Here is a 124065-nt window from a genome sequence, read left to right on the forward strand (position 1 = left end):
GCTGAAAGCCAAGGCCTCGTTTAGGATTCTGGTGCAACTTGCTCATCACACACATTCACTGACCCTTTCTCATGCCAATGAATCACTCACCTTTGTTTCATGTTTTCACTTGGCTTTTGCTGTGGTTCTCAAAGCCTGGACCTTTGCTGGAGACTTCTTAACAGGAAGACACAAACTGACAGTTCCTAGGGAGGAAGGTAGGGGATAAATTGGGAGACTGGGATTGACATAAACACACTACTGTGTGTGTGTGTGTGTGTGTGTGTATATAATAGATAACTAATAATGGCCTACTGTATAGCACAGGAACCTCTTCTCAATACTCTGTAATGACATGACCTATGTGGAAAAAGATCTAAAAAAGAGTGGTATATGTATATGTATACCTGATACACCTTGCTGAACAGCAGAAACAAATGCAACATTGTAAATCAACTATAATCTAATAAAAAATAAAAAAGTTTTAGGATATCCTATAAAATGATGATTCTCTTCAAAAGTGTCAACATCATGAAAGACAAAGACAGAGGAACTGTCACAGATTAGAAGAGACTAAGGAGACCTATAAATAAATGCCATGTGGAATTCTGGATTGGATCCTGGAACAGAAAAATGACATCAATGGAAAAACACGTGAAATATGAATAAATTCTGTAATTTAGTGAGTAGTGTTATACAAAAATTAATTTCTTAGTTTCTATCATTGTATTTGTTGTTCAGTCACTAAGTCATGTCCGACTCTTTGACCCCAGGGACTGCAACACCCCAGGCTTTCTCTGTCCTTCACCAGCTCCTGGAGTTTGCTCAAACTTATGTCCATTGAGTTGGTGATGCCATTCAACCATCTAATCCTCTGTCTCCCACTTCTCTTCCTGCCCTCAATCTTTCCCAGCATCAGGGTCTTTTCCAGTGAGTCAGCTCTTCGCATCAGTGGCCAAAGTACTGGAGCTTCTTCAGCTTCAGCATCAGTCCTTCCAATGATGAATATTCAGGATTGATTTCCTTTAGGATTGACAGTTTGATTTCCTTGCAAGAAATCTCAAGAGTCTTCTCCAGCACCACAGTTAAAAAGCATCAATTCTTTGGCGCTCAGCCTTCTTTATGGTCCAACTCTCACATCTGTACATGACTACTGAGAAAACCATGTCTTTGACTATTAGGACATTTAATTGGCAAATGATGTCTCTGTTTTTTAATACACTGTCTAGATTTGCCACAGCCTTTCTTCCAAGGAGTCTTTTAATTTCAAATTTCTCATTACTATTTTTGCAACTCTCCTGTAAGTCTAGAATTATCTCAAAATTTAAAAAATTTAAATAAAGCACAAAGCCTCACAGATCTATACATGAAAAAAGGTGGGTCTTACTAAATGCAAATAGTACCTCTTGACTTAAAAAATAAGTCAAGAGGTACAAACTCTGGGAGTTGGTGATGGACAGGGAAGCCTGGCGTGTTGCAGTCCATGGGGTTGCAAAGAGTTGGACACAACTGAGCAACTAAACTGAATTGACTCCTTATGATAGTCCTTTAAAATATATTCATTAGTTATAGTTAACATATAGGAATACTTTCTTAATTCATCTAAATAGTATTCTCTTTGAAAATATTTAATTCATTCAAATAAAATCAGTAGTTGAAGTAATCAATTAAATTTGGTAAACCGACCATTCATTAAATTGACTTTCAGGGAATCAGCTGCCCTCTGAAATGAAACATTTGAGCCCTTTTTGAGGAATCTGAGGAATCTACAGCCCTCCTGTAATTCCCCAGTTCCTCTTCCACGTAAGAGGACACTGGGAAAGAGATAGGCCCCACAAATGTCAGGAAACTTCCTGCCTCTGAATGAGGACGGGCAGCTATAGTTTTTTGGACAACACTGAACAAGGCAGGGTGGGAGTCAGAAAAGGAAGCAGTATGGCCATTCTCATTAAAAGACAACTGGAACTTTCGGAGGTGAGCTAATTTCATCTAGTTACTGAGGAAAGCTTGGTGGACTGAGGGCATTCAAGTTATAGGAGCAAGGAGATGCATCTGCCGGTGGGAGATGAGCTATTGGAAAGGACTTGTGAATGAATGATTGAGAAATGAGGGCAGTTCTTAGGTAGAGAGATTGGGTATTTCTCCCCCTTCATCAGTGATCCTCCTTTTTGGTAAGGACCAAGTGCTCTATGAACATCCTTGGATGTCCTGCTCCCTTCTCACTATCCCCTATCCCTCAGGCAGGCCTGCCATTAACCTTCCATGGTCACCCCAACTTTACCACTCCACCTGTGGAAGAGGGAGTCCAAGCCCCTCCCTGAGCACCAACTCATGGTGTCTGTCTAGGGCCCTGCGTCAGAAAGCGATGCCACTCACACTGACAAGCTTGATCCCCTGTTACTGCCCAACTCGGCTCTGGGCAGCACCAAGGTCTCCTCGCACTTAGGACAGATCTCTTCCACCCTGCCACTCCTCTGCATCAATCAAATTCCTTTGATTGACAGTAAAAGAGCAGGCTGTTCCTCCCTGAAAGAAGGAAGGAAGACCCGGGCATCTTGGATTCCCTTGGTAGCAGCAAATATAAACCCCACACCTGCTGTGCGCTTACAGAGAAGGAAGACAGAAAACGTAGAGAGAAGGGAGGAGGAAAAGGCATCCTGGGTTCCAGCCTATGTGGATTCTCTTGAGATGAAGAAAAGAAAAGGGCCCCCCTCTCTCCCTTCTCCTGCTGCTGCTTCTCTTCGGGTGTTTGGAATTGGGTGAGTGAACTGTTTAGGAGAGAAGAGTGCAAAGGTTCTCCAGGATCTGGAGAGCTGGGGGTCGGGACCCCTGGAGAAGGAACCTCTTAGGACTCAGGTAGGGCCCTCCTGGAGGGAGGGTGTGGAAGAGGTGGGAGGACCTTGGGAGCTCCTGACCCTGCTACCTGCCCCCAGTTCCTGGTCAGAGGAGCAGGTTCCAATGGGTCTGCTCATTATCTTTCTCACATCCTCTTTTAAGGAAATGCTCTATTTTTTTATTATTTAGACTTTATGTTTCTGTATGTCAACTCGCCTTGAGAAATGAAACATTTGAGCCCTTTTTGAGGAATTTGAGGAATTGGCAGGAGGTAGGAGAGAATTGTTTTGAGCAGAGGAACCCAGAACTCCAAAATGTATGCCATGTAGGCTGCATAATCTCCCAGTTCTGATATCCTGCAGGTGGGGGTGGTGGGAGGTGGAAAGATTCATCTCTTCCATCTACTTGTACCCTAAATTAATGCTGCTGTCAACCCCAACCAGACCATATCCACAGCCCCTTATAACTCCTCCTACCCTCAAAATGGGGTTTCCCAGGTGGCTCAATGGTAAAGAATCTGCCTGTCAATGCAGGAAACACAGGAGACTCGGGTTTTATCTGTGGGTCAGGAAGATCCCCTGGGGGAGGAAATGGCAATCCACTCCAGTATTCTTGTTTGGGAAATTCTCTGGACAGAGAAGCCTGGCAGGCTACAGTCTATAGGGTCACAGAGTCAGACATGACTTAGCGACTGAGCGCACACACACGACCTCAAACCACCTTGAATATTGCTGCTACTGCTAAGTCACTTCAGTCGTGTCCGACTCTGTGCAACCCCAGAGACAGCAGCCCACCAGGCTCCGCCGTCCCTGGGATTCTCCAGGCAAGAACACTGGAGTGGGTTGCCATTTCCTTCTCCAACCTTGAATATTACCTGCCCTCAATCTTGCCACTTCAGACCCAGATGTGACCCAGGGTCTGCTTCATTCTAAATCATATACCAAACCATGACCAGAATTCTGTCTCTAGTAGGAATCATGGTTCCTGTCTCACTTGTTTACTAGAGACCCAGGCATAACTGGATGAGTGGAGACACATACAAACCTGGAGTCAGAATACCCAGATTGCTGAAACACCAATAGGAGAAGTGAAATTTAGGAAGAGACCAGAACCACAAAGGGCAGAATCAAAGGTTGCACGAGAAGATCCTCCAAGGACATGACTCAGCTCTGGATATGCCATATTGTCGAGCATGCTGTTGGAACATGTTTTATCAGAATTAAATCTAAAATATCAGATGATCTTTAACTCAAATAAATCTAATCTCATTATATAGGGAGATGTGTTATTTGTAAGGGTGAGATAGCCGTGGAGACTATTAAACAGAGCAGATGATGATGGACCATCAATGATCCACATTAGAAGAATTTTTTTTTTTTTTTTGAGTAGGAACAAGCCAAAATGTTTCCACTAAAGACCCAGAGACCAGCCCTGGAGACTCAAAGACAAGACAAAACTCTATCATTTTTAAATTTAATTTTTGGCTGCCCTGGGTCTTCTTTGCGGAGTGTGGGCTTTCTCTAGTTGTGGAGACTGGGGGATACGCTCTAGTTGTGGTACGATGGCTTCTCTTGGTGCACAGCATGGGCCCTAGAGTGCCAGGGTTTCAGTGGTTGTGGCACATGGGCTTAGCTGCCCCACAGCACATGGGATCTTCAGGGATCAAACCTATGTCCCCTGTATTGGCAGGCAGATTCTCAACCACTGGACCACCAAAGTTCTGTCATTTTTGGCCCAGGGACCACTGAGAATCATGTCACTGAGGGCCCAGACATGACAGAGGACTACATCACTCCAGACCCAGTGACCACGGAGGACTATACCACTCCAGACCCAGGAATCACGGAGGACTACACCACTCCAGACCCGGGGATCACGGAGGACTACATCACTCCAGACCCGGGGACCACAGAGGACTACACCACACCAGACCCAGGGATCACGGAGGACTCCAGACCCATGGAGGATCACACCACTCCAGACCTGGGAACCACAGACCCAGGGATCACGGAAGACTACATCACTCCAGACCCAGGGACCATGGAGGATTACACCACTCCAGACCTGGGGATCACAGAGGACTACACTACACCAGATCCAGAAACCATGGAGGACTACACCACTCCAGACCCAGGGATCCAGACACCACTCCAGACCCGGGAGGACTACATCACACCAGACCCAGTGACCATGGAGGACTACACCACACCACACCCGGGATCCAGAAACCACCAGACCTTGGGACCACGGAGGACTATACCACACCAGACCTGGGGATCACGGAGGACTACACCAGTCCAGACCCAGGGATCACAGAAGACTATACCACACCAGATCCAGACACGACAGAGGACTACATCACTCCAGACCCAGTGACCATGGAGGACTACACTACACCAGATCCAGAAACCATGAAGGACTACACCGCTCCAGACCCAGGGATCACGGAAGACTACACCACACCAGATCCAGGGACCATGGAGGACTACACCACACCAGACCTGGGGATCACGGAGGACTACATCACTCCAGACCTGGGGACCATGGAGGACTACACCACTCCAGACCCAGGGACCATGGAGGACTACACCACTCCAGACCTGGGGATCACAGAGGACTACACCACACCAGACCCGGGGATCATGGAGGACTACATCACTCCAGACCCAGGGACCATGGAGGATTACACCACTCCAGACCCGGGGATCACGGAGGACTACATCACTCCAGTCCTGGGGATCACAGAGGACTACACCACTCCAGTCCTGGGGATCACGGAGGACTACATCACTCCAGACCCAGGGACCATGGAGGACTACACCACTCCAGACCCGGGGATCACGGAGGACTACATCACTCCAGACCCGGGGACCATGGAGGACTACACCACACCAGACCTGGGGATCACGGAGGACTACACCACTCCAGTCCTGGGGATCACGGAGGACTACATCACTCCAGACCCAGGGACCATGGAGGACTACACCACTCCAGACCCGGGGATCACGGAGGACTACATCACTCCAGACCCGGGGACCACGGAGGACTACACCACTCCAGACCCGGGGATCACGGAGGACTACATCACTCCAGACCCGGGGATCATGGAGGACTACACCACTCCAGTCCTGGGGATCACAGAGGACTACACCACTCCAGTCCTGGGGATCACGGAGGACTACATCACTCCAGACCTGGGGACCATGGAGGACTACACCACTCCAGTCCTGGGGATCACAGAGGACTACACCACTCCAGTCCTGGGGATCACAGAGGACTACACCACTCCAGTCCTGGGGATCACGGAGGACTACATCACTCCAGACCTGGGGACCATGGAGGACTACACCACTCCAGACCCGGGGATCACGGAGGACTACACCACACCAGACCCGGGATCACGGAGGACTACATCACTCCAGACCCGGGGATCACGGAGGACTACATCACTCCAGACCCGGGGACCATGGAGGACTACACCACTCCAGACCCGGGGATCACGGAGGACTACACCACTAAACATCCAGACACTCAACTGGAGGGAACAGATTCAGTAACAGCAGCGAAACCCCTGGGGCCCCTGACGCCCAGCAAAATCATCCTCATTTCCCTGGCTGCTACCACTGTCACTGTTGCACTCTTTGTTGGATTTGGCTTCCTAGTGGTAAGTATTTGGCCCTGAAATGTGAAGGACATTATGGGAATGAAAGCATCTGAGGAGGATGACGTGGGCAAGGCGGGCTGAAACAAAAAACTGTCAGAGGTGAGGAAACCTACAGAGAGCGAAGAGATGTATCTTTGCAAAGATAGAGAGAGACACAGAGATAGAAAAAGGAGCAAGAAGCATAAAAACTGAGGGCAGAACGGAGAGAGAAAGGAAGGTGTGAGGGACAGGGAAAAGGAGAGTGGAGGGAAGGGGAAGAAAGTGTGGTGGGAGAAAAAGAGCACAGAAAGAGGACCATTGGAGCACAAATATATTGAAACATAATGTGAGCTGGAGTAAGGCTTGAACTATTAAGTAAGTACAGATGCAAAATTTTGTACATTTTTATAAGATGAGAAAGTGGGGCAGGGATAAGAGAAGAGGAGAAAATGGAAGCATTTTAGACATCCTTCATGTCAGAAATTATGTTACTTTGTATTAACTGCTACCCACTGGGGAATTCTGCAGATTTTTAAAAACCAAGATTGGGTAGGTTTTTATGAGCAGGGCTAATCTGTCCTGGAGAGACAATGGGTGTCAGTGCTCCAAGGGGAGCTCTGGGTGTTTTTCTGTCTCTGAGGGGCCTTGTTTCTAAAACAGGAGATAAAGGGACTCTGTGCCAGCCCTGAGACTTCCTGTTGACCTTTGGTCTAAAATCCAAGCCTTCAACTTGTGGTCTCTGCTGGACATAGAAGGCCCAGCCCTTTGGGGCCATCCTGACTGAGGGATGAAATGCACATTGGAATCTCAGCAGGGGTGGCTTATATGATTAGCCAGCTCACGCAGGTCATTAAAACCTCATTCATTCCTGTTTGTCATTGATGCCAGTGTGCATTGGACCTCTGCCTCAAGAGGCAAACTCATAGCACAGGATCTGTTTGTGTGATTAAGCCAAACGTAACGCTTTATTCAGTTGAGGTGTTCATGTTTAAGTCTACCAAAAGCACACCGTGAAACTAGCGTGTTCTGAAAGATGGCTGAGGAATGAAAGGAAAACAGGAATGAAAGCCTTCGTATGTAGTTGACACATGCATGAATCACGTTCGATATTCATCAGTAGATAGAGGCCCTTCTTGACTTCATTGGAATCACAAACAAGTGGCCTTTTGATCACGTGGTTCACGATGAAAAGTCAGATACTCTCGCTCCAGGCTGGGGGAGCCTTTCCTCCCTCCAGACCAGCCTCTGAGTGCTGGCACTGAGTCACCACTAGCAAGGCACCTCTTAACCTCTTGTAGAGACTAAAAACAAGAGACGATTCCAAAGACCCAGGGTACAGGAAATAGAAGGAAAGTTTGTATTCCTAAACTTACTGATTTCTTAACTTTTAAATATTTAACCCAAAAAGTTTAGAAAACAAGAATCACCTGTGTTTCTATACCTCCCCCAAATTCGCTGATCGAAATAGTTTATTTTGGCCACATGACTTCAGTGTTTTTGGAAACTTCATCTTTTGCAGTAAGTCCCAGTATCTGAAGAAAGTGACAAATAGGAAGGAGTCATAGAGATGAGTGGGAAGGTCTTTATAAACCACAACCACCAGGATTAAGAGAGGAACAAAGTCTAAAAACAAACCACTTTCTTTCTCCCTAGAAAAATTATTTCCTGCAGCTGTTAAATCCACTCCCCAGAGTTGTTTATCATCCCCATGTCATGGATTGGAGTACACCATAAGGAGAATCCCAGCAGTGCCTACGGTTGGTTCTTCAGCAAATGAGACTCCTCTCAGCCTCTACAGGAGCCCTCGAAGTGTGAATGTGTGTTCTCAGGCCTCCACTCTCCTCCCAGTCTAGAGTCCCAGAACCACCAGATGAGGAAGGTGGCCAGCCCTGAGAATAAGCATGTTAGGGACACTCAGAAGAATGCCTGTCCACTTTGAGTGTCACCTAATTCTGGCCATGGTTATATCCTCAGGGAAATTACCTTTACCTATCTACCAGGTTTGGATGTGAAAACTATTTGAGGAAGATACACATAACTCAAATATAAGAGATATTCATTAAGTCTGATCAAAGAAATGAAGCAAATACTTGTTTCTGTCTAGATCATGTATCTAAATCCAGTCATTTTAACAAAACAGTTATTAAGGGCCCAGCATGGGTCAAACACTCCATGCCTTTCTGTCTGTTCATCTCGGTCCATCTAGGTGAGGGATACAGCTTTCTGTTCTCTCAAGAGCACCACATTCAAGGATGTAGAGTCGTCTACAGGATGAAGCCAACTAGTCACTCATCAAGTATGTACTGACTACCAGGTGGACTAGAGGGAAATTCAATTTTCGTTCTTTTTGCTGCTTCCACAGATCCTGGGGTTGTATCACTACATAGGATAATGGCATAAGGATACGCAGGGTAAAGGAAACTCTTAGAGTCAACTGGCCCATATCAATTACCCCCAAGACACCCATGTCCCTCTGGGTCAGCAGTTCTGCCAAAAGCACAGGGTCTTTGCCAAGTCCACCTCTCTCGTCTTACCATCTAGCCTCCATCTCTAGAACGTGACCACCTCTGCAAGGTGCTGCTGGGAAGGAGGCCCACAGAGAGATGCATGGCCACCTGGTCTCTGGATAATACTGAAGGTAGAAAAAGACAAGGTGAAGATGCTGCAGAAACATCCCGAAGGACAAACAGGAAGACTCAAAGAGTCAGGGAAATCCCTCCCTGACCACTCCTGGGACCCTGGCCTACAAGGCTTGGTAGTGGCTTCCACGTCGTATTACACTCATACTTGTTGTGACACTATAATTTATTACACGTATCTATGCGTGTCATCTCTGTAGTGACTGCATACAGTTCATCCAGTGTGAGTCCAGCCCCACTCAGCTAATCCTCCTTCCTTCTTTATAAAGCCCAATATTTCAAGAGAGTCTTTCTTTAGGTATTGTTACGCAGAAGAACAAAATCCAGGTGACCCCAACTGCCAGATGCTGTTACTGTGCTGCCCAGACTAGGGAGATCGAGCAAGCACACCCCTTAAAGAATTGTGCCTGAACAGGATTTATGCCCGTTTGGGTGTGTCACCACTCACAGAAATGTCTGTGAGTGCACATTCCAGCCCAGTCTCCTGTCTTTACAAACGAGAATGTTTGGTGAAGTTGTCCAGCAGTAGTGATTCAACATTCTCCCTACAGAAGGTGTTGTTTGATACCTTAATAACACATAGTTATTTTTCTAATCTAGTCATGACCTTTTCTGTGATTTATCTAAAACCCCTAACTCTAGAGTCTATACATCACCATACATTTTTCCTTTATGGAGCATCCCAACAGAAGTTCGCAAGTTGAATCTCTGTTTTACTTTCACTGTATATCTCCTTCCATTGCTCACTGTATATCTCCTTCCACTAGAATGTTAGTTCCTTGAGAATAGGGATCTTGAGAGAAATATAAGAAATAAGAGTTGGCATTCAATAATCATTTTCTTCATTTTCCCCCATTACATTAGAATTTTAAACATAATCTAAATGGTTGTCATCAAAAAGAACCAAATAACCAATGTTGGCAAGGATGTGAAGAAAACAGAACCCTTGTACAGTGTAGGTGGGAATGTATATTAGTGCAGCCTCTTGTGGAAAACAGTATGGAAATTTCTCAAAAAACTGAAAATAGAACTGTCATATGACCCAGCAATTTCACTCCTGGGTATATATCTGGAAAAAAAACCCAAAACACTAATTCAAAAAGATATATGCACCCCAATGTCCATAGCAGCACCATTTACAATAGCCAAGATATGGAAGCACCATAAGTATCCATCAACAGACGGATGCAAAAAGAAAATGTGGTATATGTATGCAATGGAATATTACTCAACCATAAAAAAGAATAAAGTTTTGCCTTTTCCAACAACATGGATGGACTTGCAATATAAGAAGTGAAATTTCAGACAGAGAAAGACAAATACCATATGCTATGACTTATATGTGGAGTCTAAAAAATAAAACAAATTAGTGACTATAACAATAACAACAACAACAACAAAAAAAAAAACAAGCTCACAGATATAGAGAATAAACCAGTGGTTACCAGCAGGGAGAAGGGAGAGGGGAGGAAAGATAGGGGCAAGTGATTAAAAGGTACAAACTACCATATATAAAATAAAATAACAAGGATATATTATACAACACCAGGAATACAGCCAATATGTTATAATAACTGTAAACAGGATTTAACCTTTAAAAATTGTGAATCACTATGTTGTACACTTGAAACTTATATAATATCGTATCTCAACTATACCTCAGTTCCAAAAACAGAGTAGTCTCATCTTAAAAGTTTCAATTCAAAAAAATGTTTCAATTCAAGCTCTTTCCTTTAACTGCTGTATTTGCCTTTGTCTAGTATTAATGAAAGTTCCTACAACAAATAGTAAGATATTGGAGACAGCAGAAGCTTTAAGATTTTAAATTGTAACCACACATAACTGCTGAAGCTAAAAGTACCAAAAATCTCCACCAAAATTTGATGAAATAAAAAATACCCTATTCTACTTCTAAACAAACTATTAAGGTAACAGTTTTCCTTTAAAAACTATTAAATGAAATTATCATTAGATCAAGGTTGTCTTGAGCAAACAAAAATTTTCAATTGTTATAAACAAATGCCTGAATCTAAAAATACAAAATCTATATACCACCCTCCTCCCCACTTGTGGAACAACTTCAGTAAACACTTAGCTAATTGTCTTTTCCATATTAATTCTTTACTACATTTTGGGGGGTTTATTATCTGTGTGTGCGCTCAAAATTATAAAACAAATCATTTTAAATTGAAATTTCAGTTTGACATTAAAATAGAACACTGGAAAGGAGGTGCAAATAAATAAAGAAGTAGGAGACATGTCTTACCACTGGCGGTATGTCCTACTTCAGTTGGCAGCGTTTTTTCTTTCTTAGTGGAACATGAGTAATAGTGTATCTTAACTCAGTGTTTTTTAGAGTTGATGAAATAAACATATTTTGGGATAAACAAATGAACACATGCTTGCTTTTGGTGCTATTTCTTCAGTTTTGGTCTTGTTCAGAAATACAAAGAAATTAAAATTCCTTTAATGAGTGTCCAGTAGATTCTTTTGAGAACAAGGATGTCAGACTAACAGAAGTGAATGACATAGTTCTTGCCTTTGAGGACAAGAAAACCAACAATTCCCTTATAAGGTGCTTTAATAGACGTATGTATGGGGATGGGGCCCAAAGCCTAGGGTGGGTCCCTCAGCTGCTGCAGACCCAGGAAATCATCCCAAGGGATGTAAGTAATTGACCTGAGCTTTATGACATGTCTATGGGCACTCTGGGCCACTTTCACATACTTGGTCTCTTTTGATCCTTACATCGGCTCTGTGAGGTAGGAAAAGCATCCCCCTTTTTGAAATTCAAAGACTGAGGCTCAGAGGAGTTAAATAAATTTGTCCCCAAATGGTGGCTCAGTGGTAAAGAATCCACCTGCCAGTACAGGAGATACAAGAGACTTGGGTTCCATCCCCAGGTCAGGAAGATTTCTTGGAGAAGGAAATGGCAACCTGCTCCAGTATTCTTGCCTGGGACAACTCCATGGACAAAGGAGAGGAGCCTGGCGGACGATAGTCCAGGGGGTCGCAAACAGGTGGACATAACTCAGTGGCTAAACAACAACACGTGAATTGTGAGTGGTAGAGTTGGATGGAAAGAGGTGGAGTAAAACTCAGGTCTTCATTCACTGTTTTCCTCATTAGAGCTGAATCTCAAGTGAACTTCAGCACCCTCCTCAGTAAACCTTTCTCCTTCAGCCTCTTCTTCTTTAGGCTTGCAGTGACAGGTCCTCAGACCTAGCGTTTAACCCATTTTGAATTCTGAGCCAAGCAAGACAAACTGGACACCTTCCCCATTCTTGGGGAGACCCCAGCCTGAAAATGAATTTGGGACACACAGATACAAATAAACCCATCTCCATGTGAGCAATGAACAATAGGAAATGTATCATCAGTTTTGACATTGAGGGCATTTATTTACCTTGACAGGTGCATTCTGCTTTGTAAAATAGTTGTAGCATCTCAGGTTCCACCCTCGAAAGAATTTGAAGCCTGGACACAAGTAGAGTTGCTCCATTTTTGGTTCAGGACCCCACCCCAAGAGTTTTCAAGGCAGCAGCCCTGAATCAGGGCAGATTCAAGGAACTATGACTTTCTCCACCCAGGAGAGTTTTTCAGTGCCTATGCTCTACCCATGAGAGAGATGGCGTGTGGTGATTCATTTAACCATCCATCGGATCTTGACTAAGGACACATATGCCAGTTACTCTGTGTGGCTCCGAGGACACAGTGGAGAGCCATATAAACAGCTTTTGCCTTCAAGGTGCCTGGGGGGAGCTGGTGGACATTGCTATCAGGTAGATGCAAAAGTTGTTAAATTTCTTAATGTTCTACACCTTCTTTGGGAACCTTAAAAAAGTCATGGAGCCTTCAGCAGTGACATTTACTATCAGTCATGTAACCGTAAGGGCAGCAAGCAAGGGGAGCTTGGACGCACGCTTGAGCAGAGGCATTTTCTCTCACGCTGAGACCATAACAGATCCATTCTTCCTTGTTCTGATTAGTATTCACTGCTTGTGTTTAGCTGCCTGCAGTTGATACCCGATTTGTGAATGGCACTGAGGTACAATGCAGGGTTGGAAACTGGATCACAGACCTGCAAGTATTTAAAAAGTAGAACTCACTAGTAAAGTCAAATACATAAATGTCAGGATGATAAAAACTGGCATAAGGGAAATTTCGATGTGGTAAAATTGTTAAATTGAAGATTTAACTTGAAAATACAGTCAGCATAGGAAAAGAGATAATGAGAGGCGGAGGTAGGGGGTGCGGGGGGCCGGGGGAGAAGGACTGCAAGGATGGTAAAAAACTTCAATGAAACTCCCAATGATAACAAAAGGCCTGAACAAAAAGAGGCTCCTGGGCTGCCTGTATCTTCCTGATGAAATGTCTCGATGCGCCCTCTAGTGGCAGTGGCTGGTAGTGATCCTCTGAGAGGGGAGCCTCTCCTGGAAATGCATCACCTTTGTGGTCTCTCAGGGGAGGCGGGCTGGCATCTCACAGGGTCGCACCCCAGCTCCCTCCTTGTCTTGCACTTGCTGGGCACTGAGCACAGCATATGTTCACACACGTCTTGTAATTTATAAAATATAACTGGCTTTCAGCGAGTTCCTTATCATTTCAGGAGTTGTGCTTTCCCACTTGTAAACAGCCACACCACTTATTTGTTTACCTATTCAATCATCTATACACATTTATTAAGCACCTGCTCTGGGACAGGGATTGACTTCAGCACTGAGGCTACAGTAATGACGGGGTGTCCCACTTCTGCAGGGGTTTTTGTTCTAGTGTAGGATTTCTAATGATTTTTGCCACAAATGAGTTGGTCATTTTTTGAGTGTAGGTAAGTTATGGAGTGAAAATAGACACCAGAGAAGAAACAGCCAGAAAACCTGGGTTCTAATCTAGTTCCACTGCTTAATAGAGTGTAATTTCGCTCAGCCTTAGTTTAGATCACTGTTATATCAAGGAAAACTACATTTTTCTCCATAGCACAATCCTTCAAACTGCACATAATGTCAGTCAAAATGCAGTGGAAACAGTGTCCTTAGCAACCAACAGTCCTTTCTTTTCTGTCCTGGGTCAAGAAAGTTCCAGAGTTTTCCTGTCACCTTCAGATGTTAAGCAGTATTGTTTTATATACTTAAATGTCTAATCTGAAATAATTTGTCACTTTCAGATGTTAAGCAGGGGTCAACAGGTCCACATTGAAACAGGAGTTTGGGGCCAAAACCTCAGGAATAAAAAGAATTCTTTTACTAGCTACAGAAAGCTATGCCCAAGAAAAAGATGAAACTGATTGATTAGCATGCATTTAAATGGAGAGGAAAATTACACTGTTGAAGGAGAATTTGGTAACAAATTACTGATAAATTTATAGACAAGCTTCAGAGGAACATCTAATATATCTACATTGTTCTGGTAATAGTTTCATCAGGCTTAGCTGGAAATCTGCTCACTCAGTCCTTCTAGAGATTTCAAATGGAGAAGGCAACGGCACCCCACTTCAGTACTCTTGCCTGGAAAATCCCATGGATGGAGGAGCCTCGAAGGTTGCAGTCCATGGGGTTGCGAAGAGTCGGAAACGACTGAGCTACTTCACTTTCACTTTTCACTTTCATGCATTGGAGAAGGAAATGGCAACCCACTCCAGTGTTCTTGCCTGGAGAATCCCAGGGATGGGGGAGCCTGGTGGGCTGCCGTCTATGGGGTCGCACAGAGTCGAACACGACTGAAGTGACTTAGCAGCAGCAGAGATTTCAAAAGCTCCTAACAGCCTTTGTAAAACCCCTTCCTATTTAACACACCTAGAGTAACCTCTAGTTCCTTCACTCAACCTTGACTGATACAACTTTTCTTTTTTTTTTGGAAGATTAAAACAAGTTTTCATTTATTTTTTCACAAGGCTTAGAATCACATTATAATTTTTTTTTTTTTTTTTTTTTTTTTTTCAATTCTTAAGTTTTAAATTTACCCTCCTCCCTCCTCCCTCCCCATACCATCCCTCTGGGTCGTCCCAGTGCACCAGCCCCAAGCATCCAGTATCGTGCATTGAACCTGGACTGGCATCTCGTTTCATACATGATATTTTACATGTTTCAATGCCATTCTCCCAAATCTTCCCACACTCTCCCTCTCCCACAGAGTCCATAAGACTGTTCTATACATCAGTGTCTCTTTTGCTGTCTCGTACACAGGGTTATCGTTACCATCTTTCTAAATTCCATATATATGCATTAGTATACTGTATTGGTGTTTTTCCTTCTGGCTTACTTCACTCTGTATAATAGGCTCCAGTTTCATCCACCTCATTAGAACTGATTCAAATGTATTCTTTTTAATGGCTGAGTAATATTCCATTGTGTATATGTACCACTGCTTTCTTATCCATTCATTGCTGATGGACATCTAGGTTGCTTCCATGTCCTGGCTATTATAAACAGTGCTGCGATGAACATTGGGGTACACGTGTCTCTTTCCCTTCTGGTTTCCTCAGTGTGTATGCCCAGCAGTGGGATTGCTGGATCATAAGGCAGTTCTATTTCCAGTTTTTTAAGGAATCTCCACACTGTTCTCCATAGTGGCTGTACTAGTTTGCATTCCCACCAACAGTGTAAGAGGGTTCCCTTTTCTCCACACCCTCTCCAGCATTTATTATTTGTAGACTTTTGGATCGCAGCCATTCTGACTGGTGTGAAATGGTACCTTATAGTGGTTTTGATTTGCATTTCTCTGATAATGAGTGATGTTGAGCATCTTTTCATGTGTTTGTTAGCCATCTGTATGTCTTCTTTGGAGAAATGTCTATTTAGATCTTTGGCCCATTTTTTGATTGGGTCATTTATTTTTCTGGAGTTGAGCTGTAGGAGTTGCTTGTATATTTTTGAGATTAGTTGTTTTTCAGTTGCTTCATTTGCTATTATTTTCTCCCATTCTAAAGGCTGTCTTTTCACCTTGCTAATAGTTTCCTTTGATGTGCAGAAGCTTTTAAGTTTAATTAGGTCCCATTTGTTTATTTTTGCTTTTATTTCCAATATTCTGGGAGGTGGGTCATAGAGGATCCTGCTGTGATGTATGTCAGAGAGTGTTTTTGCCTAAGTTCTCCTCTAGGGGTTTTATAGTTTCTGGTCTTACGTTGAGATCTTTAATCCATTTTGAGTTTATTTTTGTGTATGGTGTTAGAAAGTGTTCTAGTTTCATTCTTTTACAAGTGGTTGACCAGTTTTCCCAGCACCACTTGTTAAAGAGATTGTCTTTAATCCATTGTATATTCTTGCCTCCTTTGTCAAAGATAAGGTGTCCATATGTGTGTGGATTTATCTCTGGGCTTTCTATTTTGTTCCATTGATCTATATTTCTGTCTTTGTGCCAGTACCATACTGTCTTGATAACTGTGGCTTTGTAGTAGAGCCTGAAGTCAAGTAGGTTGATTCCTCCAGTTCCATTTTTCTTTCTCAAGATCACTTTGGCTATTCGAGGTTTTTTGTATTTCCATACAAATTGTGAAATTATTTGTTCTAGCTCTGTGAAGAATACTGTTGGTAGCTTGATAGGGATTGCATTGAATCTATAAATTGCTTTGGGTAGTATATTCATTTTCACTATATTGATTTTTCCAATCCATGAACATGGTATATTTCTCCATCTATTAGTGTCCTCTTTGATTTCTTTCACCAGTGTTTTATAGTTTTCTATATATAGGTCTTTAGTTTCTTTAGGTAGATATATTCCTAAGTATTTTATTCTTTCCGTTGCAATGGTGAATGGAATTGTTTCCTTAATTTCTCTTTCTGTTTTCTCATTATTAGTGTATAGGAATGCAAGGGATTTCTGTGTGTTGATTTTATATCCTGCAACTTTACTATAATCATTGATTAGTTCTAGTAATTTTCTGGTGGAGTCTTTAGGGTTTTCTATGTAGAGGATCATGTCATCTGCAAATAGAGTTTTACTTCTTCTTTTCCAATTTGGATTCCTTTTATTTCTTTTTCTGCTCTGATTGCTGTGGCCAAAACTTCCAAAACTATGTTGAATACTAATGGTGAAAGTGGGCACCCTTGTCTTGTTCCTGACTTTAGAGGAAATGCTTTCAATTTTTCACCATTGAGGATAATGTTTGCTGTGGGTTTGTCATATATAGCTTTTATTATGTTGAGGTATGTTCCTTCTATTCCTGCTTTCTGGAGAGTTTTTATCATAAATGGGTGTTGAATTTTGTCAAAGGCTTTCTCTGCATCTATTGAGATAATCATATGGTTTTTATTTTTCAATTTGTTAATGTGGTGTATTACATTGATTGATTTGCGGATATTGAAGAATCCTTGCATCCCTGGGATAAAGCCCACTTGGTCATGGTGTATGATCTTTTAATGTGTTGTTGGATTCTGATTGCTAGAATTTTGTTTAGGATTTTTGCATCTATGTTCATCAGTGATATTGGCCTGTAGTTTTCTTTTTTGTGGGATCTTTGTCAGGTTTTGGTATTAGGGTGATGGTGGCCTCATAGAATGAGTTTGGAAGTTTACCTTCCTCTGCAATTTTCTGGAAGAGTTTGAGCAGGATAGGTGTTAGCTCTTCTCTAAATTTTTGATAGAATTCAGCTGTGAAGCCGTCTGGACCTGGGCTTTTGTTTGCTGGAAGATTTTTGATTACAGTTTCAATTTCCGTGCTTGTGATGGGTCTGTTAAGGTTTTCTATTTCTTCCTGGTCGAGTTTTGGAAAGTTGTACTTTTCTAAGAATTTGTCCATTTCTTCCTCGTTGTCCATTTTATTGGCATATAATTGTTGATAATAGTCTCTTATGATCCTTTGTATTTCTGTGTTGTCTGTTGTGATCTCTCCATTTTCATTTCTAATTTTATTGATTTGATTTTTCTCCCTTTGTTTCTTGATGAGTCTGGCTAATGGTTTGTCAATTTTATTTATCCTTTCAAAGAACCAGCTTTTGGCTTTGTTGATTTTTGCTATGGTCTCTTTTGTTTCTTTTGCATTTATTTCTGCTCTAATTTTTAAGATTTCTTTCCTTCTACTAACCCTGGGGTTCTTCATTTCTTCCTTTTCTAGTTGCTTTAGGTGTAGAGTTAGGTTATTTATTTGACTTTTTCTTGTTTCTTGAGGTGTGCCTGTATTGCTATGAACTTTCCCCTTAGGACTGCTTTTACTGTGTCCCACAGGTTTTGGGTTGTTGTGTTTTCATTTTCATTCGTTTCTATGCAAATTTTGATTTCTTTTTGATTTCTTCTGTGATTTGTTGGTTATTCAGCAGCGTGTTGTTCAGCCTCCATATGTTGGAATTTTTACTAGTTTTTCTTCTGTAATTGAGATCTAATCTTACTGCATTGTGGTCAGAAAAGATGCTTGGAATGATTTCTATTTTTTTGAATTTACCAAGGCTAGCTTTTATGGCCCAGGATGGGATCTATCCTGGAGAAGGTTCCATGTGCGCTTGAGAAAAAGGTGAAATTCATTGTTTTGGGATGAAATGTCCTATAGATATCAATTAGGTCTAACTGGTCTATTGTATCATTTAAAGTTTGTATTTCCTTGTTAATTTTCTGTTTAGTTGATCTATCCATAGGTGTGAGTGGGGTATTAAAGTCTCCCACTATTATTGTGTTATTGTTAATTTCTCCTTTCATACTTGTTAGCATTTGTCTTACATACTGCGGTGCTCCTGTGTTGGGTGCATATATATTTATAATTGTTATATCTTCTTCTTGGATTGATCCTTTGATCATTATGTAGTGACCTTCTTTGTCTCTTTTCACAGCCTTTGTTTTAAAGTCTATTTTATCTGATATGAGTATTGCTACTCCTGCTTTCTTTTGGTCCCTATTTGCATGGAAAATCTTTTTCCAGCCCTTCACTTTCAGTCTGTATGTGTCCCTGTTTTGAGGTGGGTCTCCTGTAGACAACATATGTAGGGGTCTTGTTTTTGTATCCATTCAGCCAGTCTTTGTCTTTTTGGTTGGGGCATTCAACCCATTTACATTTAAGGTAATTACTGATAAGTATGATCCCGTTGCCATTTACTTTATTGTTTTGGGTTCAATTTATACACCATTTTTGTGTTTCCTGTCTAGAGAATATCCTTTAGTATTTGTTGAGAGCTGGTTTGGTGGTGCAGAATTCTCTCAGCTTTTGCTTGTCTGAGAAGCTTTTGATTTCTCCTTCATACTTGAATGAAATCCTTACTGGGTACAATAATCTGGGCTGTAGGTTATTTTCTTTCATCATTTTAAGTATGTCTTGCCATTCCTCCTGGCTTGAAGAGTTTCTATTGAAAGATCAGCTGTTATCCTTATGGAAATTCCCTTGTGTGTTATTTGTTGTTTTCCCTTGCTGCTTTTAATATTTGTTCTTTGTGTTTGATCTTTGTTAATTTGATTAATATGTGTCTTGGGGTGTTTTTACTTGGGTTTATCCTGTTTGGGATTCTCTGGGTTTCTTGGACTTGGGTGATTATTTCCTTCCCCAGTTTAGGAAGTTTTCAACTATTATCTCCTCAAGTATTTTCTCATGGTCTTTCTTTTTGTCTTCTTCTTCTGGAACCCCTATGATTTGAATGTTGTAGCGTTTAATATTGTCCTGGAGGTCTCTGAGATTGTCTTCATTTCTTTTAATTCGTTTTTCTTTTATTCTCTCTGATTCATTTATTTCTACCATTCTATCTTCTAATTCACTAATCCTATCTTCTGCCTCTGTTATTCTACTATTTGTTGCCTCCAGAGTGTTTTTAATTTCATTTATTGCATTATTCATTATATATTGACTCTTTTTATTTCTTCTAGGTCCTTGTTAAACCTTTCTTGCATCTTCTCAATCCTTGTCTCCAAGCTATTTATCTGTGATTCCATTTTAATTTCAAGATTTTGGATCAATTTCACTATCATTATTCGGAATTCTTTATCAGGTAGATTCCCTATCTCTTCCTCTTTTGTTTGGTTTGGTGGGCATTTATCCTGTTCCTTTATCTGCTGGCTATTCCTCTGTCTCTTCATCTTGTTTAAATTGCTGAGTTTGGGGTGTCCTTTCTGTATTCTGGCAGTTTGTGGAGTTCTCTTTATTGTGGCTTTTCCTCGCTGTGTGTGGGTTTTTGTACAGGTGGCTTGTCAAGGTTTCCTGGTTAGGGAAGCTTGTGTCGGTGTTCTGATGGGTGGAGCTGTATTTCTTCTCTTTGTTCAGTCGTGCTGTGGGGGGGGGGAGGAGGGATGCTGCAAACAAATGACACTGGCGTGTGCTCGCAGTGCCTCAGCCACACTGGGTCTGCCCCCGCTCACGGCGCGTGTATCCTCCCTGCCCACACTGCTCAGGCTCTAGGTTGTTCCGCCGGGAACAATCCGAGGCTGGCCCTGGGCTGCATGTACCTCCCAGGTCCAAGCCGCTCAGGTTCAGGCACTCGGGTAGTCCTCAGAGGCGCAGACTCAGTTGGGCCTGCGTTTTGTGCTCTTCCCAGGTCCGAGCAGCTCAAGTGATGAGGTGTTTGGCGAGCGCCAATGCTGCGACTTATCGCCTCCCCGCCACTCTGTTATCTGGGTGTAAAACCGGCGCACCTTCTCAGGCAGATGTTGACCGTCCAGACCCCCAAGAAGTTTTAGTTAGCAAAGAAGCCTGCTTACAGTTTTATAGATAATGTCTCTCTGGGGCTGCGATTGCCCCCTTCCGGCTCTGGCTGCCTGTCACCGGAGGGGGAAGGTCTGCAGCCGGCTATCTCTGTTCAGTTCTTTGTTCCGTGCGCGGGCCTGGCGGTGTCTTAGGTTGGGGCTGGCTTTTCGCGTGGTAGATATCCCACAGTCTGGTTTGCTAGCCCAAATTATTTCGCTCAGATAGTGCTCAGGGTATTCAGGCCAGATTCTTACTCTAAGCGATGCAGCCCACGCTGCGCCTCCCTGCCCAGCCCCCGCTTGCTAATGGCGCGTGCAGGCGTCTGCGCTGCTTCTCCGCTGGGGGAGTTACCGTAGGACTCGCAATCTTCGAGTTTTAATTGTTTAGTTATTTCTTCTCCCTGTTATGTTGCCCTCTGTGCTTCCAAAGCTCGGCACAGATTCGGCAGTGAGAAGGTTTCCTGGTGTTTGGAAACCTCTCTTTTTAAGACTCCCTTCCCGGGACGGAACTCCGTCCCTCCGTCTTTTGTCTCTTTTTTTGTCTTTTATATTTTTTCCTACCTCCTTTTGAAGAGTTGGATTGCTTTTCTGGGTGCCTGATGTCCTCAGCCGGCATTCAGAAGTTGTTTTGTGGAATTTACTCGATGTTTAAATGCTCTTTTGATGAATTTGTGGGGGAGAAAGTATTCTCCCCGTCCTACTCCTCCGCCATCTTGGCTCCTCCCTTCCACAACTTTTCTTTTTTAAACTGGAGTATAGTTGATTCACAACGCTGTGTTAGTTGCTTAGGAAGCATTACTATGAACAAAGCTAGTGGAGGTGATGGAATTCCAGCTCAAAGTGAAAAGTGAAAGTGAAGTCACTCAGTCCTGTATGATTTTTTGCAACCCCAAGGACTGAGAATTCCAGCTGAGCCATTTAAAAATCCTAAAAGATGATGCTGTTAAACTGTTGCACTCAATATGCCAGCAATTTTGGAAAACTCAGCAGTGGCCACAGGACTGGAAAAGGTCAGTTTTCATTCCAATCCCAAAGAAGGGCAATGCGAAAGAGTGTCCAAACTACCATACAGTTGAGCTCATCTCGAATGATGGTAAGATTATGCTCAAAATCCTTCAAGCTAGGCTTCAGCATTATGTGAATCAAGAACTTCCAAATGTACAATCTGGATTTAGAAAAGGCAGAGGAACCAGAGATCAAATTGCCAACATCCGTTAGATCAAGAGAATTCCAGAAAACCTCCACTTCTACGTCATTGACTATGCAAAAGCCTTTGACTGTGTAGCTCACAACATAGTGTGGAAATTTCTTAAAAAGATGGGAATTCCAGACCACCTTACCTATAACCTGAGAAACCTGTATGTAGGTGAAGAAGCAACAGTTAGAACTGGACATGGAACAATGGATTGGCTCCAAATTGGGAAAGGAGTATGTAAAGGCTGTATACTGTCATGCTGCTTATTTAACTTCTATGCAGAGTGCTGTGCTGTGTTGAGTTGCTCAGTTGTGTCCGACTCTTTGCAACCCCATGGACTGCAGCCCATCAGGCTCCTCTGTCCATGGGGATTCTCCAGACAAGAATACTGGAGTTCGTTGCCATGCTCTCCTCCAGGGGATCTTCCCAACGTAGGAATCAAACCCAGGTCTCCTGCATTGCAGGCAGATTCTTTACCATCTGAGCCACCAGGGAAGCCCAAGAATACTGGAGCGGATAGCCTATCCCTTCTCCAGGGGATCTTCCCCACTCAAGAATGAAACCAGGGTCTCCTGCATTGCAAGAGGATCTCAATCAGCTGAGCTACCAGCGAAGCCCTCTATGCAGAGTATATCACGCTAAATGCCGGGCTCAATGAATCAAAAGGTAGAATCAAAGTTGCCAAGACAAATATCAACAATCTCAGATATGAAGATAATACCACCCTAATGGCAAAAAGTGAGGGGGAACTAAAGAGCCTCTTGATGAAGGAGAAAGAGGAGAGTGAAAAACCTGGCTTAAAACTCAACATGGACAAAACTAAGATCATGGCATCTCGTCCCACCAGTTTATGGCAAACTGAAGAGGGAAAAGTGGAAACAGTGACAGATTTTATTTTCTTGGGCCCCAAAATCACTGTGGATGGTGACTGCAGCCAAGAAATTAAAAGACATTGCTCCCTGCAAGAAAAGCTATGACTAACGTAGACAGTGTATTAAAAAGAAGAGGCATCACTTTGCCAACAAAGGTCCCCATAGTAAAAGCTATGGTTTTTCTGGTAGTTATGTATGGATGTGGGAGTTGAACCATAAAGAAGGCTGAATGCAAAGTATTACTGCTTTTGAATTGTGGTGCTGGAGAAGACTCTTGAGAGTCCCTTGGACTGCAAGGAGATCAAACCAGTCCATCCTAAAGGAAATCAACCCTGAATATCCATTGGAAGGACTGGTGCTGAAGCTGAAGCTCCAATACTTTGGCCACCTGGTGCAAAGAGCCAATTCACGGGAAAAGACCCTGATGCTGGGAAAGATTGAGGGCAGAAAGAGAAAGGGAGACAGAGGATGAGATGGTTGGATGGCATCACTGACTCAATAGACATGAGTTTGAGCAAGCTCTGGGAGATAGTGAAGGACAGGAAAGCCTGGTGTGCTGCAGTCCATGGGGTCACAAAGAGTCAGTCATGACTTAACAACTGAACAACAATTAGTTTCAAGTGTACAGGAAAGTGAATCAGTTATATGTAAACTTATATCCACTCTTTTTAGAGCCTTTTCCCATTTAGGCCATACAGAGTATTGAGTAGAATTCCCTGTGCTATATAGTAGGTCCTTATTAGTTATCTATTTTATATACAGTGGTGTGTATATGTTAATCCCAACCTCCCAATTTCTCCTCCCGTGATATAATTTGTTATTAAAACAAGAAGATAAAAGCCAATTGATTATTGAAATGCCTGCATCTAGGAAAAGAGAATCAGGGATTTGGAAAGTGGTATAAGGACCACAGCTTTTCATTATGTCTTGTAGCTGCACCAGGTCTTTATGTGGTATCTTTAGTTGTGGTATCTTTAGTTGTGGCATGAGAACTCTCAGCTGTGGCATGTGGGATCTAGTTCCCTGAGCAGGGATTGAACCTGGGCCCCCTGCTTTGGGAGAGCAGAGTCTTAGCCACTGGACCACCAAGGAAGTCCCTTTAAAAATATATACATGTACAAGTATGGTAAAAGTTTTAAAAAACAGTCAAATAAACAAAAACACATGTGGGAAATAATATACGTTAAGCGCTAAGACATGGGATTTAAAAATAAGCTCCACAGTCTTCCTGATGACTCAGTGCCCCTCTTGTGGAGGCCTAAGAGGGAAGGACTTATGGGACATGACAGAGCATGGTGAGGTAGGCTTCCACACAGCCCAGCCTCTTGTCTAGGAAAAAGTCACTGTGATTAGGCATGGTCACTAATCCAGTTCACTCACTCAGGTGGGAAGTCACAATAGAGTTGGGGCCAAAACCTCAGGAATAAAGACAGCCCCTTTCCCTGAAATGTCCTCAGTTTTTCATGGAGGACATTTTTAATGTCCCTCCTCTTCCTCCTCTTTTTTCTCTTCCCCGCCACCTCCTTTCTCTTCCCTCTGCTTCCTCTCCCTGATTCTCTCCTTTTCGTTTTGAAATAATCCTAAACTCACCAAAAATTATTGCAAAAACAGAGATGTCCCACTCAACCTTCAACCAACTTATCCCAGTGAAAGCATCTCAGGTACTATAGCAGGTTATCGAAACTGGGAATCAACCTTTTTTTCCCTCTCTGGTAAACTTGGTACTTGAAACTCCAGAAATCTCTTTCCATCATGACTAACGTGATAGATTCCTAGTTTTCAAAGTGCTGCCCTTTGAAGAGGAAGTGCTTCCCTTTGAAGAGGAAGTGCTTTGAGTCTAATCCAAGCCAATGCTTGTGGCTGAAGACTCAGCAGTCTTCTGGTCTAGTTTGCTTGTGAAGAGCTGAGAAACATAAAGGGTCACCAGAGAGTGTGGAACTGATGGATTTAGAAGATAATCCAGAGACGGCCTTCAGCAAGGAGGGGAGCTAGTGGGCTAATGTAGGTGGTTACTGGAAAAGTTACCTGGATTGTTTTTAATGAGAGACATTTCTCACCTCAGTGGGTTTCCTAATGAGTTCAGGTGGTGTAAAATATCATTAAAACAAAAGAAACATCTGTCTAGTCCAGGCCCTGAGAGTAATTCCTGGAACATTAGTACTTCCAGGACACTTTTTTTCCTGGATGAAATTCCGTCTGAAGAGATACACTATTGTCTTTTAAGAAGCCCGGCGCGGAAACACAGGAACTCAACCGTGTGTGTTAAATTCAAGCACGTGTCTGTCTTAGCTGGGGTGTTCGCCTAACCGCCCCAGTCCCACGAAGCCAGAGGGAGAAGGCGGGGTTATGGCCTCCATCACCGCATCAGGGCCTCCCATCACAGCCCCAGACAGGCCCATGAGAAGCTGCCACAGAAAAGATAAAAATGCCCAGGTCCTGGGCCAGCACAGCTAAAACCCTCCAACGGTTGAAGGTGAGCGTAAAAAGCGAAAAAGAATAGAACAAGCTAGAAAGAGGAAGGTGCAGGAAGGAGAAGCGAGTTTCAGAGGAACTGAGCAGAGCGCTCAGAGATACTCTTGACCACACGCCAGGAGGCGGCATCTCCCGGCGAGAAGCAGCGCCACCTAGCGGTCAGACTCCGCGCGGCCGCCGGGGCGGCTCATCGTCCCGCCGTTTCTAGCCCGCGCTGCGTTTTTAAACCCCCGGCTACCGCGCTGGTGAGTGGGATTCACTGAGGTTCTCAGCTGGGAGCCTGGGGCGGTTTCAGGGGTGTGGGTGGGATTCGGTGCGTGTCGTGGGGACCATCTCACATGCGGTGCATCTCACATGTGGGGCCTGGGGAGGGGGTGGGGGGAGCGCGAGGATGGGGAGCGTGGGGGGCAAGGTAAGGTCGAGAAGCGGCCGAGGTCTACACGCGGCCTGCTGCGACCACCTGTTGCCACCACAGCACATCCCGCTTTTCTGTCTCTTTCCAGTTCCCAGCCGCTGCTCTCCCTGCTGCACCTGCCCTGCCCGCCTTCCTCCTCTTCACACACCTCCATCCTCTGATCCCCCTGGGTGGAAGGCTGCCCCCCACCTCCCGCGTTGCTCCTGTCAGAGGCCTGCAAGGGCTCCTGGAGGGCCGAGGCTCAGGTGACCACTTCCCAGCAGTCGTGCAGCGCCCTCCGAGGCCCCTGAGTGCTGTCCTCTCCTCCTGTTCCCAGTTCTGCCCTCTTCTCATTTCTGGTCTCGGAGTCAAGGAGTTTCCAGGCCGACTGTGCTCAGGGGGCCTCAGTCCTTGGAGTTAAAGGTCTTTTTCTAGCGACCAGGAGCTCTGGGAAGGACACAAGGGCCCTGAACCACACTTCCTAAAAACTGAATGCCCCTCTTCTGGGCCGCAGACCCTGGTCCTCCTTTCATGATAAGACTCACCTCCTAGTGCCAAGGCCATGCTGCACGTGCCGCACGTGCGGTCTATTTGGGTTTGTTTTTTAAACCTTGGAGAAATCTATCCCTGACTTGTTGAATGTTCTTTGCGCTGACAAGATATACAACTGTGGTGAAAGGGAATTCCCTGCTGGTGGAGGGGTTAGGACTCAGCACTTTCACTGCTGTTGGCCCCGGGTTCAGTCTCTGGTCTGGGAACTAAGATTTTGGTGTGCCTAAAAAACACCAAAAAATAAACAAAAACCCAAAACAAAAACAACAAAATAAACCAACAGCAACAAAAAATACCCAGCTGTGCTGAAAACTCTGAATCCCTGGACCAGCTTCTCAGAGTTATCTGAGTAGCTGGTTTACAGGCTAGTCAGTTTGGCTGAAATAAAACTCCATTCTATTTTTATTATTACAGACTGTTTATTGATTATTTACATAGACAGAAATTAAAGTCTGGTGGCTTTGTGGCCAAAGGATTCTTCCTGCGATTTCTGTGGTCTCCACTCCCCACTTCCCTCTTAACATCCCACCTCCCCATAACATGAACTCAAATTTTCTGCTGTGTTGGTGTTCCACAACTGTTTTCGCACCTCTTCCCCTGCCATCTCCTGTGCCCCCTCAGGATTTGCCCTCCCCTCCCTGCTGCCCCCTCCTCTCTACAGTTCTCTGATCCCTTCCTAGGGCGTCCCCACCCCGTATCCCCTTTCCCACCACAGGTCCCTCCGCGCCCCTCATGGGTCTTCTCCTGCGAGAATCAGTCACCTGCAAGGCTCCTACCTCCCCTCAGCTTTCACTAGCCTTTCTTTTTCTTGGGGTGACTTTTGCTCAGGGGCATTTCCCTCCACCCTCTGCCCTATTTCACCAGGGGAGCTCTCCTGCCAATGATCCCTGGGCCTTGAGCACAGTGCCCAGCCCCTGGGGGAGGACCTGTCCCCCACTTGACACCCATCCTCCTACCTCTGCCCCCGTGCAGGCACCTGCTCTTGGCCCTCATCCAAGGTGGTCCTTTCCCCCAACACGGCCCCTCCCCACTCCTGCATCCTAAACCTCACCCTCTGGATCCCTCCACTCTCCAGGCCACAGGTGCTGGAGTCCACTTGCCCTGGTCCCTCTCCAGCTCCCCCCATGGCACCTTGCCCTGCTCCCACCCTTGTCCGAGTGCCTTGGGCCCTCACCAAGTAATTAGTAACAGGCCCACTCTTGTGGTTCCCCAAATCACCACCTCACTCTCACCCTCCCTCACCCAGGGCACCTCTCTTCTCCTGTCTTCACCCTAACCCAAGGGGGGTTACCCTGGGTAACAGATGTTTAACAGATGCCCTGTGCCCCAGTCCCAGGCCCTCACCACTATCTCCTCTGCAGCCTCTTGCCCCTCCTCCACAGTGGGAATACTGCCCTTGATCCACTGCCCACCTCCTTGGCTTTCATCACCCTTTCTTTGGTTCCTGGATACCAGCAGCCTCTCACTACCTCAACAAGATCTTTGTTTTATGCCACTTGGTCAACTGGTCTTTCCCTAGAGGGCCTCACCATGCCTCTTTGCACTCTGCGCCCAGACCCACTCCTTCACCTCCCCCAGGTTACTGGCCCACCTTCATCTCTCTTGGGGCCACAGCCCAGTCCCTCAGGCCCCTCTGCCTCCTGCCTCACCCTCCCTGGAGCCCACCTTGTCCATGATGAGCCTACACCAGGGGCAGCAGCCCTCACTGTCCATCTCACCTGGCCCCCCTCTGAGCAGGGATCCCTCTGGTCCTGGGTCTGACACTGCCCTTCCCTCCCTCTGACTCCACCTCCCCTCACCCTGCTCTTCCTGCCTCTCCCCTTGCCCTCCTGCCTGGACCCTTAGGGAGCCGGTGCCTCCCTGTCCTGGCACTTGTCCTACACGTGTGTCCATCTCCACCCTCTCCCTCCACTCCTCGATTCCCCTCTCCCTCCTTCTCTTTCCCATTTTTCCCGTATGGAAATCCTCATTCTGGTCCCTTGTACACATGCATGTTCTGCATCCTCAGCACCTGGAGCAGGTCAGGACACAGAACTTGTCTGTGAAACATCTGATGTGCACTTGTCTCCAGAAAGCAGCTTCATCTGTGGTTCCTCCTTCCCCAGGATCCCACAGTCTTTGTTACAACATCACGGTGCTGTCCCAGGATGGATCTGTGCAGGCCAGCTTTTTTGCTGGTGGACACTTGGGTGGTCAGGCCTTCCTGCACTATGATCACATGAAGGGGAGGGCAGAGCCCTGGGGAGTCTGAGCTGAAGATCTGGAAGCTAAGATGTGGGACAAAGAATCCAAGTGAAACTGGGCAACTCAGATTGGGACTCAAATCCACGTTCTTTTAACTAACATCACATCTGGTCTCAGGACTTACTGATTCTCAGGTTCTTGAAGAATGAATTCAGTGAGAGACAAAGTGATAGGTAAAAAGTGGGTTTTTTTAGAGAGAAACACACTCTGTAGACATTGGGTAAGCCATCTCAGAAGGCAAGAGTCGCAAGAGGCCATGGAGTTGTCAGTTTTTATGAGAGTGGGTGATTTCATAGGCTAATGAGTGGGAGGAGTATTCCAGCTATTTTGGGAAAGTGGTGGGATTTCAAGGATTCAGACCGTGGTCAGACTTTTGACCTTAATGATCTGCCTTGAAACCATCACAGCACCTGTGGGCGTGTCATTTAGCTTGTTGATGTGGAGTGCATCCTGAGGCTCAGGGTCTAGCAGAAGTTGACTCCTCTGCCATCTTGGACCTATTTGGATAAATAATGTCACTTGCAGTGACAAGGACAGACCTAGAGATTATCACACAAAGTGAAGTAAGTCAGTCAGAGAAAGACAATGATTCCACCTGAGATATCACTCATATGTGGAATCTAGTTTTTTTAAAAGATACAACTGAACTTATACAAAACAGACACAGACTAACAGATATCAAAAACAGATTTATGGTTCCCAAGGGAACATGTTGTGGGGAGGATTAAATCAGAAGCCTGGGATGAACATACATACATTACTACAGAAAAGACAGATAACCAACAAGGACCTACTGTATAGCCCTGGAAACCCTACTCAATATTCTGTGATACCTTATATGAGAAAAGAATCTAAAAAAGAATGAGTGTATGTATATGAATAACTGAGTCACTTTGCTGTACACCCAAAACTTCTATAACATTATAAGTCAACTATACTCCAATAAAGTTAAAATATCAAAAAATAAATGTTGTACCACATTCTTCTTCTGCTGAAAACAATCTTATAACTCCCATCTCACTCAGAGCAAAAGTCAAAACACTTCCAACACCCTCCAGGCCTACAAGGTCTGGCTGTACCTCTGACCTCATCTCAGTTAATCTGCTCCAGCCATACTGGCCTCCTCACTTTAACAGAAACACACGGACATCCTCCTGTGCTGGGGTCCAGCCCCAGCAGGATCCTAGGGTACCCTCAGGAAAGACGAGGTCGGGCAAGAGAGAGATGACACAGGTCTTATAATGGGTTGAAACCTGATAGTCCGGGGTTGAACGATAAGAGAATAAAGAATAAAGAGAAAAAAGGAGGCTGATATTCCTTGGTTTACACAGAAAGCCAAATAAAGTCCCTGACACAGGACTTACTCTGTTCACGGAGGCCGCAGGCGCCCTCTCGGTGGGGTGAAGACTCAGGGCACCCTCTCCCCTGGGTGAAGATGCAGGGTGCCTTCCTGATTGGGTCTTAGAAGCCCAGGCAAAAAAAGTGAACTCAGAGAGCCTCTCTGTTTCAAGGGGTCAGCCTAAAGAAAAAAAAGAGAGAGAAAAAGAAAGACACAGAGACCAGAGCTCTGGAGAAATGGGATTTGCAGTTTTATTTTCAAAAGGAGCTTTTATACCCTGAATTACACATTTTCAGAAGTGAAGGACACAAAGTCATACAGAGGCAGCTCAACATGACATCAGTTTGACCTTCACTGGGACCAGGATGTTTTCTGCATACCTTTTCATTGACAAGGGTCTTTGTGTTATGTACATTATCTTCTGGCCCTGTGGCCTGCCAACATTTTATGACTCTTTTCTGATAAAGGTTGGTCAACCAGAAAACTTGTTTTCTCCTTTAAAGTGTTTTTTCTTTATTTTTCCAATCTGCATCACCCTCAAAAAGTACTGAACAAAGTTACATTTCATAGAGCAAAGGTATGGCAGGTTACAAGAGAGAAAGAACCAATTAGCTCAAAGGTCTGATGAGGTTAATTCCAAGGCTACTACTTGTTTTTCTTACATTCCAACTACATTAACTAATGCACTCCCAGGTGTACAATGGATAAGGGATATGGGAACTTGGCAGCAAGCATTGGCTCAACAATGAAATCTTACACCAGCACTACTCTAATAGTTTTTAACTCTTCAAAAGGCTCTATATTTTTAGAATGTTTTAGAATGTTTAGAATGTCTCTCACGGTTGGGAGGCTGTGAACAATCATGTGTGTTAATTGCAAGAGTATAGATAAACCTGCCAGGCAAGCTAGAAAGCCGTCAGAGGGGTTTGAATTGAAACACTCCTATCATGCCCAGGAGACATATTAACTAAAGCCCTAAGTTGACTTTTTCCAGAGAAAGGTGGTCAGGGATAGCCCCCTGTTAATGTCAGAGGAGTTGGTGAAAGGCACAAAATAGTAAGACAGATTCTGGTTTTGGGGTAGATGCTCGAGCAGATTCAGGGGTCCTTCGAGGCCTGATCTGCCTTTGCCTGTCAGGTCTCTTCCGCATGACCTTTGTCATGGGTGGGATCTCCCGAGGTGGCTCCCGGCACTCCTGCCCTGGTGCATTTGCCTGGAGGTTCCCCCTGCCTGGAAAGAACCTCCTCCAGTCATCGGGGGTAACTAGCCTGTCCTTTAAATCTTTCCCAAAGGCCACTTTCCCGGTGAGACCCACAGTGACCACCCTAGTACAACAGCCACCTTCCTTGTCCTCACACTCACACTGTGCATCACGTTCCCCACTGCATCTTTCTGTTCTTCCCATCCTTTCACAACAGAACACTTTTCCTTATTTAGCCTACTGATAAGACATAGTCTGTCTCCTAGCACTTGAATACATGCTCCATGAGGCCAGCAACTTTTCTCTTTAACGTCAGTGATGTTTCCCAGATGTAAAACACTGTGTCATGTATGTGGCATGCAGCTGGTATGAATGGATGGTCAGTGTAATGTGCTGTGTCTGTGCTCAGTCACTCATTCACATCCAACTCTTTGCGACCCATGGACTGTAGCCCCCCAAGCTCCTCTGTCCATGGAATTTTCTAGGCAAGAATACTGGAGTGGATTGCCATTCCCTTCTCCAGGGGATCTTCCCAGCCCAAGAATCAAACCTGCATCTCCTAAGTCTTCTGCATTGGCAAATGGATTGTTTATCACGGAGCCACCTGGAAAGCAGGATCAATGTGAAGCACCTCCCTATATCTTTATTAATGTGACCTCAGGCCAAATGTTGTATTGTGGTAGCTACAGCATAACATCTACTCACACTGACATCAGTGCCACTTGTGTGTTTCTCACAAGTGCTGTTCTTCCCTTCTTGGCAACCAACCCTCCTTCACACTACATCACAGGGTATTTTTCTTTTCAGAAAACAATTATTGTTGACTTATGGGTCCTATTTTCTAACCAAATATAAGCCCAAATTAGACTCTGCTTTAAGGGCTTACCAGGTGGCAATAAAACATGGTATTTCATTTACACTGCATGACAAATAGCTACTATCCTTAGCCATAAATGAGTTCTTAGAAACCAGTAACATTGATATTTTGAGGGAAATGAAAAAAAACTGAAAAATGAAATAAAAGACTTGATTAGTAAGGATAAAGCGTACATGAAGATGACTAAAATGATCGTAAAAGAAAAGCAATTTGTTTGCTTTTACTAAATTTAATTTAATATTACTAAAGACATTTAGACATACTAAAACTGTACAAACATTTGTTAAGTTTTACAAAACAGACCCACACAGGCAAACACTAGGGGACTAGATTGATGAGGACCTATGGGGGAAATCTGTAGTTTGGATCCTGATTTTCAATAAGATATGAAAAAGGAAAAGAAGTTAAGACAAAGAGGGAGACAGCCCAGCCTGGCCTCTGTTGGATCAGGAAGGACCATCAGAGAAAACAGTCCAGGGTGTGGAGGGGTCGTGGTGGACAGAGGAGGGCCAGGCTCACCACTTCTTTACATTATGCTAATAGCAGCACAGACACATTCAGATGACTTCTGCAGAAAGTGAAGTCAGATCTTCAAGTCATAATGCAGGGGTGGGATATGGAGTCTTGCATCACTCAGTCCCCACGAGGTAGCTGTTTCACACTGTGAAAGAAAAGAATCATGAACCAGTGTAGGTCAGTCATGTAAGGGCTCACATTCTCCACAGCCCCCCACATGCTCACATGTCCCACTCAAAGACCCCCACCACCCAGTGTGTCCCCCTGCACCAACTCCTCTCCCAGTCAAGAACCTCCAGGGTCTCACCTCTAGGATCCATGAGAGCTCTGGTCCCACACATCAGAGCTCTAGTCTGATAAACGTTCACTGCCTGGGGGAGAAAAGACCAGGATGTGGTCAGAATCCACAGGAAAGAAACTAGAGAAGGCACTTTGAGGAGGATGAGCCCCCATGACCTCTTGTCTGCACCCTCAGAAGGGTCCCAGGTATCGTATCCCCTCTGTACTTACTTTCAGCCTGAGTGTAGTGCCCTCTTTCACCTGAAAGAAGAAAACATCACGTGAGAATCCATGGAGAAGGCTGAATCATGATATCCTAGAGAAACTCCCTACTTCTGGACCCCAGAGAACTTTCTGGAACTGTAACCAAAAATCCAGGACAGAATCAGGAATATAAAGAAAGGAGATGGGGGGTGTGTCTAGACCATCTCCAACCCTTCTAGAGGTCTGAACTCTGTGGGGACCTTCCCCGCTGACTTTCAGGTGCTGAGAAACAGGCCCCAACTGGAATTATGAAGGCGAAAAATCTATCTTTCATTTTCACATGTACTTTACAAAAGGGTCAACGTGAGCATCAGCTCCAGACCAGCAAGCCCATATGTATGGATGGTATTTCCCAGGAACAAGGCAGGCAAACTTCTACCTGGGCTTGAAACCCCTCAGTGAGACAAGAAAACTCAGATCCCTCCCTCCCTTCCCTACCTGAGCGCTTCTTCCTCCAGATCACAGCTCCAGTCACCACAGCCACCACAGCCACCACGAGGAGAACCAGGCCAACAATGATGCCCATGGTGAGGAAGGAGGTCTCAGGAGGTTCTGTGGAGGAAAAGGAAGAGGCCCTGACCTCAGGCTTGAGTCCTGACCTTTGAGTCCTGAAGGGCTCCTGCTTTATCTGAGAAAAGCTACATCCCATCTCCATCCTTACCCCATCTCAGGGTGCGGGGCTCCTGAAGCCCCTCATGCTGCACACGGCATGTGTATCTCTGCTCCTCTCCAGAAGGCACCACCAGGGCTGCCCACTTCTGGAAGGTTCCATCCCCTGAAGGCCTGGTCTCCACAAGCTCCATGTCCTGGGTCTGGTCCTCCCCGTCACGCTGCCAGGTCAGTAAGATCTCCTCAGGGTAGAAGCCCAGGGCCCAGCACCTCAGGGTGACCTCATGACCAGAGATGGGGTGACAGGTCACATGTGTCTTTGGAGGGTCTGAGGAAGAAGAATCAGAAAATTCACACTTTATGTTACTCCCATGGGGCACAGAGGAAGCATCACGTGATCATTCTGAGAAATGATGAGAGAATGAGTTTGAAAAGAAAAAGCACAAACACCAGCCTGGGCTCTGGTGTGTGGGAAAATCTCCTAGTCCTTGTAAAGTTCTGGAGTCAGGGTGAGAGCCATGGTAGGATGCTCCACCTTAAGGGGGAGAACACAGAGCAATGGTCCTGACTTTGTTGGAAACTGAATGACTCAGAAAAGCTGGAGTCTGGCCTCTTATGATGCTCTTGGTCTGAGAACAGGCCTTGAGAAAGTCATGGGTCACAAGATGGCGGGCAGGGTGAAAGGGCACCGCTGACCAGTTATTTCAGGGATGGTTTCCTGCTTCTTCCCAAAGACACTGGATTCCTTAATTGTCCTTCAGAGAAATGAAGCTACTGGTGAGTCACCGTCTTGTTCAGTTCAGTTCAGTTCAGTCGCTCAGTCATGTCCGACTCTTTGCGACCCCATGAATCGCAGCACGCCAGGCCTCCCTGTCCATCACCAACTCCCGGAGTTCACTCAAACTCACGTCCATCGAGTCAGTGATGCCATCCAGCCATCTCATCCTCTGTCGTCCCCTTCTCCTCCTGCCCCCAATCCCTCCCAGCATCAGAGTCTTTTCCAGTGAGTCAACTCTTCACATGAGGTGGCCAAAGTACTGGAGTTTCAGCTTCAGCATCATTCCTTCCAAAGAAATCCCAGGGCTGATCTCCTTCAGAATGGACTGGTTGGATCTCCTTGCAGTCCAAGGGACTCTCAAAGAGTCTTCTCCAACATCACAGTTCAAAAGCATCAATTCTTCAGTGCTCAGCTTTCTTCACAGTCCAACTCTCACATCCATACATGTCCACTGGAAAACCATAGCCTTGACTAGACCGACCTTTGTTGGCAAAGTAATGTCTCTGCTTTTCAATATGCTATCTAGTTTGGTCATAACTTTTCTTCCAAGGAGTAAGTGTCTTTTAATTTCATGGCTGCAGTCACCATCTGCAGTGATTTTGGAGCCCCCAAAAATAAAGTCTGACACTGTTTCCCCATCTATTTCACATAAAGTGATGGGACCAGATGCCATGATCTTCGTTTTCTGAATGTTGAGCTTTAAGCCAACTTTTTCACTGAAAACCTGGGCGCATTCCTCCCTCTCCTGACAAGAACCTGGGGCGCTGTTCCCACAGGGCACCACTTTCTTCTACTCGTGGGAAGCCAGCTCCAGCCTGAGGGAAGATCAGGGTGGCGCCGCCCTCGTACCTGTGCGCAGCAGCGTGTCCTTTCCGGTCTTTAGGTATCTGCGAGCCCTCCACGCACTCGCATTTCAGGTAGTTCCTCACACGCTCCGCAGCACCACGCAGCTCAATCTTGCGCTTGGTGATCTGAGCCGCCGGGTCCGCCGCGGTCCAGGAGCTCAGGTTCTCGTTCAGGGCGATGTAATCTCTGCCATCGTAGGCGAACTGATCATACCGCGCAGGAAACCCCCGTCCGACCCCACGTCGCAGCCGTACATCTCCTGGAGGGTGTGAGACCCTGACCCGCCCAGACCATCCGCAGGGATTAAACCCAAACTGAAATGAAACCGGGTCAAGTCCCCGCGAGCTCCTCTCGGGTCGGGGGGAGGGGCGGGTCCCACAGTGTTGGGGTGACCCTCGGACACGGAGACTCGGGGCGACCCCGCCGGTCCCTGGGGATGGGGGTCGTGACCCGGACCCGGGCCCGCGTCGCTCACCGGCCTCGCTCTGGTTGTAGTAGCCGCGCAGGGTGTTCAGGTTCGCTTGGAAAATCTGTGCGGTGTCCTTAGTTCTGTCGTTGTCTGGTCATCCCAGTACTCCGGCCCCTCCTGCTCCACCCACCGCGCCCGGGGCTCCATCCTCGGATCCCGGGCGTCGCTGTCGAACCGCACGAACTGCGTGTCGTCCACGTAGCCGACGATGATGAAGCGGGGCTCCTCGAGGCCGGGTCGGGACACGGCGGTGACGAAATACCTCAGGGAGTGGGAGCCTGGGGGCGGGAAGAGGTGAGACCCGGCCCGACCTCCTCGTGGTTCGGGTCCCGGGCCTGAGGTGACGGAACTGGGAGGAGGGAAGGGCCAGGGGCTCGTGAGACGGAAAAGGTCGGAGAAGGACCAGGACTTGGGGGGCAGAGAAGAGGGGGCGGGAAGCAAGGGAGGGACAGGACGGGACTGGGGAGGGGGCAGGTCTGAGCGAGGGCGGCGGGCTTGCTCCTTCCCTGGAGGTCCTGCCCACCCACCTCCCCGCAGAGCCCGTTCCCTCCAGACCCCGCACTCACCCGCCCAGGTCTCGGTCAGGACCAGCGCACCCGGCAGCAGCAGGACGAGGGTTCTCGGCCTCATGACCCGCATCTCCCGGGTCTGGGGAGAAGCGAGTTCAGCGGGTGGATGAACACTTTGTAACCTGGTACCGCAGAGATGAATACTGGCAGCTAGAAATTGGACACCCAATGGGAGTGAGACCTGGGGCCGCGTCACAAGTGTCCAGATAGGAGGGCCGGACACAGGTTGTGAGAGAGAAAGTGAAACTCGTGGAGATGGGAAGCCCCAAGATGGAGTGTCCCGGCCCCAGCCAGACACGGCCCTTGACTCTGAGACCCTGAGACCCTTGCCCGCCGGGGAACCTGGGACGTTGTCCTGATCCCTCCTCTCCTGCACCAAGAGCTTTTTGTCACACTCCCTGAGTCCTGGCCCAAGGGCTTCTGGCAGCGATTTTCAAAACATTTTTGGTCAGAATATTTATACAATCCAACAAATTAGTGTGGACCCCAAGGGTAATTTTGTTTATAGTTACTTCCATCGATATTTTGCATAGTAGAAATAATAGAGTTAGAATTTGCTTATTCATTTATTTAGAATAATATTAATAACTCACACAGTTAACATGGAATATAACTATTTCCCCAAATAAACACTACAGTGGGAACAGTGGAGCTTTTTACATTTTTATATTTTTGCAAGTCTCTTCTTGTCATTCTCATTAGAAGATCGCTGGATGTTTACGTTTGCTTCTATGTTAAATCCATTATTTTGGTTGAAATCTATGAAAATAAAAAGCCCCCACACACGTAATAGTATTTTAAATAACTTTTCAGATAATTATCTAAGTTCATCTTTGATCCAAAACTAAAACTACAAAAGTGGTAGTTTCTCAAAGGTTATTTTCAAAGTGGACTTGAAATGATATTATTGAATATTTCCTATTCTATTACACTAAAATCCATAAGCTTATTTTGCACATTGACTGTCTTTTATACTAATATAAGATTTTTTAAAACTAATACAATGCTTCACTAAGTTTTGTAGATCTTCCAGCGTCATTCATTTTTTGCAGTAAACACTGTATTCCATGAAAGAGAGGCTTTCAGGTCACACAAATTATTTTCCTTCGGACATAATACTTTGGAATGTAGCAGAAGTGCTTGATGTGTACTTCCTATGTCATCTTAGAAGATTTTTTTTTAGAAAAATAATTTGCATTTTGAAATATGACCATAAGCCTTTTGATTTTTCCTAAAAAAGCAGCTCATTTTTGCAATAAGAAATACAACATAGCAGTATTTGTGCAATGCCTATGTTAAGATTAGAACCCCATCTTTTGAATTTCATCTAAGCATGAGAATTTTGAGAGACTGATATTCACATCAGGTTTTCTTAAGTTACTCTAACACAAGTGCATAATAGCAGATTGTAGAATTAACATACCATTCTATGCCCTATTATAACATGATATACTTACTTCTGTTCCTCTTGCAGTGTATCAGATCTTTTACAGCATCATCAGAGTAAAGCTAATGTTCACCAAGCACACTCACTTCAAAGAAAAAAACATAATCTCTTTTATGCCACCATTCACTGCTCCAGGAAAACAACACCATCAAGTTAAGTCATGTAGACCTTTACTTGTCCATGTAATTCTTGGCCTTGTCAATTAAGTCTCATCCTTAAACTTTAGCTCCATCAGTTCAGTTCACTTCAGTCGTTCAGTCGTGTCCGACTCTTTGCGATCCCATGAACCCCAGCACGCCAGTCCTCCCTGTCCGTCACCAACTCCTGGAGTTTACCCAAACTCATGTCCATTGAGTCGGTGATGCCATCCAACCCTCTCATCCTCTGTCAGCCCCTTCTCCTCCTGCCCTCAATCTTTTCCAGAATCAAGGTCTTTTCCAATGAGTCAGCTCTTCACATCAGGTGGCCAAAGTATTGGAGTTTCAGCTTCAACATCAGTCTTTCCAATGAATACCCAGGACTGATCTCCTTTAGGATGGACTGGTTGGATCTCCTTGCAGTCCAAGGGACTCTCAAGAGTCTTCTCCAACACCACAGTTCAAAAGCATCAATTCTTCAATGCTTACCTTTCTTTATAGTCCAACTCTCACTTCCATACATGACCACTGAAAAACCATAGCCTTGACTAGACAGACCTTTGTTGACAAAGTAATGTCTCTCCTTTTTAATATGCTGTCTAGGTTGGTCATAACTTTCCTTCCAAGGAGTAAGCGTCTTTTAATTTCATGGCTGCAATAAACATCTGCAGTGATTTTGGAAGCCCCCAAAATAAAGTCTGCCACTGTTTCCACTGTTTCCCATCTATTTCCCATGAAGTGATGGGACCGGATGCCATGATCTTAGTTTTCCGAATGTTGAGCTTTAAGACAACTTTTTTACTCTCCTCTCTTGGAGAAGGCAATGGCAACCCATTCCAGTACTCTTGCCCAAAATCCCATGTCCATTGAGCCTGGTAGGCTGCAGTCCATGGGGTCACTCTCATCCATGACTGAGCAACTTCACTTCCCCTTTTCACTTCAATGCATTGAGAAGGAAATGGCAACCCACTCCAGTGTTCTTGCCTGAGAATCCCAGGGACAGCGGAGCCTGGTGGCGGCTGTCTTGGGGTTTCAGAGTCAGACATGATCAGTCCTTAGCAGCAGCTCACTTTCATCAAGAGGCTTTTTAGTTCCTCTTCACTTTCTGCCATAAGGATGGTGTCATCTGCATATCTGAGATTATTGATATTTCTCCTGGCAATCTTGATTCCAAGTTGTGCTTCTTCCAGCCCAGCATTTCTCATGATGTACTCTGCATATAAGTTAAATAAGCAGGGTGACAATATACAGCCTTGACGTACTCTTTTTCCTATTTGGAACAATAGGATCTGATATTAGCTCCCCAAGGGAATCAGAGGTGTCCCTGGATCCCTAGAGTGGTGAACACACAGTAGGACAATCAAGAAGGCCAAAGTGAGCCCAAGAAGTTAGAGCTGATGGTGAGATTTCATGTGGGGAATACCTGTGATCAGGGGTCCTGGCTGAGGGATGATATGAAGGTTGTCAGTGTCCAGGGCCTGGCAGGCGAGGTAGCAGCCAACTTATGATTACTTCCTGTCAAGACAGCTCCAGAAGAGTTCCAATTTCAAATACATTCTCAAATCTGTCAGGTCCTGATCCCAAATGTATTCATTCAGCAGTATTGGCTCATGCTTTGTCCAGTTTGGCTCGTGCTTTGGGCTGAGAGTCTGTAATACACTCGAAACCGAGGTATAGACTCTGCTCCCACATGGCTGAGTAGCGGTTGTAATGGAATACAGTGAAGGTTGTTGTTGACATAGTAGCAGGTAATTAAAACCATCACTTTATCTCTCTCCCACAGTTATTATAAATATTCCTCATTATTTGCACCCTGATGTTTCTTAGAATATGAAGGATTTTAGCAATTCCCCCAGGAGAAAACTGGTCAACCACTTGTAAAAGAATGAAACTAGAACACTTTCTAACACCCTACACAAAAATAAACTCAAAATGGATTAAAGATCTAAATTAAAGACCAGATACTATAAAACTCCTAGAGGAGAATATAGGCAAAAACACTCTTGACATTCCAGCAGGATCCTCTTCCAGCCCACCCACCTCCCAGAATATTGGAAAGAAAAGCAAAAATAAACAAATGGGACCTAATTAAACTTGATGTAGCTTTCCTGCACAACATTTGAAACTATAAGCAAGGTGAAAAGACAGACTTCAGAATGGGAGAAAATAGTAGCAAATGAAGCAACTGACAAACAACTAATCTCAAAAATATACAAGCAACTCCTACAGCTCAACTCCAGAAAAATAAATGACCCAATCAAAAAATGGGCCAAAGAACTAAATAGACATTTCTCCAAAGAAGACATACAGATGGCTAACAAACACATGAAAAGATGCTCAACATCACTCATTATCAGAGAAATGCAAATCAAAAACCACTATGAGGTACCATTTCTGAGTCAGAATGGCTGCGATCCAAAAGTCTACAAGCAATAAATCAGTGTCCAGGGAACCCTCTTACACTGTTGGTGGGAATGCAAACTAGTACAGCCACTATGGAGAACAGTGTGGAGATTCCTTAAAAACTGGAAATAGAACTGTCCTTATGACCCAGCAATCCCACTGCAGAAGCATACACACTGAGGAAACCAGAATTTCAAATCAGCACTGTTTATAATAGCCAGGACATGGAAGCAACCTAGATGTCCATCAGCAGATGAATGGATAAGAAAGCAGTGGTACATATACACAATGGAGTAACTCAGCCATTAAAAAGAATACATTTGAATCAGTTCTAATGAGGTGGATGAAACTGGATTATACAGTGAAGGCCAGAAAGAAAAACACCAATACAGTATACTAAAATATTGGAATTTAGAAAGATGGTAACAATTATTATAAAAAGAGACACTGATGTATAGAACAGTATTTAGACTCTGTGGGAGAGGGAGAGGGTTGATTTGGGATAATGGCATTGAAATATGATTATTATGAAACAAGTCGCCAGTCCAGGTTCAATGCAGATGCTGGATGCTTGGGGCTGGTGCAATGGGAGACTCAGAGGGATGGTATGGGGAGGGAGGAGGGAGGAGGGTTCAGGATGGGGAACACATGTATAGAAGGCGGATTCATTTGAAAATATGGCAAAACCAATACAATATTGTAAAGTTAAAGAATAAAATAAAATTAAAAAACAAAAACAAAAATATAATGATTCACAGAGAAAAAAAATAGAGGAATAATTAAAAAAAAAAAAAGGTCCCCCAGGAAGGCAGACTCAATGCTCTGGGGACAGGAGACAGTATGGACTTGACCTTGACTACACTGAGCGGATCTTCCACTTTGGACAACTCCCACTGAGACACACTGCCCACCTTCCCATGGCGTCAGGGACATTCCCACTGTCTTCTGAGCAGAACACTTAGTACACAAAGACTCATGTCACAAATCTGTGGTACCATGATTAAAAAGCATCTCTAGTACATTACATAGACTATTGCACAGACAGATGTTTATGGATGGATAGAGAGAGGATGGACAGAGGCTAGATACAGATTGAGAACTGGACACATAATTTTACCAACCATGTGTCACAGGGACAACTTATGTCAGGGACAACTTACGACAACTTATACTTGTTACTTGTAGTGGACTTTTATTAGCTTCTAAGTGAGATGAAAGAAGAAAAGCAAATCAATGCACCTTAAAGAAATCCTCCAAGTTCAAACATGTTCCGATTAACGCTAACTTGGGAAAAAACAACTTTTGAATGGGGGTGGGGGTGGGGGGGCAGGGCTGAGTGTTTGTCATAAGCAGCCGTACTCTGTCCTCTGGTGGCCTTCTGTGAAATAGCACAAGTGCTGCCGGCTCCATGGTTTTGTCAGCAAAGAAGCCAACATTTCCACTTGCCACCTTCACAGTCCTGCTCTTAGAGCAAATCAAAAGTTCTGTAAGATTCAGTGCCTACTAGAGGAAGTCACTGTTTGAGTAGGACACAAGAGGCCACTTCCCAAGTGTAGTGTTTCAGGGAGTGTTGATTGAGCCCCTGGGTCAGGCCTGGGTCCCTAGAGGGGAGACTAGAGAGGAGGTTGCTGCCTCAGGGGAACTGCAGGGGGAGGGTGGGAACACATGGGGTTCACTTGTCTACACCCCAGCTCTGTGGTCTGCTGGGGAGAAGTTAGTCTATCCAAGCAAAGCAATTTATGGCACTTTTCTGTTTATACATTAATGATAAAACATTTTAGAAAATTATCACTCAACATATCTGTATGATTTTATCTAAATTTATATTGGCTCAGATGGCAATCTTCCTACAGGCAGTGGCAGACTGGGGAGGCAGTGGTCTGGCTTGGCCTGTCAGGGCACGGGCGGCTGCACCTCCAGCACCATGTCCCTGCAGTACTGGGCGGAGGAGACGCCCCTCATGGGCAAGTACCTGCCAGGGGATTCCTTCCCAAAGGACTTGACTATGATGTGAAGCAGGAGGAAGGGGAGGCTGCAGCCTTGGGCGGTGGAGTTGGGGCGGGGCCAGCGGAGGTTGTGGCCCCAGTGGGGCGCTGACAGCTCCAAGTCAAGGATTCTGCTCATGAGCCTCCAGAGCAATGGGCAGGTCCTGCATTCAGAAGGTGGTGTTTCATAAAATGTCACCCAACGAGACCCTCTTTTTGGAAAGGACCATCAAGACTTACAAAGATGACATTTCTAATAGCTTCTTTGTGAATTTCCAAATATGGGATTTTCCTGGGCAAATGGACTTTTTTGACCCAGCTTTTGGTTTGAGATGATCTTCAGGGGGACAGGAACATTGATATATGTCACTGATGCACAGGATGACTACATGGAGGCTTTAACAAAACTTTACCATTTCTAAAGCCTACAAAGTTAACCTAGACATTAATTTTGGTTTTTATTCACAAAGTTGATGGTCTGTCTGATGATTACAAAATATAAACACAGAGGGACATTCATCAAAGGGCCAATGGTGACCTTGCAGATGCTGGGCTAGAAAAACTCCATCTTAGCTTTTATTTTACTAGTATTTATGACCATTCAATATTTGCAGCCTTTAGTAAGGTGCTGCAGAAACTATCCCACAGCTACTGGCCTTGGAATACCTATTAAATACCTTTATATCAAATTTAGGTATTGAAAAAGCTTTTCTCTTTGATGTTGTCAGCAAAATCTACATTACAACAGATAGTTCTCCAGTAGATATGCAGTCATAGGAACTTTGCTGTGACATGATTGATATTGTAATTGATGTGTGTTGTATGTTTGGGTTAAAGGAAAATAGAAGTGGAAGTGCTTACCACAAAGAGTCCAAGGCCATCATCAAGCTGAATAACACAACTGTCCTGTATTTAAAGGAGGTAACTAAATTTTTGGCACTGGTTTGCATCCATAGGGAAGAAAGTTTTGAATGAAAAAGTTTAATAGACTATAACTTCCATTGTTTCTGAGAAGCTATTCATGAGGTTTTTGAGGTGGGTGTGACTTCTCACAGGAGCTGTGGTCACCAGACCAGTGCCCCCAACCTGAAAGCTTTGACACACAATTGCACACCATGAAACGTCATCTAGCCTGGACACCAGTGGTCAGGGCTCTGTGCCAGCGTATTCTTCACATCAGGGTCAGAGACCACGTGCTGCAGGACATGGGAGTTGCCGCTTGTGGGAATCTGGTGCCTGTCCCACTAGAGATAAGAGGTAGAGTTTCTCATTTGGATGAAACCCCTTCAGCCAGTGGTGTGCAACTGACACTACTATTTCTTTAAAAAAAAAAAAAGCAAAAAAGAATTCCAGAGATCACAGAACTGTGTGTCTTTCTCCTTTTGGGGGCCTTACTTTAAGTAGCTGGAATATTTTGGACCTGGAGATAATACCACTTACCCATCCTTACCAGGGAATGTTGCCATCAATTACCAGTTGAAAATAATAGAAAGAACCAAAGTTTTATATGCTTCACTTAGATTTTCATTTGAGTAGTCTCTAAAAATCCTGCCTTGCTTAAGTTCTAACACTGTCTCTCAGATTTCAATTTTGGACCTTGCACACCTCAGACCTTCTAAATGCATTTGCTTGCTAACTCAGAAGACACATGGTCTGACTAGCAAAGGACATTCCTATATTTGTTTCTGAAAAACTGAGAAATTTTTATGCTGCATCAAGTCAAGAGCAAGTCTCAACAGTGGCTGCTGTGTTTGTTCCCTAGGAAGTGTTGAGGAATAAACTTTAAGACAAAAGAAAATCTTTGCACCTGTGTTTTGGGTACCAGATATCTGGGTTCCTTCCCCTACATTAGATAAATGATTCTGATCACTGTTTAAAAAGGGAATTTAACAGAGTGAAGTAAGTCAGAAAGAGAAAGATAAATATCATATCCTAACGAATATATATGGAATCTAGAAAAATGGTACTGAAGAATTTATTTACAGGGCAGCAATGGAGAAACAGACATAAAGAATAGACTTATGAATGTGGGGAGAAGGGAGAAGAGGGTGAGATGTATGGAAAGAGTAACAAAGAAACTTATATTACCATATGTAAAATAGATAGCCAATGGGAATTTTCTGTATGGCTCAGGAAACTCAAACAAGGGCTCTATATCAACCTATTCAAAGAACCATGCTTTCATCATAATCTTTGTGCTGCTCCCCTGCTGGGACTGTCAGGTAGTTGGGGACCAACTCAGTCTCCAGCTTCCCTTTCCTCAGGACAGGGGACTTCCAGGAGCTCTTGCATCTCAGAGGCTACAGAAGATACTTTCACAATGTGGATTTAAGATGATGATTTAGGAAAAATAAGAATTTTTATACATTTTAATTTTGTTTTACTGAAGTACAGTTGATTTACAATGTTGTGTTGATTTCTGCTGTACAGCAAAGTGATTCATTTATATATATATTATTTTTCATATTTTTACCATTGTGGTTTATTAAGGAAAGATAAGAATTGGTAATGTGTCAATCAGGAGTTATTAAAGCAAACCTGCTTTTTTTCCTGCATGTAGGTGGTGGTGAAAATAATTACTATGTCAGTTTGCTATCCTAGTCTCCACTTTTTAAAGTGTTTTTTTTATTATGGCGGAAGTCACATAATGTAAAACATACCATTGTAACCATATTTAACTGCACAGTTCAGGGACATTAGGTACAGTCACATTGTTGTGCTACTCTCACCATTATCCATCTCCTGAAATTTTCACCTTCCCAAACTGAAGCTCTGTCCCCATTAAATAGTAACTCCCCATTCCTCTTCTCCACCTTTCCACCCGCTAGCCCTTGGCATCTACCAATGTACTTTCTAACTCTATGAATTTGACTATTCTAGGTACCTCATATAAGTGGAATCAAACAGTAATTTTCTGCACCCGATGTATATTGAAATACATTTTTGAGGTTAACTTAATATATGTCCTGGGTTTCCCAGGTGGCATTAGTGGTTAAAAAACAACAACAAAAAACCCACCTGCCAATGCAGGATGTTTAAGAGACACAGGTTCGATCCCTGGGTCAGAAAGATCCCCTGGAGGAGGGCATGGCAACCCACTCCAGTATTCTTGTCTGGGGAATCTCCATGGACAAGAGGACCTGGTGGGCTACAGTCCATAGGGTTGCAAAGAGTCAGACACAACTGAAACGACTTAGTACGCACATGGCAACTCTATTTTTAGTTTTTTAAGGAAACTCCACACTGTTCTCCATTGTGGCTGTATCAATTTACATCCCCACCAACAGTGCAGGAGAGTTTCCTTTCTCCACACCCTCTCCAGCATTTATTGTTCATAAACTTTTTGATGATGGCTATTTTGATCATTGTGAGGTGATACTTCATTGTAGCTTTGATTTGCATTTCTGCAAGGAGATCCAACCAGTCCATCCTAAAGGAGACTAGTCCTGGGTGTTCATTGGAAGGACTGATGCTGAGGCTGAAACTCCAATACTTTGGCCACCTCATGGGAAGAGTTGACTCATTGGAAAAGACCCTGATGCTGGGAGGGATTGAGGGCAGGAGAAGGGGACGACAGAGGATGAGATGGCTGGATGGCAACACCGACTCAATGCACATGAGTTTGGGTGAACTCCGGGAGTTGGTGATGGACAGGGAGGCCTGGGGTGCTGCAATTCATAGCATTGCAAAGAGTCGGACACAACTGAGCAACTGAACTGAACTGAATAATTAGTGATGTTGAACATCTTTTCATGTGTTTGTTGGCCATGTTTGTCTTTGGAGAAATGTCTATTTAGGTCTTCTGTCCACTTTAAACAAAAAGTTTGGGTTGTTTGTTTTTTTGATATTGAGGTACATGAGCTGTTTGTATATTTTGGAGATTAATCCTTAATCAGTTGCTTCATTTGCAAACATTTTCTCCCATTCTTAGGGTTATCTTTTCATCTTGTTTCCTTTGCTGGGCAAAAGCTTTTAAGTTTCATTAGGTCCCATTCATCTATCTTTGTTTTTATTTTCATTACTACTGGGGTGGATCAAAAAGACCTTGCTGAGATTTATGTCAAAGAGTGTCCTATAGTCAATATCTTGTAATAACCTATAATAAAAAATAGTCTGAAAAATAATATATGTGTATTTATATAACTGAATCATCTTGCTGTGCCCCTGAAACATTATAAGTCAACTATACTTCAAGAAAATATATATATTAAGAAAAAAAGAGGATTTTCTGCCTATGTTTTCCCTAAGAGTTTTATAGTGTCTGGCCTTACATTTAGGTCTTTAATCCATTTTCAGTTTATTTTTGTGTGTGGTGTTGAGGAGAGTTCTAATTTCATTCTTTTACATGTAGCTGTCCAGGTTTCCCAGCACCACTTATTGAAGAGACTGTCTTTTCTCCATTGTATATTCTTGCCCCCTTTGTTATAAATTAGGTGACTATAGGTGTGTGGGTGTATCTCTGGGTTTTCTGTCTATTTCCATTGGTCTATATTTCTGGTTTTGTGCCAGTACCATACTGTTTAGATTACTGTAGCTTTGCAGTATAGTCTGAGGTCATGGAACCTGATTCCTCCAACTCCATTTTTCTTTCCCAACGTTGCTTTGGCTATTTGGAGTCTTTTGTGTTTCCATACAAATTGTACAGTTTTTTTGTTTTAATTCCGTGAAAAGTGTCATTGGTAATTTGATAGGGATTGCATTGAGTCTGCAAATTGCTTTGTGTAATATATTTATTTTCACAATATAGATTCTTCTTCCAATCAAAGAGCATGGTATATCTCTCCATCTGTGTTATTTTTTATTTCTCTCATCAGTGTCTTATAGTTTTCTGAGTACAGATCTTTTACCTCTTTAGGTAGGTTTATTCCTGATATTTTATTCTTTTTATTACAGTGGTAAATGGGATTGTTTCCTTAATCTGTCTTCCTGATCTTTTGTTGTTAGTATATAGAAATGCAAGAGATTCCTGTGCATTAATTTTTTATCCTGCCATAGTCTCTATGACTGTTACTTATACCTCAAAGGAAATTTCAACATAGTGAAAAGTCAAATAATATCTTAGTGATGCTATAAAAGTAGTTTCGCTTCATGGATCTCATGAAAAGTTCTCACTGACATCAAGGGTTCCACAGCCAGGGGGTCTCCCAACTGATCCCTGCCTTTCCGCCTCTTCATTTCAGAGACTCCTTCCCTCTGAGCTGGACTCATTGCTTCCCAAACTTAGTTGAGAGCCCTGTCCTGCCCTCCTCTCCTCAGGAGAGGAGAACTCTCTCCTGAGTAAGCGATGCAAGCGAGTGTCCTCAGTCTGGGAAGGGAGGTGGAGGGACAGTTGTTTCCTTTGGACCTGGGAAGAGTTTGTACTTGAAGGCTCCAGACCCACTCATAACCTGGTTTGGTTTTGTTACACACCAGCTTAATATGTGTTCATATCCCATACAGAACTCTGACATAGTGTCTAAGAGAAATAATATTAGCCCTTCCATCTCCCATGTATCTAATGTATCTGGCTTGAGGCCCACAAATCATGAAGAGCAGTTCGGCCTAACAAAACATTCTGTGATGAAGGAGTTGTTCTATATCTGTGCTGTCCAGGCAGGTAGCCACTAGCTACACATGGCCATTGGGCTGAGCACTTTAATTTTATTTAATTAGTTTTTAAATGTTTTATTTTATTGAATTATGGTTGGTTAACAATGTTGTATCAATTTCTGCTGTACAGCAAAGTGACTCAGTTTACATATATATATTATTTATACTCTTTTCCATTATGATTTAATCACAGGCTGTTGAATATAGTTCCCTCTGCCATACAGTCGGACCTTGTTGTTTATTTATTCTATAGATAATAATTAGCATCTACTAACTCCAAACACCCAATCCATCCCTCCCCCAGCCCTCCTCCCCCTTGGCAACTACAGATCTGTTCTCTGTATCTGTAAGTCTGTGCTTATTTTAATTTTATTTAGTTTAAATAGCCATATGTGGCTAGTAGCTAGCATAGTGGATAGTACATATTTAGAATGTTCTTAATTTTCAGTCTCTTCCCCCAAAGGATACTGTGTGACTCATAGGCTGATACATATTAAATAATAATCTTCACATAAAAACTCTTAGAGTCTTAAAATGCAGCATGCACAGAATATTTCATTAATATGTATTTTAACAACTAGCATGTTCAGACATTAAGTGGGCATGGTTTAGTCCCTAAGTCGTGTCCAACTCTTGCAATCCCATGGACTGTAGCCTGCCAGGCTCCTCTGTCCATGAGATTCTCCAGGCAAGAATACTGGCTGCTGCTGCTGCTGCTAAGTCTCTTCAGTCGTATCTGACTCTGTGCGACCCCATAGACGGCAGCCCACCAGGCTCCTCCGTCCCTGGGATTCTCCAGGCAAGAATACTGGAGTGGGTTGCCATTTCCTTCTCCAGGGAATCTTCCCAACTTAGGGATTGAATCCGGGTTTCCTGCATTGCAGGCAGATTCTTTACCCACTGAGCTATGAGCTTTTTATCACCTTAAGGTTGTAATTGTTCAAAACTGCCCATCACTGGAGATAATCCTTGTCTATATTATATTGAGCTTTTGGTGTTGTTTTCCTTAACTGGATAAACATAAAGAGATCACAGGGGAGCAGAACCCAGAGGCAGAGGGCTGCCCAGGATGAGATGAGGAGATCCGGCACGTCAGCCCTGCCCAAGATGTGCAGGGAACCTGTCCCCATGGAGGCAGAACTGAGGGTTGCAGAAGAGTCTGTGCAAAGAGATGAAGTTGGTGGAACAGCAAATGTGCTCACAGATATTCACGAAGACAGGACTCTGGGGAGAGGTGGGAATGAGTTAAAATAAGTACAACAAAGCTAAAATAGTATTTATTTCAGGGAAAAGAAAGTTCTAGTTATATCTGAAGGAGAGGGGTCTGTGAAAGAAGAACCAGAATGAAAAATGATACATAAAACTGAAAAACAGAGAAGGAGTATGGTAAGGGGCATGCTAGAGGCATTGAGATGCCAATCAGAGAATCAGCCAAAAGAACTAAAACAGCTGTCTCTGAGATTCAAGAGATGGGGTGACACGGAAGCTTAGGGACATCAGTCTAGATATCAAGTCTTACAGAAGAGTTTTACTTTTGAAAACTATGTGCATATATTCATTAGATAAAAATAAAAAGGCAACCCAGTGGGTGAGAGAACTGTTTCTGCAAGGAGAGTCCCAGATACGGAGCAGTAGTTGGAAGAAAACTGGACATGGAGTGGTGGATGTTTGTGGGAGGACTTTGTTACATTTAGTTAGTTTTGTTGGACTTTTTTTTTTTTTTAGTGGAAGGAATTGCAGCACGTTTGTCAGCAGGACTGAAGGAGCCAGTAGAGTGGGAAACTGATGACACGGGAGGATGGAGCTGGATCCTGTGCCCACGCTGAGGGGCGGCCTTAGACGGGAGGGCACCGACCATCATCGCTGTGGAAGGTGAGGATGCAGGTGCAGGGGTGGGAGTGCAGGAGGAGGAGGATGAACTTCTCACCTATGTCCTTTTCTGAGTTTAAAAAGAAGCTCACCATTAACAACAGGGAGTGGGGAGGCAGCGGAGATTGAGGAAGAAGATGGAGGTGAGAACAGCCTCTCAGGAGGTGTGAGACTGAGCTGACCCAGGAAGTGGCATCTGGAGAGGGCAGGGTGAGGCCACTGAGGTCTGAGCGCCTCCACTTAGAGAGAAAAAGTTCCAGCACTTGAGCAGCAGCAGGAAGATGTACAATAAAAAGAAAAGGCAGCCAGATATCTCCAGTGTAAGGATTACCTCCCAACCTGACATTAAAAGCCCTGCAGTCCTGGACCCAAATCTAACTTCTGGCCTTGATGTTGACCTAGGACTTTGGGGGTCACAGGTCAGGGAGGCTCCCCAGAGCCCCATAGGCTCCAGCTGAGCCAGGCCTCTGGCTAAACAGGATCAGCAGATTCTGGACATAAAACTGGAACCTGAGGAGAAGGAGGAGCGAAAAGCTGCCTCTGTCTCTCGCCTTCCATCCACAACCGGTAAACACGCACAACAAAACAGAGGTGCCTCTGCGCAACACCCCAGGATGCGGAGAATCCCGCACAGTGTGCGTAAAGGTGGGTGGACAGGGACACAGAGGAGGAGGCGGAACCGAGGGAAGGGCAGGAGCGCAGCCCACGATCCAGTTCTCCAGCTGCGGCGACGGAGCCTGAAGCCCCGGAACCTCCAGCAGTAACAGCAAGGTGACCCGGGAATACAGCCTTCCAGCCTCAGCGGTGCCCAGAGCCCCAGGCAAAGAGGCAGCCACAGAAGTGGGTCCTGGGGCCCCAACCCACCAGCCACTGAGATGCCCATGACTTCGGCCTCTCCACCCCCAACTCACAGCAGCGGAGGAGAACCTAACAACACAGGACATGGCAGAGGTACCTGCACCATCACAGCCGCCTGCATTCCCCCATTCCCTCTATGGGTCAGAGGATCCCCGACACAAGCGAAGGACCTACTATCCTGGTTTACCAGGCAGCGACGCCAGCGCCACTGGCTTCAACAAGGAACCAAAGACTCTGGAGTCACAAGAAGCAATGAGGGGCCACACCCTTGACCGGGGACTGAGGTGCAGGGGTGGGAAAAGTGCCAACTCTCACAGGCAGGGAACGCAAGTGAGTGAAGGCGAAACCTGTCCTCTGGCGCCACCTCCTGGAAGAGAGGGGGAAAGCCTCTACTCTCTAATTCGTGGATTTGGAATCCTACAGAAAAGTGTTCCTTGGCTCTCAGGATTGTCGTGGCTTCTCAGACTCGCTGATGCCATCAAGAGCCTGCATCCAGGCACAGCAGGTGATCTGCAGGCTGAGAGGATGGTTTGCAGAGTGAGCCAGCGGGCGTAGTAGACGAAGGAGAGAGTCAGGTGCTGAGAGTGAAAGAAGAAACTAAAAGAAATGGAACCTGTACAACTCAAGGTTAATACCTCCTTGGTTTCCCAGGCAATTGAAGCAACAAGAGATTAGGAATAGAGTCTTACTGTTGGTAGGAAAACTTAGGGCCTATTTGCCAAAGGTTCCAATATATGGATCCCAAGAAATAAGTAGAGAATGATGAAGATTATGTTTAGGAAAATAGCTTTTCCCACTTTGTATCAATGTGGTAGACATTAGTAGCCTTAACTTAAGCAGGATAGAGCCTTCATTCTCCCAGGGAGGAGTCATACAGCTCCCCTGTGGGAGACAAGAGAAAACAAGAGGTGGGGAGTCTTAGTTGCATTCAAGCCCTTGGTTCTAGTTGTACCTGAGATTCACTTGCTCCTTGGCTTTTCTTTAGTTTGTTCAGTAAGACAATGACTCACCCTTTGACAAGCCTGAGTCAGATTTCTGCCTTTCAGTAGACACAAAGCTGACGAATATATCTGGTTTCATTTTTCTAGAAATAACATAGTTTTTATTTGCCCAAATAATAGAGCCAACCTCAAGGAAAGCCTTATTTATCATGAACATTTTTATTTGTACAACTTCATGTCCAATCACGTTTGCTTCACATTCAGAAATCTGAAGGGGATTTTGAAGGGTGTGTGAAATCTCAGAGCAACACTCAGGGTTCTAGATTCTGCAGATAGAGAGGCTTCTGTTGCCTGAAACATTTAGAAGTGAAATAGTGTGTGTTCACAGAAAGTTTTACCAATAGAATTCGGGACTGAAAGAGCAACGGTTACTGCATCTAGAATTGTGTCTAGAGAATAGAGCCTTTTATTTTTCTGCACTAGCACATAAGCCAGTAATACAGCCAGTCACCCCGGAGTTTGTACCTGGTTTAACGGTAAAAGGGTTTAGCTTCCTCGTGAGGCCCAGCGTCTTCCTTCTCAGCTCCCACTGGCCTTTGTGCTGTGTGTGATCTTCACAAGCCACACGAAAGAATAGCTGTTCCTCCTGGAAACAGAAAAAGGCCCTTTCCCTGTGCTGCTCACAGAACCAAACTTCCTGTACTGGATGCTTACTGGGCTCCAGTGTTAGGAGTCTGGGGACCAAACTGGCCAGAATCCACTTGAGCCCGAGTCCCCTCGTGAAATGTCCTCTTGCTAAATGGACAGCCTGGGGCTTCCTCAGTGGGTCCGAAGAATCTGTGATGCCTTCTGTTGCCTGAGACATTTAGCAGTGAAACTGCGTGCATTCACAGAATTTTTTACCAGTAGAATCCAGGACTGAAAGAGCAACTATTGGTGCATTTAGAATTGTGCTTAGAATACACTAGCAGTAACTCCTTAAATCTCGATGTTGCCTATCTTGCACCCGGAAGGGCATGAGGCCTTCCCCACACTCGCCCTATTATCAGAAGCTTCTGCGTATGGACTGCCCATGGGGCTTGGAGCGTGTGGGTGGAAGGCAGGATGGGACAAGGCTCTACGGGGGTCGTCACCAGAATTATGGTGGTGGAATCAAGTGAGTTTGTGGATGTAAGGCTCTGCAGGACGCTATGCCGCATGTTATTTGCTGTCGCTCTGCCTACAGGAGAAACCAGAGTTGCCCCAGAGTGGGGATTCGGTATCCTGTCTCTCATTTATTTATTGGAGCGAAAGAAATCTGAGGGTAAAAGAGACCAAGTCCTTAGGTCCCAGAGAGTATGCAGAGAAGAATGAATGAGAGGGGGTGGATTTAAGTGTCACTATGAGCTGAGTCATCCGAAAAGAAGCCAAGACCACCTGAGACCTTGAGACGGACAGACAGACTTCAGGAGCAGAGGGACGGGGAGAAAGAGACAGAGCCCTGGCTAGTACTTTTAAAACCCTGGGGCTCACACTTATTCAATAAGAGCTGATTATTTGCTTCTATTCCCCATTGTTGCCGCTTGTTCCTGCTTACAGAGCTAACCATAAGCCTTGCTCCTTCCCGCACGCCCTACCTCACCCTGCCCTCTAGTGGCAGCCTGCGGAGTGACAGGAACGCGCATTACTCCCGTCCGGCCTTCAAAATATGAGTCATCTTAACCTACCTGGTAAGAATCCGGCTGCAATGAGGCAGACCTGGGTTCGATCCTGGGTTGGGAAGATATCCTGGCGAAGGGAAAAGCTACCCACTCCGGTATTTTGGCTAGAGAATTCCATGGACTGTATAGTCCATGGGGTCGCAAAGAGTCCAACACGGCTGAGCGACTTGCGCTTCACTCAACCTACCTGGTAGAATTGTAGTGAGCATCACTGATGGTTGTAGTTTTGGCAGCGATAGAAATGGCAATAGTTGTAGCAGCTATGCTGAGTGATTTACACGAGTCGTCTTATTTCATCTATACAAGTTGGGTGCTCACGTGCTCAGTCGTGTCCGACTCTTTGCAACCCCATGGACAGTAGCCCACCAGGCTCCTCTATCCATGGGATTTTCCCGGGCAAGGATACTGGAGTCAGTAGTGATTTCCTCCTCCAGGGGATCTTCCCAATTCAGGGATCTAACCTGCGTCTCCTGCAATTGGCAGACGGATTCTTTTCCACTAGCGCCACCTGGGAAGCTGCAAATTGGGAGGCGACTTTATTATCTCCATTTTATAAATGAAGCCTTAGCTGCTCTAACCTGCCCCAGGTCAGCAGCTACTAGTACCAAAATGAATGTGTTCACACAGTAAGCTGCCTAGTACTTTCCGTCAATCCTTAATGCTGGTTCCTTCCTCTGTCTTCCCCTGGAAAGCATCACAGAGGGGTTTACCTCATATAAAATGAAGTAAGAGAACTGGTTGTACTGTGATTTTGCCCAGGAATCTCCCTTCTGAGCTCTAGAACAATCCCCACACCCAAAGAGAAACTGGGACACACCCAAGATATTGCTGAATCTCTAGTTTAGAAACCAGGTAACTCCTGAGATGGAATACTTTTGCCCACTATCCAGCATGCCGACCTCCTAGTAGGAAGATTCCTAGAAGGGGAAAGATGATGCAATCCATGTGCCTCTGCTGTTGGTCCAGCTTAACCCATCAAGACATTCTAGTGTATTATGAATTCTTCATCAAACTGACATAAGAAGTTCTCTCCACCCAATCAGAATATTATTTGGTGACCAAGAAATCAGAGTCAAGAGAGGTGGGTTCTTTGGAAACATTTCATGCAGGTTACAGTAGATCCCAGTCCTGGAATAACCATGGTATTCACTTATACCAGCCTGGTTTTAAACAGGGCTTCCCCAGTAGCTCAACAGTAAAGAATCTGCCTGCAATGTAGGAGCTGCAGGAGACGAAGGTTCAATCCCTGGGTCAGGAAGATTTCCCCTGGAGGAGGGCCTTGTTAAAACAAACATAATCTAAAATAGCTTAAACAATAAAAATTACAACCAGGGAAATGAAGAGTTAGAAAAATGAGATAAAACCAAGAGTAAGGTTAATATAAACATCATGCTGGAAGGAAAACTACAGATTTGTAACTGAGCTCTCTAGCAGCCAGTTCAAAGAGGGAAACACAGCCATTACCTGGCACTCAACGTCTGTAAACTAAAAAGAGACCAGAGTTTCTCAGGAGATGCAGAGCTATTCCTTTTCCTGGGATAAGGAGGTCCCCATAGAAATGGTGGGATAAAGTGAACAAAATCCCGGCCACATCTTTATCATGAATACAAGTTTCACAGGATTTATTTATTTCTTCCAGTGTCCCTGTGATGGCTGGTGGTACCATGTTTAGGTAGAGTCTCTCAGAATAATGCAATCCATGTGCCTCTGCTGTAGGTCCAGCTTAACCCATCAAGGGATTCTAGTGTAATCATGAACTCTTTATCAAACTGACATAAGAAGTTCTCTCCACCCATCTTTTGATACGTAGAGCATGAATTAGTTCAGTGCTATTATACACTTGACATCACAGCCATTTGGTGTGGTTAACAGTAGGTTACAACAGAAAGAATGCTCATGGCCAGAACAAGCCTGTCTCCCTACAGGGAGCAATTAAACAACTCACAATTCATATCCCCTGGGTCTCCCTTTCCTGGATCCCGTGAAGTTCACCCTTTTCTGCAGCCACATTTTTTTCTTCAAATAGAGTCCAGTACCCTGAAATCAATTTTTTCTTCCTGAGTTATAGTCTCCAGCCAGGCATGTTTTCTTTGTTTGGATTTAGTTATTCCTAAACTTCCTTAGCACCTCTACAATTCCTTCCCCAGATGGTGTCCCTCATGTATTGTGCAAATTCGCTACAACTTTCACTCATGGGTGATGAACTTCCATCTAACTAGTAAAGGAAGCCCTTTATTAGCTGTGTGAGTTTAGGCCTCTCTGAGTTACCAGACCTCTCTGAGCCTTATTTTCATCATTTATAATGTTGATAATGCCTACATTGGAAGGTTGTTTGGAATTAGAATAAATTATAATAATAGTAAGAGCAGGACTTCCCCGGTGGTCCAGTGGTTAAGAATCCATCTGCCAATGCAGGGGACACAGGTTTAATCTCTGTTCTGGTTGGATCCCACATGCTGTGGAGCAGCTAAGCCCATGAGCCACAGCTGCTGAGCCTGCGCTCCGTAACAAGAGTCACCGCAATGAGAAGCCTGAGCGCTGCAATGAAAAGTAGTCCATGCTCGCTGCAAATTTAGAAAGCCTACGCGCAGCAACAAAGACCCAGCACAGCCAAAAAATAAAAGTAAATAAATCAATTTTTTTAAAAAAATAGTAAAAGCAACCAAAGATTTATTAAGTTCTTATTCTGGCAGATAGGGTCAGCATTTAACAAGCAGTTATTTGTTTGAGTCATCTCAACAATTCTATCACATGGGAACTGACTATCCCCCTTATACAGATTAGGAAGCTGAGGTTTGGAGAGTTTAATACCTGGCCCATTAGTTACAGCAGTCATAACCATAGATGATTCAATGTCACAAAAAAGGCAAAAGGCAGGAGAGTTCAGTGAGGGGTCAGGAAAGACTTCTTGAACCAGGAGTCATTTACAGATGGGTTGGCCTGTTTGTTGGTTTGGTTTGTTTGTTTTCATTGTAAAACTAGTGTTGTATGTATTTGCTCCTTGAAAAAGTTCAAACAGTGCCTGTGGTTACTAGCTTCCACTAGCAGGGAGTAACCGCTGAATAACATCCTGACAGAACTTTCTCCATGAATATACTACTTGAAAGAGATCTAGCTGTATGTCTCTCTTTTTTTTTTTTTTTCTTTCCACATTTTCACTGAGAAGAGGGGTGGATGACAGGAGTAAGGGTACAGAATGGCCAGGGGCTTGAAGGCTGGGCTCTGGGTGGGTGTGCAGGGCAGGGAGCTAGGTGTTGGCTTGCTTACATGCATTCATCAGTTCTAAAGCCTCTCTGGGTTTCTCTAGTAGTGTCTGCCCTGGCAGAGAGCAGGGCCAGGAATGAGGGTGAGGAACAGAGGAAGTCAGAGGGGCAGTTGGCTACATGGTGATGACCTTCGGTGCAGGTTCTGGGCTCTGCAGCTGGCTGATACTTGAACAGGGGAGTGGCCTGACTAGAGCTGACTTTTTCAAAGTTTTACTATTATAAAATACACATAACATAAAATACACCATCTTAACCATTTTAAGTGTACAGTTCAGTAATATTAAAAACATTTGCATTGTTATGGAGCCATCATCACCATCCATCACGTAACTCTTTTCATCTTGTAAGTCTGAAAGCCTATACCTTTTAAACCATACCTCCTGGTTCTCTGCCCTCCCCAGCTCCAGCTGACTTAGGATGAGCTGGAGGAGACAAGGCCTGTGTGTAAGAGGCTGATCAGGAGATGGCCGGAACCACCCAGGCCAGAGGCCATGAGGATCCCCCTGTGAGAAAGAAGGGCACAAACAGAAAACAAATTTAATAATTAAACAAAAGCACCTCCCTGTGCATGAAACGTGTACTGTGCCAGGCCCTGAGGAGGCATCTGAGGAGTCATTTCCTCTCCAGGTGACTTGTCCAGCTGGAGTCAGCAGCCCACAAATCTGAAGCCCTTTTCTGCATCCATTTTTCATATGACTGAAGCTTCTCCATTTTCAAAATCTCCCCCTTGGCTCATTCATATTTACTCTCCATCAGTCCCATCTCCACTCAGAGAAATCCTTTTTTTTTTCCTAGAGGTTAGAGTGAGTTGTGGGTTTTTTAATATTTATTTATTTGGCTGAAACTTGTCTTAGTTGCAGCACACTGGATCTGCAATCTTGGCTGTGGCCTGCAGGATCTTTAGCAGCATACAAACTCTTAGTTGTGGCACGTGGTATCTAGATCCCGACAAGGGATCAAACCCCGGCCCTCTGGATTGGGAGCCCGGAGTCTTAGCCACTGGACCACCGGGGAAGTCCCTGTACAGACCTCCTTGACCAGGATATTCTGTGAGTGGACAGAACTAGAAACCCTGGCATGTGGCCAGTCTTCCCGAGGGCTGGTGTGCTCACTGTCAGGTGTGACAATCTGGGTTCATAAGAGTGTCTTCTGGATGTGTTCACCAGTTTCCTGACAGCAAAAGGGGAAAGCCAACCTAGAAAGGGGTAGAGGGAGTTCCCAGGGGGTCCAGTGCTTAGGACTCAGCACTTTCACTGCCAAGGGCGCAGATTCAATCCCTGGTCGGGGAACTAAGATCCTGGAAGTACCCAAAAAATGGAAAGGAAGGAAGGGAGGTAGGAAGAAAGAAATAAAGAGGTATAAGTAAGCAATATGGGACATCTTTCCAGTGGAATGAGAGGAACACAGGAGACATTTGGTCTTGAGGGAGAGAGAAAACTACTAGCCTGGCTGCTGGTCTTCAGATGACATGAAAGTGGGTGAAGATGAACTTGTCGAAGGAAGGATTCCAGGTGGTGATTAAGCCATGGGAGCTGGAGAATCCCGCTTTCACCTGCTCTGTGCAGTTTGCCCGCCTTTGCTTGCTATTTCCAAATGGTACCATACCTAAGTTTCCCCGTCACTGGCTGTGACCTTTGGTAAATTACCTAACCTTCCTGAGCCTCAGTTTCTTCTCCTGTAAAATATAAATAATCAGAGTAAGTGCATCCTAGAATTGTTGTGAGAAGTAAGATGACCCTGTAACAGGTTTTGTTCATGGTATATATGTGATAAATCAATGCCATTATTACGACCACCAGAAAGTGCATAAGTGAAAAACATCTAAGAGAACAGTTCAAGGAATGAACTAGTTCAAGTAGAAGCCAACTCTCCTTTCTTGATCTTGGGATAATTCTCTTGGGTGTAATTCCCAGGGGGAAGCATCACACCACACCCAACAATCAATTGTGATGTCAACTATAGACACTGCCTTCTCTGTGATGCCAGCAGGACCTCCTGCATTCTAATCTTCACAAATGCTCCATTTTCCAGTCTCTAATATACTTTATTATTATCTTAAACTTCATAACAACCTTGTGAAGTAGATTGGACATCTGCTTTCATCCCATTTTACAGATGAGCAAACCAAGGTCTGCAGAGGCAAGTGATCAGCTAAACTGACACAGCTGAGAGAGCTGTCCAGGCACATGGAAGGGGAACCTCATCTTCCAGCTTCCAGACAAGCACACTCTACTATGGGACCTTCCCTCCTGGGGCAGAAGAAATGACTTTACTCCAGGCACCACTTCCACCAGTTAACCACTAATAGAAGCATAATGGAACTTGCCTGGTGGTCCAGTGGTTAAGACTCTGCCTTGTAATTCAGGGAAGTAAAGCTCTGACAAACCTAGACAGCATATTAAAAAGCAGAGACATCACTTTCCTGACAAAAATCCATATAGTCAAAGCTATGGTTTTTCTAGTAGGCATGTATGTGTATAAGAGTTGGACCATAAAGAAGACTGAGTGCCAAGAATTGATGCTTTTGAACTGTGATGCTGGAGAAGACTCTTGAGAGTCCCTTGGACTATAAGGAGATCAAACCAGTCAATCCTAAAGGAAATCAACCCTGAATATTCACTGGAAGGACTGATGCTGAAGCTGAAACTTCAATACTTTGGCTACCTGACGCAAAGAACTGATTCATTGGAAAAGACCCTGATGCTGGGAAAGATTGAAGGCAGGAGGAGAAGGGGATGACAGAGGATGAGATGGTTGAATGGCCTCACCGACTCAATGGACTTGAGTTTGAGCAAACTCTGGGAAATGGGGAAGGACAGGGAAACCTGGGGTGCTGCAGTCCACAGGGTCGCAAAGAGCCAGACACGATTCAACAACTGAGCAACAACAAGAAGCATACAAATCAGTACATGAGCAGCAGCTCTCACTGCAAACCTCAGGACATTTATTATATCACAGATTGCTGGCCAATCCCACTATTTTAAATAGCAACAAACTTAAAGCAAAGACCAGTCCAACAAAGCTGACCACAGCTACCCAGGACCCTCCATCAGCACCGAGTAGTGGACAAAGTCCACTTCCTCGGCTCTATGTTACCCTGTCAGCCTTGGCTCACTTCCCTATCTGGGCGTCAGTATCTCCACCTGTATAATGGGCCAGCAGTGCCAAACCAGTGGAATTGTTTTGGGGATTAGCTGGAGGGTATTGTGAAAGCATCTCATCCGGAGTCTGGCACATAGCAGGTACTCAATAAAAATTAGATGGGTTTTTGTTAATTGCATATTATACCTGAACACTCCCTGGACAGATAGTAAGAAATATTTGGTTTGAGTCACTGACTCTGTCACATGCTAGCTGTGTCACCTTGTGTAAATTGCTTAATCTCTCTGAGCCTCAGTTGCTTTATCTTGCTTACAACACCTTCCTCAGAGTTGTTAATGAAGGTTAAAGAATGGAATGTACAGGGCATTCCAGACTGAGAAGGGCTTTGTTGGGGAGATGTCAGTGAGGCTCTGGGAAGGGCACGGTAGCAGTCTCCAGATGCTACTGGACGGGTAGCATCTAGGAGTCTGCCTGCAGGCTTGTGGCTCAGGAATAAAGTGGAAGAAGAGAAAAAACAGGAGTCGGAGAGACTGTTGACTCAGTGTTTGCTGAGCGCTGACCTTGGTCCAGACGCTGTCCATGGTGCTGGCAGTTCCTCGGTGAACCAAACAAAGCCCCTTTCTGGCCGAGCTTGTGGGAACAGAGGAGGGGAGTGCTGACACAGAGTTTAAAAATCCCTAACAGTCCAGTGGTTAAGACTCTGTGCTTCCAATGCAAGGGGTGTGGAATCAATCTCTTATTGGGGAACTAAGGTCAGTCAAGCCATGGTGTAACCAAAAAAATAAAGAAAAGTGCAAATAGAAGTGGCTTAGAAGGAGGCAGCCAGAGGGAGGGACAGAGAGAAATGAGACCAAGCCCGAGAGAATGAACTTGGGCTTGTGGAAATGACAGGTGCTTAAATCAGAACCAGAATCGCCTGCCCCAGCACTGGGAGAAACTGAGAGTCCAGGGTGGGGAAAAGATTGAGGGAAGAGGTTGACGTGATAGAGGGTCGTGTGGTTAGTGATGGGAAGACATGGGTGGACACCAGGGATTGCAGCTTCTAGAAATCTCATCACCCCCACCAACTTCTGTTAACTTCCTTCTGCACTTTCTTAGAGTGAGCCTTCATCACCGCACTCCAACTCCTGTACAAGGATGCAGAGCTCCTGGGAAAACCAGAGGGAGGGCAGTGTGACCAAAAGAAGAAGCCATGTCATCACGTGGGGATAAAAGCATCAAACGCAGCCACAGGCGGGATTGTTGGCTCCATGTTTCTCTGTTCCTGTCCCTTCTCCCTTTCTTTCTTCTTCTATAGAGGTCTGCCCTTTGATCGGCAAATGCCCTAAGCCCGTGATTCTTTGGGGCACAATGTACCAAGTGATGCATGTAAGGGAGGAGATCAGTGCCTCCTTCACTTCCAAGAACCGTGACTTTCTGGGAAGAAAGACAAATGCAGACTAAATGACTTTCTCTGACCCTCTGTGTCTCTGAATGAAAGGGCATTCACTCCCCACTTGGACCTCATCCTTCCCTCCTGCCACAGGTGCCATCCCAGTTAGTCCTGCTGCCCTTCCTCCCCCTTTCAGAGTCCAGGACAGTGGAGCCAGCTCTCCCACCTGGCCCAGGTGAGACCAGGAGGCCCTACCCTCAGACACCTGGGCTTTGATCTCTTGCAAAGGATGGGGATGGGAAGAGAGCATCAGGAGGACCCTGGGGGGACATGGAGATGACTAGAAAATGGGGATGGACAAAACTCCAGTTTTCACCCAGAAACAAAGACACCGAGAAGGAGTGGATTCAGTAAGTGCTGTGTTTTATTGGAGATCAGCGCAGGGAGAGCAGGGAGGCAGTGACAGTGGGGATGATGCTAGAAAACAACTGATAGGGTCTTGATTTAGCTCATGCCACAAGGGGAGGGAGCCGGACTTCCTCCTCTGACTTCTAACTGGGGTTTTCCCCGCCCTGTCACCCTCCTAACTCCACTGTGACCCAGGGTTTTGAGGACTGGGGAAGCCAGCTGGGATGTTCCAAGAGGAGCCAGGAGGACGGAGAATTCTGGGAGGAAACTGATTAATACCCGGGTATAGAGGAATATTCCCCCAGCTGGTACTTGGGTATTGATGAGTGTTACCCCAGATTCCCACAGGGTATGGCATGGGCCTTGTTCCCCATCCACTGCCAGGACCTCCACCTCCCCAGGATGTACTGGGATTCAGGGTCCCCCAGGGGTGACCAGGCAGAAGTGGCCGTCTTATTCTGTTGATGAGAGCCCAGAGTGGGGATCGGGCAAGGATGTCTCCCAGGGAGCCCAGCACATTAGGACGGAATGGCCGTCTAGACTCAGAGTCCCGGTGGAAGAGTGAGGACTCAGGTGAGGGGTCTCCGGGGTGTGCAGAGGGCCCTGCAGGCCAAGGCCTGCTGCCCACGGGGAGGGCAGCCACCCTAGAAAGGTAAGACAGTTCTCCAGGCAGCACTTCCCCGACGTGGTCCTCGACCGCAGCTGCCAGCATCGGCCAAGGGTCTTCCGAGGGCCAGGAGTCCATGGAGAGCAGCCCCCCAGAGCGGGGCCACCCCTGCACTCCAGGACCTCCTACAGGTTGAGAGCCATGCGGTGGAGAAGGATTGGGCTTCAGAGCAGCCCTGGCCAAATCATTAGGCCCAGGGGCTGGTTTGGGCTGAGGATGCTCGGCATTGGAGGGGCCAGTCAAGGGAGATGGTCCCAGCAGAGGCAAGCTGATCCCCAAGTCTCGAGGAACTTTCTCCTCCATCACACCGATGCTCCGGGCAAGGAGGCCTGGGGGAGGGGGAAGGGGAAGAGGAGGCAGCCAGTGGACCAGATGTTTGGTCCCAATGCCCTCCCCTCCCTGATTCCCTGAGCCCCTTTGTTTCAAGTCCCTTCACTTTCCCTGAGCCAGCTCTTACCTCCTCAGGGACCCAAGTGTACAGCCTCCCACCTTTACCCCTTCCCTCAATCCCAGCTCCCCTGAGGCCCCCCAGTCTGCTCCTGTCCAAGAAGTGGCACAGCCTCTCTACCTGGGAGATGAAGACAGACCAGGAGCAGCCCTAGGGGAGCCCGCTTCCCCACCACGCAGCCCTGCATCTTGCTCTGCGTCTCCCTCAGCCCCTAGACATCCAGCCCTTTATCCTGTCAGTGGGGTGGGGGACACCAAAAACAGGCTGAGCCAGTGGTTATGGAGACAATAAATCCCCACATTCCACCCTCATTTCTAATTCATTCTGTGGCAACAGGTGCCACTTGAATGACCCAGGGAAGCTAGGTGTTCCCACCCTGCTCTTTTCCTCAAGCTCCCCACCCCTTCCGAATCCAGGTGTTCTGGCTTGCGGCTCATCGCTGGTTGCCAGCCCTACTCTTCCTGGTTCCCTATGCCAAGCACATGAGGACCTTCACCCTTGGGGTCTCCATCTCTTCACTTCTTAGCAATAGAAACACTTGATTCTCTTTCTGTTTGGGATCCAGATTATGCCTTCCAGCACTTTCTCATGTATCCCCAAAGCTCCATCATCGTGACCTCGAACTGCAGGAGCTTCTGCGGTACAGAAGTGGCCCCCATCTGAGGGGCTGCTCCTAGATAAGACCCTGTGTCTTGGGAAATAGACCTGGTTCCCATCCTTAAAAGATGGTGGTATATTGGCTTCCTACGGCTACTATAACAAGTAACCACAAACTGAATGTCTTACAACACAAATTTACTATCTTACAATTGTGAAGATCAGAAGTCCAGGTAGAGCCTTTCTGGAGGCCCCCAGGGGAGAATCCATTTCCCTGCATCTTCCAGCTCCTAGAGGCCACCCGGGCTCCTTGGCTCGTGGTCCACTTCCTCCATGTTCAAAGCCAGGAGTAGCAGGATCGTCTCATACTGCGTCAGTCTGACCTCCTCTTCTTCCCTCTTTAAAAATCCTTATGATTACATCGGGCCCACCCAAGTAATCCCAGATAATCTTCCTATTTTAAGGTCATCTGACTAACAACCTTAATTCCACCTGCAAACAATTTCCCTTTGCTATGTAACCTCACATACTCTAGTTTTCAGGCATCAGGACATGGACATCTTAGATGATGGGGAGGGCACCATTCTGCCTACCTCAGATGGTCAAATATGTCCACAGAATACAAGAGATACAGTGAGAAAGAGACAGCAAGAGAACAGATATTTCCCGCTAAGCAGGAGGAGGGCATTGATATGCTCTTGTCAAGTAACCAGGAGTTGATCATTGTTAAGGCTGAGTGATGAGAATACAGGGGTTCATTAACTATTTTGTCTACTCTTAAAGCTGCTTGATATTTTTACAATAAAAAGTGTCTAAATGCCTTTGTTACTCTATTGCTTGCTTCCAGGACACACCCAGACTAGGCTTCCCTTGTTGCAGGAAGTCTAAATATTAGCTGCTAGACTTTACCATTTCTCGACCCCATCGACTACAGCCCACCAGGCTCCTCTGTCCATGGGATTTTCCAGGCAAGAGTACTGGAGTGGGGTGCCATTGCCTTCTCCAAAATATTAACTGCTAGACTTTACCATTTCATCCTCATCCCCAGGCCCTGCTGGCTGACTCCTGGAAGAACTTCTTTCCAGATCTGGTCGGTGGACAGCATTGTAAGTCAACTATTTGTTGTTGTTTAGCCACTAAATAGTGTCTGACTCTGTGACCCCATGGACTGTAGCCCATCAGGCTCCTCTGTCCACGGAATTCTCCAGAGAAGAATACTGGAGTGGGTTGCCACTTCCTTCTCCAGGGTATCTTTCTGATCTTCCAGGCATTGAACTTGAGGCTCCTGCCTTTTCAGAAGGATTCTTTACCACTGAGCCACCAGGGAAGCCCCAATCCTGAATAGCCTAATGTAAATATTAATAATGCTTAATTTTTTTAAACTAGGAACTATACTCCAATAAAAATTAAAAAAAAAAAGAAAAGATGCAGATCTGGCCAGTGGGTACAGGACAGTAGCCTTTTGGGGTGACATCCATCAGTTTTACAAAACGTTTTGACCTGGATCACACCAGAAACCAGAGGTCCAGGTCAGAGGCTGCAGCCCTCCCACAGTGGTGGTCAAGGGTCTTGACTCCTGTCGTCCGCTGCAGTCCAGGTAATAGTAACCAAGGGCAACTCCACAGTGCTAACACAGACAGGACTATTCTGGAGCCCTCCTCTGTCTTCAGTCAAGCCTGCAGGTTGACTCACTGCTCCAGGTCATTTCTAATCAATATAACATATTTCTGCTGGTTCAGGAATCTCAACAACAGTCCTAAATTTGGGGCCAGCTAACACCATCCCCAACTCAATGGACATGAGTTTGAGTAAACTCCAGGAGTTGGTGATGGACAGGGAGGCCTGGTGTGCTGCAATCCATGGGGTCACAAAGAGTCGGACATGACTGAGCGACTGAACTGAACTGAATACCATCCCAACAGGAGAGAATGAAGTGGCTCCTAGGGCAGGGGTCAGTTCCTTTGCAGCCAAGCAGAGGCTCTGGGAGGTGCCCTGTGCTTCGGGTTGAGGCCCTTCCTGTAGGGATAAGCACAGTTCACTGTCCCTCCTTGGGGTGTGAGAGCTGCCTCGGCCTTGGCGTCTCCCCTGCTGTCTCCAGGACATAGTCACGTGGCCCTCGGTACATTCTCCACAATCTTGGTGTTCTCTGGGGGAGGCCACCTCTCCTTCCCACTGTAGCGCTTCCCTCTCACCTCTCCAGCTCTCACTGTAGACCCACAGCAGAGGCAGCAAGAGAGTGAAGGCGGAAAGGACACTGCTGGCCGTGTTCTACCCCAGCTGGGGCCTGTCACCGTAGGCCAGTGAGTCACCGTGCTGGGCTGCACACCCTGCGTGCTGCCGCACTCTCCGTCTTTTACTCTCTCCACCCACAGCTCCCAAAACAGCACCCGCCTGGGCTCCTACTCAGTCCCCAGGAATCTGGTCTGGGCTGTTGTGTTCCAGCCTTCCCAAGGCTCCAGGTGTCCCAGAAACCCAGGAAATCGATGCTCAGGACACCCAGAGAGGATGGCGTCTGAAAGATGAGGCCAACTAAAGGTAGAGGAGAAGGAGCCGGGTGTGGGGCGGGGAGGGAATCATTAGGGCTCTTCGTAAGGAGAGGGGAGGACCCCCGGGTGAATGGGCAGTGGAGAGAATGGATTTCCTGGGGAGTGTGAGAGAAGAGACGTGGGAGGAAAGAGCTGGGAGACCAAGGTTGCTTGACCTCCTGCTTTCGGTTCAATAAATATTTATTGTTTTCCTCCTTTGTGGGAGGAGATGTAAGATGTAAGAAACACCAGGGCCAATTTACAAATGAAAGTGGGGGACACAGGACCTTTAGAGGCAGAGGAGAGCATCACCCAGGTCCTAAGAGGAAACCCTGGACACCAAGAAGGCGAAGAGTCTAATCTAGTTCTCACAGTTTATTGAAACATCTGTGCTGGACCCAGTGAGAGCAGGGAGGCTGTCCCAGTCTCTGCAGAGAGCCTGGTATCTCCCCAACACAGGGTGCGAAGCATCTGAGTGCTGGACTGAGATGGAGTCTGAGAGACAAGGAGGAGTGTTTGGGAACTCACAAAGGGCGTGGTGAGCTCTATAATGGAGGGCGGGAGTGGAACTGGGAGTGTGAGAACCCAGTAGCATATCTCGCTGGTTGACCAGATGGTGGAATGAGATCAGTGAAAAATGGTCATTGTTTTCAAATAATCGTTTGGTTTGTGCTTTATTTGGCAAAGCTGGGATGAGGGTGGGAGGGGATGACTTGTCCAGGCATCACAGTTACTCTAGGAGATTTCGGGGGGATCCCAGTTAAGAATCTGAATGGGTAGGGGTAGCCAGTAGACTATACCATCTCAAAGAAATGGCAGAGGAAATTCTGGGAATGGGAATCTGGCAGGGGGTGGGGCCCTGCAGTAGAAGGAGAGAGAATGAGGAAAGGGATTTGGAGCCTACAGTTTGGGGAGGTGAAAAAAGAAGAGGTGATAAGGGAGAGTCCACCACTCTGGGGTGATGGGGGAAGTAGGGGCAGCTCTTTTGGGAAGGAGGAGGGAAATTGAGCTACCCCATGCCTGGACTACCCCTGAACTTCTCCCACTTGAGAGATGGAATGTGTGTGTGTGTGTGTGTGTGTGTGCCTGCACACGCCTGGAGGCAAAATCTGCTTTAAGAACTGTTAGGTAGATCTCCCTGGGGTAGGAAAACTTCAGGGTCAGCTAGCTGGGGCCCCAGAGGCTTCACCTGGGCTAGGATGTCCCGGATGGAGCGACAAGGGGTCTTTCCAGAGTTGCCGGGACCACAGGGCTTGGCACCAGCTGAGGGGTCAGGTTGGGGAGAGCCATTTGGACCCCCACTCAGTGTCGAGGAGGAAACAGAAATACAAGGGTGACCAGGAGCGCTGGACTTGCTGCCACAGGGCTGAAGGATGATTTTGCCACCAGATAGGGAGCTAGAGCTGCCGCTGAGGGAGCCAGTGCCTGGTGGGGAGCAGGGCCCCTGAGAAACACCACCACAGGGATGGAAAGATGAACTAGAACTGCTGGAAATGCTGGAACTGCTGGAGACTCCAGAGCTGGAGAGGGAGCAGGGCCCCTTAGAGCCCGAGGAGCCGACCACACAGGGCTGGACCCCACCAGAGCCCACTGGCTGGAACACCACAGTCGAGGAAGCTCCGGATTGGTAGATATTGGAGCTAGAAGAGCTGTGGCTGGGGATGATGGGGTTGCCAGAGAAGTACTTGCCCTCAGAGATGGGGGGCCCAGCAGCAAAGGAGGGCACCCCTGGAGAGCCTTTGATGGGGCCCTCTTTGGTGAAGTAGCCCACCGGGTAGATTTTGCCCCCACTGTAGGTCATGCCTGGGACCAGATAGCTGTTGGAGGAGCCGCCCACCACCTCGTAGCTGCCATATTGGTCCACAGAGGTGATGGGGGGGCAGGGCTTTCCTGGAGGGCCTCCATTGAGGCAGGGGACCCTTTGACCCACTCCGGGGCCACCAGGGCCACCAGAGCCATGCTGCTCCACCACCACCACTACTGGCCTCTGACCCCCAGACACAGAGTGGGAGCTGGAGATGTAGGAGCCAGAGTGTGAGACGATGGGTCCCCCGCTGCAGGGAGAGTCAGGGATGTCGGGACCACAGGGCCGCAGCTTGGAGCTGACCTTCTGGCCCCCACTGCTGGACAACCAGGAGGTTTGGGAACCAGAAGAGCTCAAGCCTCCTCCTGACGGGGAGCTGATGCTTCCTGACGGGAGGGAGCTCGATGCACCTTGTAGAGTAGAGCCTGATCCAGAGGAGTAGCTTATCTGGGAATACCCTGTTCCTGGCTTAAATAACGAAGATCCAGAAGAACCACCAGGGGCAACAATGGATCCGGTGGAGCCACTGCCGGAGACACTGCTGGAGCTGCCACTGTAACCACCACTGGGGCGACCACTCAAGCCACTGGAAACACCACTGGAGCCACTGGAGCTGCCACTGGGGCCACCACTGGGGCCACTGGAAACACTGGAGCCACTGGAGCTGCCACTGGAACCACCACTGGGGTGACCACTCAAGCCACTGGAAACACCACTGGAACTGCTGGAACTGCCACTGGAGCCACTGGAGCTTCCACTGGAACCACCACCAGAGCTGCCACTGGAACCACCACTGGAGCTGCTGGAGCCCCCCTTCCCCAGGAGACAGGGGTCATTGGGGGAGGTAATACGTGTGGGGTCCTTGCAGGGGTCTAAGAAGGTCCCGATGCTCTTGGCCAAGGTCCCTGGTGAGGAAAGCAGTGGTTAGTAAGGGCCAGAGAGACTGGGCTTTCTCCCTCCCCTCCCAGGCCCACCTCAGGCATCTGACACTCTGATCTCTCCCAAGATGAGCCCAGGGAGAGAGTCTGGGATGGAAAAGGTAGAGAGAAGTGGCTTTCACAGCTGAAGGAAAATGAGATGGCAGCTTATTCCGGGAGAAGAGGCAGGAGGGAAGCTGGAGATCGACCAGAGGAAAAGAATATGAGACTCCAAAACGGGAGGCCTCAGAGGAAGATGAGAGGGAATGAAGAAGTGGCAGGAGCGAATAGGTCTAAAAAACAGAACACCAGAGAGACAGAGAATGGGGGAGAGTGAGGCTCTGAGAGGTGGGAGAGATCTCGGGACCAAACAGAAGGAGAAGAAAGACAGATGACGGAGGACTGAGAAACGAGGGGAAATAGCCAAAGGGACGCTGAGAAACAGGGGAAACAGGGGAAAGGAAGCAGGGAAACAGGGAAAGGAAGCAGGGAAACGGGGAAAGAGGAACAGGAGAAAGACAGAGGGACTGCAGTAAAGGGCAGGACACGCGGGGACCATGGTTCGGTCACCCGCTTCCCTCAAAAGGCCAGGCTCGGGTGCAGGAGAGAAACCCTGCTTCCCATCTCAGCATGCCATGCCAGCAAGCCTGGGCAGGGGCCAGACACGGGGCCATGCGCTGTTGCTTCAGAATCTGCTGGTACCCACGCAGCAACAGGACACTGCACCCGAGCCCAGCCCAGGGACACGGAATGAAACCCTCCCCAGGCCTCTGACCTCCATCAGTACCGCGGGCCTGCCTGCCCCCAGACCCACATCCGACTGTCTTTCCGGAACTGACCCTTTGTTCCTCACCCGGCTTACCCTCCCCCCATCCTTCATCTGCTCCCCTCCTCGACCCCCTCCAGTCCCAAGAGCCATGTGCTTCAGCTTATATATTTGGAGAGGCCAGATTGGCCCTGCCTTCCTCATAGCGTTACTGTGACCACTGGATGTGATCATCTATTAGAAACTGCTTTACAAAAACAGACAACATTATTCATGATTTATTTACTCCTCCCTCAACCCCCATGATTTATTACTCCCCCTTCAACCCCCACCAAAAACCAGGTCTCCACAATTTGTGCAGTCCCCATTCTCTCCTAAAAAAGAAATTCAACACGTCCACCTTCACACCAACCCCCGGCTCTGCCCGCAGCCCCCTCCACCCTGCTGCACCAATCAGCCAGCACCCTACTATCCTCCCCTGCTCCCCCATGCCACACAGCTGTGGTCACCCAGCAGAGACCCCAGAGTCACCCAGCCTGGGGTTTGGAGCCCGGCTTAACTGCCTTCTAATTTGTAATCTTGAGCCAGTTTCCTCAGCTCTCCAACCTCTGTGTCCTCCTTTGCAGAGTGGGAATAACAAATCTCTCACACAGTTCTTCTACTGATTAAAAAAGCTAATGTACTTAAAGTGCTAGTACATGCAACTTCCCTCTCAGTCCACTGGTTAAGACTGCTGTGCTCCCAACGCAGGGGGCACGGGTTTGATCCCTGGTCAGGGAATTAGAATCCCACAGGCCTCGCAGCATGGTTAAAAAATTAAAAATAAATATAGTGCTAATAGTGCCTGGCATATAAAAGGGCCTCTATGAATGGTAGCAATTATGACTACTAAATATCCAATCTTCATCTTCTAGCACCCCAATAATAATATAATTACAACAATATCCATCAACATATAACCGTCTAGAATTTCCACAGCAGTGTCACATGCATTACTTAATTAGAGACTCAGAGAAACTAGAGCGAGGTGTTAACATTAAGCTCATTTTTTAACTTTCGGAAAGGGAGGCTCAGAAAGTTTAAGTAGCTTGCCTGAGGTGCCAAGGCAGTGAGGAGCAGCCTCTAGACTCAAGCCTCAGGTTCCAGAGCCCCAGCCCTCCCCCAAATCTCCCCTCTCTGAGTCCTCTCCTGGACTCTCATCCCTCCAGCCTTCCCTGACCGGTTGTCTGCGCGCCTGAATCTCCCTTCTCTCCCCACTCTCCCCACTCCCAGGGCCCCAACCTCCTACCTTGCAGGAGGAGACCAGCCAGCAGCAAAGCCAGCACCCCTCGCCCTCCCACACACCCTATCTGGGATGCTCGTGAAGAGCCCATCTTGGACCGCGTGGCCTCCTGACTGACAGCAGCTCCTGGACACCCGGGGCCTTTATGCCAGGGCAGGACATTCTCAGGACAGGAGTCACTGTGGGGAGGGCAGGAGGGGCGGAGGGGTAAGTGCCTGGGGGAAGTTGGTGTGGCCGGGAGGAGCTGAAGCAATCAGTTTGAGCATCTGCCTACTCAGCAGCAGGGCCGGCTGCAGTGTGTGGAGTGTGCCGTGGCCGAGGGGCCAGCTGGCCGGCCGGCTCCGGCTCCTCGTTGCCTAACCTGGAACCAAGGCGCTCTGCCCCAGCAGCCGCCCACTCTGGGGCAGCCACTCTCACCACGGGGCCCAGTCACCTGGCTCCCTCACTCTCCTGCCTTCCCCAGTATTGGCGTGTCTGACACCCCGTCCTCTCTCCACGCACAGATGTGGGCATTTCAACTTGCCCTCAGGTACCGGCTGCAGCCCCTGCCCCACCTGGGATCCCACCCACAGCTCCTGGATCCGGCCCTTTCCTGGGGACCCATCACTCAGCTTCCAGTCTCCTCCTCCCTCCCCACCTCCTGCTGTCACAGCCCAGGTCCCATGCCTGCCACACTCCTATTCTGTGTTCCAGCAGTGAGTGGGCCTTCGAAGTCTGTACTCCAAAACCAGCCCCCTGATCTCTCCCTTCTGGGGGGCTCCAGGGACAGCATGTGGGCGCTGGACGCCAGGGCCTCAGTCTGGGGACCGGCCTGGGCTGGGGACCCCTGTCATAGCTGGGCCTCGGTTACTCACAGGCCACTCACAGCCCCTCCTCTAGGGGTGACCCTGACTCCAGTGGGTGAGCAAGAGGCTAATAAGACTAATTGGGAAGGTGGTGGCCCTGCCGCCCATTAACTGGCTGCCCGGCCTGAATGAGCGAACAGGAAGCAGCTGGCTCGGCCTGGGTAGGATCCTGGGTAGGACAAAGAAGGGTCACGGACTCCCGAGTCCCTGAGGATGAAGGGCAGGCCTGGAGGAGCAGAACTCCAAGGTCTGCTAAGAGGGGGGCGGTCCCTCTCCCCTGTACTCCCCACCCTCTGCTTTTAACCCTGGCCCCACCCCAGCCAATTAATTGCTCACTGGTATTGCCCACAGTATCAGTATCGGAGGGAGGGACCTGGGAGTCCGGTCAGGTTCTCTGCCTCCATCCCAAGCCCACCCAGCCCTCTCCCTGCCCCCCCCCTGGACCCTCAGTCCCACACTACCCGGTCTCCTCACAGAGGCAGCTGTTCCCCTGGAGCCCCGGGCTCCTCTGTCCTTTTCTCTGTCTCCTGCCCTGGTCCCGACCCAGCCCGGCACTGTCTACAGAATCTTCTGCGACCATGGAATTGTTCTGACTCTGTGCTGTCCGAAATGGTAGCTACTCGCCAAGTTGCGGCCACTGAGCATGTGAAATGGGGCTACTACGATTGGAGGGATCGAATCTTTTAAAGATTGATTTACTGTTGGCTACGCTGGGTCTTTGCTGCTGTGTGCGGGCTTTCTCTAGTTGCAGTGCGTGGGCTTCTCATTGCAGTGGTTTCTCTTGTCGCGGAGCACGGGCTCCAGGCACGCAAGCTTCAGTAGCTGCGGCACGTGGACTCAGTAGCTGTGGCTCCCGGGCTCTAGAGCTCTGGCTCAGTAGTTGTGGCACAGGGCTTAGTCACTCTGCGGCACGTGGGATCTTTGCTACCCAGGGATGGAACCTGCGTCTTCTGCATTGGCAGGTGGTTCCTTACCACTAAGCTGCCAGAGTGGCCCTGAATTTTTAATCTTAATTTAAATGTAAATAGCTACATGTGCCTAGTAGCTACAGTCGGTTGAATCTAGCCCTTGAGTGTCCGCCAGTACCCAAAATGAGAGTGGAAGGGAAATGGGCTGTGGGGCTAGCGAGACAGCAGTCCCTGAAGAGGGTTGATGCAGTGGGGAGGGAAAAAAAAAAAAAACACTGGTTTCAGAATCAGGATGACCTGGATTCAAGTCCCAGCTAACCTCCCAGCTTTGGGCAACTCACCCAAACTCTCTGAACTTCAGTGTGCCCATCTGCAAAATGGGAGTATTTTAAACAATGCCTGTGTCCTCCACCGGGGGAAGGCAACTAGGCTGGGCTCACCCACAGCCCCAGGTTCTCTCCAGTCCAGCTGACCCCTAGAAGTCTCCTCTCTGCCCCCTTCCCCTCCTACAGGGCAGCAGACATTGCACACAGGGGTGCTGTTGAAAATGCTGCTCCTTCCTAGACTCTCAGGCCCCACTGGCTCCAGTTCCAGCGGGCAAGGAGGGAGGGGGCCCTGGGAGCAGAGAGGGGAGCGGCCGAGGGAAGAGGAGCCTCGTGGGTGGCGAGAAGAGGAGGAACAGCGGGCTCTGTGGGTTATTCTGTCCTAGTGCAAACAGAGGTGGTGGTGTTTGTCCTGTTTTTCCCTCCCGTGCCTCCTGACCTTGGCGGGGCTAGGGCTGGAGGAGGCACTGTCTCTCTGGGCCTCTCGCCAGATCTCCAGCCACCCACACGACACAGTGGTGTGGCCACATTCCTCCTCCCGACTGCTGTCCTCCTATCCACGCTCCCACCCCATCGCGCACCCACGTCTGCCCCATCCCTCCACCACCTGCCACATGGGCCCTCTGAGCCCTTTCTTACTGAAATCAGCCCCGACGTGGTTTACTTTGCTGCATCCCCGGGTCTCCCCATTAACCCCTCTCTCAGCTCAGGCAGCAAAAATCTGAAGCTGATGGCAGCCAGGAGGGCAGGGAAGGGCACTGACTGAGGGAGTGCCCAAGCCAGGGCCACCTCAGGACACTGACTGGTGAGACGAGGCCCATGTGGCATAGGTGGGCCCGCTGTGTTCTCCAGCCGCTGAGTCTACCCCTCACCTGCCAGCAAGTGCCCTGCCCAGTGGAAGGAGTGAGTGAGAGAGTGTGTGAGGCAGGGGACAACTGCCCACCAGACAAGGTCAAGCTTAAAGCACGTGCCGCCCGTAGGGTCCCTGCCCTGTATCTGAAGAAAGCAGGCTGCATCCACTCCAAGCCTCCCCGGGCTCCCCTGTGCTGTCGTGTTCTGCATGGGGCTTGGGTTCAGTGTCCACCGTCCTAAACTGCAACACAGGTGGGGGATGATGACCCGTCCTTGCCCTTGAGGAGCTGCCATCCAGCTGCAAACTCACAGCCTAGGAGGAAGGCTGGCCTGGAGAAAGGGGGCAGGCACTTGGCTTCGAGGAGGCGGCAGGACTTTCCCTGGCCCTTGAGGAATGAGGAGAAGAGAGGGAGCAGGCGGCTCAGACTCAGGGCCCTGGTGGCGCTGAAAGAATATTTAGAAGGTGCACTGGCTTGAGTTGGTGTGGGAAGCATAGACACAGAATAGCAGGCTGGAGGAATGGACTGCATGGACCTGCAGGGCGGTGACCATAACCAGGTTAGAGGAGGGCGTGGGAACTGAGGGGTCTGAGTGGAAACAGCCTGGGGAGAGGAGGTTTGGAGTAGAGAACCACGGTTTCCTGATTGCAGACTGTGGGCCAGACATGGTCCCACAGAGCCAACACCTGCTCTGTTTAATCCTTACAACAGCCCCGTGGATGAGTGTTTTTTCTCCCCCATTTCACAGATGACAAAACTGAGTTTAAATTATTTGCCCAAACCAGCTGATAATAAGCAAAAGAGTTTGGAAAGGACTCAGACGCAGTCCACACAGGTCTCATTTCTTCATGCAACTGATCCTGTGCCATAAATTAATGGCAGTGGTCCATTGACAGGCTTCAGCCGATCCTTAATCCCTGTAAGAATATGTGCAAATTCCTCTGCCATCAAAGTCTCAGAAGTTAAATCCTGAGTGAGGAAGTCCCTCCCACTCAACCTTTTCTTCTCTGCATTTCACCCATGGGCCTGAAAGTCAGGCCAGCAGTCCTAGAATGAGTGTTCCATGCAGCGGTCCCCAGTAGAGCTAAGGCTTACGCTTGAGTAGGGAAAAAGAGTGAGGAAAAAAAAAAATAGGGGACTTTCCTGGTGGCCTTTTGGCTAAGACTCTGTGCTCCTGATGCAGGAGGCCCGGGTTCGATCCCTGGTCAGGGAACTAAATCCTGCATGCCACAACTAAGAAGCTTGAGTGCTGCAACAAAGATCAAATAAATAAATATATATATTGTTTTAGATAGGAAGAGAAAAAGCCTGAAGGAGGAGGTTATTCCATGTGGGGAGAGGTGAAGAGGCCAGCGGGGCCACTCTGGGCTCCAGTACCTATGGGCTCTCCCCTCCTTTGCTCCAAAACCATGTTCCTCCCCTGCTGTTTCCTCCTCTGGCCTGGTCAGCACCTGTGGAGGACTTGAACTTGGCTCTGACACAGAGCCACTCAGCCGTGCTCTCTCGTGGGCCTGTCTGTCCCGCCCTCATTCCTTGTGAGTGACTGGTCCCCTTGAGCCTCTCTTCTCTCCCATGGATGAGCTTTTTCTTCTGCGGGACGCAGCACACTTCCATTAACAGAAAGCAGAAGTCACGTGGCCCTGAGGAGGAAGTCCTGGGATTTCCCCCTGAACAAGGATTCATCTGATGCTGGGGTGGGGTAGACAGTGCTGTGTCAGAAAATCCCCTAGGTGACTCAGGAGAGCTCACCCCTACATGAGAATCACTGCCCTGGAGAGTGGTCTTCAAAATACATTCCATGGGGGATTCCTCAGTGGTCCAGTGGCTAAGACTGCTTGCTCCCAATGCAAGGGGACCAGATTCGATCCCTGGTCAGGAAACTAGATCCCACATGGGGTAACTAAGAGTTCGCATGCCACAACTAAGATCAGATGCAGCCAAATATATAAATATTATATACATACATACATATATATATATATATATTCCACGGTGTGGTCCCTACTCAGCCACACCCTCCCTTCTCCCCTCGGCAACCTGGTCCATCACTCTCTCCATTAAGACTGATCTTGACTTGGCCTGGTCAGCACGTCGGCATCCCCTTTTGCTCCTCTTGGCCCTGTTCTCACCCTTCTGGCAGCTCCGCTCTTCAAGAGACCCGGGTACCAGAGCAGGGACATGGGAGTGAGGGCCGGGGTCAGAGCCAGGACTTCAGCCAGTGAATCCCACAGAGGAAGAACTTGGCAGGTGGGTGCTCTGCCCACCAGGATATCTGTCCCCCCAGCCCCATTTTTTCCCCTTCCTCCTCTTGCCCTCCTGCATGAATCAGGGAGTCAGCTGAGTGATGGTCATGCTCCTTGAGTCCAAGACTTCACAGCTCTGTTTAAGCCACATCTGATTTGGCCACTGGCCCTCCTGTCTTGTGAGGAGGTGAATGTGGAGGCTGTGATTAGCTCTCGGAGTAACAACAATATTTTTCCTCTTCTCTGTTCTGTGGAGCAAGCGCTAGGGAAACCAGGGCTCATCGTCCACTCATTACACTCAGCTATTAAATAGTCATTCTTTCCACTGTTGCCATTCATGCATTTTATTGTTATTGGTCACCCAGAATTAGAGACCCAGCTCCCTCCGGATCCAGCAGGAGAGGGTGAGAGAGGGGACCTCGGAGCAACCTGAGCGTGTATTCGGGTGAGGCTGAAGGATTGTGTCAGAGGGATGTCTAGGCAGGGTGTGGCCCTCAGAGTTTCCAGGGTGGGATCTGCAGGGGCCGCTCTTCCCTCCTTCTTCCCGCTGGTCTCAGTCTCTCACGCTTAGAGCTCCTCGAGGGCAGGGAGCATCTCTTCCCTCACAGTGTGCCTCTGGAGCCTCAAGTATCACCCGCGCATGCAGGTTAGCACAGCAGGAAACACGGAATCCCATTGGAGAGGCTGGCATCCCGTGTCCAGCTCTGTTCTTGGGGCACCAGGACTAGAACCAGAAAAGGACACTGACTCCTCCCTGATGGTGCGTAACAATCAGCTCGTCACCAACATCTGCACGTGCCGGATTTATCTTAATTCTCTGCATGCTCCTAGGAGACAAAGGTTATTGTTTATCCTTTGCAGCTGCAGACACAGGCTCAGGGTATTAGGATGACGGCTACTACCAGAAGCTGGGTACTTTACCTGGAATCCTGATGCTGTAGCCTATACTTAGCACCAAGCTAGTTTTTCCTCTTCTCCCCGGATATTTACATGACCTGGCAGTGTTTTCTCATTTCATTCAGTCCTTTGTGGCCTGCCACCTCCTCAGAAGCCCTCTCTTTTTTATTTAAAATTGTACTCCCCCATCCCCATCCCCACACTCAAGGCCCATCATTCTCTATGTGCTTCCTCTGCCTTCATTTTCTCCATAGCTCTTCTCAGGACATGATTTCCTATCACATACATCCTGTATGATCTGCTCACATTGTTCACTTCCCCTACTAGAAGGTAAGCCTTGTGAAGGCAGGACCCTCCTTTCTGATTCACCACTGTTTCCACAGCTCCAGAGCACTGCCTGGCTCATGGAGGAAACTCAGTTCATAATGAGAGAAATAGATAATGAAGGTGTGGACCCCTAGGGCAAGCATCCTGGCCTGAATTTTCCTGAGGGCCCCCGTGCCTACCTCATTTAACCTCATGTGCCTGACTCACCTTAAAGGACTCACCTTGGCGACTAAGAGGGCATTAGTGGGGCTGGACAGAGGCGGGGGCAGTGGTTGATGTTCAAGGAAGAGCAAGGAAGACTCTGGAGGGAAACACCTTGGAGGAGTCTCTATGCTGCCCTCGGCAGATTGTGGAACACCACAAAGGAGGAATTGAGGCTCTCAGCCTTGCGCAGAAATTTACAGATTACTAAAGAAATCCCCTAAAGTTGCATCCAAGTGCCACGCAGAGATCAAATGGCAGAATAGGAACAACGAATCAGATCACAACACAATGCTCTCACCACTACACTATCCTGTTTTACCTCCATCACAGGAGTTGAGGTTATGCCATAAAAGAGAAGGATATTAGCTGGAAAAACCTTTGGAGGTGGATTTGGTTTAATTCAACAAGTTATTGCCATGTGGGAGACCTGGGTCCGATCCCTGGGTTGGAGAAGGAAATGACAACCCACTCCTGTACTCTTGCCTGGAAAATCCCATGGACACAGGAGCCTGGTAGGCTATAGTTCATGGGGTCACAGAGTCGGACATGACTAAGCACCCTCACTTTCTTTCTTTCTAACAAGTTATTTGAACCAGACGCCTGGTGGGCATTTAATTAAAGACTAAAGGGATAAAATGTACAGCAAGAAAGCTTAGGAGGAGGAGGAATGTGCTTAGTTGTGTCCAACTCTTTGTGGCCCTGGGGACTGTAGCCCACCAGGCTCCCCTGTCCATGGGGATTCTCCAGGCAAGAATACTGGAGCTGGTTGCCATTTCCTCCTCCAGGGGATCTTCCCAACTCAGGGATCGAACCCACGTCTTCTGTGTCTCCTGCATTGGCAGGTGGATTCTTTACATTGAGCTACCTGGAGAACTAAACCAAAACAAGTCTTCAATCAAATGAGTGAAACATGAAATTGGCAGAGGAGTTAGGACTTCCCTCCTGGACTTGTACCTTATTCATTTAACTTTTATCACATTTTATTGTCATGATTTACATCTTAGTTTCCTTTTGAGACACAGAGCTCCTTGAAGGCAGGGAGGACTGAAACTTCTTGGGATTGTCACCATCTCCTAGCACCTCACACAGTACATGCTCAATAAATAACCATTATATGACTCATTTGAAAAGACCTGATGCTGGGAAAGATTGAGGGCAGGAGGAGAAGGGGACAACAGAGGATGAGATGGCTGGATGGCATCACCGACTTGATGGACATGGGTTTGGGTGGACTCCAGGAGTTGGTGATGGACAGGGAGGCCTGGCATGCTGTGGTTCATGGGGTTGCAAAGACTCAGACACAACTCAGCGACTGAACTGATCTGATATGGGCAAATGGATAAACAAATGAATGGTTTGGCATTTCCAGGCCTAGAGATCTTCAAAGAAGCGCACACAGCCATTTCTCCTGTCTAGTCCAAACACATCATTTGTCTGCCCAAAGGCTGAGGGCTGCGCCCAATGCTTTCTCAAGGTAACTCAACTTCTATAATTAGATTATATCATGATACTAGTTCTAGTTTCTTTTCTCTCATTGGCTAAGCATTTACTGACTACCTGCCATGTCCAAGGTACTGAGCCATTGTTCTCTGATTTTCTGATCCTATTCTATTATTTAGTTCTATGACTCCATATTGACATAAGATGATAGTGTCCCCACTGCATTCACTCCTAGGTGAGGTCAGCCAAGGCAGGTGGGGAAGAATCAGCATTGTCTAATTTGAATGGATAAACTGGCACAGTGGGTTCCCCTGTGTTAATATTCCGTACCATCCAGTCCCACTCAGGCCTCCTCCCAGCTAATAAGCAAGCATTCTTAGGTGACAACATCTGCTGCCTAGTAACAGGAATTACAATCCCCAATTCCTTCTTGCTTTCCCTTCATTCTCCCATTCATCCACCTGTTGGGTCAAATTAGGAAGAGTTGGTTTGGAGCCTACATCCAGGGTTGACTTTAGCACGTGTGTTGTCTTGGAAGGTGAGCTACCTCGGTCAGCAGCAGTTTCCTCATCTGTGAAATGGGCTAATAATTTGCTGAATTGAACACCTCGTGGGCCAAGTACTAGGAGAAAAGTAAGGCATACAAAGACAGACCAGACGCAACCCTTGCCCTCAAGCTCGCACTTAATGAGGTGAGAAAGACATGGAAACCAACATGTGCAAATGATGCAAAGAGCCTGAGATCCTTTCCAGGGATTCGGTTTTTCCACTCACTTTCTCTGTTTTAAGAATGTTTTTCTCTTTCCATTCCCAACGAACTTCAGTACAGTGGCTTGGGAAGTTGCTGAGAGTCAGTTTGAGGGGTCCAGACTTCCTTCTTCGCTTCCATTCCATACCTCCCTGTCACCATACACCAGCCAGGTATGTGCACCTCCCTACAAAGAACACAGTTCTATCCGAGGAGAAAGGCTTTCAGATATGAGCTCCTGAGCCAGGCACTGCTACCATCTCTAATTCCCCTCAACCTACCTGTCCCACAACTTCGCCCTCCTCTCCAGGCTATAAACCCTTCACTCTGGCAGTTCCCTGGTGGCCTAGTGGTTAGGATTCTGAGCTTTCACTGCCTCAGCTGGGATCGATTCCCAGTTGAAGAACTGAGATCCCATAAGCCGCATGGTGCAGCCAGCCAGGAAAAAAAAAATTTATATATATATATATATATATGTACACACACACACTCACCATTTTCATCTACTCTCCACTCACTAGTGAATTCAGCCATTCATAAAACATGTATGTGATGATATAATTTTATGTGTCAGTTTGACTAGGCCAGGGGACTTCCTCAGTGGTCCTGTGGCTAAAGACTCTGCACTCCCAGTGCAGGAGCTCCAGGAACTAGGTCCCACATGGGGTGCAACTAAGACCTGGCAGCTAAATCAATATATTTGAAAAAAATTTTTTTGACTGGGCTAAAGAATGCCCAGAGACCTGATGAAACCTTACAGTTCAGGTGTGTCTGTGAGGGTGTTTCTGGAAGACATTAGCATTTGAGTCAGTAGACTGAGTAAAGAAGATTGCCCTCATCAGTGTGGGTGGGCATCCATCTAAGGGCAGAATAGAACAAAAAGGAGGAGGAAGGGCAACTCTGCTCTCTGAGCAGGACGCCCATCTTCTCCTGCCCTCAGGCATCTGGTTCTTGGTCTTTGGACTCAGACTGGGATTTACCCCCATCAACCCCTTGATTCTTGGGCCTCTGCACTCATACTGGAACCATTGGCTCCCCTGATTCTCAGGCCTTCGGACTGGGATTAAATTGCTCTACTGGCTTTCCTGGTTCTCCAGCTTGCAGATGGCAGATCATGGGCATTCTCAGCCTTCATAATCTGGAGACAATTCCTATAGTAAACCTTCCTGTTGCAGGAGACCTGAGTTCAATCCCCCAGGGAAGATCCCTGTGTCGGGAAGATCCTCTGGAGAAGGAAATGGCAATCCACTCCAGTATTCTTGCCTGGAGAATTCCATAGACAGAGGAACCTGGCAGGCTACAGTCCATGGGGTCACAAAGAGTCGGACACAGCTGAGCAACTTTCACTTAACATGTGTATTCTATTGGTTTTGTTTCTGTGGAGAACCCTGATTAATACAATATATTAAGTGTTCATGCAGTCCCAGGGAGTTAGACAGATGACTAAAGAGATGGGATAATGTAGTTAAAATCAGGACAGACCTCAGTTCACATCCCAGTTTTGCCATTTCCCCCAACCCGCCCCCCCACCACTACCACGTGTGACCTTGCATGAGTCACTGTACCTCTCTGGGCCTTTGTTTGTCTCTTCTGAGAAACGGTGATAACAATAGGGTTATTGTGCAAATTAAGTGAGAGCTTAATCTGTAGCCTCGGGCAACAGTGCCCCTACCGCACATGCGCAGTAAAAAGTAGCTGCAAGGATTTGTAGTCTCAGGTGGGATGTCCCAGAAGCAAATCCTAAAACAAAAATTCATGTGAAAGGGATTTATTGAACAGTTATGGGGACTTCCTGGCGGTCCAGTAGTTAAGACTCCCTGCTTTCACTCTAAGGGGCACAGGTTCAACTCTTTGCAACCCCATGGACTGCAGCATGCCAGGCCTCCCTGTCCATCACCAATTTCCGCAGCTTGCTCAAACTCATGTCCATCGAGTCGGTGATGCCATCCAACCATCTCATCCTCTGTCGTCCCCTTCGCTTCCTGCCCTCAATCTTTCCCAGCATCAGGGTCTTTTCCAATCAGTCGGTTCTTCGCATCAGGCGGCCAGAGTATTGGAGTTTCAGCTTCAGCATCAGTCCTTCCAGTGAATGTTCAGGACTGATTCCTTTAGGGTGGACTGGTTGGATCCCCTTGCTTGGTTCTATCCTAGGAGGGGGAAATAAGATCCCACAGGACTGGCTGCTCAGCCAAAAAAAAAAAAAGGCAAAGTTATAAGGGTGGGGAGGAGGGAAAGGGAGTGGGAAAAGTGGGACCAGGAAGGGAAGAAGGCCAAGCAACTGCGTGGAACCAAGCGAAGTCTCACGGAGGGTAACCTGGGCTCAGAAGACTAGAGTACTGATACTCTTGTTTGTCTGTCATCCATTAAGGGCTGCGGGGTGGGAGAGCGAACGATGCCGGGGAGAAAGGTTTCCAGGCACAGGTGGGCTGCTGATAGTGACAGCGCACTGCAGTAGGCACCAAAATGGGCCGAGAAGAAATGCGCGGGACAGTCTCTGCCCAAGAGGGTCTCAGAGCCTGGGAGGGGAGGGGAGCTGGCAATACACACTGCCCCGCCCCCCCCCCCAGCCAAGATCCGTTCCAGGCACACCTGCACCGCATAACTTAGCCGGTGAGGGTGCGGAGCAGCGCGGGAGAGGCGTCGCGGAAGATAAATGCACCTGGGTGGGGAGAGGAGGACTATTCCAGGCCGCGGAAACAGCACGCACACGGGCGGAGGCTCAGGGCGGGTCCTGGACCGAGTGGGCGTGGGGCTGAGAGGCCCGAGCTTCCGCGCCTGCTCCTGCGCCGGCAACCCGCGTCCGCCCCTTCCTGGCGGGTCGTCCCTTCTGGCACCTGGCCTTCCTGCCGCGCCCCGCTCGGGGCCTCCTCCTGGAAGCCTCCCCTGACTACTCCAGCTGCTCCAGGGCGACTGTCTTCTGAACTCATGGCGTTTACTGCCAAGGCTTTTTACTATGATGCTTACTCATGTAATGAGGAAGTTAACGCACCCTTACAGTCTGTGACATTGTTATTTAACTTTGCATGTAGATTCTGTCTCCCCTGACCTAATTTTGGCTTCCTGAGAGTGGGAACTGTATATTTTTATTCATTGTCTTACCCTGTGGCACCTAACATTGGAGGATATATGGAGTATGAGGTAACGATTGAATGAATGGGTTGAATCTAGTCTACTTTGAAGCTTATTAAATTATACACTCAACCTCCAAACTCTCAATTTAGATGGTTTTTTGTTGTTTCTATTTTGTTTTTCAAACCAATCACATGTAGGTTTTGATGGGAATTATCACATAAACAAACTGAGCCCTAAGGGGTGGATTTTAAAGTCAGGGAACCCTCATTTCTTTTAGCCCCTCTTCAGTCCCACCCAGCCAGCCACTTGACTGACCCTAGGTCTTTGGGATCTCTAGGCCCCACCCCTTCCAGCTTTCCTGCTCAAATACACTCTGAAAGAATTTGGGGAAACTATGTACCCTTTACACATTTTAAAGTCAACAACTAACATTTTTAATCTTAAGTTTAAGTACTTGAAAGGGCACACTTTCTGGGGAATTGTAAATATTTATATATTTAGAAAGCCATATTACTCTTTTAAATCTAGTGGATGGAATATAACACATAGCCCTTTCATGTTCATTAACATCCTTTTAATAAGTGAACAAATCCATTAGCCAGTCAGCGAATTTACCTCATTTATTTTTCTTTTTAGTTCCTCTTTCCATTTCATTTCCCCTATAGTTTTATCCTAATGAAATATTTTTTTCTCCATTGCATCACTTTTTTTTTTATTTTAGTGTGTTTTTGGAAAGTCTTTTATTGTATATCTCTAACAAAAATATGTACATAAATTTAAATTTACTTTGTGTGACCATAAGACTGTAAGTATTAAAAACAATTCTCTGTCCTGGATTTAAAATTACAATTATTAAAAGATGCAATGGATCAAAACTCAACAATTTTTATGAAATTAAAAGACTCTTCCTCCTTGGAAGAAAAGCTATGACCAACCTAGACAGCATATTAAAAAGCAGAGACATTACTCTGCTGACAAAGGTCCATCTAGTCAAAGCCATGGTTTTTCCAGTAGTCTGTATGGATGTGAGAGTTGGACTGTAAAGAAAACTGAGCGCCAAAGAATTGATGCTTTTGAACTGTGGTGTTGGAGAAGACTCTTGAGAGTCCCTTGGACAGCAAGGAGATCAAACCAGTCAATCCTAAAGGAAATCAGTCCTGAATATTCACTGGAAGGACTGGTGCTGAAGCTGAAACTCTGGTACTTTGGCCACATGATGCAAAGAACTGACTCATTGGAAAAGACCCTGATGCTGGGAAAGACTGAAGGCAGGAGAAAAAGGGGACAGCAGAGGATGAGATGGCTGGATGGCATCATTGATTCAATGGACATGAGTTTGAGCAAGCTCTGGGAGTTGGCTTGCTGCAGTCCATGGGGTTGCAGAGAGTCGGACAGGAGTCGGACATGACTCAGCAACTGAACTGAACTGAACAAATATTGACAGTGATTAAACAAAAAGGTAAATTTTACTGAAAACACATCTCTTAATGAGATGGAAAGGGCTGATTCTTGTTTTCCATTGACTTCATTTACCAACTCCAGAAAGAGCACTGTGGTCTACTTCACAGTGGGTGAGAGAGCTCAACCTTCTTCTGTCTAGTGGGAGAACAGTTAATAGAGGCAGGTGGAAAACACAGTTCTCAAGAAGATTCATTTTAGGAAGGAACACGTATGTTCATGGAAATTGATCCCCCTTAAAATCTGGTTGCCCATGAAAGCCCATGGAGAGTTATCATGTTCACTCAGAGCAGGCAAACCGTCAACTAGAGACTTAACTTGGTTTCTCATTCTCCAGAATAGGGATATCAGAATGGGTCTGAATTTCCTTGTATCTCTTGATAGTTGCATTTCCAACCTTTCTCCTGCTGAATCCCCATCCTTATGCATATGGGCAAGACAGGAACTCAGATGACTTCCAGATCTCTGTAGGTTCGTGGCTGTGACAAGTGCATCTGAACATTCAAAGACCTGCTCATTGGCAAAGAAGCAGCCTAGAGTCAAAATTAAGAAATCGTGGTATTTTATTTTTCCATTTCATAGAAGCACCATCGGCTCCTGACAGTTCCCAGTGGTTGGCCACCAGGTGGCAGTAGAGAGAACATAGTGCCGCCAGCCCTGCCTCTGAGTTCCAGGGGTGGGGAAGAGGAGCTGGGAAGTGGAGGTAGGGATATTCTGCTGTCAGAGAAAAAAGGAGAGGGAAAGTGGGGCTTAAATTCCGATCTCAAGAGGGGACAGAAAATATGCACAAAATCTTCAGAATAAAACTGAAGGAATGAGGAAAGGAATTAAGGAGTTAAGCTAAATTGGGGAGAATTCAAGGGGAATCAGAAGGGTAGAGATGGGTTTGAGAGCAGAAGTCCAGGATGCCTCTGGGGGCCCGTTATCTGTACTCCTCCCTGGGTGGGTCAAGGTCTGGCTCCTCGTGAGATCCGTGGTCCACCTCAGGGGCAGGTGGCCAGGGGTTTTCTGGAGGCTGGGGTCCTGCGGGCCAGGGGTCGTCAGGCCGAGGAGGTTGAGGGGGATCAGTTCTAGGGGGTTCAGGAGGCCAGACTCCAGAATCAGGCAGGTCTCTCCAGGGACGATTGGGGCCTGGAGGTGGAGGATCCTCAAAGAGCGGGGGTGCCCCTGGCCAGGGGTCACCAGGGATTGGGGGGCCCTGAGGCAATGGTGGAGGGCCCTCCTCCTCTGAGATCTCTCTGGATGAGGGGGAAGGCTGGTCTCCACTGCCTGAGATGCCTGCAGAAGGAAGGAGGAAGGTAAGAGGTTGTGAGGGACCCCTCTCCCAGCAGGTAGGACCCAAGGAGCATCGCCTCTCTGTGATGGACCACAGCCTGAGCTGATCTCACAAACAGAACTCAAAAGTAACTCTCCACGCATTCGCAGAATACTAACACGATCTTAAAATGACATGAAACCCTGTCCTGAACTACTGACTGGACCAACTTTAAACTGACATGACCTCCCTTCCCCCACATAAGCTCCATCCAACCCTGTTTGGGACACCCCACTGGGAGGACCCCTATACATGTCTGAGGTCCCAAAGCTGTCTACACCCTGGCCCCATGTGGCACCCAGATCCCATCTCTACAATGACATTCTCCCCCTTAACAGAGACCCCAGCTCTGATTAACACTTGCCTGCACACCTGAATGCTGATCCAAATCACCACATGGAGCTAAAGCCAAACCAGCAAAGTCTATCCTGTGCTAAAATGAACCTGCTCACATCACCTCCATCCCCTCACATGCATCTCCCAGGATCTCCCAGAATCTCCCTTTCCTTACGCATCCATCTCAGCCTCGCCTCATCCTGACTGTCCCCCATTACCCCAAATCACACTCTGGGCCTCTGTTCCCAGCTCACCTCCAGCAAACAGGCAAAGGACCAAGATCCCTAGGAGTTTCCAGTTGAGCATCTTGACTATCTCCTGGACCCCAAAGTCAGGGGTCAGCTGAGTCTGGGAGCCTGGGAACCCTAAGAGGCTTTATAGGGGAGGAGGGAGAGCGGAGGCTGATCTCTGGGGAGGGGCCGGCCCTGTCACACAAGGAACTGCGTCCAAACCGGACTGGTCCAACCCGTCTGGAAGGCCACGGCTGATGTGTAACCACTGACGGTGGCGTCCCTCATCTTAGTCCCCCAGCTCGGGACCCAGCCACCCAGGTTTTATCAATGACCTAGACCTTGGTCACCCCACCCTTGTTTTCATGTCCCCCTTCGTACACACCCTGCAGTGAACCCTAATAACAGGGACTTCTACCTCTCATCCCTCCAGGTCCTGGGAAGCCAAGGAATGGGAGCAAGCATGCGTGGGGAAGCAGTGTAATTACAGGGGCTGAGAGGCAGGATGCGGGGCAGAGGGCAGGCAACTGGGGGGACAAGGAGGGAGAAGATGGGCGGGGGTGCTCTCTCGAACACCTGGGACACAGCCAGGGCCATCTCAGCTGGTACACCGAGCCTCCTTCACCCGCCCCAGGGTGAACCCTCTTGGGGCTCAGTTCTTCCTGGAATCTGCACTCCCCAGCGTACACCTTCTCCAGGCACGAATGGGGCCTCCCAAGTAGTGACACACGAGGAATTTCATCCAGGAGCCACCTGGGCTGACTGCAGGTGGAGGAGGAAGTACGACATCCCGATTCCTCCTCCCCACGCCAGGGCTGGTTCCAGTCAGTCACACCCAGAGGCTCTGGAAGAAGCTGCCTCAGCTCCCCTGGCACCTCAGCCTCTTCCTCCTCCCTCTAGCATCTTCACTGCCCTTCCCCTGGTCCTTGGTGGGAACTCTCTGCGCCCCCCTTCTCTCCCCTCATCTTTCAGACATCAGTCTGTCTGGTCTGAGCCGCTCAGAGATGTCCCTTGAACTTTTCTGCAGCAAGGACTCCTCTGTGAGGATCTCCCGAGCCGCTCAGAAGCAAATGCCCAAAACTGAACTCACTTCCTCCACAACCTGGTCTGCTCCCCAGTGGCCAGGATTACCAGTCCCCTGCGGCTCAAGTTTTCAAAGACTCCATTCCTCTCTTTCCTCATCCCATGCCCCCAAACCCATCCTCCACAGCCAGTTGATGGGTCTCTTAAATATGTAAGTCAAATTGTGTGGCTGTTCTCAGTTTAAAAAGTACTCCAAGGGCTGTCTATTTATTTATTTACTTTAATTTGGCTGGACCAGGTCTGAGTTGTGGCATACAGGATCTTTAGTTGTGGCATGTAGAAATCTAGCTCCCTGACCAGGGATCGAACCCGGGCCCCCTGCTTTGGGAACACAGAGTCTTAGCCACTGGACCACCAGGAACGTCCCTCCAGGGGCTTTTTATTGACTTAGAGTAAAACCCAAGCTCCACCAGGCCTGGCCTCTCCCTGCGGCACCCTCCCTTGGCTCCCCACAGCCTCAGGACCTGTCCGTCCTGGTGCTTCTCCCAGGTGGCTGCACAGCCCTCTCCTTACCGCACTCCTGCCTCAGCAGCACATCCCTCCGGAGAGAAGCCCTGCCTGTCCCTCATCTAAAGCCACCCCTCCCCACACAGCTAGTTTCTATCATGCCACTGTCATTTTTTCCTCTTCACAGCACTTGTTTGAAACATTCGTTTGTTCATGTAGGTACCCGCCCGTCGTCTGTCTCTCCCACCAGAAGGTAAGTGTCTCTGGAGCAGGGACCTACCCGTTAATCAAACCCACCAGTGGCCCCCCAAGGCAGGACGCTGCCTGGCTCTGTGAGTCCTGCTGAGCACGTGAATGTTCTATCTGCCTCGTGCCCTTGCCCTGACCATTTTCCAGAGGTAGTTTTAAAATAAAAGTTAAGAATAAAACAAAACCTGGAGCTTCTCCAAAAACCTCCTGGGCAGCCTAGGAAAGGGGTTTTGAAAAAGGAACCATCTAGAGGAAGAGCTGTATGAGGGACTGGTTCTCACACTTCCCGGACAAGAGAGGCTACGGGGAGAAAACTTCCTTATATTCCCAGAAAGAAGTGACCAAACCATGACTCTGACTGTTGTCATCTTTATTGAGCCACGGGAGAATTCATGACATCTTGGCGGCTGGTGTCCCTGAGGGCGGCTGGAGGAAGTCCCCTTCCCGACCCATTCCCCTTCCATCCTCATCCTCCTGGTCCTCACAGCTGGTCAGAGGCAGACTGAAGAGGAGGTCTGGCTGTCCCCTTCACAAATGGCTTCCTCTTTGGAAATGGCCTCACTCAGGCCCTGCAGATCATCGAGCAAGACAGAAAGGGATCCTGGAGGGACGGGAGGTGGACAAGGGTGTCAGTCACAGTGCCGAGGAACAGCGCAGCTACCGGATGTGTGAGGGTTATAAGGGAGAGAGCTCTTGGCCTGAGGCAGGCTGTGGCCTACCGGATGTGTGAGGGTTATAAGGGAAAGAGCTCTTGGCCCAAGGCAGGCTGTGGGCCTACCGGATGTGTGAGGGTTATAAGGGAGAGAGCTCTTGGCCTGAGGCAGGCTGTGGGCCTCCAGGGTCACAGAGAACAAGGCTCAAGCCCTGCAGAGGGCCTGGGGAAAGGTTCCCAGGGTCCCCCTGCCCTCCGTCCCTTACCTTTGATGGACTCCTTGGTGCAGAGGGCCGCTGCTGGGGGTGTGGGTGCTGACGACTCTGAGGGCTTCGGGCTGGGCTCCGCAGGTACGCCCTTATCCGACGGGGAAGGAAGAACTGCCAACAGTCGCTGCTGCTTGTAACGGGAGAGGAGACCCTCCTGCTGCAAGGTGGCCTGGGAAGGAGAGGGTTAAATGCCACCGAGCCCAGGCAGGGCCCCCTCCCCTCTCCACAGCTCTGCTCCCCAACCAGCCCACAAGGGCCCAGTCTCTCCGCCTCCTACCAGCATGAGGTTCTTGTCCCTCTCCAGCTCCTTCAGGCGCTGGGTCAGCCGCTGCCCCTCCTCCTTCCGGGCCTCATCCTGCAGGCGCCGGAGCTCCTGGTTCCGCTCCTTTTCCCGGGTGGCTTTGCGCTGGATCTGGCGTAGGGAGACCACTGCAGGAAAGCCAGGCCACAGAGGGGATGGGTGTTGGCAGCCTAGAGGCTGCGAGGCACTGAGAACACAAGCCTAGAAGGATGGGCGGCACACAGGGTCCCCAGCTCTGTGACTCAGGGAGCCATGGACGCTTTGTGGCATTCAGTCTCTTCTGTACAGATGGAGGGGTGGCTGATGCTCTAGAATCTTGTGAATCTATGAACCCAAAGTACCTCCCCCATCCCTGAAGTTTCCTGGAGGACAGGAGGGAAAATCTGAATAGGGACTGGATATCAGATTTTGTGTTCATTTTCTTAAAGTGTGACCATGGTATTGAGGTTACATAGGAAAATATTCTCCTTGTGGGATATGCAGCTGAATAGTCAGGTTGTTTGCAGCTTACTCTCAATAACTGCCCCCAAAATGTATATGTATCAATATGTGTAAATATGCAGATAGACAGGAAATGTGATCAAAGGTTATAAACTGCTGCTCTAACAGGAGAAGGTAGATGAGTATCCATCACATGATTCTTTTAACTTGGCTAAGTGTTTGAAATTCTTCCCAATAAGAATTGGGGGTAATCGTTGGTATGTCACGTTGCCTCTGTGACTGGGGGGTGACTGGGACGAGCTGGGGGGATCTGAGGCTGGTCAAGTGCTATTGTTGGATCTGGGCACTGGCTATACAGGTGTGTTTACCACTTGAGAATTCATCTTCCTTGATAACTTCATGAATTGCACACTTCAAAGAGAAAAAGCTTTCAAAATAGTTTTGACAATAATCTCATGCCTTAATACCTCCTCCTTCTTGGAAGCCCACGTGCCTCCCAGCCACTCTCACCAGCCTTGGTGTGTTCCCTACGAGCCTCGTTCAGTCTCCTCTCTGATTCTGAGAGCTGTTCCCGCAGCCGACCTTCCACTTCGGCCACCTTCTCCTGCAGCGCTGGGGTGGAGGTGCACACAGCGCATCAGGGGAGCCTGGGGTCATGGTTCCCACCGCTCCCGACCCCAGGACTGCCCCTGTCCGCTCCTGCACACCTTGCCCATAGATCTCCTGCTGCTGGGTCAGCTCCTTCCGGAGGCTGGCAGCCTCTGCCGTGCTCTCCTGCTGGCCCTGGCGAGCTGCCTCCAACTGTAGCCCCAGACTGGCCAGGGACTCCTGCGTGCGCTGCAGCTCCTGCTCCAGCTGCTGGGCCACCTCACTCAGCTTCTGCCGCTCTGCCTCCCCTGGGAAGAGGAGGTGCCCACTCAAGTTCCTCCCTGCCCTAGACCCCAGCTCTTCCCTCCTCCTCTTTCTCCCCAAGGCCCCATGACTCTGGCCCCCGGCTTGTGCTCGCTGACTTGGAAGCACCAGGCGTACCTTGCTCCCGGGCCCGGCCCACCTCCTGCTGGATGATGTGGGCGCTCAGCTGCAGTTCTGCGTCCAGACGGTTCCGCTCCTCCCGCAGCTGCTCCAGCTCAAGGCTCATGTCTGTGGTCGGTGGGGGTGGCGGGCAGCTGAGACAGGAAGGGAAACAGAGATGGGGGAAATCACCCAGCTGCCTGACCCCTAAGCCCTTATCCTTCCTCCATCCTCGTGTTTTTCAGGTCCCAGCAACCAACACCCTAAAGCCCCACTCCTGCCCCCCAGTAAATCTAAAGTGGCCCGGACTTCACCTCTCCTGGCGCAGCTGAGCAAGGGCCACTTTTCGAGCCATCAGGCCTGGGGAGAAAAGGCAGAGAGCGTGAGAGGTGCGTTTGCAAAGAGGAGGGGAAACAGGGGCGTAAGGAGATGCTCAGACCGGGGAGGAGGAGGCAGGAGGGTAGGTGTAGGATGAGAGAGCTGGTGGGGCAGGGGCAGGGGCAGGGCGCGGCTGGCAGTCGCCCTACCCACCCCGAATAGTGTGGACCTTGCGGACGGCATAGCTGACTCGGCTGCTGAGGCTGGGCAGCCGGGCTGCGGCACGCTCCACCTCGGCCACGGTGCCCTGGAGCCAGGTCTGAAAGCTGGAGACGACACGAGGTCACCAAATCCTCAACCCCACCTCATTTCCAAAAGGACTCGACCCCCTTTATCTTGTGCTGCTATGTACATGGAGAAAGTAGGGAAGGGGGATCAGCCCAAGGGAAAGAGAAGCTGAAGCCGACATCCAAAGCCGAGGAAGGGTTGTTACCTGTGCAAAGAAACCTGTGCTTCTCAGCAGTCTAGTTTCTAAAGGTTCTACAACAAAAGCTGTGAAGGAAACACCTAGGAAGTTGGTATGAGAGACAGGCTTGCAACTGATTAAAAAGGAAACTGGCATACGCTTTATTAACAGATGGAATATCTAGTAAGCAAGTAGAGGCAGACCTCGGATATACTGTGGGTTTAGTTCCAGACCACTGCAACAAAGCAAATACGGCAAAGCAGTACCGCAAAGAAAAAGTCAAATAGATTTTCTGGTTTCCCAGTGCTTATAAAAGTTATGTTTATGCCATACTGCAGTCCACTAAGTGTGCAATAGCACTATGTCTTAAAAAACAACTAAACATTTAAAGACAGCATTAATTTGAAAAGAACGCTGCTGGGGAAAATAGTCCCAATAGACTTGCTTGACGCAGAGGTGCCACAAACCTTCAGCTTGTAAAAAATGCAATATCTGTCAATGATAAAGCAAAGTACAATAAAACAAGGTACGCCTGTGGGTCTTCAACTTTAAAAGAAAAAAATTGGTTAAATTTTTTTCCAACTCAACAGGGCATGCCTGCAAAATTTTAAAGAAAGAAAGAAAGATCAAGTGTCTATACTCCCCATCTTTGAACAGTTCTGAAAGTGGAGATCCTCCTGTGCTGTGCTAAGTCACTTCAGTCATGTCTGACTCTTTGCAACCCCATGCACTGTAGCCCATCGGGCTCCTCTGTCCAAGGAATTCTCCAGGCAAGAATACTGGAGTGGGTTGCCATGCCCTCCTCCAGGGGATCTTCACGATCCAGGGATCAAACCCACATCTCTTACATCTCCTACTAGGTGCTCTGTTTAGCTCAAGCTGTTACTAACTGCAGGAGGAAGTTAACCTCATCTCAGCCAAACATGCAGTGGGTAGGAGTCCTAACAAGTGACCCTGGTGAGAATGTGGCAAGGTGGCGGGGCAGGGGGGGTGGTGCCCCATAAAAAACAAACAGACTTTACAGGGCTAGATACTTCCAGCCCTGCTTCCTCCAGACGACCAGCCTTGCAGCCCCGCTTGCCCGAGGCTCTTAAACCTCAAGATGCCCAGGAAGCTGGGGAAGCAGGAATGCTATTCCACCCACTCTCCACCCCAGATACCTGCTGACAGCACTGGCCACAAGCCTCAGCTGCTCCTCCGCTGGGGCTGCCTGTTGCTTCCTCCGGCGCTGGGCCTCCTGAGTGCGGCTCAGCTCCATCTGCAGGGCCTAGGAAGGGTGAGGTAAAGAAAGGGGTCCCCTGCCTGGGGTCTCCCTACCATCCCTCAGCCTCTGCCTGTCTCAGAAGCTGACCTTGGCGCCCATCCGCTCCACCTCCACCTCGGCAGCTTTGTCCTGCAGGGAGCGCTGCAGGATGACCTGCTCCTGGCACTGGGTTTCCACTCTTTCCTGGAGCTCTGCCACCTGGGAAAGGAGAGGAGGCAGGTCCAGAGCAGAAAGCTGTAAGGTGGGGGTGGGGGAAGCATTGGGAAGGCAGGGGCAGGTGCAGAGATCTCTGAAAGGCCACGCTGACAGACAAGAAGCCCAGTTCTTGAGAATGGAGTCTGAGTCCGGGTTTCCTTCCAGAAGCATGTTCCATGTGCCCACATCTTGAGGAACTGCCCTGTGACCTGCCCGTAAGGACCCATAGCCTTGGCCCATGCCACCCACCGGTCCTTGAACACTGTTACCTCCTGGAAGTGGCCGTCCTACCTAAGGTCAGCCCACCTCACAAAGTGTAAGCCTCACGAGAGCAGGTCTTTGTGGACCTTTGCTCAGGGCTGTGCAGCCAGCACAGGGGAGCCACCCAAATATCTGGTGAATAAACGCCATCCCTTCCGCAAGGAGCAGGGAGCTGGGGGAGAGCACTGGAGGAAGTGGGCTCCAGGCAACCTGTCCCTTCAGTTGCTCCACGCATTCTCTGTGCTCCAGCTCCTGGGCCTTCAGCTGCACCATGAGGGCAAACACCTTCTCCCGCCAGCGCTTCAACAGGGACTGGCATTTCTTGGTGAACTCAGGCTCCAGGCAGTCTGAAGGCTGAACCTGCAGGGAGGAAGCAGGGAGAATGGGGGATCCTGGGGGAGCAGAGGAAGGTTTCTCCTATCTTGCCCTGGCATCAGGAGCCACAGCAAGGAGAGGTGTTCAGGGGAAGAAAGATGTCAGCAGGTTCTGAGTGGCACACCAACCCCTCCTGTGCACAGGGGCCGAGGGGCCTGGGCCAGGGGCCTACCTTCCGGGCCAGCTCCTCCTCCTGCATGCAGAGGATGTGTGTGAGGCTCTGCACGCGCACCTGCAGCAGCTCGGTAGTGGTGTGCAAGCTGTCCCGGTCCTCCTGCAGGTGCTGCGGGAGGGGTGGGGACAGAGGGCAGCCGCCTCCATCAGGTCTGCCAGTGGCCCTCAGGTGGCGCCCAACCTGCGCACCCCTCGATGGCACTGCCTTTTCTCCTGGGGACTGTGTTCTTCTCCAGGGCCCCTTGCCCAGGACTTGAGCCCCCGTGTTCCATCCCAGGCCGGGCACTCTCTCACCTGGACGGTTTCTAGAAGCTCTTGTCGCTCTGATTCCCATGCCTGGCTGCGGACCTCCGGAGGGACCTGCTCCCCCACATACCTCCTCAGGTTCTCAACCAAGGTCACCTGAGCCTCCAAGTCCTCTTGGGTCTTGCTAGGGTTGGGGTGGGAGCAGAGTAGCCATCAGGGGGCCACCCTGGAGACCCATTTCCCCACCAACCCACCACTTGCCAGGTCCTCCTGGGGTCGCCCACCCCCCAGAACTCACCTCAGTTGCTTCCGCAGCAGCTCAGCCTCCCTCTGGGCCGCAGCCAGCTCCTTGGTTTCCCCTGACCTCCGGGTTTCCAGATTATTCAGAGACTTCTCCAGGCCCCCAGCTTTGCTGGTCAAACTGGAAAGGGCCTCCTGGTGAGCCTGGGTCAAGGAGGAGAGCTGCAGAGAGAAGAGAAGACTCAGCAGGGGCCAGCTGGCCCACACCTGGGCTTTCCAAACCCACCCCCTGCTTCATCATTGGCCTTTACTCCCACTTTCTGTGACCCTGGACAATCACCCGAGAAATCATCTAACTGCACATGGCAAAACAGAGACCATCCTTGGCGCTTCACTTCCCATCACCCTCCAGTCCGTCAGCAGTTCCTGTCAGGCCTCCCCCAAGAACACTGTCACTTCTCTCCATAACCAGGACCACCAGCCTTAGGTAAACCACCTCATCTCTGGCCTGGACAATGGCAACAATCTCCTGACTGGTCTTAGAATCCTCCAGTGGCTTCCCACAGCGTTCAGACCAGCATCTTCCCTGGGTCTGTGAAGCCTGTGTCAGGCCTTGGCCTCTGCCAGCTCTTGGCCTCTGAGCTCACATTCTGTCTCTCCACTGCCCACTCTGCTGCAGCCACAGTGCTCTCTCATCATCCGCCCCCTGCCCCAAAAGTCTGCTCCTTCCCACCTCAGAGTCTACCCAGAGGCCTGCTTCCCCTAGATCCTCAGATCTCCATGACATCGCCTCCCGGGGCCGCTACTCCCCACCCACCACCACCCAGTCCTGTCATCTGTTCATGCCCTTCCTGCACTTCTCATTACAAAATGATCCTGCTTCTGCACCTGCTTACTATCTACTTCCTGCCATCCGGAAGGAAGCCCCAGGAAGGCAGGGAGCTTGTCTCTTTCTCACAGCACCTCCAGCAGTGGTAAAGGTATCAGATACGCTGAAGGAGTCATGCTGTGGCGGGTGAAGGAGTGGAAGTGGCTGCCCTCACTTCCGGCCTGCCTGCCTCTAGCCCTATCTCCATACCACAGTCACTGTGAGCTTTTTGGACATGAATCACAAAACTTCTACATACAAAATACAAATCTGATCATGTCATTTCCTTGTTGAAACCTTTCAGTGGTTGCCCACTGCTCTTAAGGTAAACTATAAAGTTGAACAGGCCCAAGGCCTCACCCTCCAGCACAGCCCCAGAGCCCGTCTTGTCGCTTGTGCTCAAGCCTCTCTGGCCCCCTCCCATGCACATCTACATGCACCAGCCCCATCACCTCCCCCCAGGCCTACCCACCAGCCAACTTTGATTTAACACAAATGTCGACTGCTTATCATTAAGCATCTTTCATGAACTGAAAAGAGTTTTCTTTGAATGACCTCTTTTGTCCATTTTTCGACTGGATAGCTGTCTTTCCTTTATCGGTTTCTAGGCACACATTACATAGTAGGGATATTAACTTTTTATTGTGGTATGAACTGGAAATATTCTCCCCCAGCTTATCATTCACCCTTTTGTTGTTGTTTAGTTGCTAAGTCGTGTCTGACGCTTTGTGACCCCACGGACTGTAGTGTCAGGCTCCTCTGTCCATGGGATTTCCCAGGCAAGAACACTGGAGTGGGTTGCCATTTCCTTCTCCAGGGGATCTTCCCAACCCAGGGATCAAGCCCAGGTCTCTCGCATTCCAGGCGGATTCTTTACCAGCTGAGCCACCAGGGAAGCCCGTGATTTACCCTCTGATTCTACTTTGTCATTCCTAAGTTTGGTATTATAAAGTCAATATATATCAATCTTTCCTTTAATGGCTCTGGATTGATTCATAGATAGAAAGTCTTTCCCATTCCCAAATCACAAAGGAATTCACCCTCATTTTCTTTCAGTATCTTTACGGTTCCATTTCCGAACACATCGACTGGTTGGGTGGCCTTCCCCATCCTCTAGACCAGTGGGACTCCTTTGTCCTCCTTCATAGTACTTCTCCCAATCACAGTTAATTAATTATAGTTAAATAAGGCACTGAATGTGTGTGTCTTCCACTGGGTTGTCAGCTCCACCCACGAGGACAGGGAGTTGACTGATTTGCTCACCCCAGTGTCCCAGCTCTTGTCTCAGGAATGGCAAAGAGGGAGCACGGATGTATGCCTGCTGACTGAATAATCTCCCCTTCCCAGTCCACCTCAGGACCCCTCTCACACCCCTCACTCCCCTTCCCAATGCTCCCAGAGGAACTGGGTACCTGGAGTAAAGTAGGGAGACAAACTACTTCCCCCTGGAAGAGGAAGCAGGGTTTCAGGTGATGGGAGGTCACCTGAGTCTGAGGAGAAAAGGGCAATCTGAATAAGACCAACACACCCAAGTTCTCTCTCTTTCCAGGTCACCTGTATTTTTTTACCTTCACCAAACACCTCATCACTGTTTTCGGCAAAGCCTGCTCTTTGCTGGGGAGCTCCCACCCAGCTCCACTGGGCAGCCGAGCCTTCCCACATCCAAATTCACCTGTTCTTGGTGCAGCCTCTGAACCTCCTCCAGCTCCCGCTGGCTCCCTTCTTCCAGGTTCTTCCGGACAACCTCGGCCCCAGCCAGGGCGGCACGCAGGCCCTCGGCCTCAGCGCGACCAGCCTTCTCCGCCCGTGCCAGTGCCTCCAGCTCCACGGCCTGAGCCTCCAGCCTCAGCTTCTGCTGCAGTGAGGTCTCCCGTAGCACCCGGACCTCTTCCTCCAGCCGCCGCAGCTCTCGCAGCTGCCGAGAGATCAGCTCAGCCTGCTGGCTCAGGGCCTGTGACCCTGCCAGTTCCGTGCACCTTCAGAGACAGGTTAGCATAGGTGAGACAGGTTAGTCTGGTGGTGAGAGTGGCCAAGGCATAAATGGAGACAGAGAGAAGAGAGGATCCCTCTGCTCCTATGTGCAGAGATGGCAAGGAATGAAGCTGGGCCATGGGGATCTCTGCATGCCATCACCATCATCATTCAAGGCAGCCCTACTAAGCATATCTGGGTCCACAGGACTTGAAAAGCTAGCTGAGTTCATGGACCATAACCTCTCTCGAAGGCAATATACAGACAGACGTGTTAACCATCACACGTGCACATCATTAGGCTATGCATTCTGAATTAGAGAAGTCTGAAGGACACTGAGACTGCTGAATTCTGACTTAAGGGCAGGGAAAAGTTTGATGGAGGTACAAAGAGAGGTGATGGCTTCCAGTGTCAGTATGGCAAAGCCAGGCGCCAGTTAAGATTATTTAACTGTTAGATATCCTGCATGAGAAGTCTGAGAGGGCAGCACCTCAATAAATCACAAAGTCCCAACCTCTAGAGAGCTGAAACCAGCTTATAAGATGATTCTTGACACAGTTCCCTCACTGAGGCCCAGAACCAAAGCACTTTAAAAAAATTATTTTTTCCGCTGTGCTGTGCAGCTTGTGGGATCTTAGTTCCCAAAGCAGGGACTGAACCCATGTCCTTCTCAGTGAAAGCTTGGGATCCTAACCACTGGACTCCCCAGTACTTTTTTACAGGATCTGTAGCCTATAGAAATTAAGTGACTGGACAAAGGACCCCTAGGGGGTAGCCAAACAAGCCACAGAGAGTCTCCATCCCCTGACGCTCTCACACTCCTCTTTCATCATCCTGCTTCTTTCCCTTTGACAGGGTCCCAGGGAGACCCAACTGCAATCCTACTCAAGAACAAAATGGCAGAAGAATGGTCCAGTACATGTGGGAAAAGACTCACACGAAACATCAAGAATTTTCATAGACAACACACTGACAGAGAGCATGGCCAGCTCCACCAGATGAACTCATACTACTACAGCACCCAGTCTGTGTCCCAGCCCACACTTCTTCAGCCTGCCTTATACTACACTTAGTACAATCAGCTATGGGTCAACCAATTTCTTCCCTTAGGATTTAAAATTCTTTGATATCAGGATCTCTTATTTATTTTTGTTATCTTTGTCCCTAGCATCTAGCACACTGCTATTATTTATGCATTGTAGACACCAACAATTGCTTCTGGAAAAAATGAACAAATTGTGGAACTAAGGGTTGAAATAGGGTAAGGACTCTATTACAGTGAAGAAGGTTCACTGGCAAGCAAGTCCAAGAGAACAGTTACATTAGATCGTACCTGCCTCTCCACTCTGGTTCCTGCCCCTTGCCAGAAACTTCCTGTTCCCACACGGTCACTTGAGGTCTCTGGTTGTCTGGCCGCCTCTCTAAGACATCTTGATGGGTTGGGCGCTGGACCAGGGGAGTGTCTGAGGCCCATGTGGGAGCCATTCTCGGCAGTGTTGGAAGGGGCCGAACTTGGAAGTGGGATGGGGGAATCAGCCCAGTGGAACCTAAAGAATCATAAGGACAAAGGTACTCAGTTCTCCAGGGAGACACAATCACCAGTCCCCATGCCAGATCCCACTAACCTGAAGGTCGAAACATCTCCACATTATTTGAAGTCTCTAGAGTCGGTGTACAGCCATCTATGACCCCCTGAACAATAGGAGAAACAAGGACACTCCAATTCAATTTTCAGGCCTTCTTCCAAAGAGAGAGCCCCTACAATAACAAAGTCATAATCCTTAAATAACAGCCAGGTCCATCCAACTCATAGCTTTTCTTATCCTATTTCCCAAAAGAAGCAGAAGTACCCCAAGATCCCTTGCTTGTCTCAGTCTAGTTCCTGACAGACTATGGCAACAGCCATGAGGTGGAGAGAATTTACTGAGACAGGCTGAGGGGCTGTTAAGTTTTACTCATACTTTTAGAATTCTGGATAGTGCCTTTACCCTCCTCCTTAAGTTTCTATGGTCTCTGCAGTTCCTGAATGAAGGTGACAATTGAGGTATGCGATGCAGGGGCCGTGAGCCCAGTCTCCAGAGTTCTCTCCATGGCTCACCAAGGCCTTGGGGAAGCCCATCCAGACACCACCAAGCCATGACTCCAGGGTCCTTCCCTATCAAAGCGCTGGCCCAAGGCCTGGCCCCTGATGAATGTGGCCACATGTAGCACAGGATACCTCCCCAGAACCCCTGGGGGAATCCAGGCAGCCTAGACTCCTTAGCAGAAAAGCCAGCTAGTTTCGGACATCTCATCCAAACCGTGCCAGCAACTTTCCACTCAGTTTCTCTCTATCGTCCCTTCAGCTTCCATTCCTGCCTCCCATCTGCCTCTCCAGAGTCCTAGAGCAGAGAGAGGGCTTGTTAAGATCTCCCCACCCTCCCACTCGAATTCATCTATTTTTCCTCCCAATCTGGGATCCCTACTCCTCCCTACATCACTATTTGCTTTTATCCTGAAGGAATTATGCTGGCCCCTCACCCTCTCATGTCTCAGTAGCCTACACTCCCTCCCTCCTCTCCCCCAGATCCTCCTGAGTCTTCGCCCTGCTGGACGCTGAGCTCTAGGCTGTTCTGACCACCTCATTTGTTCCTTTACCCTGCCCTTACACCCCTCCGCCCACCCCCTCTCAGCCCCTTCCCGCCCCCAACTGACTCTTCCCGAATGCCCCTTACCCAGCGCGAGAGACCCCCACAGCCCTTTGGCCACACCCCCTACACCTAGCTCCCGGTCGCCGCTTGGGTCCCTAACCGCGCCTGCGCAAAGCGGGCAGGTTGGCGGGACGCTCTTAAGCCTGTAGGGTTACCACTCCTGAAGGAGGCGGGGAAAAGGCGCACGCAGGCGCAGTAGTGTCTAAAGCCAGGCCCAATTAAGGCGTTAGGGGCATCTCCGCGCCCTGGCGGCTCCTCCCAACTCCGGGAACCCGGGAAAACTTGTGAACTAATCAGAAAAAGCGAAAGGCGGGAGATCCCAGAGCGTCGCCCAATGGAGAGAAGGAGGGCAAATGAAATGGCCAATCAAAAACGGCTCGGGGGACGCGCTCACTCCGCTCGAAGTCCGGACCCGGGAATTCCGAAGGTGGGGTCAGCGATGCCCGCGCGCGGAGGCCGCGCCCCTCCTGGCCCGGGCTTCTTCGCTGTCAAACAGCCGCAGGAGCACCAACCCCGGCCGGATCCCGAGAGGTCCTGGGCTGCGGCATAAGCTGGCATTGCCTGGAGAGGGAACCATTCCGAGACTGCACAGCGCGGTAGATACGAATCCGGGCTGGGGCGGGGAGGGAAAAGGCTGGATTTGTCTTGAATCATCCCGGGAAGCCCTTTCCTCTGTTTTTATCCCACCTGGAGAAACCAGAAAGCAGGGGTTTAGCTCCACCTTGTTGGACAACGTAGAGCCCCGTTTGCACTGCCTTTGAGGGGTGACTGAGTACGCTTCCCACTGGGGTTCAAACTAGCTAGTTATGAATGAGGGATTGGTTTAGAAGAGTGAAGCGTGAGCTAGCAGGAGGGTTACTCTATTAGGAAAAGCAGGTTTGACAGGAAGAAGCTTCTCTTCTCCAAATTACACTGAAGTGGCAAGTTAGTATATCACACAGAAGCAGCACCCCTCCCCCCGCCACACACACACCTACAGTTCTAATTTCCCTAGAAACTGCCTAATGTATTGTTGACTTGCCCAGATTGAAGGCTCCTGGAATATTTTGCGGTCTGAGAATCCGATTCAACTTCGTGCCACAGGACGCGTTCTATTTTGCACTACACTGGAACTTTCACCAAATTTTTTCAGTTGCAAAGCTGTTGACAGCCAATTTTACATCGCATCCTAGGCTCCCTGCACCCTGAATTTGCCCTACTCAGGGAGTGTGCTCAAAGTCGAACTTGCACAAAACATAGCTCAAGTTTGCGTCAGACGGAAAGTGAATTTAGGCCAGCTGTGCACGGCCCAGGGAGTGGACAAGGTGATGGATTCCTGAGGTGAAGTGGTGGTGCCGAGGGGGCCCCGCCCATGCTGCCCTGCTTCCAGCTGCTGCGCATTGGGGTTGGCAAGGGTGTCGATCTCCACACCTTCCACCCACCCAGTGGAGCTGGCTGCACCTACCGCTTGGGCTGCAGGGCCGATCTCTGTGATGTGACCCTGCGGCCACAGCATGAGCCAGGCTTCATCTCTGGGGTCCACGCAGAGCTGCATGCGGAGCGCCAGGGTGATGACTGGAGGGTCAGCCTGGAGAACCACAGCAGCCAAGGTGAGGAGTGAGCAGGGCAGCCTTATGCTGGGGCAGTCGCAGTTCTGGGCTATAATGAATTAAAAGACCCAACAGGGATTCTGCCGGCCTCCCAAACTCCCCATCAGGTTGGATGGACGGTTGTCATGCAGACTTATGTCTTTCCACCAGAAATGTGCAGTGTCAGCAGCTCTTTGTGGGGCTGATCCTGTTTAGCTCATAGAGGGGGTGGGAGGTAGATCCACAGACTGGAGCCATCACAGTGGGGTTGTTCTGAGACCATGGTGGGCGGTGAGGGGGCAAGCTTAGACTTCAGTTTCTAGATTGTTTAGACATTTGTTCTTGCCTTAGGGCAGTTGTGAAATCTGTTGAATTATCTTAATTATCTGGACATGTGCCTTACTCCCTGAGTTGGAGGCAGTTAGGCAGCCTCAGAAGGCCTGGGTTTACATGAGTTCTGCTGTTGGCCCCTGGTAACGTCACTCAGACCTGCCACTCTACCTCTCTAGGTCTTAGTTTCCTAGAATATGTCTTTGTGAGTGAGGAGTGTTGTGGGTATTGGATAATTTCAACTGGCCAACATTAATTTCCTGTTTATTATTATGAGCCAAGAACTGTTTTATGTGCATTAAATATAGGTGAGCACAAATGCCCCATTTTACAAAGAAAATGAAACATAAAGAGGCTGACTTGTCCAGGGTCACATGACAGGTAAATGGTGGAATTTGAACCCAGATAGTCTGAGCTATGCTGATAAGTGCTGAGTTGGAGCTGAGAGTTGAGCGTCTCTGAGACCCAGACCTCAGTGGATTGAGGGAAGTTCATTCCATGTGCCTTGAGGGAGAGCATAAGGAAAAATAATATTCTTAGCTCACAGGGAGTTTCTTATCTGATGACACCTACTACTGAGGGACTTAGAATGTAAGGATTTCATGACATGCATGTGTTCTTCCTCGTATTCCCCAGAAAACCAGACAGGACCAGATTTCTCCACTGCTGACCAGTCATTTGTTTTTGTCATTCTCTGTATCTGTCTGGTGCCCCACAATCAACAGGGACTTTGGTCAATAATGTCCGACTCCCAAGGGGTCACAGGCTGGAGTTGAGTGATGGTGATCTTCTGACCTTTGGCCCTGAAGGGCCCCCAGGAACCAGCCCTTCAGAGTTCTACTTGTTTCAGCAAGTCCGAGTCAAACCTCAAGATTTTGCTGCCATTACCACCCCGCGGTCTAGGGGAGAAGAGGGAACCGGGATTGGTTTCCGGCCCATGCTGCCCTCCCAGGGGGCTCCACAGCGTCCCCTCAGCACCCTCTCCCCAGCCCCCAAAGCAACCCTGATCCTCAACTCCATTGGCAGCCTCAGCAAGCTCCACTCCCAGCCCCTCACCTTCTCACGGAGTGGGGGTGGGCCACAGAGTCCGCCTGGTCCCACTCCCACCGGGGAAGTGGGGACTGCCCCTTCTGCCCCACCCCCAAGAAACCGGAGGAAGTCAGCTCACCGCGTGTTGGAAGAACTGGATGATGAGAGAGAGGCTCCCAAGAGCCCCTCACCAGTCCTGCCGGAGCCTAGGAAGAAACTCCGTGTAGAAAAAACCCCAGTGACACCCAGTGGGTAAGTCAACTTGGCTTTATTTCACTGCCTTTGGTTTTTTAAGAGCCCTAGGCTGAGATGTACCTATCTGCTTGGGTGGTGGGGGTGGGAGGTGGAACACCTGTTGTGATGACAAAATCTGGGTTAGCTGTGCTAGCCAGATTCACCATTAGTCTAGTGAATCTCTATGGGTTCCCTCTGCAGTTATCTAGGGGGAAGTTCCAGGCTTCTGCAGGTTTCCAGTGACCTTGGTTTTTGTGTCCCTTTCTTCAGAAATCGACGCGGGCGTCCTCGGAAGCACCCAATGAGCAACCCCAGGGCTCCCCCTGCAGTTGGGGGCGGGGAGCCCTGTGCAGCCCCTTGTTGCTGCCTACCCCAAGAAGAGACAGTGGCCTGGGTTCAGTGTGATGGCTGTGACATCTGGTTCCACGTGGCCTGTGTTGGTTGCAGCATTCAGGCTGCCAGGGAGGCCGACTTCCGGTGCCCAGGCTGTCGTGCAGGCATCCAGACCTAAGGCCAACCGCCAAAGCACCAGAGGACAGAGCCAGCACCTCCAGGCCAGGGATGGACAGTGAGGGTGCCAATGGGTCCTAAGAGCTGCCCTCTTCTATCCTTGCCTCCCCAGGAGGGAATGACTCAGGAGAAGGGTCCACTCCTGTGGATTATCAATTCAAGGCCTGGAGCAGGGCCTTGTGGCCAAGGTGACAGAAGAAATGGCTTCCTGCCAAAGATATTGCTGCCTCCAGGAAGTTACCAGTGAGCTGGAAATACCCACTGTCACAAGCTGTAGGTCCTTGTTGTCATGGACACTAGAATGTTTGTGGTCAAGAGCATCCATCAATTGTAGAGGTCATGCCTGGGAAGTTATAAGCCCCAGCCTTGAACAAGGAAGTTCTTAATGTTTTTGATGGTATCCCTAAGGCATCTCTGGGAAAACCTAGAGCACAGACCCCAAACTTCCTTACATTGTGGGTGGTCCTGCTGCTGACCACAATCACTGTGACCTGACTTCTCAGAGCTTTGCTTCCATTTCCAAATAAAGAATGAGCAGCTTTATACGCTCTAAAGTATTTACTCTTTGTGTGGGTCTGATACTCCTTGCTTTCTAGTTCTTGAGAGAATGGAGTTGGTTAGTCTGGAAAATTAATTCAGATACTTATAGGAAGAGACAAGCAGATGAGGCAGAGGAAAACAGGAATAGGGGATCTAGGTAATTACAGTTGCTAATTTAAAAGAAAACATTCACTGCCGTTAAAATGTCATTTGGATTTGATCAAATTCATGAGGGTGGTGGAACTTCTACAAGTTTCATCGGTACTACCAAGAAGAGAAAACCTGAGACAGCAGCTAGAGCAGATGTCAACCTGGTGCAGTATCAATAAAACCCACATATGCTACATTGAGTCTCTTCTGAGTTGCACACCAAGTCAGCACACTGTCAAAGCAGTGTTTCTATAGTTCTTACTAGGAAAGTCCTGTCTTGACCTATCTTATTGCACCCTGTGCATGTCCATCCCCTTCCTTCTCTACTTAGACTTACCAACCCAAGTTTTTTTACGGATCAAAGAAAAGCTCCAGAGGAAGAGCCCCAGTTAGGAAGTGGCAGAGTCAGGACTAAGTGTGTGTAGTGGTAGGTGAGTCACAGACAAGGCAAAAACCTTAAGTGAAAACCAAATGGACCCCAGTATCAAGAAAGCACAAAGTGGAGTTTCTGGTTGGGGTGATAGAAGAAATGAGTAAAGGTTTGATTTCTTAGCACATAGCCACTGAGGACTATAGAGTAGAATGGGGGAAAGCAAAAAACCAGATCCTAATAGGGAACAGACTATGTAATAACTGCATCTTTGGGCAAAGGTGTTCATCTCCCATTTCTGCAGGACCGCAAGTCAGAGGCTCCTAAGAACTAGCTCACACTTATAAAGAGCCCTATCCATATAAACTTGGGATCCAACCCCACACCTCCCTCTGACATTGTGACTCTGCGCAATGTAAACAGCAACCTTCGTTTCGGGGTCATTTGGGTCAGAGAGCTATTAATACCCACTATTAATATCCTATCCACTCTTCAATAACTAGAGGATAAACCAAAGACAAAAATATCCACCTACTAGGTCCCAGGCTTCTTTATTTAAGAACAAAGTGATGAGTGATGTGGGGATTAAAGTCAAGAGCATCATTGAACTTCACCTTCCCTCCAACCAGTTTCCCCAAACTCCCTGCCCCCACACCCATTGTGTTCCCAATTCCTTTCTTAGTGAATGAAAAACTTAATCCCAAAGCCCTGGTACAAACCCCAGGGTTCTCTCCCTAGCTCTCCCCTTCCTCTGCCCCCCATTCCTGGGGTGAGCAGGCACCTCAGTTTGAATGCATAGGAGAGCCCAGAGCGGTGACAGACACCGAGGGAAAGGCCTCACCCTCAGGGAATGGGACCGAAGAGTACAGAGTAGTGAAGTGAGGGCCCCCGTAGCCTGGGGTACCAAAATGGGGCCCTGGCGCCAGAGGAAAGGATACGGGTCCCCCTGCGAAAGGAGACCCAGCAGCCTCAAAATCCTCACGTTGGGAGTAGTCACTGCTTGATCGTTTGCCCTTCTGGCGACGGTTGCAAAACCACACTCGGACCACCTAGGAGTGGAGGACACGGGAGGGGCATTTGGTCCTGAGATCTGGGAGGTGTGACACCAGGGAGGAGGAGACGGCGCACACAGGGACAGGGACAGGTGCACTCACGTCTTTCTCCAGCCCGAGCTGCTGGGCGATGTGGCTAATTTGCTGCAGGGTGGGCTTCGGGCACTGCAGGAACATGCTCTCCAGGTTGCCTCTCACTCGGTTCTCGATACTCGTCCGCTTTCTCTTTCGGGCCTGCACAAGGGTCTCTGCCTTGCATATCTGAGCAGGTGGGGAGGAGATGACAAGGAAAGAAATGGGCAGGCAAGCCCCAAACCTGCTCAGGACCAGTATCAGGGGGACAATGACTCAAGAGCCAACTATTCAGGAGCACCAGCCAGTTGTCACTAGGGCCAGGAGGTATGAAAAAGATCCTGGAAAGACAGGTTTAGACAAGTGATCCTGGACCTTCTCTCAGCAGAACAGAGGAATCACACTTCATGCCATTGAGGGCCACTGGCTCCTAGAGGGCGCGCTGCCAGCCAGAGATGAAAGCAGTGGAAATCAGACTTGAGATAGGGCAGTCACTGTGCCTCCCTCCCACCCTCACCTCCTGCAGATTCTCGTTGTTGTCAGCTTCCTCCACCCACTTCTGCAGCAGGGGCCGCAGCTTACACATGTTCTTGAAACTGAGCTGCAAAGCCTCAAAACGGCAGATAGTCGTTTGGCTGAACACCTTTCCTGGGGAGGTGGGTTGGAAGAAGCAAAGTGAGGTAGCAGGTAGGGCCCCTTTGCCACAAGACCGACACAGGCCTTGCCACCTGTTCCCACCCTTCCAAGACCCCACACCAGCTACTCTTCCCAGAGAACTCAAAAGTCCATGTCGAGTATCTTCCCCTCCACCCCACCCTCCACCACTCCCTTGGTGGGGAGGAAAGGCCCCAATTCAGGGATGTTCATTCCAGGGCAGATGTAGTCCCTGTGTTTTGTGGGTCAAAACATGCTGTAGGAGACTCACCAAAGAGAACCCCCAGGGTGAGCCCCACATCGGCCTGGGTATATCCTAGTGTGATCCTCTTCTGCTTTAGGAGCTTGGCAAATTGTTCAAGGTCTTTCTGAAGAGCTTTGATGTCCTGGGACTGCATTTTAAAAGGCAGAGGATATGTAAGAACATATGACAGCTATCCACCTCACCCCCTCTTCCACTGGGGCCCCAAGGTATGTGAGAGTATCTCTGCCTCAAAGCTGCCCACCTAACAACCAGAAATAACACAAATGTCATCTAGCCCAGAAAGCAACATCCACCAGATGCAGAGCACCATTCAATAATGCAAAGAGAAGCTCTAACCTCAATGAGGACACATGTCAGGTTAGGAAGGGGGCTCCTGCCTTTTAGTTCTTTAGTACTCACAAAAGCTTTTGACTCTAGTATTAACCCAATTTGAGGAAGTTTTGCATCTAGAGAAATACAGAGCACCATGTCTCTGATTCTCTCCAGATTACTTTGAAGGTCCCACAAACCACAAGATACGCACATTCACAAACACACGCACACTACAAAACAGATGTCATACGAGGTATGAATAAAGTTTTTTATATAGTCAGTGCTCAATTTTTAAAAAACCTGATTATCCCTTATTTTTAAATAAAATATTTTTATTTATTTCCTTGCAATATAAAAGCATCCTCATTAACAAATTTCACAGATCTATTAAGCACCTTCTGTAAGCCAGTGGCTACACAAAGTAGACAAAAAACCCTGGCCCCATGGAGCTTTCATTGTGATGAAATAATTCTTATTCAGTAGGTTAGAAGTGCTATGGACAAAAGTAAAGCAGAGTAGGGAATTATGGGGAAGGGGACAATTTTGAATAAGACAGTCAGAGGTCATGTTTGAGCAAAAGGAAGGAGTCAAGTGGAAAGGCCCAGAGGTGGGCAGTAGCAAAGTCAGCAGCAAGACCAGTAACAAAGCTAGCATGGCCGGAGGAGGGTGAAAGGACTGAGGAAAGGGAAGAGGAGCTGATGCGATCAGAGAAGTGAGCAGGGCAGATCCTGCAGCTGCCACCATGACTAAGTTTTACTCAGAGAAATGGAAAGTCGCTGAAGGGTTTTGTGCAGGGAAATGACCTGACTCTTGATCACTCCAGTTGATGTACTGACCACAGAGTAAGGAGGCAACTGCAGCAATCCCAGCATAGATGATGGCAACTGGGACCAGGAAGGCTCCAGGGACCAGGATGTCTATCCAAGGTAAAGATCGTGGTATTTCCAAAGGACTGGATGTAAGGATGTGAAAAGAATGAGGATGACTAATTTGAGCCTTGAGTTTCTGGGTAATGGACAGAGAGGGGGCAGTGCAGGGAGCCATCCCAGAAGGAGACTGAACATGTGGTGGTTATGTCTACAAGACATTTGAGCCTTGACAGTGGATGAAAGGAAAGGTAGACAGAGCAAAGGTGGATAAATGGAGCCTCTCCAATGCAGGCCTGTGGCCAGAAGATGGAGAAGAGTAGCCAGGCCTCCGTGCAGTCCTAGAAACCTAAAGAAGTATTAGGTTGGCCAAAAAGTTCATTTGCACTTTTCCATAAGAGGTTATAGAAAAGCATGAATGAACTTTGTGGCCAACCCACTGTTTGATGGGATGTCAGTCCCTTCAAACTCAAAATAGGCCAACTTCTGCTCAACCAATGTTGCAAACTTGTAAATGTCAGCTCTTCCCATCTCGGCTTTTCTGAATCATATTTTGGCGATTTGAAATAAGATAAACCTCAGTTCAAATTCTAGCTTCACCATTTAGCAGTTAAGACCCGTGAAACAGGCTAATAATACCTCCCTAGGAGATTTTGTGCCGGTTAATGAGATAATGATGTAGAAACTGAGCCCACAGCCAGGCACTTAGGAAATGGACCACGATTGGCAGCCATTATTATTCAAGGCTCAGCAGTCGCCTCCAGCAAAGAGCGTCTAGAGCTACTTGGTCAGCTGAAACCAATCACACCTCCTCCAGAGAGGTCTAAAGGCTTAGTACTTGATCTCTAATTGCTTGCACTTGTCTCTTCCTCAGACTAGAAGATACATCCTTAATAGTCCCCAGCGGGTTAGATGCAGAAGACTTCAGTCCCTCAGCAAACCCTCCATTTGAGGAATGGCCTGCAGATGACTTGTTCCCCTTTTCTCCCCCTGTTCACTGCTTACTTAATTACGGCGAAATTGGTGTTCCAGCTTTCTTATAAGGGGGTGTCAGGGTGTGCGCTCTGCCTGACCGTGACTCGTTGGGCGCAAGGCAGAGGTCAAGGGAAGACAAGCCCTAAACTTGATGGAAGGAAAACCCAGACTCCACACATCCACACAGCCCAAACAGGAGCTTCTATCAGAAACCAGTCACACCCTAGACTCTCAGGAACAATAACCCTGGGATAAGCACTGTTTTCACCCTCAGGCCACACTTAACCCTAAGGCCCGAGATCCCGGGTCTGATAAGGAGCAAATTTCCCAGAAGGGATCCGGGTAGAAGGGGCTCAGACCCCAAGCTAGGTCTGGTGCTGGCTGGTAATGAGTGACCCGACCCAGGTCAGACCTAGGAAGTGGAAGGACCTACTTGACAAGGGCCGAGGGGGGAAGCAAGGCCGGCTTCCGACCGCCCCAGGCCGCCCTGCCCTCACCTGTGGTTCTCTCTTAAATTCCGGCCCCTGGTTCCCACCTGGCTCCAGCTCAGAGCGGCCTGCAGCCGCCACACACTGGTCCCTGCCCCGGGGAGCCGCCTCCGCCTGCTCCCTTCCTGGGTCCCCGACCACCTCCCCTCGCGTGGCCGCCCCCGGCCTACGCGGTCACCGGCCCCCCGCCCCCAGCAGCTCACTCGCCTCCTCAGGGTTCGGCTCCAGCTTCTCCTTGTCCAGCTTCGGGGCGCCTGCGGGTGCGGCGCAGGGGTCCGGGGAGGCCCCCTCGGAGTTGCTCTCCACCCCGGCTCCCGCCTCGCCCTCGGGCTGAGGGGTCTCCAGGCCGCCTGGGGGCACCGGCCCCACTCCAACCTGCGGCGCACAGTAGGCCATCCCTCCACACAAGTCATAGGGCGGGGGGCACGGGGGAAGCCCCCACACCTCGGCGCCAGGCACAACCCCCGGCCCGATCCCCGACCCACCGGGAGGCCCTTGGAAGCTCATCCAGGTCCGAGGATCAACCCAGCCCGGCTCTGGCCCTCCCGGCCCATCGCCTCCACCGCCCGGCGGGGGCGAGAAGGCGAAGTCAGAAGCGAGGTGTCCCGCCATGGGGAAGGAAGGCACCCCGAGCCGGGGGCCTAGGAAAACGAGGGATCTCCTAGAGACTGCTCAACACCTCTCTCCCTCCCCAATCCCACCCACTAGCCTTGACCTCTGGCCCCGCCCCCTGGATGGGTTGGGGGAAGGGACGGTGGGGGTGGGAGAAACTGAGGCGGAGGGTGTTTGCCTGCTGGTGGCGGTGGTGTCTGGAAGGGGAAAGCCAGGGATCTCCACCCAGGCCCCTCTCCAGGCCCCAGACTCCTAGGCTCTCGGTGCAGGTCCCCCATGCGGGCCTTCACTTCCAGCTCCCAACAGGCTGCCCAGCCCTCCCCAGGCCCACATACACCAGGGGTGAGGGGTCCCTTCCATACCCCCTGCACGTTCTTCAGGACCCCTCTCCAGACACCCTGGCACCTGAGACCAGCCACCCTCCCAACTCCTCAAACACATTTATGCTGTATGTGTCAAGTCCCACTGGGGCTACCCCTCAATTCTTAACAGGCTCCTTCCCCGTTGTCCTCCAGCATCCCAGTCCAGGAACCTAGGCAGTTCCCATTTAGACAACTGGGCAGATTCGTTTCCCTGGTGGCTCAGATGATAAAGAATCTGCCTGCAATGCCAGAGACCCTGGTTGTATCCCTGGGTTGGGAAGATCTCCTGAAGAAAGAAATGGCGACCCACTCCAGTATGCTTGCCTGGGAAATCCCATGGACAGAGGAACTCGGCGGGCTACAATCTGTGGGTCAAAAAGAGTCGGACATGACTAACACTTTCACTTTTCAAAACTGTGATGCCTGGCACCCCTCTGCCCAGCCTGCTAAAATCCACCCCATCACCAGGGGCAGGCTGCCAGACCAGCTTCCATTCCATCCCCAGCTTTCCTGACTCCAGAGGCCCCTCACCTACCAGACCCAGGGATGGAAACCCTACTTTCGGGGCCAGGCTCTGGACTGACTAGGCCTGAGTCTCCCTACCTTTGTCCAGCCAGAGGGATTGAACACACCACACCACGGGTCCCTCACTGTGGGTCCCGTGCATCAAGTTCCTTGCCCCCCTCTTCAAAGACCCAAATATCTAGAACCACAGTTGAAGGTTCTCCCTCCCCCTCCTACCACCCCAGACCTCCAGCCCTAGGCCCTGGGTGGGAAAAGCCTAGGAGGTAGAAGGGGAGAAAAAAAATATCTGACTTCAGGTTCAAAGGGGCTTGGGAGGGACTGGGGGAAGGGGCCCGGACAATGGCCTTGGCTGGACAATCCTGGTCCCCAGAGGGGGCAGCTCTAACCCTAAACAAGTGCTCAACCCTTGAATGGGCCTGGATGGCTCCCCTGGGGACAGCTTCCTGCCCCCCAACCCCCAGCCCCAATCCCCTCCTAAGAATCCCCCTCAGAGCAGCTAAAAGAGCTCCTGCAGCAACCACCCCCCCACCAACCCCTCAAAGACTGTGAGCCTCAGACAGGGCCTCCCACTGGGGCCTAGGTATCCCGTCCCCCTCTAGAGGACGCAGGCATTCAGCCTCATCTTCTACCCCTCCCCCCGCCCCCCAGGCCTTGTTTAGGGGGGCTGGCAAAAAGATGAGGAGGAAGAGGAGAGCGACTTGGGGTGGAGGTGCAAGAAGCCTGACCTAAGCTCTCCCACAGGGTCTGGGCTGGTCCTGAGGGCTCACACTGAAGGCTTAGTGCTTATTCTCTGTTTGCAAGAGAATAGCTTTCAGATTGCCTGTCTGCTAGGAATGATGTTTGTCTGTCTGCTCCCCAAACTTGCCCCAAATGAAGGCCCCGAGGTGAATTGGGGGGACTCCGGAAAGGCTGTGAACCAGAGCTCCATACACCTTGGAAGGCCAGAATCCTGAGCCTGGAGCATGGACCTCTGTTGACTTAGACATCTCTACATCCCCGCCCTGTCTGAGGCTATTTGCTCAGCATCTGCCTTCTGAGGTGCTGGGGGTCCTCTTGACTGTGGCCTGCTGTCTTCACCTTGGTCGTATCTAGGAATCTTTTGAGCCTGTTTTTTTTTTCTTAACTCTCTCCTAAATTCGTATCACATAGCCCCAGTTCCAGCTCATCTGTGAGTACTTTTTGGGCAACTAATATATGTGTGCATTTCAAGACTTCCCATAGGTCTGATGAAAGATCTACAGGACAGCAAAACTGGAGCTATATTTGCCTCTAAGCCACTAACTGCCAAAAAAACCTGATAGATTAAGGGACCTGGTGGGGGTGGGGAGATGTGCTTTGGACCAGGAGGGGCCCCTCCCCAGCCATCTCCCCAACCCCCAAGACAGAGCCATCAGGGTCCCTTTGTCATGCATCTATCTGCTGTCTGCCAAGAAGACAGCCTCCCAGAGGAGGGGGAGGGGCAGACCTAGGAAATCTACAGCAATGCTCCTTGCCTCGCTCGCCACCCTCTAGGCTCTCAGAATCCCTTCTTATGTGGCCCCTGCACTGCTGTCTTCCCAGCAGCCCCTAAAACACCTTCTGCCTTTCCCCCAACTCAACAATACCCTTTTGAGATTACAATCAGTAATCTGATTGCTCTAAGCGGTATGTTTCTTGGCAAGAGTCCCATACCAGACGGAGAGATGGGAGGGGAGGGTGCCTGGGTGCCTGGTTGGCTGGCAGCCAGACATCTGAGCCAGATCAGTCCTGTGCTTGCCTGGAGTCCGACCCAGAACCTTAGTGGAAAGTTAAGTTTGTCTGCAGTTCCTTCCAGCTATGTCTTGGGGTGCTGAGGCTGGCAAGGCTGAGGCACCCTCCCCTCCCATCCCCACCCTCCTGTTAAACCTGAAGGGTAGGTAGCTTCACTTCTGCCCAGACCAGCTCTCTGCAGGCCCAGAGGAGACTGCAAGCCAATTGAGTCATCAGACCTGGCTCCTCCACTCTCTTGGGTCTTGTGCGTGCATGGTGCATGCTCAGTTGCTTCAGTTGTGTCCAACTCTGCGATCCCATGCGATCCCAGGATCCTCTGTCCATGGGATTCTCCAGGCAAGAATACTGGAGTGGGTTGCTATGCCCTCCCCCAGGGGATCTTCCCAACCCAGGGATCAAACTCGAGTCTCCTGCATTGGTAGGCAGGTTCTTTACCACTAGCGCCACCTGGGAAGCCCTTCTTGGGTCTTTGTGTGTGTGTGAATCACTCAATCGTTTCTGACTCTTTGTGACTCCAATTATAGCCTGCTAGGCTTCTCTGTCCATGGAATTCTCCAGGCAAGAATACTGGAGTGGATTGCTGTTCCCTTCTCCAGGGGTTCTTCTCCACCCATGGATCGAACCCTGGTCTCCTGCATTGCAGGCAGATTCTTTACCATTTGAGCTACAGGGAAGTCCTCTTGGGTCTTAGGGAGTCATTAAAAAGCAAGGCCTCCAAATGAATTTAGAGCTGGGCTAACAAACTCTCCACATAATCCTTTATTATGAGGGCAATGTCTAGAACCTGCACAAAGACAAATGCAGGCATCTGGTTATAGAGCGTGACCCAGGGAGGGCAGGTGAGGGCCACTACTCCCTGCCAAGTGTGGCTGGCCTGACAAGGTTCCCTAAAGCTGTGGTGGTGGTCTTGCTGCTGTCAGCCCAGCCATCACCTCACTGGTTGGGAGAACTAGCTGAAACAGCTGATGGGGACCAATGAAGTCTTGCTCTAAACCACGGTAGCAAACCACCTAGTTTAACTTCTGGCTTCTGTCAAGGCAGAAAGAAGAAAGGGAAAGAATGGAGGGCTGAAGAGAGAAGGTTTCAGGCTTTGTCCAGTTTGGGAAAATATCCCCCTGTATCTCAATTTACTCATTTTCCACTGCTCACAGTAAACCAACCCCCTTCTTCTCAACAACTGACCCTATGACCTCTCCTGTGAGGTCTGCAAACTGAATCTTCTTTTCCCAAATCCAGATAGTGTTACCTCAAATCTAGGAGTCAGCTCTCTGCTTGTAGTCTGCTGGGAGATAGAGAGGTGAGAGTAAGAGGAAGGGGAAGCCAGGAGAAGAAGTTGAAAAGCAAAGGTAACAAATATATTCTGTTACCACCACCAGGAGGTAACTGCATTAAGTCTGCACTGTATCCCTCCAAATGTTTCTTTAATGACATACAAGCATATGTCTACATATCTGAGGTTTTTTTTGTTGTTCTTCTTCTTACAGAAATAGGCTAATACTGTTCATGTGTTCAGTCGCTCAGTTGTCTCTGACTCTGTGGCCTGTAGCCCACCAGGTTTCTCTGTCCATGGACTTTTCCAGGCAAAATACTAGAGCAGGTTGCCATTTCCTTCTCCAGGGGATCTTTTAGACCCGAAAATCGAACCTGAGTTCATTAATAATGTGAACCTACTGTTCATAATAGTCTGCAATTCCTAGATGTCCCTCTGTGTATATAAACTCCTCTTTTTAATAACTGCACATCAGTCTATAATATGGGTGTATCACGATTTATCAAGTCTTTCACCTGATGAACATTTGATCTGTTTCCAGTTCAATACTACAAATAAATCTACAATAAACATCCTTAAATGTTCTTAACATGATATCTCTATAGGAGATATTCCCCACTGTAGATTGCTGGGTCAGAGGGTGGTAGGTATTTTCATTTACATTGTCAGATTATGTTTACAATTAAGGAAACTGTCTCCAGTCTCCAAAGTTTCCATTTTAAAGAACACCTCTGTCCCTGTGTCTTTATCAGCTGTAGATGTTATGGCTAATCAGTTGAGTGATCTTTCACGGGTCTGTAGACCATTTGGAATTATAATTAAAGCTTGTAATGAGGCTGAACTGCCAAGTTTATCTCTGCCTCAAAGGGACTTCACCTCCCCTAGTAATTCAGCCAGGATCACTGCTACTTTGTTCCTCAGTAGTCTGGTGCTGCAGCTGGCTAAGGTCATGGTACCCTTGCTGAACACCACAGAATGTAGTCAAGGGCTTTGAGAGGTTTGGAAGAAGGTTGGACCTACAGGTGTGAAGTGTGGGTAGGCAGTAGTAACTAGGAGAAGTGACCTGGGCCTATGTCCTTGGGAAATGGTCTCTTCACCCCACCTGTCTTCCTTGTTCTGGAATGAGCTTGCTCATCTCTCAGGAAGCCTGAAAATAATTCAGTCAGAAAGACATTATTTACCTGTGTCCAGACTTGAACTCCAGTAGAGTTCTGGAACCTATCATACCCTCTGTGTCAGCTCTATCCAGGTGACCTTCCCTGGATTGTCCCTGTCCTCCCTGGTGGCACTAGTGGTAAAGAACCCGCCTACCAATGCAGGAGACTCAAGTTTGATCCCTGGGTCAGTAAGATCCCCTGGAGGAGGGCATGGCAACTCACTCTAGTATTCTTGCCTGGAGAATCCCATGGACAGAGGAGCCTGGTAGGCAACAGTCCATGGGTTGCAAAGAGTCAGACACGACTGAAGATACTAAGCACCCTCCCTCCAATGATAGGGATGGCACCCAATTTGAACACAGAAGATTATTGCAACCTTCTCTAGTGTCTTCATTTCCCCTAGACAGTAAACTCTTTGAGAGCAGAAGCTGTCTTACTCCTTTGCTTACCCCCAGAGACAAGCACAGCTCTTGGCACTCAGTAGGCACTCAGTTGTGAAGTGGATGGACCAGTGTGGGGCATAAAAGGTGGAAAGGCAGAGACCCCAGGAGGAGAAGGGCCCACAAAATGCAAAAGCAATTTCTTCTTCCTTCATTCCCAGTTCTAGCCATTGTAGAGAGTGGGGTGCTGGGTGAGTCAGAGGGGATGAGTTTAGTTCCTTGGAGGGGATGGGGGAGGGGAGAGAGGAGGCTTCTCCACTCTTTCTGTGCATATGCAGCTGATTTATTATCCCCAGTCTCACTACCCATTCAAAGTCTTCCTCCTTCTTTGGGGTCCTGAGATGGGATCATGGAAATAGGACAGGCTTGGAGGGACTTCACTTTGACTTTTCACTTTCATGCATTGGAGGAGGAAATGGCGACCCACTCCAGTGTTCTTGCCTGGAGAATCCCAGGGATGGGGGAGCCTGGTGGGCTGCCGCCTATGGGGTTGCACAGAGTTGGACACGACTGAAGCGACTTAGCAGCAGCAGCAGCAGGAGGGAAGAGTCCTGGGTACCCATCCAGCTTTGCTCCTGGGCAATGTTGTAGACTGATTATTTAAACCCTGGAATCTCAGGTATAGATCTCTGAAATGGAAAGTTCCTCTTCATAGGAACACTGTGAAGATTAAAGGAGACAGTGATCTTAAATTCCTGGTAGGGAATTCCCTGGAGATCCAGTGGTTGGGACTCCTTGTTTCACTGCCAGGGTTGGGTTTGATATGGAAATTAGGAAATGGCAGGCATGCCTCAAAGCACAACCAAAACAAAACAAACAATTTTTTTTAAAAATTACAAACACATGTAAATTGAGGTAGGATTTATGTATTTATGAATAGAACACTTCAGTGAATCTATTGACAGTTTTTAACAAATACATGCAGCTGTGTCATCCAGAGCCCTATCAAAATATAGAATATTGCCTTCACCGTTCTATAGAATGCTGAACATCCCCTTTGCTCCCTTTCATTTTCCCTGATCTAGTGACTGTCACCATAGAGTCGTTTTGCCTGTTTTAAAACTTCATACAAATGCACTCACAGAGTATCCTTCTCTGTGTCTGGCTTTTTGCATCTGGCATAACATCTCTGTGATCCATAGATATTGGATCCATGTTGTTATAGGCATCAGTAGGTCTTCGCTTTAATTGCTGAGTAGTATTCCCTTGCTGGGCTTCCCAGGTGGCACTAGTGGTAAAGAGCCTGCCTGCCAATGCAGGAGACCTAAGAGACATGGGTTTGATCCCTGGGTTGGGAAGATCCTCTGGAGGAGGGATGGCAACATACTCCAGTATTCTTGAATGGAGAATCCCATGGACAGAGGAGCCTGGCACACTACAGTCCATAGCGTCACTCAGAGATGGATACAACTGAAGCGACTGAGCACAGTATAGCACATTCCTTTGCAGACTGGACCACGATTTTTGGACATTTGAGGGTATTCCCAGTTTTTGGATACTACAAATAAAGCAACTAAGAACATTCTTATATATGGTTCTCAGGGACGTATATCTTCATTTTTCTTGAGTAAATACCAAGGAATGTAAACACTGGCCATAAAGTCTTTGTTGTTTTATTTTCTTTGAAGATCCATAACTTAATTTCTAAAGTGATTGTTTTATATTCCTATAGGCAATGGATAAGAGTTCAGGTTATTTCATATTTTTGCCAACATTTTACTTTTAGCTTTTCTGATGGGTATGTGGTGGTGGTTTAGTCACCAAGTTGTGTCTGACTCTTGTCACCCCATGGACTGTAGGCTGCCAGGCTCCTCTGTCCATGGGATTCTCCAGGCAAGAATAACTGGAATGGGTTGCCATTTCCTTCTCCAAGGGATCTTTCTGACCCACATTGCAAGCAGATTCTTTACTCACCGAGCTACAGGGAAGCCAGTGATTTCTAAGTTTTGACTTTGTATTTTCCCCTGACTTTTTTTTTCCTGAACTTTTTCACATATGAATTTCAATTCATGTATCTTTATTATAAGCCAGACACAGAGAAGGCCATACTCTGTGAGTGCCTTTGTATGAAGTTTAAAACAGGCAAAACGACTCTATGGTGATAGTTACCAGATGAGTGAAAATGAAAGGGAGCAAAGGGGATGTTCTAAGGTGAAGGCAACAGTCTTTTTTTCTTTTCTTTTCTTTCTTTGAGGGGGAACATTCTATATTGTGAAAAGGGCTGTGGATGACACAGCTGCATGTATTTGTTAAAAATCATCAATAGATTCACTAAAGTGTTCACCATACTTACACTTGTAAAGTCCCTATTTAAGTGTTTTACTCATTTATGTTGTTTTTGTCTTTTTATTATCAAGTCATAGAAGTTGTTTATATACTCTGGATACAAATCCTTTGTCAGATACTCGTATAGCAAACATTCCAGCAAGGACCCCCCCCACTTTTTTTTTTTAATGCTTCAGGTATGCAAAATCTACTGATTTTTCACACATTATTGAGAAAAATGGCCCAGAGCGTAAGTTTCTAGCTAGCCCCCAGGAACTTCACATTATTGTCTTTGTATTCAGAAACCAGGCCGAAGTACTTCATTTCTCTGAGGGACCCAGGAGCTATTGGAGGAATTCATTCTTCAGTTTGTAAAACCTATTTCAGAAGATGTCTCTGAAGATTGTGGAAAGAGCTAAATAAATGTTAATTCCCTTTCTCTAGGCTCTGGATCCAAAGAATGCTCAGAATCCAACCCCGCCTCCCAGTCCTGCCTGCCCCACCCACCCCCAGAGTTTGACACCCAAGGCTTATTTGTGCCTGTGGTCCTTACTTCATCCTTCTTTCTTGGTTTCAGTCACTTCGTTTGGTTTCTGCTCACATTCCTCAAGGAAGTCCTTCCGGTCAAGGTCACTAGCAAAGTGTTGTTAATTCTAGTGGAGATGTCCATGTCCTCATCTTTCTTTACCTCTCATCAGCCTTCCCCACATTTGGCAACTCTTCCCTTTATTTTGTTCAGTTCTTTTGGATTTACTCCACAATTTTTTTTACAAAGTAATTCTAGTTGGAAGAATAGAATAGAGAAAGAATTGTAAAAAAGTTTATAGAGTCACCAGGTTGGTCAGTTTGTAACATTTTTAATATTACTTGCTATATGTGATATACATAGTAAACAGTAGAAACTTATGCAGACAGTCTTATTTGTGGTTTTGATATTCATGTTTCAGTTAACATTTTCCTGGCCAGGATGGCCTGGGATGTGTGTGTGTGTCTTGAATTTGATGTATGCTTTTATCTTACTAAGGATTTTTAGTAAAAAGGATTTACTAGATCCTTTTGTTTGGCATGTTCTAAGACCCTGGGGAATTTCCTGGTGGTCCAGTGACTTTAGTCTGCTCTCCCAATGCTTGCCAGCTGAGAGTTTGCCTGTTGCAACTAAAAAGATCCTGCATGTGGCAGCCCAGACCCTGTGTAGAAAGACTCTTTAAATTGTTTCCTGTTAATCTATCATTCTGTAGCTTACTTTTTTAGTTAACATTGTATATGAGATGAACCATGCTTATACGAGTAGTTCATTTGTTTTCATTGCCGGATAATAGCCATGGTATGAATGCATGCTCAGTCCCTCAGTCGTGACTTTTCGACCCCATAGACTGTAGCCCGCCAGGCTCCTCTGTCGATGAGATTCTCCAGGCAAAAATACTGAAATAGGTTGCCGTTTCCTCCTTCAGGGGATCTTCCCAATCCAGGGATAGAACTCTTGTTTCCTGTGTCTCCTGCATTGGCAGGCAGATTCTTTACTACAGAGCCACCTGGGGAATGGTATGAATATGCTACAATTTATCTCTCTTTATACTTTTCATTGACTTTTCCTTTGTTTTTTTTGTTTTTTTTTTTATGGCAGATCTGCTGCCTGCAGTGAGCTTTTATCTCCTTGGGCCCTATGTGTCACGCTAGAATATGTCTGTAGGAGTGGAATTATTGCACATCTTTACCATGAGATGCCAAATTGTTCTCCAGAGTGATTGTATGAATTTATGATCCAACTTCCCACCCCCACCCCATGCACCCTTAAAGCTATGACATACTGTTCCAGCTTTCTTCTTACCACGCTGGCTGTTCCTTCTCAATCTCCTTTGCTGGCTCCTTTTGCTGTAAATTTTGGCGTGTTTAAGAGCTTTACCTGGGCTTCTTATTCTGTTCTTACTAACTTCCTAATTGCTCTAGTTCTATCCAGTCCCAGAATTTTAAATATCATCTATACACAGATGGCTTCCAAATATGTATCCCTGCATATTTCCATGGGCTTCCCAGGTGGTTCAGTGGTAAAGAATCCGCCTGCCAATGCAGGAGATGCAGGAGACCAGTGTTCGATCCCTGGGTTCGGAAGATCCCCTGGAGGAGGAAATGGTAACCCAGTCCAGTATTCTTGCCTGGAAAATTCCATGGACAGAGGAGCCCAGCCGGCTACAGTTCAAGGGGTCGCAAAGAATTGGACTCAACTAAGCACACACACACATACACACACATATATTCTCATAGTTTAAAAAATAACCATACCAAAACAGGTATTCAAATATATTACAGATGGGATTGTAAACTCGTAATGTTTTCTCAAAGGGCATATGACAATCTCTGTCCAAGTTTTTAAACCCCATACACCCAGCAGTACCACTTCTAGGACTATATCCAAAAACACACTGGCATATCTGCAAAATGACTGTAATCAAAATTTATGTTGTTGTATTCACTTTAAAAGAAAAAAATCCAGATGCCTACAAGTAGGGAACTGGTTAAGAAACACTGCATATCTATAAATAAAGTACCATAAGAAATTTTTTAAAAAATAAAAGAACTTCCTTGGAGATTCAGGAGTTAAGACTCTCTGCTTCCATTGCAGAGGTTATTAGTTGGATCCTTAGTGGGGGAACTAAGATCCCACATGCCTCCTGGTACAGACCAAAACAAACAAAAAAAAAAATGAAGCCATAGGAAGCACTTGTATATTCATGGTATCTTGTTAAACATAAAAAAAGGCAAGTTGCAAAAAAGCATATATTAAATCTTATATGAAGGGGGAAAGAATACATATGTATAGATTTCTGTTTGCTTGCATATACATGAAATGTCTTTGGAGGAATAAACAAGAAATCTGATCAGTGGTTGCCTGTTAGGGATGGGACAAGAGTGAAAGAGACTCCTAGCCTTTTTGAAGCGTTTGAATTTTGAACCAAATCAAAATATAAAGTAAAAGATAATTCCAAAGGAGAAAAATGGAACTGAGAAAACTGAAAAATAACTTGAAGAATTTGTACCTTTATTAAGGTTTTTATGGGAAATAGATGAGGAAACAGTGGAAACAGTGTCAGACTTTTTTTTTTGGGCTCCAAAATCACTGCAGATGGTGATTGCAGCCATGAAATTAAAAGACACTTACTCCTTGGAAGGAAAGTTATGACCAACCTAGATAGCATATTCGAAAGCAAAGATATTACTTTGCTAACAAAGGTCCGTCTAGTCAAGGCTATGGTTTTTCCAGTGGTCATGTATGTATGTGAGAGTTGGACTGTGAAGAAAGCTGAGCGCTGAAGAATTGATGCTTTTGAATTGTGGTGTTGGAGAAGACTCTTGAGAGGCCCTTGGACTGCAAGGAGATCCAACCAGTGCATCTTAAAGGAGATCAGTCCTGGGTGTTCATTGGAAGGACTGATGCTGAAGCTGAAACTGCAGTACTTTGGCCACCTCATGGGAAGAGTTGACTCATTGGAAAAGACTCTGTTGTTGGAAGGGATTGAGGGCAGGAGGAGAAGGGGACGAAAGAGGATGAGGTGGTTGGATGGCATCACCGACTCGATGGACATGGGTTTGGGTAGACTCTGGGAGCTGGTGATGGACAGGGAGGCCTGGCGTGCTGCAATTCATGGGGTCGCAAACAGTCAGACATGACTGAGTGACTGAGCTGAACTGAATTGAGGGTTTTTTAATGTCTCAAAATTATATCATTCTCTGATAATCATTTCATAACATATGTAAGTCAAATCAGTATGCTCTACATCTTAAATGTGTACAGTACTACTGTATGTCAATTATATCTCAATAAAACTGGAAGAAAGATAGATTAAGGTATGAAAATAGATATATTATTCCTTGAATTATTACTACCATTTTGATTGAGTATGTTGTTTTTCTTTTAGTTGCATTTTCTTTCTTTACATATCTGTCTTTCATTGATTAAAAGGTAAAATAAGGGCACGATTAATCAACATATGAAAGTTGTTTGGTCAAGGAAATTGGCTATTTTATTTTTATTCTTTTGGCCTAGCTGTGTGACTTGTGGCATCTTAGTTCCCACACCAGAGACCCTAACCAGCCCACAGCAGTGAAGGGGCCAAGTCTTAACCACTGGTGAAAGTGAAAGTGAAGGTCGCTCATTCGTGTCTGGCTCTTTGCGACCCCAAGGACTGTAGCCTGCCAGGCTCCTCTGTCCCTAGAATTCTCTAGGTGAGAATACCGAAGTGGGTAGCCATACCCGACCCAAGTATCAGACGTGAGTCTCCTGCAGGCAGATTATTTACCATCTGAGCCACCAGGGAAGCCCCTTAACCACTAGACTGCCAGGCAATTCCCACTTTAAAAAATTATTATTTTTTTAATAGTATTTGACAAATTTTTGATTTAAGCAGAAAAGCCCAATCTAGGAGTTTCCCAGGTGGCTCAGTGATAAAGAATCCTCCTGCCGATGTAGGAGACCCCAGTTCAATCCCTGGGTTAGGAAGATCCCCTGGAGGAGGAAATGACAACCCAATCCAGTATTCTTGCCTGGGTTCCCACAGACATAGGAGTCTGGCAGCCTGGCAGCCTCATAAAGAGTGGGACATGACTGAGCATGCTCGCCGAGCCTACAAAGCATTCTTTGGGTGGTTGGACCAACACTTGTAGTTTCAGCAATCTCAGATCGCCCTCTAGCGTCCATGTCAAAGTCTGAAAAGTTAGATAAATAACTTTGGTGTTTCTCTTGTGTGCTTAGTCGCTCAGTCATGTCCAACTCTTTGCAGCCCATAGACTGTAGCCTGCCAGGCTCCTCTGTTCGTGGGGATTCTCCAGGCAAGAATACTGGAGTGGGTTTCCATGTCCTTCTTCAGGGGATCTTCCCAACCCAGGGATCAAACCTAGGTCTCCTGCATTGCAGGCAGATTCTTTACTGTCCGAGCCATCAGGGAAGCCCACAAGGATGTGGGCTCGATCAGGATTTGAAGCCAGGACCTCTCACACCCGAAGCGAGAGTCACACTCCTAGACCAACGTGACTCTCTGGTGTTTCTCCTAGGACACCTGACTGAAGCCATTTGCCAACACTTTCAGGGCCCTCGTTATTAGCCCATTCTGTTAACCTGTAAGTTTGTCCATGTCTGTCACCTTATGTTCCCCTGTCTGGATCAGAAAGATCCAGACAGAGCTCCTCTGTCATCAGAGGCCCAAACATTTGAGGTAGAGTAAGAGGAAGGCCTGGAAGTCAGTGTCCTGAGGGGTGAGGAAGGACCTGAGGGCGCAGGAGCCAGTCTGTGGAGCTGCAGCAGCCCCAGGTGCTGAGTGTCGAGCTCTGCTTCCCGGGCACCCTCTCCGACCTCCAAATCTGGTCCCTTCCTGGCTGTTTGCAGCTCTTGTGACCCCAAGGCAATCAAACACTGGGTCACTGGGGTAGGCGTGCAGTGCCAGGGTGGGTCAGGTGTGGTCTGGTTTATTCCATACCTCATAGCTCCCTTCTGATATTAGAAACCAAACTAGACTCATAAACCCTTGCTCTTCCTGCAGGAAAGTGGTTCTAGTATAGTTCTCAAAGTGCAGCCCCAAAACAGGCTACACTGGCATCAGCTGGGATGCAGTTTTCAGGACCTATCCCAGACCTACTGATGAGAACTCCAGGGGTGAGGGCCCAGGGCTTTGCATTTTAACAATCCCTCCAGCAGAATTTTCCTGTTCAAATCCAGCCCCGCCCTGCCCACTCCTCATCTCAGTATTTAGTAACTGTGATTCCTGAGCAGTCAGATGTTGGGGGCATACTTTCTCGCCAGGAAAGAAACTGGCAAGGCTCCCCAGTCAGCTTAGTCTGAGTCCTGTCCTGGCCTAGGCCAAGGAATGCATGTCCTGGATTATGAGTCATGTTCATTTGTCCTGGGTGTCCATTGGGTTCCTACTTATACTCAAAATGCAGCTCATATGCTGTCTCTTTTATAAGGTTTTTGTAACTCCTTGCTCAAAGCTGCCAGTCTACATATATGTCCACAAGGCACCTGTGCAGGTTGCCCTTACCATTTGTGTTAAAACTTCCTTACCCATGTTAGGCTGAGCAAGACTGAGCCAACCTTGAGTGCCAGGAGAGTGAGGTTCCATCAGCCCCAGTTCCTTCTAAAAGCAGCGGCCATCACATAGTAGATATTTAGTACATGTTTGCCAAATGAATGGTCTATAATTGAGAAGGAATTGAAACTCGAAAGTATAAGCCCAGAATGGCTGGCAGGTTTTCCAAGTCCTTTTGTTGGAACCCAGAGCTCACTGGGCTTTGCTTTTGAAATCTTCTCACTTGTCTTCTCTCATCAGGCATTTCCATCCCTTCCCAAAAGTCCATCTAGAATAAAATATCAACTTTCAGGACTGCCTTCCAGATCAGCCAAGTCCAAATGCCCAAAGAGCTTCTGTCCTGGATCCACATGCTCAACTACAATCCTGAGGGTAGTTTCACTGAAATTTAGATTACCATTTGGGATGAGTCATGGGGTGGAGTGGGGGTAGGGGGACTCGGGTTGGCCTTAATATTAGGGAAGTTATCTTTGCATTTTTAAAGAAAAGCTTGCTTGACATGGAAGGAGAGAGAGAGAATATAGTTTTAGTATGTGCAGGATTCTTCAGGTGGAAAACTGTAGACACCTCCAAGAACGCTAGGACCCACACTCCATGGCTGAATGACTCACTCATCTGTCACTCAGGTGGTGCCTAGGTGGGCTTCCCAGGAAGTCCAGAGTCATCTAAGTTTCAAGGTCAACATTTCCTGGGAATCCAGGCCACACATTTAGTATCTCAGGGACTCAGATCCTCAAGCTGTGAAAATGAAAGAATCCATTCTACCCTCTCAGGTGTGGTGAGATTAAAATTATGTAACAATCAGTAATCAGTAGTTGATGGTAAGATCTTATGAGTGAGTGAAAATCTCTCAGTCATGTCCAACACTTTGGGACCCCATGGACTATAGCCCCCCAGGCTCCTCTGACCGTAGAATTCTTCAGGCAAGAATACTGGAGTGGTTTGTACCATTTCCTTCTCCAGAGGATCGTCCTGACACAGAGATCGAACCCAGGTCTCCTGCATTGTAGGCAGATTCTTTACCATCTGAGCCACCAGGGAAGCCCAAGAATAGATGGCATTCTTAGTGTTGCCTTCATTGCTCTGCTGACTTCCAAATCTAAGAATGGATCACGGATTGCGGGGGAAGAGTTCAATTCTTTCCCCTGGAGGACCATCAGTAGGGATTTCTGCCCTAGATGTCAGAGGAGAGATGTTCCAAGGTGAGTTGGGAAAGGAGAGTTGAATTTTTC

The 124065-nt window shown here is 48.0% G+C and overlaps 6 protein-coding genes, 1 non-coding gene and 2 pseudogenes across 11 annotated transcripts; 2 read left to right on the forward strand and 7 right to left on the reverse strand.

The window, feature by feature from the left end:
* Positions 1-23770: 23770 nt before the first annotated feature.
* TRNAG-CCC (transfer RNA glycine (anticodon CCC)) lies at positions 23771-23843 on the reverse strand. The gene has a single exon. It is a non-coding gene; the product is annotated as a tRNA-Gly (tRNA).
* Positions 23844-29984: 6141 nt separating this feature from the next.
* On the reverse strand, positions 29985-36296 carry LOC102281754 (BOLA class I histocompatibility antigen, alpha chain BL3-7-like; annotated as a pseudogene).
* Positions 36297-42071: 5775 nt separating this feature from the next.
* Positions 42072-43251, forward strand: LOC102276836 (ras-related GTP-binding protein C pseudogene; annotated as a pseudogene).
* Positions 43252-61412: 18161 nt separating this feature from the next.
* C23H6orf15 (chromosome 23 C6orf15 homolog) lies at positions 61413-62539 on the reverse strand. The gene is made up of 2 exons (XM_005896054.2): positions 62473-62539; positions 61413-62233 (listed from the first exon to the last, which is right to left on the reverse strand). Exons 1-2 carry the CDS (start codon positions 62537-62539, stop codon positions 61413-61415), a joined length of 888 nt encoding a protein of 295 aa, XP_005896116.2.
* Positions 62540-65917: 3378 nt separating this feature from the next.
* CDSN (corneodesmosin) lies at positions 65918-70344 on the reverse strand. Its single transcript, XM_005896051.3, has 2 exons — positions 70250-70344; positions 65918-68183 (listed from the first exon to the last, which is right to left on the reverse strand). The coding sequence occupies exons 1-2, from the start codon at positions 70332-70334 to the stop codon at positions 66589-66591; spliced, it is 1680 nt and encodes a 559-aa protein (XP_005896113.2). The 5' UTR covers positions 70335-70344; the 3' UTR covers positions 65918-66588.
* A 14137-nt stretch (positions 70345-84481) lies between these two features.
* PSORS1C2 (psoriasis susceptibility 1 candidate 2) lies at positions 84482-86037 on the reverse strand. Its single transcript, XM_005896052.3, has 3 exons — positions 85929-86037; positions 85465-85566; positions 84482-84837 (listed from the first exon to the last, which is right to left on the reverse strand). Exons 1-3 carry the CDS (start codon positions 86035-86037, stop codon positions 84482-84484), a joined length of 567 nt encoding a protein of 188 aa, XP_005896114.2.
* Positions 86038-87556: 1519 nt separating this feature from the next.
* Positions 87557-99122, reverse strand: CCHCR1 (coiled-coil alpha-helical rod protein 1). Of its 4 annotated transcripts, none has more exons than XM_070360926.1 (19): positions 98986-99096; positions 98260-98652; positions 97897-97963; positions 97605-97818; positions 95973-96276; positions 93491-93654; positions 93241-93376; positions 92945-93055; positions 92608-92757; positions 92029-92139; positions 91838-91944; positions 90425-90537; positions 90208-90253; positions 89912-90048; positions 89590-89778; positions 89393-89494; positions 88418-88569; positions 88138-88267; positions 87557-87820 (listed from the first exon to the last, which is right to left on the reverse strand). In XM_070360926.1, exons 2-19 carry the CDS (start codon positions 98563-98565, stop codon positions 87711-87713), a joined length of 2649 nt encoding a protein of 882 aa, XP_070217027.1. In that variant the 5' UTR covers positions 98566-98652; positions 98986-99096; the 3' UTR covers positions 87557-87710. The 4 variants fall into 4 exon arrangements, with proteins under 4 accessions (XP_070217027.1, XP_070217026.1, XP_070217029.1 ...); XM_070360925.1 differs by having other exon boundaries at positions 87558-87820; positions 88138-88309; positions 98986-99004; XM_070360928.1 differs by lacking the exon at positions 98260-98652 and having other exon boundaries at positions 87559-87820; positions 88138-88309; positions 98986-99122.
* A 252-nt stretch (positions 99123-99374) lies between these two features.
* TCF19 (transcription factor 19) lies at positions 99375-103197 on the forward strand. 2 transcript variants are annotated; one of them, XM_005896053.2, is made up of 4 exons: positions 99375-99557; positions 99987-100550; positions 101585-102140; positions 102393-103197. In XM_005896053.2, exons 2-4 carry the CDS (start codon positions 100313-100315, stop codon positions 102631-102633), a joined length of 1035 nt encoding a protein of 344 aa, XP_005896115.1. In that variant the 5' UTR covers positions 99375-99557; positions 99987-100312; the 3' UTR covers positions 102634-103197. The 2 variants fall into 2 exon arrangements, with proteins under 2 accessions (XP_005896115.1, XP_070217539.1); XM_070361438.1 differs by lacking the exon at positions 99375-99557 and having other exon boundaries at positions 99576-100550.
* A 1088-nt stretch (positions 103198-104285) lies between these two features.
* POU5F1 (POU class 5 homeobox 1) lies at positions 104286-109042 on the reverse strand. Its single transcript, XM_070361017.1, has 5 exons — positions 108584-109042; positions 105742-105862; positions 105334-105464; positions 104847-105005; positions 104286-104741 (listed from the first exon to the last, which is right to left on the reverse strand). The coding sequence occupies exons 1-5, from the start codon at positions 108986-108988 to the stop codon at positions 104475-104477; spliced, it is 1083 nt and encodes a 360-aa protein (XP_070217118.1). The 5' UTR covers positions 108989-109042; the 3' UTR covers positions 104286-104474.
* Positions 109043-124065: the final 15023 nt, after the last annotated feature.

Source organism: Bos mutus, chromosome 23 (genome assembly GCF_027580195.1).
Source record: "Bos mutus isolate GX-2022 chromosome 23, NWIPB_WYAK_1.1, whole genome shotgun sequence".
NCBI lineage: Eukaryota > Metazoa > Chordata > Mammalia > Artiodactyla > Bovidae > Bos > Bos mutus.

Coding starts and splice junctions, on each gene's coding strand:
- C23H6orf15 (XM_005896054.2), bottom strand. CDS start 62,539: ATGCAGGGCTGCGTGGTGGGGAAGCGGGCTCCCCTAGGGCTGCTCCTG. Junction 62,234..62,472: donor GGTCTGTCTTCATCTCCCAG/GTAGAGAGGCTG, acceptor CCCCTCCCCCAG/GCCTCCTTGCCCGGAGCATC.
- CDSN (XM_005896051.3), bottom strand. CDS start 70,334: ATGGGCTCTTCACGAGCATCCCAGATAGGGTGTGTGGGAGGGCGAGGG. Junction 68,184..70,249: donor GGCTGGTCTCCTCCTGCAAG/GTAGGAGGTTGG, acceptor TTTCCTCACCAG/GGACCTTGGCCAAGAGCATC.
- TCF19 (XM_005896053.2), top strand. CDS start 100,313: ATGCTGCCCTGCTTCCAGCTGCTGCGCATTGGGGTTGGCAAGGGTGTC. Junction 100,551..101,584: donor GGAGAACCACAGCAGCCAAG/GTGAGGAGTGAG, acceptor CACAATCAACAG/GGACTTTGGTCAATAATGTC. Junction 102,141..102,392: donor ACCCCAGTGACACCCAGTGG/GTAAGTCAACTT, acceptor CCCTTTCTTCAG/AAATCGACGCGGGCGTCCTC.
- CCHCR1 (XM_070360925.1), bottom strand. CDS start 98,565: ATGAGATGTCCGAAACTAGCTGGCTTTTCTGCTAAGGAGTCTAGGCTG. Junction 96,277..97,604: donor GAACCAGAGTGGAGAGGCAG/GTACGATCTAAT, acceptor CTGTCTCTGAAG/GTGCACGGAACTGGCAGGGT. Junction 90,254..90,424: donor CAAGGTCCACACTATTCGGG/GTGGGTAGGGCG, acceptor TTTTCTCCCCAG/GCCTGATGGCTCGAAAAGTG.
- PSORS1C2 (XM_005896052.3), bottom strand. CDS start 86,037: ATGGCCCTGGCTGTGTCCCAGGTGTTCGAGAGAGCACCCCCGCCCATC. Junction 85,567..85,928: donor CATCCTGCCTCTCAGCCCCT/GTAATTACACTG, acceptor TAGGGTTCCCAG/GCTCCCAGACTCAGCTGACC. Junction 84,838..85,464: donor CCTTTGCCTGTTTGCTGGAG/GTGAGCTGGGAA, acceptor TTCCTTCTGCAG/GCATCTCAGGCAGTGGAGAC.
- POU5F1 (XM_070361017.1), bottom strand. CDS start 108,988: ATGGCGGGACACCTCGCTTCTGACTTCGCCTTCTCGCCCCCGCCGGGC. Junction 105,465..105,741: donor CACCCTGGGGGTTCTCTTTG/GTGAGTCTCCTA, acceptor CCACCTCCCCAG/GAAAGGTGTTCAGCCAAACG. Junction 105,006..105,333: donor ACAACGAGAATCTGCAGGAG/GTGAGGGTGGGA, acceptor CCACCTGCTCAG/ATATGCAAGGCAGAGACCCT.